The sequence below is a fragment of the Danio rerio genome, chromosome 14, assembly GCF_052040795.2.
Source record: "Danio rerio strain M-AB ecotype USA chromosome 14, GRCz13ab, whole genome shotgun sequence".
Classification (NCBI taxonomy): domain Eukaryota; kingdom Metazoa; phylum Chordata; class Actinopteri; order Cypriniformes; family Danionidae; genus Danio; species Danio rerio.
This window is the reverse complement of record NC_141034.1, coordinates 7019983-7164161: the sequence shown is the minus strand read 5'-3', so window position 1 is coordinate 7164161 and position 144179 is coordinate 7019983. Positions and strand designations below refer to the sequence as shown.

General features: G+C 36.3%; 6 protein-coding genes across 17 annotated transcripts in view; 2 read left to right on the top strand and 4 right to left on the bottom strand.

Annotated features, from left to right (window-relative positions):
- adam19b (ADAM metallopeptidase domain 19b) overlaps positions 1–5945 on the bottom strand; it is a 248445-nt gene extending 242500 nt beyond the window's left edge. For both annotated transcript variants that reach the window (XR_015507042.1, XM_087281061.1), the window contains exons 1-3: positions 5678–5945; positions 5418–5530; positions 1959–2029 (exon numbers count right to left, since the gene is read on the bottom strand). Coding sequence is in view for 1 of the 2 variants with exons in the window: in XM_087281061.1 (XP_087137187.1) it covers positions 1959–2029; positions 5418–5530; positions 5678–5810 (317 nt within the window). In the remaining variant the exon portion in view is untranslated. The remainder of the gene's footprint in view (positions 1–1958; positions 2030–5417; positions 5531–5677) is intronic.
- A 6282-nt stretch (positions 5946–12227) lies between these two features.
- thg1l (tRNA-histidine guanylyltransferase 1-like) lies at positions 12228–17448 on the bottom strand. The gene is made up of 6 exons (NM_001007455.2): positions 16977–17448; positions 16034–16210; positions 14088–14257; positions 13653–13741; positions 12773–12880; positions 12228–12692 (listed from the first exon to the last, which is right to left on the bottom strand). The coding sequence occupies exons 1-6, from the start codon at positions 17162–17164 to the stop codon at positions 12531–12533; spliced, it is 894 nt and encodes a 297-aa protein (NP_001007456.2). The 5' UTR covers positions 17165–17448; the 3' UTR covers positions 12228–12530.
- Positions 17449–18425: 977 nt separating this feature from the next.
- Positions 18426–23245, bottom strand: LOC100334024 (probable pancreatic secretory proteinase inhibitor). Of its 2 annotated transcripts, XR_015506593.1 has the most exons (5): positions 23092–23245; positions 22960–22991; positions 20282–20394; positions 19801–20173; positions 18426–19224 (listed from the first exon to the last, which is right to left on the bottom strand). XR_015506593.1 is itself a non-coding variant. In NM_001386516.1 (4 exons), exons 1-4 carry the CDS (start codon positions 23141–23143, stop codon positions 20128–20130), a joined length of 243 nt encoding a protein of 80 aa, NP_001373445.1. In that variant the 5' UTR covers positions 23144–23244; the 3' UTR covers positions 19540–20127. The 2 variants fall into 2 exon arrangements, 1 of the variants encoding a protein (NP_001373445.1); NM_001386516.1 differs by lacking the exon at positions 18426–19224 and having other exon boundaries at positions 19540–20173; positions 23092–23244.
- A 2670-nt stretch (positions 23246–25915) lies between these two features.
- nipsnap3a (nipsnap homolog 3A (C. elegans)) lies at positions 25916–32551 on the top strand. Of its 2 annotated transcripts, none has more exons than XM_087280277.1 (6): positions 25916–26109; positions 28455–28665; positions 30103–30264; positions 30566–30715; positions 31703–31789; positions 31960–32182. In XM_087280277.1, the coding sequence occupies exons 1-6, from the start codon at positions 25981–25983 to the stop codon at positions 32034–32036; spliced, it is 816 nt and encodes a 271-aa protein (XP_087136403.1). In that variant the 5' UTR covers positions 25916–25980; the 3' UTR covers positions 32037–32182. The 2 variants fall into 2 exon arrangements, with proteins under 2 accessions (XP_087136403.1, NP_956558.2); NM_200264.3 differs by having other exon boundaries at positions 25940–26109; positions 28452–28665; positions 31960–32551.
- A 1233-nt stretch (positions 32552–33784) lies between these two features.
- abca1b (ATP binding cassette subfamily A member 1b) lies at positions 33785–128958 on the bottom strand. Of its 3 annotated transcripts, XM_087279955.1 has the most exons (47): positions 128854–128958; positions 123178–123278; positions 118569–118662; positions 108156–108297; positions 107908–108026; positions 92731–92852; positions 90312–90503; positions 84694–84783; positions 79261–79501; positions 77246–77385; positions 77057–77173; positions 76747–76941; positions 76022–76227; positions 73571–73747; positions 73209–73431; positions 71005–71226; positions 67436–67751; positions 66104–66278; positions 65518–65649; positions 65286–65425; positions 64252–64389; positions 63940–64160; positions 63783–63858; positions 63165–63403; positions 63029–63080; positions 62811–62930; positions 62576–62724; positions 60735–60859; positions 60552–60650; positions 60191–60475; positions 59970–60108; positions 59799–59879; positions 58942–59111; positions 58665–58842; positions 58467–58582; positions 52282–52426; positions 52046–52169; positions 50573–50702; positions 50373–50493; positions 50229–50291; positions 47348–47454; positions 47125–47266; positions 43957–44091; positions 41972–42075; positions 40613–40705; positions 37706–37949; positions 33791–35148 (listed from the first exon to the last, which is right to left on the bottom strand). In XM_087279955.1, the coding sequence occupies exons 2-47, from the start codon at positions 123241–123243 to the stop codon at positions 35005–35007; spliced, it is 6849 nt and encodes a 2282-aa protein (XP_087136081.1). In that variant the 5' UTR covers positions 123244–123278; positions 128854–128958; the 3' UTR covers positions 33791–35004. The 3 variants fall into 3 exon arrangements, with proteins under 3 accessions (NP_001108058.2, XP_087136081.1, XP_087136080.1); NM_001114586.2 differs by lacking the exon at positions 128854–128958 and having other exon boundaries at positions 33785–35148; positions 63165–63370; positions 123178–123597; XM_087279954.1 differs by having other exon boundaries at positions 47125–47454.
- A 13190-nt stretch (positions 128959–142148) lies between these two features.
- The window catches only part of slc44a1b (solute carrier family 44 member 1b), a 68773-nt gene continuing 66742 nt past the window's right edge, over positions 142149–144179 (top strand). For all 7 annotated transcript variants that reach the window (XM_087281100.1, XM_087281098.1, XM_087281093.1 and 4 more), the window contains exon 1: positions 142149–142296. Coding sequence is in view for 5 of the 7 variants with exons in the window: in XM_087281093.1 (XP_087137219.1) it covers positions 142237–142296 (60 nt within the window). In the remaining 2 variants the exon portion in view is untranslated. The remainder of the gene's footprint in view (positions 142297–144179) is intronic.

The following is a 144179-nucleotide window of genomic DNA, read 5'->3' as shown; positions in this document are numbered from 1 at the left end:
AAATCATCTGCCGAAGGCATGCAGAATATGTGTGCTACCCGAATAATGATTAAAAGTAAGTCATATTTTTGAGTGAGAATTATACGGCTGGACAAAACGTGCAATTGTAATGAACTGTGTTTGAACACAGAGCTTATTATTTGTAATCTTCGAAAAGCCTCTGGAAAAATCCCATAGGGATTTTATCGAGGGAACCAGTTTTATGCTAGCAGCCGATTAGCCTACAAGTGATGTCATAGTTCCTCCACTCTATTGTATTCATATTGCAAAAGTTGAAACCAGAAGTTTACATACACTCTAAAAAAAGGACCAAACCATTTTTTTAAATGTCTGATGGTAAATCATACTAAACGTTTACTATTTTAGGTCTGTTAGGATTACCTAGATGATTTACATTTGCTAAATGCCAAATTAATGAGAGAATTTTTTTGAGAAATTTTTAATAATTTCTAGGCAGTCAAAAGTTTACACACATTTCCTTGGTGTTTTATTTTTGCCTTTCCTTTTAAACTGTATAACTTTTGTTTAAATGTTTTGGGTGTCTTTCCACAAACTTCTCACAACAGTTTGAAGGAATTTTGGCCCATTCCTCCGGACAGAATTGGTATAACTGAGTCAGATTTGTGGTCTTTCTCACACAAGCTTTTTCAACTTTGCCCACAAATTTTCTATAGGATTGAGCTCAGGGCTTTGTGATGGCCATTGCAAAACATTCACTCTGTTGTCCTTAAAGCACATTTTAACTAATTTGGCAGTGTGCCTAGGGTCATGGTCTGTTTGGAGGACCCGTTTGTGGCCAAGTTTTAATTTCCTGGCTGATGTCTTGAGATGTTGCTTCAGTATTTCTACATAATGTTCTTTCTTCATGATGTCATCTATGCTGTGAAGTGGACCAGTCCCTCCTGCAGCAAAACAGCCCCACAACATGATGCTGCCGCCCCCATACTTCACAGTTGGGGTGGTGTTCCTAGGCTTGTAAGCTTTTCCCTTTGTCGTCCAAATGTAACACTGGTCATTATGGCCAAACAGTTTAATCTTAGCTCCATCAGACCACAGCACATGTCTCTAAAAATAATCTTTTTCCCAGTGTAATTTAGCAAATTGTAATCTGGCTTTTTTGATGATTCTGGCTTGTTGATTTTCCCATGTTGTCACACAGGGAAGCAGTGTGTTTGAGGTTTTCCTTAAATACTATTCTACAGCTGTGCTTCCAATTACCTCAAATGTTGTTAATTAGCCAATCAGAAACTTCCAAAACCTTGACACCATCATCTGAGCTTTTTCAGAGGCAGAATAACCTTATTGTAAGTAAACTTGACTTTCAAGAAAAGTTCTAACAATTTCTCAAAACATATCTCTCTCATTATTCTGCTATTAGGCTTAACAGAAACATGTGATAATCCTAACTTACCTAAAAGAGAAAAAGTTTAGTCACATTAACATCTGTCTTTTTTAAATGGTTATGTGCCTTTTTATACAGTGTATGTAAACTTCTGGTTTCAACTGTATATCAGAGTAAAATATTGAAAAAAAAAATATTTCAATATGGTGCAGTCCTAACCCCTTCACTGAACAGTAATGCAGGAGGTCCTGCCACTAACATTTTTCAAAGCCAGAACTAATCAGTCGATTCCAACCTCCTATCATGCTCACTAATGAAGTTAGCGAACACCCCAGGGGAGACACGTGGCCCGCTCAACTTCCTGTGTACCGGAGCAGATGTACCAAATGTCACTCCCATATGGTTTAATGCCGATGTGGCGCTGACGCTCTCTATCAACACATCTCCATCTGCTTGCGCCAGAACGAAAAGGGAAACCACCAGGGCGTCTATTTTTGGTGCAAAGCTATGAGCAGCGTTTCATTGCAAATATATCACCTCCTGTTGGTTGGTAAAGCGATACGTGGCTACAGTAGAGTAAAACTGAATGGACACGGTTATATGCTGTAAGACTCACTCGTTTCTCTGGAGCTGTAGAATCAGATCTTCTCCTCCTACAGTAATCTTGACCTCTGCCTCCGATGGATGCTGGGAAGAGAAATCAATCAAGGTTATCTAGAGTTACCCGATTAAGGAAAAATCAGCATGTAGAAGAACAGTACAGCGTTAAAAACAATTAAGAATAAGCCGAGCACTACAAAACATTCTGGGTTCCACTCAATTCCTTCATGTTCTCCTAACACAAATTAAGTTAACTAATTATTATTATTTTTTTTTTTACCAATTTAAGTTGATTGAAAATAAAACAATTAGGTTGTCTGTCGAAAAAACGAAGAATTGTGTTGATTCAGATTCTATCTATCCTTTTATCTGTCTGTCTATCTTTCTCAGTCCTATCTATCTATCTATCTATCTATCTATCTATCTATCTATCTATCTATCTATCTATCTATCTATCTATCTATCTATCTATCTATCTATCTATCTATCTATCTATCCATCCATCCATCCACAGTTGAAGTCAGAATTATTAGCCCCCCTTTGATTTCTTTTTCTTTTTTTAATATTTCCTAAATGATGTTTAACAGAGCAAGGAAATTTTCACAGTATGTCTGATAATATTTTTTCTTCTGGAGAAAGTCTGATTTGTTTTATTTTGGCTAGGGTAAAAGCAGGTTTACATTTTTTAAAACCATTTTAAGGACAAAATTATTAGCCCTTTTAAGCTATTTTTCCCCGATAATCTACAGAACCATCGTTATACAATGACTTGCCTAATGACCCTAACCTGCCTAGTTACCCTAATTAACCTAGATAAGCCTTTAAATGTCACTTTAAGCTGTATAGAAGCGTCTTCAAAAATATTTAATTAAATATTATTTACTGTCATCATGACAAAGATAAAATAAATCAGTTATTAGAAATGAGTTATTAAAACTATTAGGTTTAGAAATGTGTTGAAAAAAAATCTTCTCTCAGTTAAACAGAGATTGGGGAAAAAACTGAACAGGTCTGTCTGTCTGAGTGTTTGTCTGTCTGTCACAGATATAAAACATCATAAAACAATTAAGTTGTCTGTCAAAAAACTGAAGAATTGTGTTGATTCAGCTCATTTTAATAAGTAGTTTGAACAAGCAGCAATTTTTTTTTTGAGTGAGTGATTAAGCTATTGCTGATAAAATGTCAAGATTTTTTTATTATTACACCTTGAAAACCAAGTACTTTACTTAAAAAGTGAGTAAACCCATTTTAACTTACAACTGTTAAGTTGACCTAACTTTTTACAGTGTATTGTAATAGAATGGGTTAAAGACGAGACTCCATGTTGGCATCCACAAATAATCATATTTTTAAAAGCGATTTTATACACAGTACATATAAAATGTTCAAAGCAAATAAAGGGTATACTTTGACTATCTGGTATACTTTTCAAATAGCTTTACTAAAATAAAAAAACTGTCAGATTATGGGTAAAATAATGTTCCATTATCATTCAACCACACTCTAAAAAATGAATTCTGGGTTTCATAGGGACTTATTTTTTTATTGAATTAATAGGAATAAATTTAATGCAATATTTAAGTTACTCCATATTTTAGCCAATTTGGGTTTAAATAACCCAGCATTTGTTATTTGGGCAGGAGATATTTTTTATAAAAAAATATAGTCAAAGAGAAACTATATAAATGACAAATACAGTTTTTCTCAGTGGCTTTGTTGCATTTCTCACAACACTATTTACATTTGCACAACAGTTAATGCATCTCTCAAAACAAATAGTATACAAATTGCAAAACCTAGTTGATAATCTGCAAAAGTGTGTCACTTACGCTCAAAACGTATAGCTCATTCCTCCAAAGCAAAAAAATAATGTGTCAGTGTCATCAAGATGAAAAGTCCTCACACCATTGTTTATGAACAAGATGGCTTTGTCATGTTTACTCTGTCATAATGCAAAAAACATTTTGCAATGCAGAAAAAGTCCGATTTTGGTGACACTTCCTGAAAATGCTCCAAACAGCACTATATACTATTTTCATAGTCATTTGAAAACTATAGTAAAGCTAGACATCACTGCATTTAGTAAGGTATCTGAGTACAAGACACTGAGTATGTATGTTTCACATGTTTACTGCAAATGCTCTTTACAATTTTAATTTATTCATAGCATTGTGCAAAAGAATAAACACACCCTTATTTACAACAAACAAACTGCCTTTGGGTAGAGCTGTGCACAACTGTAAACAGTATTGCGGAACTGAAGCTATGACAAACATAGGTCTGTAAATCATTCATGAAATTGTTCAATTTAGAAGGCATTTTTTAAAAAAGGGATTAAATTTTTTGAAAACTAGACCAAATTTTTTTGATGTAATGACTCAAGTAAAGAAATGAGGACTATCAGTTTTATATGTAGCGACAATTCAGCATTCACAAGTTTTGTTAATTTTGACTGACATGACATAAGCAAATGATAATGTTATAAAACTGCAGAGAGTTGCATGAAAGCAATTGATGCATGTCTAAAAGCATTTGAATTTGTTGGAAGGAATGAGAAAGTGCTACTGTGATGTGCACAAATGACTAATTGTTTGGAGAAATGCATTAACTGTTGTGCAAATGCAAATAGTGTTGTGAGAAATACGCCAAAGCGACTGTGAAAAACTGTAATTAGCTTTGTAGAGATGAAGTGTGATCATCTTTTTATACATTATCAAATGATCCTTGTTCTAAATAGATTTTTTCGAAGGCTATACGAATAATTGTTACACTGATTTACATTTTAGGTATGCCCCCTTGTATAAAATGCATAATAGTAATTTTTCTTAAACAAAATAATAATTATAAATATAAATCTGACACTTTTTAATGTACAGGAATGTTTTAATATGCTCGAAAGCCACTTTTCTTATTTGACTGGACGGTTTCATAATTAGAATAACTGCAAATAAATTTAAACTAAAATCAAATTGAATATAAGACTATTCTAATAATTATTAAAAAAAACTAAATCATATATTTCATGAAAAACTACAGGACAAGTGTTCTGCACTGTAAAAAAAAAGTGGAGTCCAACACAATTTCTTCATGTTGCCACAACATAAATCGATTAACTAGATTAACTAGTACAATTTTAAGTGGATTGAACATAAAACAGTTAAGTTGTCCTCAAAGATGCTCAAGAATTGTGTGGATTCAGCTCATTTAAAATAAGCAGTTTGAACAAGCAGCAAAAAAACGTAAATGCTATTTTGACCACTTTCAAATAATTCTGGAAAACATGACTATAAAGTTCATACCGTTCTTCACTAAAATTGCGTTAAAACGTCACAATTTAGACTAGAAAAAAATTAATGAATAAAAAGCGCTCAACTTTTAGGATAACCTAAGTACACAATTGTGGCGTATGACAATAAAAGCACAATAAAACTACAGTGGTGCTATGCAATCGGCACATTTTCATACAACACTTTACCTTCACGACCATCTCAGATCTTTTGTGTCTGGCTGGGCTGATCCACTGTGGAAATGTGATATAATGTTCCGAGTCGTCATGGATGTGAGATGAGTCTCCATGCCAACGCTCATCTAATAGTACAGTAAGTCAATCAGATCAATAAATCATCCATTTCAGCGAACGAGCTCAGCATTAAATACACTGCTTCCACACAACACAACAGCATGCATTCGCTGGTATTAACGGACAGTGAACTGTAATAATATAATAACACTCACCCCTAAAAATTTCCTCGAAATGTGCAGTGCATTTTATAAAGAGCTGTAAACAACAACAACATAATAACAACAACTGAGGAAAGTGCACTGCGCCCGCGCCCGTGCAGCGATTTAAATGCACGCTCCGAAGCATCGTATATTACGCTGTAAACATTAGAAGAAATGCACGAAATGAAGGAGCCGTGCACGACGAGTTACATTATCGATTATGAACAGCATTCATGATGATCAGCACCGGTGATAGACTATAGAGACCTAGAGAGGCAGTGAGGAAAGCGCATCCTTGCAGCACTCTATCAAGCAATCAAGCACCTCCCTCCCTCCAGCCTTCCTCATTCATAAAACGTCTTCATCATTCCCTTAATCTGTGTGTGTCTGTCTATCCTTTACCTCTACATATATATAATTATATACATATATATATATATATATATATATATATATATATATATATATATATATATATATATATATATATATATATGTAATTTTATGTATATCTATCTATCTATCTATCTATCTATCTATCTATCTATCTATCTATCTATCTATCTATCTATCTATCTATCTATCTATCTATCTATCTATCTATCTATCCATCCATCCATCCATCCATCCATCCATCCATCTATCTATCTATCTATCTATCTATCTATCTATCTATCTATCTATCTATCTATCTATCTATCTATCTATCTATCTATCTATCTATCTATCTATCTATCTATCTATGTCTGTCTGTCTGTCTTTTTTATCTATCTATCTATCTATCTATCTATCTATCTATCTATCTATCTATCTATCTATCTATCTATCTATCTATCTATCTATCTATCTATCTATCTATCTATCTATCTATCTCTGTCTCTCTGTCTGTCTGTCTGTCCCTTATCTATCTATCTATCTATCTATCTATCTATCTATCTATCTATCTATCTATCTATCTATCTATCTATCTATCTATCTATCTATCTATCTATCTATCTATCTATCTATCTATCTATCTATCTATCTATCTATCTATGTCTGTCTGTCTGTCTTTTTTATCTATCTATCTATCTATCTATCTATCTATCTATCTATCTATCTATCTATCTATCTATCTATCTATCTATCTATCTATCTATCTATCTATCTATCTATCTATCTATCTATCTATCTATCTATCTATGTCTGTCTGTCTGTCTTTTTTATCTATCTATCTATCTATCTATCTATCTATCTATCTATCTATCTATCTATCTATCTATCTATCTATCTATCTATCTATCTATCTATCTATCTATCTATCTATCTCTGTCTCTCTGTCTGTCTGTCTGTCCCTTATCTATCTATCTATCTATCTATCTATCTATCTATCTATCTATCTATCTATCTATCTATCTATCTATCTATCTATCTATCTATCTATCTATCTATCTATCTATCTATCTATCTATCTATCTATCTATCTATCTATCTATCTATCTATCTATCTATCTATCTATCTATCTATGTCTGTCTGTCTGTCTTTTTTATCTATCTATCTATCTATCTATCTATCTATCTATCTATCTATCTATCTATCTATCTATCTATCTATCTATCTATCTATCTATCTATCTATCTATCTATCTATCTATCTATCTATCTATCTATCTATCTATCTATCATCCATTACTGTGATTTCACATCTTAACTATATTTTACTGTGAAGCAGGCTTTTCTCAGCTTGTCATTCTGATATTTAACCTGATTTTAAAATCATTCTTTAATTTGTTCCAGTTTATTACATTTGGCTAAGCAAAAAGTTGTTCATTAAAATGATTTCAGACTTCCATGTTAAGTTTTTAAAAGGAAATAAGGTGAAAAAAATAATTTACTATGACAATTATGTCATTTGAAAACAGGATGATTTTTCTTTCAAATTATTTTTGAAGATGTAACCAATTTGTTTTTGGGGCTGCAATAACATTCTGTTATTTCTAAATATCAAAAAAGGGTCCAATACTATAAATGTTAATTTGTATTAATACCTATGTTGAGTGAAATAAAAAGAGCTTAAATTAAAATGCAAACATAGCTCTTTTTACAGTTATTTGATGTATTCAAGCTACCTGCATTAATTTAACAATAAAACTATGAATACAACATATTACTGTGAATTTTTACAGTTAGACACTAATGTTATTTACTGTGAAAAATTACAGTAACATTGTGAAAATCTGGAAAGCTTTCACAGTGTAACCTTTATCTGTTTTATTTTTCTTAGTCATTCTATCTATCTATCTGTATATCTATCTGTATATCTATCTGTATATCTATCTATCTATCTATCTATCTATCTATCTATCTATCTATCTATCTATCTATCTATCTATCTATCTATCTATCTATCTATCTATCTATCTATCTATCTGTCTGTCTGTCTGCCTGCCTGCCTGCCTGCCTGCCTGCCTGCCTGCCTGCCTGCCTGTCACAGATATAAACAGAACCAGTAGATGTCTTCACTCGTCTTCAATGGCATGTACAGTTGTTACAGTCATATAATTTAAACACAAAATGACGTCAGGGATACCCAATATAACTTTAAGTGAAATAAAATACACCACGGCACATATCTAACCAGCGCCAGCTGTAGAAACACAAAGGTTTCACTAGCAGTCTGAAGTCTTCAGAGAGCAATAATTCTTATCTTTCCAAAAAAAAAAAATATTAGCCGAAGAAGAAAAAAAAATATCAGGTTCACATTGAGGCATGTACAGTTGTTACAGTGATGGCGCATTTCTAGTGTTATAATTTAAGCATGAAACTAGGTCAGGAATACTTCACACAGCACTGTAATAACATACATATTGGCTCTAAAACAGCAAACACAGGGAGCAGGAGAGGTGTGTCCCTGTGGGGATTCATTAAAACCAGAAGCACAGCAATAAAAGAGAGTAAGAGGGAGAGAGATTAGCCTACAAGCTGCGCAAGCAATAATTCTTTGACTTCACCTAATTGACAACATCAAAGGACAGGAAACACCAACACACAATACATCCTTTTTTTAGGTTTAAATTTGTCTAAACAATAATGTTCATACTTGTTTCTCAGATTCTACACATCTCAATCCACAGCATTTCCAGCATATTACTCTAAACGTTAATGGTAATTATTTTGGTTTCATTTTGATGGATATTTTTGGTAATTCTGCAATTTTTGCGAAACTTTAAGCAATTTTCTTAATGACTACATGTCAACTAACACTCCTTAAATTAAGCTTAGGGTTACATTTTGTAAAAAAAAAAAAAAAAAACGTGACTTGTTTGCAAAGTTAATGATAATTAGTGGACTATCCACAGTCAAAAAATAAATTTTGCTGCTTAATTTGGTAATAAAAATTAATTTGTGTTGGGGAAACATGGAGTAATTGTGCCAAGTGGAGGAATCCAGCATTTTTTACAGTGTGTTGACCTTTATTAAAATAAAGTGTTAGCTGATATTAAGCAGACAGTCTAATTATACTCCAATGTCTGCTAGTTGACTAGTTGAAAAAGTTACTTATTGCTAACATTATATCAAAGGGCATCAAAACTATAAAAATAAAAGGCCCTATAATACACCCAGAGCAATAAGGCGCAAGATGTGTTTGGCGTGATTTGTTGCTGTTTTTAGACCAGCGCAACTATAATTTTCATATTTTGCACAACGTTGTTTAGCAAATAGCAAATCCATTTGCGCCATTTAGTGGACTCATGGGTGTGCTTGTCTAAAAAATACGTGTTAATGCCTATTGTTGGCACGTTGCTATTTTGAGAAACTAAAATAGACAGCGCCATTGACCAATTAAAAGCTTAAAAGAATTAAAATGTTACAAAAATGATCCATTTTCTACATAAATAAAAAAAACACTACCTTCATGCCTTCTTCCCCTTAAGGGCTTTTATAAGTTTATTCATGACAATTTGCATTAGTATAATATTATTATTGGTAAATATATATGCATACCAGAAATAATGTTAAACCAGCTAGCAAAAACTTTACTTACAGTAAATAGGCTGAAAGTTTCACCTACCAATAAATGCTAATTATTAATTATGATTAATTAGATTTCTCTAATTGTTAGCAGTTTTGTGATTTACAAACATGGCATAGAACAATTAGCTAGTACTGCTGTTGTAAAACTTAGATTTAGTAATTGTCCTTTCGTTTGCATGAACAATTTGAGTTTTTTATCTATAACTTTATCTATAGCTGGTTAGCACTGTAGCTGCTAAAACATCTATTGGTTTATATTTTTTTGTTAAAATGAAAACCGTAAAGTTTTCCCAGTGCTGGAAGGGCATCATCTGCATAAAAACATATGCTGGATAAGTTGGCAGTTCATTCTGCTGTGGCGACTCCTGATTAATAAAGGGACTAAGCCCAAAAGAAAATTAATATAATATTTATATTTGTTTTAATAAAAACAAGTTTAGATTTGTCCTTCTGTCTGGTTTTAGAGATGTATGCATAACCATATGGGGCATATCCATAAGTTTTTTGACCACACTTCATTATTATTGCTCATTTATTCATTTGCTGGAAATTAGAAATGAATTTAGAAACAGTTTTGAAACGTAGGGCCCTATCATACACCCGGCGCAGTGTGGCGCAAGACGCGGCGCAATAGTCTTTTGGTAGTTTCCTCTTGGCGCAAGAGTTGTTTTGAGGTGTTGCGCTACGCTGTTTAAATAACAAATGCATTAGCGCTCATTTGTGCGCCCATAGGCGTTCTGGTCTAAAAAGGGAGGCGTTCTGAGGCGGACCGCTGGTGCGTTGCTATTTTGAGAATCTATAATAGATTTTTCATTAGACCAAAACTAACCCGGTCTAAACTCCGGCGCAGAGTTACACCTCGCTTACACACTGCTTAATACACACAAGAGAACAATAGAAAAATATCTTTACATATGAAAAAATTTAAATATTAAGGATATATATAGTATATAATAAGAATAGATATAGAATATAAATATAAAGGATTAAAATATTACAAAACATATTATTTTCTAGCCAACATAAATATGAAAAATCACTGCTTTTATGTCTTCATCTCGGGAGGCTTTTTCAGTTCATTCATAACAATTTGCTTTTGTATAATGTTATTATTATTAGCAGTATTATTTATTATATCCATATTTATATTTGTTTTATTAAAAAAACAAGCTTAGATTTGCCCACCTGTCTGGTTTTAGACCATATGGGGCACAGCATGTGTTTTAGGATATAACTCAGGTTTTTGAAGACATTTTGTTATTATTATTCATTTATTCGTTTGCTGGATAGTACTGAATTTAGAAATAGTTTTGAAACAAATATTTGCGCTTAACAAACAAAATGATTTATAGGCTAATTGATGTCTGTGCGTAAAGGTTTCGCTATCCAAGAGCGAATGTGAAAGTGATCCATTATCTCTCATTCTCACGCAGTAGATGCTCTGTTTAACAGTTTTCTGTTAAAAAACTGTCAAGTGTTAATTGTTTGCTTGTGAAATGCTCATTTTTTCCACTTAGACTTACTTTGCGTCCTGTAAATAGCGAATGCGCTCTTGGCGCGACGCAGCTGCCTCTTAAAGGGAATGGGAGATGAGGCTCTAATTGGTTTATTCTCAAAACACACCTATAACTCATTAAGTAAATAAACTCAACCCTTTTAGTCCATGCGCCTTGGCGCAAAGCGCATTTTCCCGTCCGTAAATTAGCAAAAATGCGTTCTGACACGCCCTGAAAGCGTTTGCACCCTGCGTTTTGCGCTCTGCACATGGACCGTCAAAATAGAGCCCAAATATTTGCGCTTAACAATCGAGATGAAATATGTAGACTAATGGATGTCTTCAGTGGAGTGCGTACAACACCGTTTCCTTATCCAAAAAAGTAAAAAAGTAAAGTGTAAAAGTAAAGAGAAAGTTAAGAGGGTGAATGGAGGAGGCTCGTTTTTTATCCTTGCTCTGCAGATGGTCTGTTTAACTGTTTTTTCTCTAGTGAAGCATTCAGTTTTTCCACTTATAAAGTCCGCCATGTAAATAGCAAATGCGTCAGACTGGTTGGTTTAATGCAAAAACCACACCCATAACTCATTAAGAGAATAAGCACAACCCTGTTAGACCATGCGCCAGGGCACAAACTGTATTTTTCCATCCCTAAAATATAGCAAAAGTGGATTCGGACACGCCCTTAATGCTTTTGCACCATGTGCTTTAGACTTTACGCCTGGATCGTTAAAATAGAGCCCAAAGTGTTACCAAAATGTTAGTAAATGGGGGAATTTGCAAATTCAACAAACTTATAAGTGTATGAAGATAAAACAATTAAGTTATCACTTAAAATACCTTAAGAATTGTGCTGTTTCAACTCAATTTAAATAAATAGTTTGAACAAGCGGCGAAAGGCATTTTTAGAGTGTAATATTTGTAATAATGCAGGGACTTTTTGACATTTGTGTGAAATTTTTGAATAAATCTTTACTTTTTAGTTTTCTAATGCTCCTAAACATTTAAATCATCTTTACCCTAGCGAGTATTTCATCACAAAAATATCAGGATGACTTAAATCTCACATTTTATTTTTTTTTTATGTGTGCAAAACTCAAAAAAATCGATCAGAGAACAAAGAAAAACTTAAAGTCCTCCTCAAACAGAGAGGAAACAGTGGGGGTGAGGTAAAAACAGATGCTCATCCCTGCAGGAAAGAACAAGATCCCTGTGTCATTCCTTATCTCCACCAGGAATCAACGTGGCCACATCCCCCATCACTTCCTCCAACAAAGACAATACTTATAAAACTTACATTTGTTTCTATTTTATTATGGCTATTATTTAATACCAAATAAAAAATGTAATGGTGTGTGATCAACATTGTTCACTTTCTAAAATGTCTGGATGTTCGTCCCAGAACTGATCTCCGATCACATCGCAGGAATGACTTGTAACCTTCTTTCTGGTCCGCGTTACAGTAACTTCTGTCTCTTCCTCATTCGGCCGCTTGATCTGTTTTGTTGTGGTTTCATTCACCTGAAGGAAAGAGTTTGAATGATTAATGATCAATGGTATTAAAGAGATAACATAATTTGTTTTTGCCAGCTGCGACTTACCTTTTCCCATATTAAAGTTGTGCCTTTTTTATACACAGAGGACTCGTTATTGTAATTGATATTGAACTCGGAAAATAAGATCTCATTCTTATCCGTTGCTAGTGTTCCCTGGGTTTGGGAGAAAATATACAACATTTTTAATAATTGTGTCATTTTTTCTTTACAGGCATACACTCACCGGCCACATTATTAGGTACACCTTACTAGTGCCGGGTTGGACCCCCTTTTGCCTTCAGAACTGCCTTAATCCTTCGTGGCATAGAATACTGGAAGGGTATAGGGTACTGGAAATGTTCCTCCGAGATTTTGGTCCATAATGACATCATAGCACATCCATGATGTGAATCTCCCATTCTCTCTTTTCTGACCATTCTCTGTAAACCCTACAGATGGTTGTACTAAATATCCCAGTAGATCAGCAGTTTCTGAATTACTCAGAAAAGCCTGTCTGGCACCAACAACCATGCCTAGTTCAAAGTCACTTAAATCACCTTTCTTCCCCATTCTGATGCTCGGTTTGAACTTCAGCAGATCGTCTTGATCATGTCTACCTAACCAAATGCATTGAGTTGCTGCCATGTGATTGGCTGATTAGATTGCTGCGTTAACGAGCAGTTGGTCAGGTGTACCTAATAAAGTGGCCGGTAAGTGTGTAATCTGAATGAACCAATTAATACATAAGCTTGTATGAAAACAATAAGGCACGATTAAACACTTATACATTGTAATGACACAAAAAACAAGATTTTGTATCGGGGAAAAATCTTTTTTTTGGCATTCTAAAAATATGACATGAATTTTACTACACTGAAAGGATAAATTAACTTAAATCTCCACCAATTACAGCAAGGTAAAAGGTAAATATATTGAGGGATCATACATTGAGTCTCTCCTCAGCCTGTGTTGTGGTCAGTCCACCTTTTTGCACCAGCGTCCAAAACGCAGTGTTATACAGATTGTTAATGTGACCTGAAAAAGAATATCAAAATGAATGATTTTGGCATTTTAAAATGAGGATAAATCATAAGATGTAATATGTCAAGCTCAATATTTATATCCAAGACAGATAGAATAGAAAAAATAAGATGATATTAATACTTAATCAAACATCACAGCAAACTGCAGTAGTTGAAAAGTAAATAACCCAAATTGCCTTAATTCATCTTACCGTATTGTTTTATACATGGAAAACGTCACAATTAAATATATTTTAGCACTAAAGGTGCAGATTCTATTAGCAGAGTTTGGCAAAATTTGATTAATGCACCTTTAAATACATGCACTCCTTAATCTTCACCAAAATATATTCACTTACAATCTGCTTGCCTCCAGCTCAGATAGTCTCTTACGTTACGGTTGCTGGGATACAGCACAACCCTGCCATCAAAGCTGGGTGGGTAGAGCAGCGGCTGCTCCCCGAAGTACTCCTTCCAGTAGAAAACAAAGCTGGACGAGAACTGGGAAGTCACGTGGGTCATCAGTTTACTGCAGAGAGAGGGAGAAAGATTTTGTGGGCTCTAAACAAGGAATAATTTATATTGAGCAAAATTATATTGAACAAAGTCAAAGCAAAGCAGCATGGGTAACACTTTGTTTTGATGGTCCATTTGAGTATTAGTAGACTGTCTGCTTAATATCTGCTGATACTGCTGCTTCAACAGACACTTAACTGACTATAAGATACTTTGCAAGTACTAACAACTTACAATAACCCTAACCCCAACCTAACAGTCTACTTAGAATCCAATGAGAATTACTTTTGCATGTAGATGCAATGTCACTTAAATTCAACGAACGGACCATCAGAAAAAAGAAAAATGTGCACTCGCGAATAATGAAGCAAAGTGTCTTCTCTTAGGATAAAGACATGTAGCCTCATGAATAATTATGACAAACTGACAGACAATCAATTCTTGTTCTTTTCTTTGCCACTGTACAAATCCACTTTATATTTCAAACAAGGCATATCAAAAGAAAATCTCAACAACAAAACAAAACAAAAATAAAAAATGTACTGTTTTTCACTTACAATTAAAACACCATAGATTCTCAGCTCTTTCTGTAGCTGGGTTTCAAATATGAATCAATCTGTTGCATTGTTCCTTCAAAATGTTCAATCTGGCGTATAATATCGTACTCATTTTATAATCTTAACTATTACTTTTGTTTCTACACTACCTGACAAAAGTCGTGTCGCATATCCAAATTTTAGGAACAACAAGTAATAACTTGACTTCTAGTTGATCATTTGGTATCAGAAGTGGCTTATATAAAAGGCAAAGGCCTCTAGATTATGCTTATTTTACTAAACAAAATATGATCATGTCTTGATTTTTTTATTATTTAATTAGGACAGTAAGGTCTGACTTTGCTTAGACAAAAGTCTTGTCACTGAACAGAAATAATGTACAGAATAGAATATAAACTCATGCTGCAGTGGAAAAAGAATGAATATTGTGTCTGACTTCAATGAGCTTAGAGGACTGCATCCATACATCTCTGCAATGACTCTAATAACATATTAATAAAGTCATCTGGAATGGCAAAGAAAGCGTTCCTGCAGGACTCCCAGAGTTCATCAAGATTATTTGAATTCATCTTCAATGCCTCCTCCATTTTACCCCAGACATGCTCAATAATGTTCATCTCTGGTGACTGGGCTGGCCAATCCTGGAGCACCTCTTCTTTGCTTTCAGGAACTATGATGTGGAGGCTGAAGTATGAGAAGGAGCGCTATCCTGCTGAAGAATTTCCCCCCTCCTTTGGTTTGGGCAGCACAAATGTCTTCATACCTCAGGCTGTTGATGTTGCATCCACTCTGCAATTACTGAATGTGACTCCAAACCATGATTTTTCCTTCACCAGACTTGACTGATTTCTCTGAGAATCTTGGGTTCAAGCGGGTTCCAGTATGTCTTCTGCAGTATTTGTGATGATTAGGATGCAGCTCAACAGATGATTCATCTAAAAATAATCTACCTTCTGCAACTTTTCCAAATCATCAACCAGAGGACAAGTTATTATTTGTTGCTTTTACAACTGAGATCGACGACTTTTTCAGCTAGTGTAAATATATATTCTGTTATTCCTCTTGGTTTTTACTTCTATGTTTTTTAATTATTATTTTATTATGTACAGTAGTTTGTTTTTATGTACAGCTCTTTGCATCTGTTTTTAAATGTGCTTTATAAATAAATCAACTTGAACTCATATAATATATATGTTCATATAATATGTGCCAGTACAGTACAGTAACAATACCTTGCCCTTCTTTTAAACCAATTGGTTGATCTTTTGAAGACAAAGCTGAACTCGTCACTTTGTCCATAGGCTATAGTGATGTCGTCCAGCTCCTCCATGACCGAACAAGCACTGCGGCTCATCAGACCCAGAGCTCTGTCATCATTGGGTTTAGTGAAGTTGTGCTGATCTGAAAACCTGCAATGTTGGAAATGACTTCAGCTTTCACATATCATGTTCTACCCTATATGTAACAAAACTTTACACACATACATCTTTATTAAATTATTTATTTTATCTTTGTCATGATGACAGTATATAATATTTGACTAGATATTTTTTAAGACACTTCTATACAGCTTAAAGTGACATTTAAAGGCTTAACTAGGTTAATTAGGTTAACTAGGATGGTTATGGTAATTAGGCAAATTATTGTATAATGATGGCTTGTTCTGGAGACTATCGGAAAAAAATAGCTTAAAGGGGCTAATAATTTTGTCCTTAAAATGGTTTAAAAAAATTTTAAACTTCTTTTATTCTAGCCGAAATAAAACAAATAAGACTTTCTCCAGAAGAAAAAATATTATCAGACATACTGTGAAAATGTCCTTGCTCTGTTAAACATCATTTGGGAAATATTTAAAAAAAGTTAAAAAATCAAAGGGGGGCTAATAATTTCAACTGTATATTATGTCAAAACAAGCTTTTATTTTAGATGTGTCACAATTAATCTTTACCCAATACTAATTCTATTTCTGTTATGGCACAACAACAACAACAAAAAAATAAAACATTTTACAAAAAATGTAAAACCATAAGTCTTACTGTTTTCCCAATTTTAAAGGAAGAAGTCAGAGCTGTAAGATTAATAATAGGACTCTGTGGCAGAGATGGACTTCCAGTATCGCACCCTGTGATGTAATATAACATTGTAACAACTGCCACTATTACAAATGTGACTTACTTGTGGAAGTTGCGTCCATCCAGCCGAACCACAATGTAGCAGTTTCTCAAACATGTGTCGTCAAGCTCAAAGTTTCTCACGTACTCAAACTTGCTCTTGGCCATGACAGATGATGTGCTGAATTTCAGACATAAGACTGTCTTGTTTCTTCTAAGTCTCTCAAAGTTTTCCAGTAACGGCCTCAGCATAAGTATATCGGACAAAAACGAATTCTTTAATTGGTTTAACTTAATTCATGATGTTGATTCTGAATATTTGTGAGGGATAACTGGTTAACTGACAACAAGCCAGCTTTCATCTTTCGAAATAGCGTTTGATAATTCTCCGAAAGAGCGTGAAATTGTAGTTATCTGTAAATCTTAAAACGCGTAATGTTACTGAAAATTCAAGGTTATAATGTTTACAAAATATTTACATCTCAACAGGAAGCATGCTGTGTCAAAACTCACATGCGAGCGAACAGTGTTGTATTGGTCCGTCAGCTTAAGCAGTCCCTCAAAAACAGTTCTGACAATTCTGTTCCGCTGTAAAGTCTAGAAGGGATACAGCTGTGGATACGCACCTCATTCCTTCAATAATTTTCCTTCGGCTTAAGTCTCTCTGTGTCAGGGGTCGCCACAGCGGAATGAACCGCTATCTTTTCTAACATATGTTTTACACAGCGGCTGCCCTTCCAGCCCAGTACTGGGAAACACCCATACACTCTCATATTTAAACACACTATGGTCAATTTAGTTTATTCAACCTATAATTCATATCTTTGGACTGTGGTAGAAACCCACGCTAACACGAGGAGAACATGCAAACTCCATAAAGAAATGCCAACTGGAATGGGATTCGAACCTACAGCGACCTTCTTGCTGTGAGTCGACAGTGCTAACCACCAACTGACACTGTACAACAATAATTACTGTTTTTACGTACTGAGGGTTTGGTTTAGGGATGAGGTGGGGTCGACATTAATACAATACAATTAATGGGTAATTTAATAAATAATATAGATATTTTCGCTATCGTCTAGCTGCTCTGGCATTCAGTCCACAAAACATCAGCTGCAGTTATAGTCTTGCCTTTTCCTTTAGCGTAGTCCCTTTATTCATCTTGGGGTCGCCACAGCGGAATGAACCGCCAACTTATCCAGCATGTTTTACACAGTGGATGTCCCTCCAGGTGCAACTGGTGCTGGGAAACACCCATACACACACATTCACTACTGGACTGTGAGGGAAAACTGCAGCATTCGTAGGAAGTCCACGCCAACATGGGAATAAAATGCAAACTCAGCCGGGGCTTGAACCAGCGACCTTCTTGCTGTGAGGCAACAGCGCTACCCACTGAGCCACCGTATAACTGTAAGTTACAATTTATTATTTATAATTTTGTTATATATTTTTAGGCTAATTCATGTAAGTATGCTGCATACCCAGTGCAAGAAAAACAAGACATAAATTGAGCTAGTGAATATTTGTGTGTTTTATTAGCAAAAATCAAAGTATAAATGATCTTCACACAGCCTTCATCTTTTGAACATATTTAGAAAAATAGCTGTAACTCCAATATTGCACTCTCAAAACATTCAACTCATACAGAAATACATAACAGTAATGTTAAAATCAAACCCACTTCACTCAAAATCACTCAGATGTGATTAAAAAAAGACATTATTATTAATTGTAACACTTGCTTATTAGTAGTTTGGTAACACTTTACTATGAGTTAACATTTATTAACGTTAGCAAATTGCATTGATTAACAATAGCAATGAACAATACATTTGTTTTAGTATTTATCTGTTCGTTTTATATCGCTAGTTCATGTTAGCTTATGTTCATTAATGTTATTAGATAAAACGTATTAGTAAATGTTAATATTAACATCAGCGAAAATTAATAAATGCTTTCATTAAAGGTACAGATCACCCAAATATGACAATTCTGTCATCATTTACTCACCCTTTACTTGTTTCAAACCTGTTTGAGATTCTTTCTGCTGAAGATGCTTTGGTAAATGTTGGAAACCTGTAACCATTTACTTCCATAGAATTTATCAATGTTAATCAACTTCTAACATTCTTCAAAATATCTTCTTTTGTGTTTTGTAAAAAAAAAAAATTCTCATAAAGGTTTGGAATTACGTAATGGTGAGTAAATTTCATTTTTGGCTGAACTTTAGCTTTAAATTGCAAAATTGCTTCACAATGTGAGGAAGTTGCTCAATATGCCTACAATGGAAGTCAATGGTTACAGCCCTAGTAGCAAAGAATTCTGGCCCAGATTTGGCAAAAAGCTGGCACAGCAGGCATTCATCCGGCACTGGCATACAGCATGTGGGCCAAACATGGCCCGGGTTTGGCAGAGGTGGCACCGTTTTTAAGGCGGCACACAAGATTTGGGCCAGATGAAAAACGTAGTATTTGGCCCAGATTTAAAAATTTGATAAGTGGGCCATGTGACTTTGGCCAGTCTTGACCCACATTTAAAATACACTAAAATCATTTTTGAGTAAAGAAAAAAATTCTACCAATCAGGTCACTTTGATAAAAAGCGTGCCCATAGTGTGCCTAAAGCGCATCACTCCATGGGTTTATCAATTTCATTGCAATCGTGACACACCAACCTATCTGTCCCAGTTCAGGCCCAGTTATGAGTTATTAACTTGGCTGAGACTTGGCCCAGATATGGTCTGTGTTTGGCCCTTGTCTGGAAGCCAGATTTGGTCCAGTCATGTACCGTAATTCACTGCGGCATGTGGGCCAAGCCAAACCTGATTGTGTGGGCCAGAGCTGGGCCAGATAAATTTTGCTATGTGGGAGGTTTTCTATAACCATTTTCTTAAAATTGAATTTTTGTAAGATTCCTTCAAAATAAATATTCTTTTTTGTGTTCAACAGCAGAAACAAACTCATAAATGTTTGAAACCGTTTGACAGCGAGAAAATAGTTAACTTTCATTTTTGGGTGAACTATCCCTTTAATTAATGTAAACAAATGGAGCTATGCAAAGTGTTTCCCTATTTTTTATTTCTCATCTTAACTTGCAGTAGGTTTTCTCTACTGTATATTAGTGTACTGAAAACATTGGGATGAGTATTGCAAAAACACTCGTAAACAAACATAGATATGAAAAGCGAAGAGATGATAAGGTCGTCCACCTCAGCAGCGGCCATCTTTCACAATCAAAATGTCCGCATTAGAGTGCCTAAAAAACAAACACTTTTTTTTAGTGATACCTCAGTGTTACTGACTTATATAACCCTATACTGTAATGCTCGTATCCCAAACAAACAGAACAAGGGAATGAGCTCACATTCTCTGCACACACAGGGTGCATTCATTGACGTATGTGTTGCCATCATTACCGCAGACAGGAGAGTAGTTGAGAGGACATGCCTGACTCACACTCAAACCTCCACATGCAGGCTGTCAGGAGAAAAACACACATGCAATGCGCAATTATGCATCATAACTCGACTTGCTCTGGCCCATATAGAAAAATTATACATGTAAATATATACAAACAACATATATGTGATACCATGTCATATTTAAATTTTATATATAAAATATGTCATACTTGCAACATATACTTAAATATTTGTAAAATCAATTCGGATAACATATATTCATATATTTTGCTAAAATGGCAACTTACATTTGTATTTTTTTCAACCATTCAAATACAGTATGGTAATTTATACAACAGTTCTGTCTGATTCTCGGATCTGATTGGCTGATAGCCGTGTGATATTCTGCAGTAACAGCACTAGTACAGCCTCTTCACACTTGTGTATTACTCCGCCAACGTAGAGTGGCAGCAGAGGAATAATCTCACTACAGTTTGACAAATATTGCAGCGGTTGGACAACAGAATGTACTTTTGAGGCTTTTTTACATGAAAATGTAGTTGTTTAGAGTGCAACTATGCAACTATAAAGATAGTGCCTATTTTATATATTTATAATTTCTGAGATTAAGCGCATTCGGTGGCCATTAGCCTGTCTTTGAGCAGAGCAACGACAATTGACGTTCCGCCAAAGGTGGCGACAGGGTGAAGTCTAGATCGGATACGCGGGTGGCTGGAAATGCGATATGCACAATATTATAGCAGTATTTTTCATGACACTGTATAATGATAATTAATATTTTTACAGTACTGTGATGGTTGAGTTAAGGGTTGGGGTGTGGGTATGCATTAAAAAATACAATTTATTGAATTGAATAATTAAATACTAGAATTGTAGAATTAAATACTATTTAATAGATAACATAAATAATACTTGGTATAACATTCCTTTGACGGTTGGGTTAAGGGTTAGGGTGTGGGACGTTAATAAAATACAATAAATGGGAAATTTAATAAATAATATAAATGATTCTTGTTAACTTCCTGCTGCTTTCCCAGAGATGGGTTGCGGCTGGAAGGGCATCCGCTGCGTAAAAACTTGCTGGATAAGTTGGCGGTTCATTCCGCTGTGGCGACCCCGGATTATTAAAGGGACTAAGCCGACAAGAAAATGAATGAATGAATGAATGAATAAACTTCCGGCCGCAACCATATCCGATCTAGCAACAACCTGGCAACAGAGACCGCATAATAAGTCCTTAGGAAAGAAAAACAGCCTTTTTTACAGCTGGACAAATCATTTAAAAACAGGTAAGTGATAGTCTAAGTCGATATCTCTCTTCTGTATGTTGTGCTGTATTTAGTATTTGGTAGGATTTGCTTTGATTCGGCTTTTTCAGGGTTAATATTTGTGATATCCTGATTTCAACAGAGAATTACTGAAATCTTTCTAGACTGATGGCATTTCATGCCGTTCAGCCTTATAATCTTAAAATGTGAGCAAAATAACCAGTTTTGTCATAACTTTAGATATTATGCTACAGTAGAGATGTCCAAACTAGGTCCAAAGTTGGACCATGGTAATCTTTGATTTGGCCCGCCATCCCAAATAAGAAGGTGTGGAGGATTTGGGAGAATGCCTTTAACAGAGATCGCAATTTCTAATTTAACGTAATTTTTTGTTTGTTGATTTATTGCTAAGCTAAAAAAAAAATCTAACTGAAAATAAACATTTCAATTAAATGTTGTAAATGAATCAGATTTTTTTTTAAAATATAAATACTTGCTTAACAGATAGAGAACATTGCAAAAGACAATTATGGCAAAAAAAAAACTGATGCAGCTTGACAAGTGCATCTCCTTTCTGTTATAAATGAGATTTTTTTTTTGTACGATAATAAGTTCCCTATAAAGTTTTCAAATATATACTGCATTAGTTAATCTAAAGCAATGTTTTCTGGTTATTTTTAAATATTAAATAAATCAGAAAATCACCAATGGCAACTTTAATGCAATAGCTTTTGGTGTATTTACCTTCGACCAATCGCCCTTAATCAAGATTGGTTCATGGCCCTTTATAAGAAAAGGTTTGGGCAGCCCTCCGCTAGAGAATCATTTAAACACTAGCTTTAAAGTGATGTTTGTGGATTAGCAATGGTTTCTGCTGTTCTGATGTCGGCTGCAGATGTGAATGAATGGCAGATGAAAGGGTTTTTAGACTCTCTATGTTTGATTGTCTTTTTTATATGCACGATTATGCCATCGAACTGTTGTATAAGTGCAATATCACATTCATACCAGTGCGAAATGAGCACGCCTCTCACCAGTGCTGATATACAGCCATATCACACTGCTACGAATGTGAAATTGCTTATATATGGCCATATACTGTATGATTGCATAAAATTATAACTAATGTATTTGAACACATATTTGCAAATCTGTAACTCTAATGTAATTCCAGTCCAATTTTTACAGCCAAATACTGTGTGAACACATATATAAAAATGATAGGAATAACATATTTATGCATATTTGTAATTCTTTTTTATATTAGTTGTATCTATGGTATATACTGTATATAAGTAAAATCCAAATATGAACTATAGGAGAAGGTGGTTAATGCAAAAATTTAGACTTACCCTGCGGTAGAGTCTAGACTTATCCTCTGCACCTGAAAATATGCAAAAATTGCTGAATGCACAGTGGTCAAAACGGAAAGCAGAAGCCATTAAACCCAACAATACAGTGTATTACAGTAAAGGGAGACTTACCAACGGAAAGGATGAAGACCAAACTCACCAGAACCACTGCTGTTCTGCTCATGATACTCAACTGAAGATTTCAAAAGCTTTTTAAAAGTTTGTAGATTCAGCCTTCAAGCTTCGACTTGGCAACTGATGACTTCCAGCTGGTTTCTGAGTGCTGTATTATTGATGGACAGCAACATATATTTGTAAAGTGAGGAGGAGGAGGAGAGGTGTGGATATTTTGACGGCAGTCCGCTCCACCTACCCAGCGTCCCGCGTCAACAACAGTGAGAGCCTCTCTATTGTCTCTCTTTATTAAGGGATAAACATTCCAGTCTGTCTAAAAAATTGCTGAGCACAATCCAAAATGCATTGGTCTGTATAATATCCTTCAAAACAGGTCTGGCTGGGAGGTGTGTCCCTGTTTATCGGCCCCAAAGTGAAGTGAATGGGATTCCATTAAACATGGAATGCAGTTGACAATACTTGCGTAATAATACTAATAATAATAATTAACTAGATGATTGAGCAGGGAAATGGGAGAGAAGAACAGAAATGCGAATCAAAACTGCACTGCAAAAGATTATAGGATCAATTAGTGCTGACAGCATATGTTTTAGATCATTGTAACTTAGTAATCTAAGTTAATCATGTTCTAACTTAATTTTATAATTAACGCTAGCCATTTTTAATCAGTTTAACATAATATCAGTTCAATATACTCATTAGGTTAAGTTCATTCATTTATTCATTTTCTTTTTTGGCTTAATCCCTTTATTAATCTGGGGTCGCCACAGTGGAATGAACCGCCAACTTATCCAGCATATGTTTTACGCAGCGGATGCTTTTCCAGCTGCAACCCATCATTGGAAAACATCCATACACTCTCATTCACACATACACTACTGACAATTTAGCCTACCCAATTCACCTGTACCGCATGTCTTTCTCCAAACGCGGGAAGAACATGCAAACTCCACACAGAAATGTCAGCTGACCCAGCCGAAGCTCGAACCAGCGACCTTATTGCTGTCAGGCGATCGTGCTATCCACTGCATCAACGTGCAGCCCATAAAGTTAAGTTGATTCAGCTTGAAAATTTAAGGCAGCCAGGATGTTTTTACAGTGTAGGTATATTTTTTCTAGTGTTTGAATATCTATATTTTCTTTAAGTATAAAATAGAACTTTCCTGATTTTAACACTTTTCATATATTAAAACAATTTAAATATGGGATAAACACAAAGTAGGAATTATGTCTGTAACTGTACACGATATACCATGTAACTGTAACCTCCAGTAGGCCTAATACATTACACACTTTAAAAAAAAGTTGACTCAACTTAAAATTTAAGGAAATCAGCTTCAATAGATATTTGAGTTTACTCAACTTAAATCTAGTCAAGTGCGGTTTTGAGTTGAAAGTCATTTCAAAATTTTATTTTTTTTTCAAAGCTCTTGCCTTACAATTTTGAGTTGAGCCAACTTTTTTACAGTGTGGAAATATTAAGATTTATTAAAAATGAAATCTATGCTCATCAATGCTCATTTATGCTCAATGCTCATTTATTTAAAGTAAAAAAATAACAAATTAACTAATAAAATAAATGTAAAAATGTACTGAATAAAAACAAATAATAAAAAAATAAAAAAATTACATTATATATATATATATATATATATATATATATATATATATATATATATATATATATATATATATATTTATATATGCACCTGTTTTTTGTCTTCATTGTCTTCTGCATTGTCCTCTATCTGTTGAGTGAAACGTTCATTTTCAGTTTGATTTTTATTAGTTCAGCTATAAAACAACAAACAAAAAAATAGTTAAATTAGAAATTACGATCTCTGTTAAAGGCATTCTCCCCAATCCTCCACATCATTTTCACTTCTTATTTGGGATGGTGGAACATGGTGGATTAAAATGTGCTTGTTAAAAATAAAATAAAAATGTAATAAAGTGTCATTTCAAATGTAATAAAAATAATTAAAAAATAAATTTATATATATATATATATATATATATATATATATATATATATATATATATATATATATATATATATATATATTTATTTATTTATTTTAAAATGTGCTTGATATCAGTTTCAGTATCATTACTCAAGTCTTGATTCATCACATGATTCTTCAGAATTTTTTCTAAATGAAAGATTTTGCTATTCTTCTTTGACCAGTGATCATTGGTGCTCAGTTATTAATAATTTGTCTTTTTTGGAAACTGTTATATATTTTTATTTTCAGAATTCTTTGATGAATAGAAAAAAAAATATTCATTTTTTACTCATTCACTTACCTTTTTTATATTTATTTTTTAATCCAAATGAACTCCTTTGTATGAGCACAAATCTGTTTGCTCTCATTGTTAATTTAATGTGTTCTAGATTAATAAAATATTTCTTAAAGAATACATGAATGCTTCCTACAAATGATTTAATAGAGCCTGTCACAGTTTCCATAAAATATAATATATAATATAATATATAATGAAATAAAGCTGTTTTCAAATCTGACAATTACTGAATGATCATCTGGACTAGTAATACAAAATAAATCAGCTTTTACCACAAATAATGTTAATAGCCTAGTTATTTTAAATTGAAATTATATTTCAAAATGTTGCAGTTTACAAGTATGTGTGATCAAATAAATTAAAACTTATAGTAGAAAAAACTTCCTCACATGAGAAAATCGTAATGTTTTCAAATAGTTGACCAATAGTGTATCGAATAACTCTATAATTCAGCAGTGAATCATTTAAAATCATTGATTGCTGTTACAAAGGAGCTCAAGTTTCATGCAGTGAACTTGAACGACACCTTTCGGCTTCCGTACTCACTGTGAAGTGAACTTTGCACACAGCTGCACGTTTGATATGGCATGTCAGTCACTCTGCAGATACACTTCTAGACTTACATTGAGTGAAATGATAAAATTACGCAGTATTGTCCGGAGCGCGTCACGGCACGCAGAACGATGTCTGACCGTGAAAAACCGACTTACGGTGAGTTTAATCAGCACTCGCACGTTTAATTTAGGATGAAGTGCAGTATTACACACATCCATCAATTTAGCTTTCATTAATTGAATTCATGTGATGATATTTAATGTTTTCACCGCATGAAAAGACAAACGCCAGTGTGTTTGGAAGTGTGTCAGAGGACGAGCTCCATTGTCATTCACATCATGAACATGTAACTCAACTGTGTTTGTTCAACACCTGGCAGCGTGAAGAGTTACAAAAACATTATATCACTGCAGTTTAATAATCCAAATAGAAACAATATGTCATCCATTAATGTGGGAATGCCATTCTCGTGTATGCATCTAGCTTACTTTGATTCATTACGCAATATCCAAAGTTTGGGTTTCCTGTCAAAATGTTTATATTTTGCAATCTACTTAGAAAATTATCTGTACCTTATTTAATAAGCATAACATTTGCTGTAATAAAATTGAGGTAACATTTGTTTTGTATTCACACATTCGAAGTTTCTTCTTAATAATATAATTTCAAAAAAGTATTATTTGTTAGTTTTAAATATTGAAATCAGCCAATGACTATCAAAGTACAACATTGTTATGTCTAATAGTGCTAAAATTGTTTTGAGGTCATACTTGCATTTAATAACACCTACTATTCAAAGTACCATAGTTAAAAATATAGGGAGCATGTCACAAGTTGTCACTGAACAAATGTAAAAAAAATAAATAGAAATAAATAGAATAAAAAATAATATCTCCATCTAATCATGTATATTGATTATAAAGTCTCCAAAGTTTAGGCTTTCTGTGAAAATGTTTATATTTTTCATTCTACTAAGAAAAATAACTGTACATTATAAAAAAAAGCATAATATTTTCAGTGAAAAGTCTTAGTTGGTGTCTCTATTTGCTGTAAAAACATTTTCACCAGCATCTGAAATATTAAGCAATTTTGCCTGTTTGATTTTGTGAACTAAAATGGTTTCATTTAATGCATTTTTTAATTAAATGTCAACTTATAAACACATTCTTAACTATTAACGATTAAGTAAACATTTAGGGATTTATCTATACTATTAACTATATAATTTGGGGTGTATAGTGTAGGGTTTGACCTTTGTACCGAAATGGGAACAAATAGAATGTAAACATTTAGTTTATCTTTAACATCATACACGGAAAAGCAGTGCTGGTATGTTAATTAAAAAATGAAATAATTACAAATCACATCAATAAAGTTGAATTTAAATTTATTTTCTAATTTAATTATTCAATAGTTAATTTAATTGCTTGTCTCAATAATAATTAAAATCCTTACAAATATCTAAAAGTAGAATAAAAGTCAAATTGCACCTTTTAGATTTATGGAAAAAATAATAAATAGAAAAGTTAAACAATAATATAATTATCAAAAATGTTTCAATGCAGTGACACCATGTTTCATGCCTACCATATATTTTCATTATTTATTACTCGATTAATTTTTAAGGTAGTGCGATTGTCTTAATAAATGTAACCTCCTGTAGTTTAAATGTAGAATTGTTCTGCGCAATGCATATTTATGTAACAACAATGAATACAATTACTTTTCTGAATTTCTGACAAAAACTTTTCTGAATTGATACAAAATCATTGACACTATACCACCATATTGAAGTGCTCAAAAATGGCTAATTTAAAGAGCCTTTAGACTGAAAAGGTTTCAATTCATGGACACTTTTTCTCCTATTGTTCTTTGCACATATGCATAGTCCGTCTCACAGAAGAAGCAAGATTGTGCGTAAGTGAGTTTTAGGACAGTGGTTCCCAAAGTGGAAGTTGCGGGACATTGAGGGGGGTGGGGGGTCGCTTGGTGATTTCCAAAAATCTAATTGATTTTATTAAACTATTAGAATTACTATGTTTAATCCATAACCACATTAAAATACATTAAAAACATGCATGTATTAACAAAGCAACATGCAAATAAAAAAGCCACCAGCCTTTTTTGTTTTGTTTTTGTGCCCCCTGGGAAGATTGCGTCATGTTAAAGACACCACATATTGATTTTATGGCACCAGGTTAAATTTCTGACACCTTTACGGCCCTCACGTACTTCAAAAGTAAAAACAGGTTACAACTGAACATAGACTATGCTCTCCGAGTGGCATTTTTCAATATTAAATGAGGAATAGGCTTGGGCCTATTGGTATTTGTGCGCTGTTGTGTGCAAAGTTTATATATTTATAAACCCCTCAGAGGATATTGGGGGTCGTGAGTCACTGGCATTGTTATTTTGGGGCTAAAAAGTTCGGGACAGTTCTGAACAGTTCTATTAAATACCACATGGTGTCACTGTCAGTTCTTATTTGTGTTTTTTAGCAGCCCAGCGCTGCATGGATCACCACCGGACCCCAGCAGCAGCACGGGACCTTCTATGAGTTTCGCACATATTACATTCAACCACATCTGAATGCTGCCTTCCTCAAACTGACCAATGAGAAGATCCAGCTGCGCACGGCCCACTCGGAGCTCATCGGATACTGGACTGTGGAATACGGAGGTCTCAATCAGGTCTTCCACATCTGGAAGTATGGTGAGAATGAGCTCTTAAATGTGTCTTGTACGCTTTTAAACTTTTTTATTGAAGTAAAAAATTCAACAAAATATTGAAATTACTCTTTAATCTGTTTCTTTACTTGTTTAGGGAAACAGCAAGCAAATAAAGTAATTAGAAAAATAGAGTAAAAATAAAGTTCACATAAAATGTTTATTAAAATATGTCAAATAAAATACAATATTTATTTATAAAGCACATTTATAATAAAGCTGTACATAAGATCACCAAAAGATAGTGTAGAAAAAGATAAGAAATTACAAGAAGTATATTAACATGCATTAGTATAAAAACAACAACTAATAAATAAAATGTTATTTAAATAATCCAATAATTAAAATAATACAAAATCATGAAATACATTTTATTAAAATAAATCTCTAAATTATAAATATGTTATAAAAAAGTAACAAGAAATTCCAAAAAGTATATTAGCATGCATTAGTAAAAAAAATTAAACAAAATGTTATTTAAATAATGCATCAATTAAAATAAAAATAAATTATGCAATACATTTTCTTAAAATAAATTTTAAAATATAAAAATATTATATAAAAGCTAACAAGAAAGTGCAAGAAGTATATTAACCTACATTAGCATAAAATAAAAAAGCTAATAAATGAAATGTTATTTAAATAATACATTAATTAAAATAATACAAAATCATTAAATAAATTTTATAAAAATAAATCATAAAATGTAAATATGTTATATAAAACGTAACAAGAAATTCCAAGAAGTACATTAACATGCACTAGTATAAAAACAATAAATAAATGTTATTTAAAACAAAACTAAATCATGCAATACATTTTATTAAAATACATTTTAAAATATAAATATGTTATATAAAAGGTAATAAGAAAGTCCAATAAGTATATTAACATGCGTTAGCATAAAAAATAATAAATAAAATAATATTTAATTAATCCAACATTTAAAATTACATAAATCATGAAATAAATTTTATTAAAATAAATTTAAAAATCTAAATATGTTACATAAAAGGTATCAAGAAATTACAAATATGTTAACATGCATTAGTATAAAAGAAAAACAAAATAATAATAAATAAAATGCAATTTAAATAATCTGATAATTAAAATAAAACAAACTCATGAAATAAATTTTATTAAAATACATTTTAATATATAAATATGTTATAAAAATGATTACAAGAAATAACAAATATTTTACCATGCATCAGTACAAAATAAAAGCAAACTAATAAATAAAATGTTATTTAAATAATCCAATAATTAAAATAACGCAAAAACATGAAATACATTTGAATCAATATTGGTCAAATTGCCTCACAAACATCACAACCTTTATATATAAAAATAAAAAATTATGTTATGCGTATGTGAATTATCAAAAGAAATGTTTTTCTGTCTTTTCCATAATGTTGTTTAGACAGCTATGCCCAGCGGGCGTCTGTGCGGGCTGCCCTAGCTCAGGACCCCAGCTGGAATGAGCAGTACATCTCGAAAGCCATGCCCATGCTGAGCTCTCAAGATAATGAGGTGACGTACCTCGTACCCTGGAGCAAAATTCAGAAGCCACCTAAAGAAGGCGGTAAGAATGTGTGCTTTAAAGGGAAACTCAACCTTTCTCAACCTCAAGTGCTTCCAAAGCTTTTTGAAGAAAACAAGAGGATATTATGAAGAATGTTTTAAACCATTGACATGGTTCCAAAAACATAACCGAATAAAAATAGTTAACGGTTTGTTGAGTTCAATAAAAATAAAATCATAATGACTGTTTTCGAACACGTTTCCCAAATATTCCTCATTCTCCCATTACAAATCAGAGTAAATTCTTCACAGAACAAAACTTCAGCAAACTGACCTGAACTACTTTTGTTAATGACATGAAGGGGTTTTCGAGCTGGCCACTTTCCAGATGAAATCGGGTGGTCCGGCTGTGTGGGGCAAGGCATTTCAGGCAGCAGTGGGCACACATACGGGATCAGGATATGCTCATTCGGTTGGGGTTTTCCACTCTGAGTTTGGACAGCTCAATCAAGGTGAGTGGACACCAGAGATGCAGATATGTTTTAAAGCAATTAAAAACTAATATCATGATGATATATGACCCTTTAAATAACCCGACAAAATACACTACCTGGCAAAAGTCTAGTACTCGATCCCAGTTGTAAGAGCAAAAAATAATAAGTTGACTTCTTGTTGATCACTTGAAAGTGGCAGAAGGTCGATGAATCATCTGTTGAGCTTCATCCCAATCATCACAAATACTGCTAAAGACCTACTGGAACCAGCATGGACCCAAGATTCTCACAGAAATCAGTCAAGTTTGGTGAAGGAAAAATCATGGTTCGGAGTCACATTCAGTATCTGCAAAGTGGATGGCAACATCAAGAGCCTGAGGTATCAAGACATTTGTGCTGCCCATTACATTACACACCACCGGAGAGGGCAAATTCTTCAGCAGGATAACGCTCCTCATACTTCAGCCTCCACATCAAAGTTCCTATAAGCAGGTTCCTCTGGGCAGCCCAGTCACAAGACATGAACGTTATTGAGCATGTCTGGGGTAAGATGGAGGAGGCATCGAAGATAAATCTAAAGAATTTTGATGAGCTCTGGGAGTCCTGCAAGAACGCTTTCTTTGCCATTCCAGATGACTTTATTAATAAGTGATTTATATCATTGCAGAGATGTATGGATGCAGTCCTCCAAGCTCATGGGAGTCATACATAATATTCATTCTGTTTCCACTGCAGCATGAGTTTATATTCTATACTGTACATTATTTCTGTTTAGTGACAAGACTTTTGTCTAAGCAAAGTCAGACCTTACTGTCTTAAATAAATAAATAAATATATATATATATATATATATATATATATATATATATATATATATATATATATATATATATATAGATAGATAGATAGATAGATAGATAGATATCATTTAAGATTTCATTAATATTAACTCATGGGGAAAAATCTACTGTTTTACATATTTCTGATATTTTTTTGTATGTTCAGTGCATGTGTTATGGTGGTATGAGAGTGCTGACCAGCGGGCAGCAGTACGCCATACATCACATGAAGATGCCAGAGTGGTGGCGGCAGGTAAATCTGAATAATATCTTATTATTATTATTATTATTATTATAATTATTATTACACAACACACTACTGTACCATGATTATTAGAGCATTCTGATTTTTAGTTTGTCATAGAAGGGCTCTTATATGCACTATATTTCACCTATTCTTTATATTGTTGTGTGTTTCTCCAGTGAGGGAAAGCGCTTTATACCTGGTGGCACAGAAGAACAAACTCATGTTCCCCTGTTCGTTCTCACCAATCAAATAAAACTGTCTCATGCTTTCACTCCAAAATCAGGGGAACGGAGTGAACGGTCAAGAGTTCTGCAGTAATTCAGATAACCATGTGTAATTCTTGGCAGTACGTTGATATGTTTTGCTGATGGACAAATAAAAAGTGTGAATCAAATGAAAGAGATTTGCATTGCATCACAAGATTTCGCCAGCATTAGCATACGCTTAAAAATGACTTTTTGCTGCTTATTCAAACTATTTCTTTGAAATGAGCTGAACCAACACAATTCCTGAGGTGTTTTTTGGGACAACGTAATTGTTTTATGTTCAATCCACTTCAATTTGTACAGATGATTAAGTAAACTCAATCAATTTGTGTTGTGGCAACATGAAGGAATTGTGTGGAACCCTGCATTTTTTACAGTTTAACGTCAATTCTTTTCTACAATGCCAATAATATCAAAATTAGAATGGACAGTTTCAGTCCTTGACTCTGATTGGTCAGAAAGCTGTGTTTATTTCTTATTAAACTCTTACTGCTTCACCGAACATATCTGTGTATAACTGAACCAACATAAGCAATCAATATGCTGTCAAAACTGTCCACTCACCGGCCACTTTATTAGGTACACCTGTCCAACTGCTCGTTAACGAAGATTTCTAATCAGCCAATCACATGACAGCAACTCAGTGCATTTAGGCATGTAGATATGATCACGACGCAGTTCAAACCGAGCATCGGAATGGGGAAGAAAGGTGATTAAAGTGACTTTGAACGTGGCATGGTTGTTGGTGCCAGACGGGCTGGTTTGAATATTCAAGAAACTGCTGATCTGCTGGGACACAAAACCATCTCTAGGGTTTACAGAGAATGGTTAAAAAAAGAGAAAATATCCAGAGAGCGGCAGTTCTGTGGGCGCAAATGTCTTGTTGATGCCAGAGGTTAGAGGAGAATGGCCAGACTGGGTCCAGCTGATAAAAAGCCTCGTTACAACTGAGGTACACAGAAGAGCATCTCTGAATGCACAACACGTCCAACCTTAAAGCAGATGGGCTACAGCAGCAGAAGACCACCCCGGGTGCCACTCCTGTCAGCTAAGAACAGGAAACTGGATTGAACAATAGAAGATTGGAAAAACACTTCCATGAGTCTCACTTTCTACTGTGACATTCGGATGATTGGGTCAGAAATTGGTGGCAACAACATAAAAGCATGAATCCATCCTGCCTTGTATCAGTGGATCAGGCTGCTGGTGGTAGTGGTGTGATGGTGTGGGGGATATTTTCTGAGCATTAGTACCAATAGAACATCATGTCAATGCCACAGCCTACCTTTGTTGTTGACCATGTCCAACCCTTTATGACCACAGCGCGAATCATCTCAGACTGGTTTCTTGAACATGTAAATAAGTTCACTGTGCTCAAATGGCCTCCACAGTCACCAGAGCTCAATCCAATAGAGCACATTTGGGATGTGGTGGAATGGGAGATTCGCATCAAGACAAATCTGCAGCAACTGCGTGATGTTATCATGTCAATATGGACCAAAACCTCTGAGGAATATTTCCAGTTCCTTGTTGAATCTCCGCCACTAAGGATTAAGGCAGTACTGAAGACTTAAGGGGTCCAACCTGGTACCAGTAAGGTGTACCTAATAAAGTGGCCGGTGAGTATTTGTGCAGTATAAAAATTGCGTTGGATATACCGATAGCAGTTATGGTGCTAAATAATTCATTATTAGGTAGATAATTCAATAACTGATGCACTAAGATGAAACAGACGTTAGGGTTGTAGAACTGTTGTGTTTTATTGTGTAAATACAGTAAGTGTACAAGACGAGTAACAGACATTCCACAGCCATAAGTTTGAAATGTAAACAGATATTAATGAGCAACATAACGGTGGTGCTAAAACGTTTGTCCTTTTAGGTTTGCAATCACTTTGTTCGAACCCAAACCGAAACTAAACGGTCACTGAGGAAAAAAAAAAAAAAAAGCGGCAAAAACATTGTCTGTGGAAAATCCAGTGCAAAGAGATTAACACGTTTTGACATTAAATCAAAATTTTCAATTAACGCAGCAAGTAAAGTGCTCGGATGAAAGGTTGACATTGCTGTCGCCTCTCCCAAAGAGATCCAAAATACTGATTCAATGATGAAAACGGACCGATCACCCTTACTGTACTCAATTTAATACAGCTGGAAGCTCTGTATTCTTATTGGTCCATCAATAATAGACTCACAGGACACGCCTCTTTTTTTTCCCAAAGAAGGCACACGATTGGTTTGTTTGAACTGATTTTCTTCTCAGTTGTTTGAGTGATTTGCTGTCATTCGAGGTATTTGTTACACGGTGTAACTTTAAAGCTTACTTTATTTAAAAATAATAATAATAATAATAAATCAATCGTTTTTGTTTTCGCCCGCACACAAATATTTTGTGTTTACTATAAAGTTATCGCAAGGCACTTTAGGAGTAAAATAAAACAATGCCCTTTTGTAAAACATCTAAAACAATGGCTTGTTTATAAATAAAGACACATCACGAACATAATCATTTCCAAAATAGGTACGATTTGGAGGTTTTCCGTGCAAAAAAATTGATTCTTCAGCACGTGATTTCCAGTTTTCTTACGAAAAAATAAAATGCAAACACACGGACCCCTGAATGATTGATCATTGGCATTTTCCCCCCATCAGGCCGATTATCTCAAATAATCGACGACTGTCGCTAAACACACCAGAATTGATGGCTTCAAGTTTTAACGTCGCGACTAGCATGCTTTGAATTCCGCCATGCTAGAAACGCAAGAAGTCTTTCTGATTTCTTTTTTTTTTTTTTTTGCATTGACTTGCATTTGGCGTCTGCCTCTCACGGGTTTATCTCCAGCCTGAGGATCAGGAGGGCAGACTGCAGCTCGAAGGCCACAAAAAATAAAAAAGATGTGAAATGTGTGGACTCCACTGGCTCCCGTTGGCATGTAGTGTAAAGAGAGAGTCCGGCTCATACGAAGCTCTCCATGGGCTTCTCCAGGCTGTCTTTAGTGGACAGCGGAGTCAGCAGGGCCATGTTCACCGCCGTCCCTTTACGGCTGATTGAGCTGTCCGAGTGGTCGTCACTTTGGTCCTTCGCAAAGTTTACAAACACCTGGAGATTGAGGAGAAGAGCGTTTAGTGATCATGTTAGGAGAAAGCATCGTTTTTACCGCACACTTTTCACAAGCCTGGAAATTTTTTAAAGCTATTTTTTTAAAATATTTATTTTGTTGCGTAGAGTGCTAAAGTTTGACCTGCAAGCTTGCGATTTTTAAAGAAACTTCTTTGGTGTGTTAATCTTGTCAATGCTATTCAAAAACATAATGATACGCCCTCATCAAGTAATTGCTTTGTACTGTTTTCTTCTTCTTTTTTTCTTTCTTTTTACACTTGGGGTGATTTAAAGACACAAACGTTTCGACACTATGCCTTCCTCAGTTTTTTTTCTCTTCATATTATGTACTGGGTTGCGGCTGGAAGGGCATCCACTGCGTATAACATATGCCAAAATATTTGGTGGTTCATTCTGCTGCGGCAACCCCTGATAAATAATGGCCCGTTTCCACTGAGTGGTACAGTTTGGTTCAGTACGTTTTTATGTAATTTAGTCACCCTTTGCAAAGGGTACCTAGCACAACAAAAGGGTACCAAAAGACGGAGCTAGAAGTGCAGCTGAATCCTATTGGTTTACTTTTTTCGCTTGCGCTCGCATGCACGTCTATATTTGAAATAAACTTATTGAGCTGATGATAGTAACATGCGCGTGATTATTAAAGTGATAATGACATCCGATCCTTTCAGAAATGAACAAACGAGAGACTGACGCACAAAAAAAACCAAAGGTAGAAGCCGGAAAAACCAAAGGAGAAAATGATTGTTTCAGCAACCTAAAACGTGAACAAACTGCCATGTTTTACTATTATCATCGTCTCTTTGACTATTATGAACTAAGAATGACTAAATTACTTTCTAACGGAGGCTACATGTGCTGCTGAAGATTAGACACAGAAGAGAGGTTTGCTCTGACTGTGGACTTTATTTTGTGTTGTTTTTGAACCCAAATAAGGACTAAATGTCTGCTGTGTGTAGTTTTTCTGTAGTTGGTAACATATCGAAGACTGTATGGGGCTGTATGTGTTCATATATATTCATTTATTCATACTGTATTCACTGGCCATAAGGGACTAAGCTAAAGGAAAATAAATGAAATTTAGGGATTTTCAATACGAAATGATTATGAAACAATATCATATCTTTTTTTAAATAAATAAGAATAATTTTATTTTATCATATTTTTAAAACCCTATTTTATCCTATTCTTTTTCTCAATTAAAAAACAAATTTAAAATGTTTCCGACAAATGTTGAATATTTTAGATTAATTAAACATAGCATGACAAAAAGAAAGTCTCATCAAAATGCTAATATTAACTTTCACTCTTCATTTACAGTGGTGTTCAAGATGGTAAATATGAAGCATAAAAAAACATTTTAAAATGTACATAATTTACTTATATTTTGCACAATGCATCTTTGCAAAAAAAGGGATAGTTTCCTTGTTTTCATTCAAGATTTCTTAATGTCTGAAATATCAGAAATTCTGATATAAATAGGTAAATGTACTATGTATATATACAAATGCGTCATTTGGGGGTGGGTTTTGGGGCCCACAGAATTACTATTAGGGGCCACGCCCCAGCTGTTTACTTTTGTCCACGACAAACTAATATTTTTGTAAATATAATTAACCAATATAATTAGTTAATTAATATTAAATATTAAAGTAATATAATTGTATATTTAGAAGTATTAAACTAATATAAACAAATATTAATATAAACAAATAGTAAACTAAAATAATTGTAAGAGGCTAAGTTATCATATGCATTTGTTTATATGACACACCATGTCTTTTTGACTTAAGGTCCATACTGACTCCAAAGGCAGATACTGATAAGATCAGGGCTTGATATGTGGACTTTGGGGGATTTATGATGTTGTCACATGTTGATTGGTCAGTTTGAATGTCTCAGCATTTGGGCTTTAGTCACATGGTCAAGAAAGATACAAAATAGGTGTAAAAGTCTGCTCTAGCTCTTTTTCTGGGCTGTCTTTTCCTGGTCTACTCCTCTCCTCTGGAGTCTATCTTCTCTGCCTCTTTGAGGGCTACTTGCTCTCTTTGTCTCTCCCTCCCTGTGTCTCTCCTTCTACGTCTGGTAACTTTAATTTTACATTTAAGCTGGGTACAATATATATAATATGTTTTTATCATTTTAATTGATCATTTTATACAGTTATTTTGTAATTAATTCAGTTGTGACCATACAGAATTATTGTCATTAAAACATCTAATTTTCAAGTATTTGTGAATTACTTTTGATTTAACATGAACACTTAATTGTTCCATATTGCAATACAATACAATCGCATAATATCATCCGCTGCGTAAAAATGTGCTGGATAAGTTGGCGGTTCATTCCACTGCGACTAAGCCGACAAGAAAATGAATGAATTTACTATATGTTTTATTATTACATTTAATTTCATTCTACATATTAATATAAAATAATACGATATATAAACTATTCACACTCCAACAAAATCCTTCATTATATACTGCTGTTTTGTAAGATACAGATGTTTGAGTGCAGTGACTGACGGCGCTCTCACCTGGTCTAGTGTGGTCTGGGAGACGGAGTAATCCTCTATCCGCAGGAACTCTTTGTTTTTGGCGAGGATGCTGAAGATGTGAGCGAGGGATGTGAGTGATGAAGGCAGCTGATATTGCAGCATGTTTCTGTGCTTCTCTTTCAGCGTGCTCCCTGGAAGTTCGCTTTCGATGAACTTCATCACCGGCTGCAGGTCGGGATCAGGGCCTGCCACCCTTAGAATGATGGTGTACCCGTCGCCAAATCTGCAGCAACACAAACACAGCCATAAACATTTTTATTATAATCAAATCTCAGCACCACAAACTCTTCTAAACTGAACTAAAGCCTTGAACAGAAATGACACAAGTACACATCAAATCAAAACTAACCATATTGATTTTGTTAGCTCACATTGTTAGTTTTGAGGTGAACGATTCATCTGTGCATGTCATTTAAAAAAGGGTTTGGCTGCATCCGAAGCCGCCTACTACTCAGTTGGTACAGCATTCGAATTTAAACGTACCACTCGACTGATAGTGAAATGCAGGGGCGCCTGCAGGATTTCTTTCCAAGGTACGCACAAATCCAGCACCGCCCCGCCCCCTTCCGATGGCTGTTATTTCAGTATTCAAACATTAAATAACGAATGCATCAAGTAAAATAAAATTAACATTTTTTTATAATTTAGCAAAATTCTGCTAAATTCTTTGAATTTTTATTATTTTATTTTTGTTAGTTTTAATATTTTATTGTCTTCATAATTAAAGCTATAGACAAAATCCTGCTTGACATTTTAGAAAATATTTTGCATAGCTACCCCTTATGTATTAAAGATCACTGAGAACAAAAAAAAAAAACAGAAACATGTTACATGCCCCCATAAATGTCCAAATTATATTTAACCGAATCGTAAAAAATTGCGAAAATTGCTTTTTATTTTTATAAAACATTTTATTATTATTTTTTTTAGTAAAAACTATACCGGCATTAAAGCCTGGTTTATACTTCTGCGTCAAGTGACCGGCGTAACCCACGGCGCATGCAACGCGCGTAGCTGTGCATTTATACTTCTGCGCTCTGTCTCTGTCGGTCTGCATTAACACTTCCGAAACGCTAGTTGGCAGTGAGGTGTAAATGTTCCTCTGTGTCGAGTTTCTTCGCTGCTGTTTTGCCTTTCCTGAACACTTCCTGAATGTACAAGTGGCTCAAACTCGCTCATTTTGAGGCAGGAACCAGCAGACGTGCAACAACTTTAACTTTGAGGTAAACACAAACCAAAACTTTCCATTAGGAGCTTCTTCACGTGACTCCACACTTGTAAATAATCGCTCTATCAGGCTCGCACCATTCACGTGACTCTCGGTCCCGCCCAGACTCGTCAGAGCTACCAAGCCGACCAATCACAGAGCTTGCGCTACGCGTCGTTGCGACGTGTAGTTACATTTTTTGAGAGGTGCACGTCAGCGACACCGACGGCCACGGCGAAGGGCTATGCGTCAGCGCCGTAGCATACGCGTGCGTTTGACGCAAAAGTATAAATCAGCCTTAAGGAATCCATATTTATTTTATTTATTCATTAATTTGATCTGTTTATTGGTGCATATATAGGCTATAATTTAACTCATAAAGCAGTATCTTGGCAGCTACAGTGCCAATAAAGCTTTCAAACACAACCCCAATAAAGTAATGAAAGATTAGACTTTCTCCGGTGACGGCCGACATCTCAACACGCCGTAACCGTTCTTCGGGTGGTATAGCCGGCATTAAATCACAAAACAAGACGTCTGGCTTGACTGAAGTGCAGTCATTTCGTGTTTCTTGGATATAGTATTTAGCTATACGATTGTGAACTTAAATAATGTTAAGCGTGTCTTTATTCGATGCACAGCAGAAACAAAAAGTCTTTCAGCAGTGCATGTAGCTGTTGAGTTCTCTTCCGGAGTCCTCAGTGGAGAAACAAACGTAACCATACCCAAGTGTTCTCAGAACGATTTGGCTCGATAGTGGAAAAGCAGGCAGCTGTAGTGTATACTGTTTAATAATCAATAAAAAATTATGTCACAAATAAATAAATAAATAAAAAGCGGCATTAATTCCCGCCCTCTCGTGGTAGGTACGCACAGTGCGTACAGCCGTACGGCTGCAGGCGCCACTGGTGAAGTACGTTCTATACAGTATGAATGTAAACAGTGTGAATGGAAATCGGATGTACTAGATCCGCCATTTTGTCATGGTCACGTGACTTACACTTGCATCGCTTTACTACCATTCATGAATTCTCTCGTGGGGCATCATGGGATAGTGCTGCGTGCATGGAATGTGCACTTCAGAATCTCACAGGAAGCAGTAAGTCATCAGGGTACCTCTCGCATACTGATTTTCGAATTCTATGAGTTCGGACATACTACTCGGCTCGCATACTTTTTTAGCAAACTATATAGTATGGAAGTATGCCCTTTTGGACGCTTCCTGTTTGTTTTCAGGTAAATTCTCAGATTTAGTCTGAGGTATTAGGCGGGGCTAACATATGTAACCACGCCCCTTCCAACTGTCAGTGCTATGACAACAAACAGAAATGGTGAGGAGGATGAGTCTGTTATGTTGTAATAACCCTCCCTAAACCCTTTTCCCAATCTCTTTGAATGAAATGCCCACTTTAATACATCCAATCAGCTCGCAGTAGAAAAAACAAGCCACACCCACTGTCTGCTCATATAACATTCTATTTTTTCTAAGAATGCGTCACAATACGGAGAAAAAATCTTCCAGTTCATGCGGATTTTAAATCGCTTAATTAGATTGCAATAATCTGTGATAAAGTGTAAGGTTTGAACTAACTTCTTATTAAAATGATTGACCGTTTTACCCCCTCCCACTAACCCCCACCCCCCCACTCTAGGATACTCCACACTAGCAGTGGTCTTACCTGTTCTTGAGGTGCTGGACGCTGCCCAGACAGCGAAACCTGCCGTTCACCATGATGGCCATTCTGGTGCACAGAGCTTCACACTCCTCCATGCTGAGAGAGAACAGAACACGGGTCAGTTTGAGGAAAACTGCCACTGACACATAGTGACAGCTGGACGTCTAAGCTAAGCTAAAATAATTAGTCAATCCCTGTGTGTGTTTGTGTTTGACATTGTGTTGTGTGTTTGTGTTTTTAGTGCTGCTGTTTTGCTCAGTGCACCTGTTTAAAACTGGATCATTCTGGTTTTGTCACACTGTAAATAATGCTGATTTCCACATAATTCCTTCATGTTGACTCAACACAAATCGATAAAGTTAACTGAATCGTTTTTACAAATTTAAGTGGATTGAGCATTAAACAAAACTTAAGAATTGTGTTGGTTTAGCTCATTATAAATAAGTAGCTTGAACAAGCAACATAAATCTGTAAATGGGGCCAAACATTTTGTCCCACCTGCTCAAGAACGGAAGTATAAAATGATTGGCTGGAAATATTTTGTTCTTGTACGAAACTATTGTCATTGTTGTAATAATATAGTACTCTCTGTAAATAGTTTATTTAAATATTCATTCATTCATTCGTTTTCTTGTCGGCTTAGTCTCTTGATTAATACGGGGTTGCCACAGCGGAATAAACCGCCAACTTATCCAGCACGTTTTTACGCCCATCTCTGGGATACATACACACACACGCACTCATACACTATGGACAATTTAGCCTTACCAATTCACGTCTTTGGATTGTGGGGGAAACCGGAGCACCTGCAGGATACCCAGGGCCGAGGTTTGAACCAGTGACTCAGCAACCTTCTTGCTGTACAGCACTACCTACTGCGCCACTGCTTCGACCTTTTATTTAAATAACTATTATTATTATTAGTATTATTTATTTATTTTTTTAATTTTTTTTATATTTCCCAGTGATGGGTTGTGGCTGAAAGGGCATCCGCTGCGTAAAAACATGCTGGATAAGTTGGCGGTTCATTCCACTGTATCAACTCCGGATTAATAAAGGGACTAAGCCGAAAAGAAAATTATTAGTTAATATATATATAATATAATTAGTAAATTAGTAAATAATTTTTCTTTTTTTTAAAATTTAATTATATATTATTTGCACAATGTGCACATATATACATGATAAATAAACAATGTATGTTCATAGTAATTCTTCTTAGTGATTTTCATAATAGTACTTATTTTTTAACTAGATTTTTTCATTTTATGCTTAACATTAACTTAGTAATATTGAAATTGTTAGAATTAATTTTGTAAAACACATTACTGGTCACCAGTAATGAAAGCCTGCTGAACATACCTGTGTGAGGTGAGAACAACAGATCGGCCCTCTTTGATGACGCTGTGTATGCAGTTCCACAGGGCTCTGCGTGCTTTGGGGTCCATCCCAGTGGTGGGCTCGTCCTGCAAGCAAACAACACACAACAGGACTCCGATTCAGCCACAGGTTAGCAAGAAACACAATGAACATCAACTTTAGCAGGAAGATCTCTGGGTATTCTGTATAATATCGATTTTACTAATATTAATTTGATCAAAATAAAACACAATTTTTTTGCCTTCATATGTTATAAATTATTGGGTCTAACTGCATTCTAATAGGCATCAAGCTGCAGTGAATAGACCCAAGATGTGTGTCACAATCGCACATTGGTAAAACAATTATTAGAATATTACTGTAGATATTATTACAGCTTATGCTATATAGGCTGTTCAATCAAAATTATAACTCATCCAAAAGCACAGATGGAGTAGTTCAAGGCAGGTCTTGACCGCATTACAGTTCCATATTACTATCATGAATGATTTCATTCCTACAAATGCTTTGGTTGAGATGCTTAAAAACAAAACAAAGCTGGACTCGAAGTTAGATTGAATTGCTTTATTTATTCAAGGGACTTGTTAATGTTCTCGATTAGATCATAACATTAAAACAATATTGACTGATACATTAAAATAATGATTCTTTACAAAGACATGAAATACAAGACTAAATACTGCACATATTGCAGATGCTTTAAGAAATTGTCAAAATCTGACAGTAATTAGCTTATGCCATCTAATATAGGCTAGACTTAAAAAATAATAATAATAATAATATGAGAAGAAATGTAACAGAAAAACAACTTTTTTACTACCGCCATTGACTATCATTACTGCTACTGACTATCACTACCACCAATGACCATTACTACCGCTAATTACTATCACTACCACCATTGACCAACTTTACTGCCAGTAGCCATCACTACTGCAATTAACCATCATTATGGCTATTGACCAAAACTACCATTATTGACCATCACTACCACCATTAACTGTCTTTACCACTATTGACCAAAACGACCCTGATTGATTATTAATACCACCACTGAACATCACTACCGCCACTGACTATCACTACCGCCACTGAACATCATTACCGCCATTGACTATTACTACCCCATTGACCGTCACTATCACCATTGAAAACCACTACCGCCATTGACTATTACTACCCCCATTGGGCGTCACTACCACCATTGAACATCACTACCGCCATTAACCTTCACTATCGCCACTGATTATCACTACCGCCACTGAACATCACAACCGCCATTGACTATTACTACCCCCATTGACCGTCACTACCACCATTGAACATCACTACCACCATTGAACATCACTACCGCCAATGACCATCACTATCGCCACTGACTATCACTGCCGCCACTGAACATCACTACCGCCATTGACTATTACTACCCCCATTGACCGTCACTATCACCATTGAACATCACTATTGCCATTGATCATCACTATCGCCACTGACTATCACTAACGCTATTGACTATTACTACCCCCATTGACCATCACTATCACCATTGACCATCACTATCACCATTGAACATCACTATTGCTACTGACTATCACTAACGCCACTGAACATCTTAACCATGTTCCTGGAGGATGTCTCCTTAACAAAACACACTTGATTCAGATCCTCAGCTCATTAGCAAGGTCTGAAAGACCTATAATGGGGGTGACAGACAAAAGAGACATCCAAAACATGCAGTGCTGGTGGTCATCCAGGAACATGGTTGAGAAACACTGGTGTACAGGGTCACACCTTGTGCCCCTGTAATTTAAAATGCTTAAAAACGGGGGCTTTTTAACCCTTAACAGGGGCTTTTATTGTTTGAAATTTGCCAGTTTGGTTGGGTTTAGCGGTATGCTTATACATGGAGTGTCCCTGTAAGCCCCGCAATACATATAAATAAAGTGTGTGTGAGTATACCCACTTACCAGGAAGACCACTGGTGGAGCTCCAATCAGTGATATGGCGGTGGACAGTTTGCGCATGTTTCCTCCACTGTAGCTTCCAGCGTTTTTGTCCACATACTTCACCAGGCCCAGTTTACGGATTCCCCACTCCGCCACCTGCAGGTACAAACATGTCAATTAAACCATCTAAACTCAAATTGATTTGTTCCTTAGCTGCCTGTTTTATCCACTTGAAACATTGAAATCACAATTAATACACAATTTAAAGGGGACCTATTATGCAAAAATCACTTTTTAAGGGGTTTAAACAGAGTTGTGTGGCTACAGTGTGTGAATATAACCAGCTGCTAATGGTATAAATGCCTACATTTTATTTTTTATAATCATACTTTCATAAAAACAGTCTGCAGAAATACTTTGATTGACATTCTTTCTTTGTACATGACATCAGAGGGAGAAAACCCCGCCCATTAGTGACAATCTCTTCCTCATTAGCATAGGACTTTTATCTTGTTTTTGAATCTGTCACTATGCAGACACGTAGGCATTTGTAGCTCCCCCCTCTTTTGAAAATAGGGGCTGGGAGCACAATATCATTTGAATTTCAGGAGAAAGTCACCGTAGACAAACACATGTACAATCTGGAGACTATCACGTAAAAAAAAAAAAATCTCCAATCATAAAGCAAGCTGACAGAAGTGAACAGCGTATCAAATGCAGTCAGGACAGAGAACAGAGCATCAGCAAATCCTTCCTGCCTATCGTCTGCCATGTCTATTCTCGAGTCTCGCAAGATTTCTGTGTTTACATTTCAAACTTTGATTGAAAATCTTTTGGTTTGGTCTTTGTCACATTGCAGTATGCCACACTATAAGAGTAAAATTGTTGTCAGCTGCCTTATTAGAATTTCAATTTATAGTAAGAATTCCTAAAAGGTTGCCATTCAGGCCCGGATTGGCTAATCGGGAGGACCGGGAGAATTCCCGGTGAGCCGGTCCGTTTTTTGGCCGCGAGGGCCGGTGTCCCTAGCTCCACAATCTGTTGCTCTCAGCAGTCACACTGTTTAAATTAATTTATTTATTTACTTGACCACAGTCTTCTTATTCGTTATTTTACCGCAGCTCTACTCTTTTTATATATGGCCAGCCTGATGATATATGGCTGATATAACTCAATGATGATATAACTCAGATGAGTCACTTCTCAATATATAACTGTTGTGGTCCAGTGATTAGCACGTTAGATTACGATGCTGCCGACCCGGGTTTGATCCTCGTCTGAGTATGTTATTATTATTATTTATTTATTTATTTTTATTTTTTTTATTGTTAAGACATGTAATACTGTTAGGATTGTTGAACATTTAAAGTTCTAAAGCAGCTGTTTTCTCAAAAAAAAAAGTTGTGATAGTGTAATTAGAAACTGAATTGGAAATGACCTTATTTTAATATAGTCAGTCGTGAACTGAGGTGGGCCGGTCTGAGGCTTGAAACTCCAGGGCTGAAAAAGAGTCCCACTCCGGCCCTGTTGCCATTTGTAACTAAGTTCTCGCACCATCAGTCTCAGGCATTTTCACACAAGTAAAAATACTTCACCTGTCACAATCACCAGCGATCTAGTCCTGGCAGATCGCTAGTAAACACGCAGCTCACTAAAGAACTACAAATCCGTCTTTATATGGACTACAAGTTCCAGTCATGCACCACTTGCTTAAGTCTATTTAACTGATTGGATTTTATTCCATTACTACATCCATGCTGTAAAAGCAATCTTACGGAATTGAAAATAGTCACATAAACCTTTCACCAGAAGTTTATTGTTGGCTGAAAAACACTAGCTGTGCATATGGCCCATTGGGACAATAGTATCTGGATGCAGCCTTTATGATGCAAGCTGAGATTGCATTACTCAGGAATGCAGTGTCAGAAACAATGCACTCAAATGGAGCTAGTGACATCACTGTGACGGGTAGGGTTAGAGGTGAGCCCATTAAAGAGCTATTTCAGAAGAGACCTACATAGGTAATCATTGTGAAAACATTTTCATTGAAAATATTGATGTATTAAAACAACAATGTAACAATAAGGTTATAAAGAATGCTCTCCGTTCGTTGGCTCTACCTACAGCAAAACATTTTTGACTTTCATTATTTGCTAATATTTCTTGGAGTAAAGCTTGGAAGTTGACAAATAAGTTTTGCCTAAGTAACAAGATCAAAGAAGTGTCGTACAAAACACTCCATAGAATTTATCCAACTAAACATGTTTTGGAAAGATTTAAACTCAATATTTCATAAATATGTGAATTTTGTGGTCAAGAAAAAGAAACAATTTTGCATCTTTTTTTTTCATTGTATTTACTCAAGAATATTTTGGAAAGATTTAGAATAGTTTATTAACAAAAAAATGGAGTTTAAGATAGAAATGTGTTTATTTGATGTTCTGTTTTATTCTGATAATGAGAACTTGAACTGTAAAGGACAATATATTTTTAATTTGTTTATGTTGTTAGGAAAACACCATATACATAAGAAAAAGTGGGCTCAATGTAAACCAAATTTTGCCCATTTTGTAAATGACTTTAAAGTATATGTAAATCTTTTAGAACAATCACAAAACAAAAAAGCACTGAAAACATGTAATGCTCTAAAAACATTTAATTTAATGTAAATATAATTTTATATATATATATATATATATATATATATATATATATATATATATATATATATATATATATATATATATAATATATATTTACTTATATACTTATATTAAATATATATATATTTTTCTCTCTTTTTCAGAAATATGTGAAATGTAATACCTCTCGTTCTTGTGGCATTGAGTTAAATTAAAAAAATAATAAAAAAAGAGCATATTAAAGAGCATTGGATGCAGCACAGACTGCACTGCACCAGGTCTGCATCCAGACCACTCTCCATTGGGAAACACTTATTAGTAGCGACACTGGTGGCCGCTAAGTGAACTGCAGACAGCATCTTACTGCATGTATAAACGTGACCATACGAGCAATAAGTTGCTGTCTGCAGTTCACTTTTTTCTACTTTTTAAAAAATGATGTATTACTCCGATACAATTAAACTTCAGGATCTGACCAGGACAAATGAAAATCACCCTAAAAGGCTAAATGAATAAATATGCATGTTAGTATATATTCTCTACTCACCGCACAAACTTCGTTCTCAGGTACACCACGCAGGATAGCATAAAATTCCAGGTGTTCCCGTCCAGTTAGCAGATCATTGATGGCATCAAACTGAGGACAGTAGCCCATATTCTGATGTACTTCATCGATTTCCCTAAGTATACTGCAAATAAGAAGGCATTTTAACATTAACCTATGACCTATACATCTGCTGTAAGAACTGCTTATATCTGATCTTCTGTACCTTTTCCCAGCTATGAACGCTTCTCCTTTGGTGACCACAGAATCTCCGGTCAGCATTTTAAAAGTGCTGGTTTTTCCTGCTCCATTGACACCAAGCAGACCGAAACACTGAAAGAAGGAAACGGATGTCAGTTTGTGCTTTACAGATTATGTGGAGAAGAATCATTGGGAATCATTGAGGCTGATCATTTATCGGATAACACTTTATTCGAAGGTGTATTTATAAGACGGTCATAAAACCTTTATAATGTCTTGAACATGAATGAAACTTTATGCATGGCTATGACAACTGTTGTTAAGTGTCATTCGCTTAGTTCAATTTTAAATGGAAAGATGCCATTGTTCGAGATGTCATTCTTATGACAACTTGACATTACCAAGACAACATAACTTAGTCATAAACATGATTTTCGTGAAATCATTATAATTGTGTCATGACTACTATCTAAATTTTTCATTAAAATGTCTCAATAAAAAAAAAAAACGTTTATAATAGCGTCATTAAAATTTAAAGACTAATTCAATCTGTCCCTCTAGCTGAGGACAAGAAAAATATTAAGGTGTTATGACTGTTTTAAAATTCATGAAACAATCATAATGGCCCAATGACAATCATGTTTATGACAGATTTATGACAATTTGAGTTTTCTTGATAATGTCAAATTGTCATGACAAAGACATTTAAAATTACAGAACTGAGCGAATGACACTTATCGACAGTGGTCATGAAAATGAATGAGATTTTATGCATGGCTATGACAACACTTATTAAGTGTCATTCACTCAGTTCACTCATTTAATTTTAAATGCAAAGATGACATTGTTTGATGTCTTTGTTATGACAACTTGACATTACCAAGACAACATAACTTGGTCATGAACATAATTGTCTTGAAGTATAATAGAATATTTTTCTGATCTCTGTTTGAGAGTAGAACCAACTAAATTTGTCATTGAAATGTCTCAGTAAAAATACTTTTAAAACAGCGCCATTTATATTTAATGACATTTTAATGACAAATTCAATTTGTCCCACTAGCTGAGGACAAGAAAAATATTAAAGGTGTTTTAACGCTGTTTTAAAATTCATGAAACAATTATAATGGCTCAACGGCAATCATGTTTATGACAGATTTATGACAAGTTGCTTTGTCTTGATAATGTCAAGTTGTCATGACAAAGACAGTTTATTTTAACATTTGGAATTACATAACTGAGCCAATGATACATAGCGACAGTCATAAGCATGCATAAAATTTCAGTCGTATGATTATGAAGGTTTCATGACAGTCTTAAGGGACAGTCAAGGCACACTTTCAAAGGGTTTGAGCATGTAAAAATCTGTCTGTGCTGTGAAAAGTAGTGCATAAAGCAACACAATGTGACACTGATTTAAAGGAGTGATTGCTTCATAGTTTACATTTATGTACTGAGGGTAGGGATGTCCAGATCCGATCACTTGATGGAAAATCGGGCCCGATCACGCGGTTTCAGGCTCGATCAGAATCGGACGTTACCTCTTGATCAGGACTCGAATATATATATATATATTTCTCATAAATTTTTAACCCATCTGTATTTATGCAATGGCACAGAGTTAAACCCCTTTTTTGACGCTACACAAGAACAGCAACGTGTACGGCATGACATCACTTTGTTGCAGAGACGCTATCGGTTAAATGCCGGCAAAGTGGAACATGAAAGCAGCTTGTAGCGGAAAGCGTAGCTGCGTCCCAAATGGCACACTATACACTATGCACTCATGCACTATGTACTTATGCACTTACACACTCAACAGGATAGTATATGTATGTAGTGTTGTCCCAAATGGCACACTAATGTTTTTTTACTAAGCGGAAATTCAAACCGTTTCCCTGATGACGTTTGACGGTTGCCAAATCAGTGAAATAAACAACCGAATTATCAAATAATACCTGCCGTGAGTATTGCCGCATTAACCATCGGGAGGCGCTATAATCACTCTCATGGTAGAACTTTGCTTTTACCATCCAAAATAAATAAAGTTATCCAACATGTGCGTCCGATAGCTCCGCCCCTTCCGCTACGTAAGCAAACCTGCGGTCGTTGAGTGCGTGAAGTGTCCATCATTACACACTTCATTTAACCGGCTGAATGAGTGCATCATCCGGGTAATTAAAGTGCACTTAATGTTTTTAGAGTTTTCAGTGTGAACACACTACTTACACTATTTATACTACAAAATGGCGAAGAATAGTGCATAAGTATGCGATTTGGGACGCAGCTCGTGTCTGCTGTCTGGAGGTATATTAATGTTGATGTCAACAGCATTGCCAAAGCAAACTGTGAGATATGTAAACTAGGGATTGCCTGCCGGGTATTTTAGTTGAGGTGCTATTTGTTTTTATGCTAGGTTTTTTAATATTTACTCTTGGACTAAAGTCCGAAAGTGTAGAATTTTTGTTCTTTGTTACTTGATTGTTTACGCTACCTCACAGAAGTGCTCTGTTTGTTAACAGAGTTGTTGAACATTAGAATAAGGTGAATTAAATAAAAAATAAGGAACATCCCGGATGTGTTTCTATGCTCTTCTTTATTCTTTTTTATGTATTATAGGAGTATCGAATCGGGTTTTGGAAGATACTCAAAATCAAATGACTCCGACTTGAGGGCAAAAAAACCTGATTAGGACATCCCTAACTGAGGGGTCATGTTTTGATTTTTTATTGGTCTCACGCAATCACTCGACGCAAAATCGCAGGGTCCAGACTTGAACTTTCGAATGCAGTAACATGCGAAACTTGTCATTTGAGCTTGAGTTTGCAGACTGAACATGAATGAAAGTCAATAGGGCAAAAATACCCCCTTCAAGTAAAGTTATACCAGTAGGTGTCATGAATTACCTCTCCTGGAGGAATGCCAACACACAGACGATCCACTGCAGGCTTTTGTTTCCGCTTGTACACCTGTAAATATAGTAGACAACATTATTGAAGGTCTCATCACTGAATTGTAGTTATGGTTGTTGTGTGTGATCATCAGCTGACCTTAGTGAGCTGTCGGAGTTCGAGAATGTCTCCCTGTCCGGCCCCACTCATGATCCTCTGCCTCTCTCTGGCTACATCTTCATCTTCCTCTCCAATCGGACTCAATTTAGGACATAAAGACCTAAGGAAAAGGACCAAAGCATGGCTTTAGATCTTTGAAACTACTTCCATCCATAATTTCATTGGTTAATGATGCTTACTTGGGTTCAAAGAAGAATCTGTACTGGATGAGGACGGTGATAATGAAGAAAACCACACCCTCCACAGCCATAGCGAAAAGATTCTTACCCACCATGTCCCACTCCAGTGGAGAACGGAAACGGTTCTCACCTTATGTAAGGTAAGAAAGAATTCAGCATCTAATACATATGCCTCAGTAGTAATTAATTACTTCAAAATACAGCGGACAATGCACTTTTAAAGGATTAAACGATAATATTTAGTCTTCACATATCGGAATTATTTAAATTGAAGAATGATGCCTGCATTCCTATAAATAACTGGAACTGGAAACCTAACAAGGTAATAAGTTAAGTTAAATGAAATACTTATTCATGATAATTATAAGAAATTTATGGAAGCCTGTTTAAGCCAAAGTAAAAAAAGAAAACTTTGTCACATTTCTGGCGTTTTTTTCCTCACAAATGCAGCTTTCCATCTAGCAACTTCTGAAAGAATTCTCAGAAAATGAATTCTAGAATTGTGTAAAAAGCTTCAATTTGAGGGCAGCATGGTGGCACAGTGGGTAGGACATTCGCCTCACAGCAAGAAGGTCGCCGGTTCGACCCTTGGCTGGATCAGTTGGCGTTTCTATGTGGAGTTACCTCTGGGTGCTCCGGTTTCCCCCACAGTCCACAGACATGGGGAACAGGTGAATAGGGTAAACTAAAATTGTCCATAGTGTATGTGTGTGAATGAGTATGGATGTTTCCCAGTAATGGAGAAACTAAGCCAAAAAGAATGAATGAATGAAGCTTCAATTTGGAGTTAAAGATAATGAACCCACAATTCTATGCTTATGTCTCACAATTTCGATAAGAAAATATAAGGAAAGAGTCCATTTTGAGTTTATTTCCTTAGCTTTTTCAGAAGTTGTCAAATACACAGTCATTTGCAAAAAAAAATTATAATTATAAATCAGAGAATTAATTTTGATGTTCTTTATTTTCGGTTATTGTCAGTAGAAATTGCTATTTTTATAATAACCTTCTAATACATCCATCTTTTTTTGTATAGTGAGGTTATATGATTTTTACACATCCTTCACTTGACCCAAAACTGTTTGACTTTCTTTTATCTGTTGAACACCAAAGAAGATATTTTGAAGAATGCTGAAAACCTGTAACTATTTACTTTCATAGTATTTGTTTTGTCCTGCTATAGTTTCAGCTTTCTTCAAAATATCTTCTTTTGTATCCAACAGAATAAAAAAAAAATCTCATAAAGGTTTAGACCATCTTGAGGGTAAGCAAATGGCATGTGAATTTTAAGTTTTGACCAAACTATTTTAACTTGCAAAAGCTATGTTAATAGCAAAGGCAGTAAGTCCTTAGTAAATGAACTGTGTTGGTTTTAATATAAAATTCATAAAGAAAAACATTTTTATTGTGCTTAATCATTTTAATTCCAACATCCTGAAAACTTGCATATAAGTCAGAGCAAGCTATTCTTACCAAATCTCTCCAGAGCGTCAGCCATGGCCTGATTCTTCACCATGTCGATGAGACCTCGACCCAGGCAGAAATGTGGGAAGATGAGCAAAACGTTCTTCAGGATGTCATTAATTCCTCCAATTTCCTGTATCAGAGGATGAAAGGCTTCAAAAATCATGATGTGCACCAGTGCAATAAAATACTAATGTGATCCTGCCTGAGGATGAGAAAACAAACAAACAAAAAAGACGTCTTACATGATTTCCGAATAACTCCATGACAAATGTTGAAATGCTGCCATTGATCCCAATGAGGATGTTGACGCTTGTGAGAACCACATAAGCAGTGCTGGGGATTTTAAAGAGGAAGGATGCTGGGTACATAAGAGGAGTGATGGACCATCTGAGGAGAGACGAGATGAATGATACACAGTTTTAGCGTATTGAGAATCCCCCGACCATATACAGGTCCCACAGAAGGAATATGAAGGTGAGCTCTTTGCATTATAGGTGATTGTGTTGGCACTTTTGTCTTTGTAAAATATAATGTGTCAAATGGGAATGAAGTGTCTGTCTATATCTACTAGCTGGGCTTCCAGCTAACTCTATCAAGCCTCTTCAACTGCTCCAGAATGCAGCAGCACGAGTGGTCTTCAATGAACCTAAAAGAGCACATGTCACTCCGCTGCTACTCCGTTTGCACTGGCTGCCAGTTGCTGCTCGCATCAAATTCAAAGCTCTGATGTTTGCCTACAAAGTGACTTCTGGCCTTGCTCCTTATCTGTTCTCGCTTCTGCAGATCTATGTGCCCTCCAGAAACTTGCGTTCTGTGAATGAACGTCGCCTCGTGGTTCCATCCCAAAGGGGGAAGAAATCACTTTCGCTCACGCTCACGCTCAATCTGCCCAGTTGGTGGAATGAACTCCCTAACTGCATCAGAACAGCAGAGTCACTCTCTACTTTCAAGAAACGACTAAAAACTCAACTATTTAGTCTCCACTACACTTCCTAATCTGTAATTGCCTCTCTGAATATCACACTAACTGTACACAAAAAAAAAAAATAAATAAAAAAAAAATAAAACTACTAATACTTCCCTTCTTAGACTTTACAGACCTGAAACTTGCTTATAGCACTTATTCATTGTTGCTCTTGGTTGTGTAAATTGCTTCCTTGTCCTCATTTGTAAGTCGCTTTGGATAAAAGCGTCTGCTAAATGACTAAATGTAAATGTAAATGTAAATCTAAATAAATAAAGGTGTGCCCTTTTGATACAGGAAGCATGCAAAGACCCCCGTATAGGGGACCATATCAACTATATCTAGGGATCAGACTATCTTAGACCCACTTTACATTGCCAGTTAAATGTGACCCAATTATGATTTTTTGCTCATATGTGACACAGATCGAATCTGTTCTATAGCCGTGTAAACACACACAAAAAAAATAAACGCATGCATTAGGATATTTGGAAATCGGTTTCAGACCACCTTTATATGTGGAAATAAATGTAATGTAATGTAATGTGTATTTATGACCATACACCCAAAGTGCTTTACAATCATGAGGGGGGGTCTCTCCACACCACCACCAGTGTGCAGCATCCACTTGGATGATGCGACGGCAGCCACAGGTCAACGGCGCCAGTGCGCTCACTACACACCAGCTATTGGTGGAGTGGAGAGACAGTGATCGAGCCAATTCGGTGGAAGGGGATGATTGGGAGGCCATGATCATAAGGGCCGATAGAGGGACTTTGGCCAAGACACCGGGGTTACACCCCTGCTCTTTCACGAGAAGTGCCATGGGATTTTTAAGGACCACAGAGAGTCAGGACCTCGGTTAAACGTCTCATCCGATAGACGGCGCCCACTGACAGTGTAGTGTCCCCTTCACTTTTACTGGGGCATTAGGACTCACACAGACCACAGGTTGAGCGCCCCCTGCTGGCCTCACTAACACCACTTCCAACAGCAACCTAGTGTTCCCATGTGGTCTCCCATCCAGGTACTGACCAGGCTCAGCCCTGCTTAGCTTCAGTGAGTAAACGATCTTGGGCTGCAGGGTGACATAAATCAGATATAAATCGGATATGTGACGATGTGAATATCATTTAAACAGGTAGATCGGATTTATTGAGGCATTCCGTTTTGAATGTCAATAACTTGCGACAATGTGGTGCTTCTCTGCAGTTTAATGGCGTAAAAGAAAGAGCGTGTGTGGAGACACCAACACGGTAAACAACAACAACAACAGAAGAAACATGGAGGAGAAAAGTGGTCAGTCTCCACAATTTGCTCCCACCAAACCTGAGATCTCTCTCGTACCCGCATATTCCTCTGAATAGTGGAGGACACCCTATATACAATAGGCGCAATCAGAATTAGGCATCAAGACCTGACAGTGTAAATGGGGACTTAAGCAACCCAGGTTCATTTTGAATATGTACCCTAGTATACATTCCTGGAGAGCATGAAATACATACCAGGAGGTACCTTTTCTTTATAGGACACCATATACTAACCATAGGCACAAGCTATGATGATGGCCATTTCCTTCCTCCTCCACCTTAAAATTATTTTAAAGTTGGGCAACCTTCGCATATTTCACAGAGCTAAAAGCAAGACAATTTCTTACATCGTGGCTAGTGTAGCACAGATGCTATAACTTGCCTTTATGCATGCACGACATCGTAAATTGTATAGCAAGTGTAAACACATTAATCGGAAATGGGTCACAATTAATGTGTAAACGGACAGGCAAAACAATCAGATATAGGCAACAAATCATCAAGACCTGATATTTTAAACGGAGCCTTAGGCAATCCAGGCTCATTATGAATATGTACCCCAGTATACATTTCTGGAGAGCGTGAAATACGTCCCAGGAGGTACCTTTTCTTTACAGTTAATCTTTTCACGAATCCACCAGAGGCTGCTTTTTGAGATCTCAAATATCTAGAGCTATTCATGCCTGCTATTCTCTTGTAGATCCACCAGAGGCTGCTGTCGTCTAACAGACAGACTGAGCGATCTATTAACATTTGGCCACAAATGTAGCCTTCAATTTTTTTTGTTGAATCAAATGAACTTTTCTAGTCATCTCAACATCAATCAAACGGGCTACAAATATTATGTAAAACTTTGTACAACTTGTACAACTAACCTGATTATTAAAATAAGTTAAAGAAACTTAAAAACACTTCATCTTGACTTTTTGTCATTACATTTTTTTACAGGGCATAAATGTGTCTCCACTAAACAGATATGAATTGATATTTCATTCACAAACTGAGGTATTGAAAGCGAGAACGAAGTAAGGACTGGTGGAAGAGTGTTGTTTTAATGGAATTTAATACCGCATATGGAAAATGGAGGAAAAAAAAACTCAGCATTGCGTGGTGTGTGTATTTTTGGTCCTTTACTAACTCGGTAGGTGCAGAAAATAGTGCCAAACAGCTGTGTGTGTATAGACCAGGGGTCACCAACCCTGTTCCTGGAGAGCTACCTTCCTGCAGAATTCAACCCTGATCAAACACACCCGAACCGATTAATAGTACCTAAAGCAGCACTTGATAATTACAAACAGGTGTGTTTGGTCAGGGTTGCAACTAAAATGTGCAGGAAGGTAGCTCTCCAGGAACAGGGTTGGTGACCCCTGGTATAGACTATCCTGTCGTAAAACGCGGTGAAAAGTCCTTCATGATGGTAACAGTTTGATTGCGGTGTTTACATGCTGTACTACACTTCAATAATGCGACTAAAATCGGCATACTCCACAGGTCTTGATTCGATTTCTGTTTAGTTCAATTATGACCTTAATCGGATTAAATGAACCAAAAATTGCTGTTTACATGGTAGACTCTTAATCAGAGTATCCCCTTAATCGTATTAAAATCTGAATATTGGTGTCCATGTAAACGTACTCAATGAGAGATTTAAAGCGATAAATCACATTTATATGCATTCGAGTAATCTCTATTAGTCATTTATGCAACAAAGGATACACCTGCTCTGTAGGAAAGAAACCTTAAATGACTTATTTTGTGATACTGTGCTATATACAAACGTATATATAAAACTGAATATGTATTATATGCATATAATAAGGTACAGTATATGTCAAAAGCATCAGTGCAATGTTAGACAGCACCTGTGACAAACAGCACAGTTTTCGTTAACAGATTCATTCATGTCAAGCAGTGCATGCAGGGGCGGTGAGCGGTCCGTGTACCATTTGGTCACTCAGTTATGTTATAAAAATGTATTTTTTTGTGATAACGGGATTTCGTTGAGACGTATTTTCCTCAGGCTTGCATATATATTTTTTTGCTTGTAAGTTTGATTAGTGTTGATTTCAAATGCAATAAATATGTTTGTATAAAACGTGTAGTAACGGTGCTTATAATTGGTGGGTGCCACTAAATTTTGACTGATGCGCCTGCATTTTTAAAGTCAGGAGCACCGGTGCTACCAATCAAAAGGGTTCATTTCGAGCCCTGTGTATATATGTAGAATATGTATCTGAAACACTAAACTCATTCATTCATTCATTTTCTTGTCGGCTTAGTCCCTTTATTTATCCGGGGTCGCCACAGCGGAATGAACCGCCAACTTATCCAGCAAGTTTTTTACGCAGCGGATGCCCTTCCAGCCGCAACCCATCTCTAGGAAACATCCACACACACATTCACACAAACACTCATACACTACGGACAATTTAGCCTACCCAATTCACCTGTACCGCATGTCTTTGGACTGTGGGGGAAACCGGAGCACCCAAAGGAAACCCACGCGAAGCCAGGGAGAACATGCAAACTCCACACAGAAACACCAACTGAGCCGAGGTTTGAACCAGCGACCCAGCGACCTTCTTGCTGTGAGGCGACAGCACTACCTACTGCCTTGCCGAAAGACTAAACTATAATCTTTTATGTTGCGTGTTGCAATTTTGCTTATATATCTGATGTCATATTGCCCTTAACACAGGCCCCGTTTACACTAATGCGTTTTAGTTTGAAAACGCATAAGTTTTGCTACGGTTACGCCATCCGTCCACACTACGCCGGAGTTCTCGAGCGCCGAAAACGGAGCGTTTCGAAAACGCTGGAGAGGCCGTTTTCATTCTGAAACGCAGCTGCTCCGTCTCAGTGTGGATGATGGAAAACGGAGACATTTGAAAACGGAGGCGGGGCTGCAGACATTCGCCTCTCTGATTGGGGCTTTTCCTGAATATTAAGTAGCCTAACACGCACAGTTCAGTCCTGCATCTTCTAAGTAAGTTAAAACTTCGCAAGTTTGATCATGGCTGCAATCTCTTCTTCTCAGTTTGATATGGAAAACAGACTATACCGAGGACACGGGTAAATCTTCAAAGGGAACAGTGTACTTTATAACTTCATTCACATCACCCTGGCTACGTTGTTTTACTTTCTCAACAATAAAATGTAAACATGATATAAGGAACTGCCTATTTTCATTTTAATATTAACAACTAAACAGACAGCAAAAATGTTGAGGCGCCGTGCTGCAAATATGAGCGTCATCTTCACTGTGTGGATATTTATAACAAAACGGAGCCGATAACAACTGCCTCCTTTCAATTTCAGTGAAAATACGAAACACACCCTCTCTTTGCTGAATATCAGTTTTAATCGATAATGGCCATTATAAAAGTATAACATACAATAAGTTTATACATTATAGGAAATAAAGGCAAGCGATCAGTCAAAATACAGAATGTACGTGCTTACATTAATCATTAACTTATCTTTGCGCTCAGCCAAAACACATTACCTGAGAACAAGTAATAGATTCCAATGTCCAATGAATATGTCGTTAAATAAAGACAACAAGATGAAAGAAATATTCCGTTTAATAAATATAGTGAGGTTAGATCCAGCGGGAGATGCTTGATGAGAAGTCCGACTAGCACAGCTCTCATCTGGGTAGATTGGCTACAGCGCTTGCCTGAGAGTGTGTGTGTGGTCACGTGATGTGCGTTTTCAGCGTTTTGGTGTGGACGGAGAGCAGTTCAGAAACGCTGGGTGAAACGCGAGTGTGGACGCGGATCGTTTTCATTCTAAAACGCCGTTTTAAAACTAAAACGCACTAGTGTAAACGGGGCCACAGTCTCACTTGTTTATTTACATTTTGGAAGGAGTAAGATCCAACATTTAGACTTGTCCAGGTTCGTCTGGAATGCATCAAAGACCACCTCCTAAAGTTATTTGAGAGATTGGATTCATATCCATCTCAAATGCATTTCAGAAAGCATTTACACCTTCCCTTTTTACAAACAGAAAGCTATCCGATCAGAAAAATGCATGTAGTGATCTGCTGCTTAAAGACCTGTTGTGCAAAAGCCAGCACAACTCCCATATCTACAGAAAATGTTCCTAATTTGCGAGTGATCGTCATACTAGCTCCATAAGAATGTCTTACCCATATAGAAGCAGAAGCAGGGCAAGAACAGGCAGGTTGGTGGCGGAAACGTAGGCTTTTTGTTGAAAGCACACAAAGATCAGGATCACCAGAGTGGCAGGAACAACATAATTGCACTGTAGCAGAAAACAGACAGACATGTGCATTTAGATACTTGGCATATTTGGGAGGATTATAGCATATAAAGCAGACACTCACCATATCCCAGAGAAAGTTTGCCAGCCAGTAGAGATATGGCTGAACTCCACTGATAAACTGCATGTGCTTGGCTTTGTTCACTCGCTCTTGGATGAGGAAGACAACAAAGCTAGCAGGGACGAAAGACATGGCGAAGATCACGCAGATGGAAACCAGCACGTCTACCGAGGTAGTCATCCTGAAAGGCCATCAATCAGAGATCGTAAAACTGTGTTAATCCATTAAATATGTTATTTTTGTTATTAATATTTAATTGAATCATTATTTCAGGACTTACAGCGCCACTTGAGAAAGCTGTTCCTTGGTCAGATTGAGTGGATGGTTGTACGCAGTGATGCCAAACTCACTGGGGTCTTTACCGGGTGGTAAGTTTGCACGCAAGATACCGTTGTTCATTACATTGAGGAAGGCCCCAATACTGTGCCAGCCCTTGTTATTAAACCAAATCTGAAAGTACAAACAAAACACCAATATAAATCAGGAATAGTTCTATGGTTTAAAGGTAGTTTAAAGGTGCCATAGAATAAAAATATGGATACAGATGACTAATAAAAGATGGAAATGACCAAGAAAGAAAGTCCAATTGGAATAAAACACACAATGTTATGTCACTAACATGATTAAATTATGCACACTTCATTGAATGGCCACATTTGCTAGTGAGATTACAACAATTATATGTGTTTTCTTTAATTTTAAGTATATATAAGGTTGTATTAAACATTCGACATATGCAGGACTCTTATTTTGAAAACAAATGATACAGGCAGAGAGTTATAAATATATTCAGCGAGATATAAGGTCTGATCTTTTGTTATTTTAACATTTATACTGTGGAACCTTGACAACAAACACATGTAATAACATGTTTAAATCCTGTTTATGCATCATGTCATATCACATAGCTCTTATTATGGTTATAAATGAGCAGGGGCGTAGTAAGTGAAGGGAAAAGGGTGACAGAGTGCATAGGAGCCTGGCTATTTAGGGGCCCAGTTACAGGGTAACCCCCCTTTTTTTTATCTAGGTCATTGCTAACGCCCCCCCCCCTTCCACCTGCAATCCTCCCAACCAACTCCGCGTCTTCACTTCTGAGATTGCTAATGTCACTGCCATCCCCGCCAGATCACTGACCTTGACATTATTCTTAGTGTCCAACCCATTGATAAATGCAGACAGGCTTTTTAAGAAACGGTCGGCTGCTGATCCTGAGTCCTAAAAGTGTTGGATGAAAAGAAATAATTTGCACACTATTCCTGACAGCTGTCTGAATCTTATTATAATAGTGGTCGTTTTTTTATTTACCTTCCCCAGTTGGAAGATCTCCCTGACTCTAGAGATGGCGTCGTCAATCTCCTCAGCTGGAGGAAGTACCTGAGTGCTTCTGGCTCCCAATGAAAATCCTCCATATCTAAATTCGTTCACCCAGATCTTGTTTTTTAAGCTGTCAAGGGATCCATTTGTTAATGCACTTGATGATAATGTGGAATTAATTTCAGTTAAGCAATCATACAATCAGGTCATACCTTTTTCCAATGATCTGTGCGTAGGTCTTCACTAGATAGTCTGAGATGTTTCGTCCTGTCAGGTTCTGGAGAGTCTCAGTTTCACTGATCTTAATCTGAGGAGGTGGGAGACCGCCTGCACCCGCAGGGCATTCTGGGAGCATCTTCTTTTTGCCATTACAGCTGCACTCACAAGCAGGCGATGGGTCATTCATAGTCCAGTTCCTTGTTGTTAAAATCTCTATTATGCTTTCTGGCACTTCTGGTGTAGACCATTCCTCATCGCCCATTGTACAGGGAGCATCCCTAACACCATAGAAAAACATAACTTAGCTATTTGTTTTACTAAAAAAAGTTACAAAATTTACCGTAGGTTACTTACGGAATTGATTCTCCTTTCATGCATCGTGTTCCAAAGCCAGGATCATCAAACAGAGCTCTGAGCAACTTATGTGTGCTTACGTCATAAGGAGCATCTTCACTGTTAACACAAAATTGCAGTATTTAGAGTGGTTCCTTACAAATATTTTAAATTAATGCTGAATGGCATGATGTCTTTATGCACCTGAAGAACATGAACTGCTCTTCATACATCCAGGGATTAAGAGCCAGGCTGGGATATTTCCCAAATGGCGGCACAATGAGACTGAATACCAGAGCGATGCACACAAACACAGCAGGAAGAACGATCTGTGAAGACAATCACAGTGAGTGTTTTTGAAAAGTACTGTAGTTAAAGGGATCGTTCACCCAAAAATGTCAATTCTGTCACCGTTTACTTGTTTCACACCTTTATCAGATTCTTTCTTCTGCTTAATCCAAAATAACACTTTTTGCAGTTGTATTTTTTGACACTTTCGCCTTGGCAAGATAGAAGAATGACAGAAAGTGAAGTTGGAGAGGGAGGGGTGACGGGATTAGGAAAGGTCCATAAGCCAGGACTCGAACTCGGGATGCCTGGAATCACTGTTGCGCTATATGTCAGCACACTAATCACTGGGTTATAGGTGCCAATTCAAAAGAACATATTTCGAAGAAAGCTGGAAACCTCTAATCATTGACTTCTACAATATTTGTTTTTCCTATTATGGAGGTCGTGATTACAGGTGTCTGCTTTCTTCTAAATATATTTGGGTTCAGCAGAAGAAAGAAACACAAAGCTTTGGAATCACCTGAGGTTGACTAAATAATGAGTACATTTTCTTTTATTGCAGAACTACTGTATACCTTTAAGATCAAAGACTGTTAAAACCAACACAATCACAAACCAAAGACACCAACAATCTCTATGAGCTGCAAGTCTTGCGATGTATTTGAGAATCATAGAAATAAATAGGCACTAATAGTGTATACCAGGGATACACAAACTTGGTCCTGAGGGGCAAAGTTTAGTTCCAACCCCAATCAGACACACCTGGGCTAGTTAATCAAGCTCTTGCTAGGCTTTCTAGAAGCATCCATGCAGAAGTGTTGAGGCAAGTTCAAGCTAAAATCTGCAGGACGCCAGCCCTCCAAGACCGAGTTTGAGCACCCCTGGTCCATACAATCGCTTCCACATACAGTGTTTTGGGGGATCATGTAAATCATTGGTATCAATAATCTCTATTAGCTACTTGTGGCTACAATGCTTTGGGGAAACTGAAACCATTGGAAAAGTTTCTTTGTTTTTCTAAATCCAAACAATCTGAAAACCTCTAACCATTGACTTCCATGGTATTTGTTCTTTATAATATGGAGGTCGGTGGTTACATATTTCAGCTTTCTTCTAAATATCTTTGGGTTTAACCGAAGAAAGAAACTCATAAAGCTTTGGAACCACTTGTAGTCAAGGAAATAATGAGTACATTTTCATTTTTTGCAGAACTATCCCTTTAAGATCGAAGACTATTGGCACCAACACAATCACAAACCAAAGCCACCAACAATCTCTATGAGCTGCATGACTTCCAATGTATTTGATAATAATAGAAACAAATAGGCACCAATAGTCTATACCAGGGGTGCACAAATTTGGTCCTGGAGGGATGGTTTTCTGCAAAGTTTAGTTCCAACCCTAATCAGACTCACCCGGGCTAGCCAATCAAGCTCTTGCTAGGTATTTTAAAAATCTCCAATAGTCTACACCAGGGGTGCACAAACTCGGCCCTGGAGAGCCGGTGTCCTGGAGAGTTTAGCTCCAACCCCTAATTAAATACAGAAACCAGCATATTACTAGGACACCAGCGCTTCAGAACCAAGTTTAGTCACCCCTGGTCTATATAAGACTTACAGTGTACAGTGGAAGATCATGTAAATCATTGGTACCAAGAGTCTCTCTATTATCTACTTGTGGTTATAATGCTTTGCGGAAACAATGAAACCATTGGTCATTTTTTTTAATGACTAAAGTATATTTCTCATTTGTACCTGTGCAAAGAATCCTTTCCTAGAGCGGCGAGCGTAAAGCAGTCTCTTCCATAATAAAGCCACAAACTGCTGCCTCTTCAGACTCCAGCCTTTCACCTGATATGATCCTTTGCCATCTGACCCACTCAAATAGTCAGTTTCTTTGGATTCTGGTGATCAAATAGACAGCACAAACAAGAATATTAAGAAAATTGTCTGACCCTAATGCAACAGTAGACATGTTTTAAGATTCTACCTGGATCACCCTCAGATTCATTGCAGTCAAAGCTATCGTCTTCGGTCAGGGGTTTCAGGCAGCTCTGGTGATCAGCACCAAATGCATGTCGTCTCTGTCTGCGCACCGGCAGAGTTCCGTCTAACACAATAATAAAAATACAAGATCAGATCTTTCCTCTGCACTGTATGCTTACCTTATTCAGTTTACCTGAGAGGTATAGTGAGCTTCAAATTTACCTGAGAGCATTTCAGTGTCGACTCCGCTGTCCTCCGCCACTTTTAGGAAAATCTATAAATAGAGATTATTAACTGATTAAAAACCCCAAATCAGTTTTCTGTTAAGAAAAAAAAGCCATTAGAAGCTCTACCGTACCTCCTCAAGTGTAGTATCTGAGACACCATAGCTGGAAATGCCAAGGTCTGCAAGCCGATCATCTAGGTCATGGAAGAGCTCAACAAAAGCACCGTTTTTAGCAGACTCATATGGCAACACATATGTGATCTCGTGGCCTTGGTCTTCCACCATGCGGGCAGCAGGAACATGCTTTAGGATTAGCCTGGAAATGATGGTTACATCAACTGGCACAACAGGAGATTCGGGCCAAGAAGTTCCTACAGAACACAGTAAACACTTAAGTAATAGTTTGCATAGCATAGGATAAGCAAAAAATAGGAAAAAGGCTTATTTTTAACTACTACTTACAAACTATTACTTAACTCCTCTGTAGTTACATAGTGTACTAAACAGAAAAAAATTAAACTATATTTTCTATGGCTAATTAAAACTGATTATTTTGGATTTTGGTCTAATCTGATTTAATAATTAATGCTATGCTAAGCTAAGCTAAAAGTGCTCCTGCTTAGAGATCGGCTGAATGGATTCAATAAAAGTCAAACTTAACCGTTTAACTCTAGGAGACTTGGAAAAATGACCATATTTCCAAAAAAAGTGGAGTGTTTCTTTAAGGTTTTAGGTCAGGTGTTGTCTTACCGATTGCTGTGGCTGCTTCGCTCTCTTGGTCGCTACCTAGACCAGCATCCGAACTGCTCTCAGATGCATTATCATCCTAGAAAACCAATCAAACAACAGCACTTAGCGGCTTACCAAATGACTCAGTGTTTGTTTTTGCAACCTGAAGTGTACCTACTTTCTTAACAAATGACACAGTGCTACTTGAGTTCCTGCAAGAACTGAGAGAAGGCTCAGTGTTCTTCTTCACTAATGTAAGATAGTATCCGGTGCCCAGTTGAGTCTTAAGAAACAGCGAGGAGCCCACACAGCAAAGCTTTCCATGGGAGATGATAGCAATTCGATCACCCAGAATGTCTGCTTCATCCATATGATGGGTAGAAAGAAGTATTGTACGACCTGAAGAAAGAAAAAAAGCAGAAATCTGCTTGTAAGTTTCTTCAATTATAAATACAAAATGAACAACAAATGTGTAAATGCATTGGGTTACCTGCACGGTACTTCAATAAAAGGTCCCAAATGCCTCTACGAGCATATGGATCCACACCAGCAGTAGGCTCGTCCAGAATGACAACCTTTGACCCTCCAACGAAAGCAAGAGCTACTGAGAGCTTCCTCTGCATACCACCTGAGGAACAACAAAAGTAAGGTTTGCAACCAATAAAACCTACCAACAAACAAAAGTTCAGTGCCTGGTTGAATGAAAGTCCTTAAGGATAAAAAGAATGAAAGTAACTTAAGGGTGTCTCTGAGGGGGGAAATCCCTGAGGGAAGGGATTTCATTTAGAGCATCGTAACAAACTTCTTAACTGTCACCCTTACCTAAGTGACTTTTGTAAGTGATTCACTTTAGTTTCTGGTAACATAGGACATAAGGGTGTCGTGGTTGCTATAGTTAAAAGATTGTATACTCTGCAATACACATCATCTGTGCCGTTTAATTTTTTCATCAAGCAAGTCGAGACATTCCCTTATTTAATTGATCTCGACATTATGTATGAAGGACCTATTAAACTTAGCTGGGATCACGTAGATCCTTTTGGACAGACGTGTTTTCGACACGCTGTGTATATTTAGCTATGTTTTCCTGTGATGGGTCATTTGCCCATTTAAGGTAGCTGTTTTAGTTCCTTTAAAATTTTAAGGGGTTACTAAGAACTTTGCAATGGTTAAGGGAACACTTAGATCACTGGTGTCAAAGTCAGTTCCTGGAAGCCTGCAGCCTCGAACAGTTTAGTTACAACTCTGCTTCAACACACTTACCTGTATGTTTCAAACAAGCCTGAAGGACTGTTTAATTAGGGTCGGATCTAAACTGTGCAGTGCTTCGGCCCTCCAGGAATTGGCTTTGACACCTTTGACTTAGATCATTAAGAGGAAATACTTAATGGCAGCCTTAAAGTCCTTAAGTTGACCTTTAGGTTTTTGTTCTTGGGACCCAAGTTTTGCTAAGGGTACCCCTAACCTTCAAACTAAGAAATTTCCTAGCTTAAGGATTTTCATGCAACAGGTAAAGTCACCAACCTGACAACTGGCTGGTTCTGGATTTGCGTTTGTGCGGAAGGCCAGTGTCACTCAGGATCTGCTCCATCTCAGCTTTCACTTCTTCCTCAGACAGACCCTTCAGGCGAGCATAGAACCAGATGTGCTCTTCTACTGTCAACCTGAAATACCAAGCAAAAGGCGGTTTTGATTTGTGAAATGTGTTGAATTATTGTTAATGATTGGATTTTGTAGGTCTGATGATGGCACTTACATGCTGAAGAGGACATTGTGTTGTGGACACACTCCGAGGCTCTGCCTGATTGAACTCAGCTCTGAACGAATGTCTTTGCCCATGATGTATGCAGTGCCAGAGGTGGGAGGGAAAAGGCCTGTGAGGATAGACCTAAAAACATTGAAGATCAATTGAAAGGTTAGATTTTGTAACCAAATGAATAGAAAAAAACTGAGTCAAACTTTATTTTAAGGTACAATTCTTGCTATTTATGAACCCTTAACTATGACTGTCACCTTAGTAATCTCCTAATTTGCTGCTTTTTAATAGTTTTAATAACTTTTAATAAGGTAGTAGCTGGGTTTTGGTGTAGGGTAGAATTAGTACTAATAAACCACTAGTATTTTCATAATAGTCAGGTGATAAGACACTAATTAATAGCCAGAATTGGTCAGTTTTATCAAGATATTGTGAAATATTTTTACAATTTAAGATGACTACATTTTAAGATCGTCACTATTGTTACCTCTCTCCTCGCTGAACAAAAGTATTCAATATTAAAAAAACAAGTTTTACAGCTAATCTAAAAAACAGTATTTGATTTTAATTAGAAATGTGAACTTACATGGTGGTGGTTTTGCCAGCTCCGTTGTGACCCAGGAAGGATGTTATCTGACCTTCATGAAAACCAAGTGTCAACCCATCCACGGCTAGCTTTTTACCATGGCGATAGACCTTCACCAGATTCTCAATGTAAACTCCCAGTTTAAGGTGAGTAGGTTCCTCTTCAATGCAAACAGCTTTAAAAACAACAACAACAACACAAGACAGATTTAATTTTTGCCCTTTTCAATTAAACTTATGTCTTTCACATTTGGCATTTAATCCCAGGTAGCAAAGAATTCTGGCCCAGATTTGGCATAAAGCTGGCAGAGCAGGCATACAGGATGTGGGCCAAACATGGCCCGGGTAGGGCAGTGGTGGCACTATCTTTATGGCAACACACAAGACTTGGGCCAGATGTGAAATGTAGTATTTGTCCCAGATGTTAAAAATTGATATGTGGGCCGCATGAGTTTGGCCTATCTTGACTCATTAAAATACATTAAAATTATTTTTGAATAAAGTGAAAAATTCTACCAATCAGGTCGCTTCAAGAAAAAACACACCCATGCCTGCCTAAAGCACAAGACTTCACGGTTCTAGCAATTTCATTGCAGTCGCTACACACCAACATATCTAGCCCAGTTCAGGCTCAGTTATTAACTTGGCTGAGACTTGGCTGAGCCCGGATATGGTCCAGGTTTGCCCTTTGTCTGGAAGCCAGACTTTGTCTAGTCAACTAACATAATCCCAACCATAGAGGACTTCTAGGGGTCTCCATAATCCTGGACCTAGCCATATCCTGGGCAAATGCTATGGTTGTCGTGGAGGAGTGGAGAGCATGATACTGATTTCTGAAAGATCCTAGCAACAGATGAGTCTCCGCATTGATCCCCTGTACACCCGCCGGTGACCTACACAAACCTGCAGCTTCTCCATAATGGCCATCCAGCGTTCTTTAGCCTCTGGTGCCTAGACTGCAGCTCTGCACAAGAAGTTTGGCCAGAGAAGAAATGGTCATGCGCCACTGAGCCTGGTTTCTCTCAAAGTTTCTTTCCTTCACTTTCGTCACTGGCTTGTGAAAATTGTAGGTGAAAATTAGACTACACTGAACTGAACTAAACCAAACTCTGAAAACTGGACTGACACAGTTTCAATTTACTAAAACTACCATGTTAAGCTGTTTTGACACAATCTACATTGTAAAAGCGCTACAGTAATAAAGATTAATTGTATTGAATTGAATAATTTGCTGCAGCATGTGGGCCAAGCAAAAGCTGACTGTGGGCCAGAGAAATTTTGCTATGTGGGATGATATATATAAATAAAAGGTGGAATCACAATGATGTCTTACCCCCTGCATTGCTCTTCTTTCCGTGTATTGCAGTATTGTTTGTGCTGTTCTCTCCAAACCAGTAGGATTTAGTGAAAGGGAAGTACCATGGCCTGGGAATGCCATACTGTCCTGGGAACACCGTTTCTATGTACCAGGTCATGACCCCATACAGGAAGGCATCAAAGTACATGAGGATGAGGCAGGTGGTGAGGTTGTAATCGTCCTCTTCCACGGGACTGGAGAAGAGGTTATTCCACTGAATACCCACACCCTGCTCCTCAAACAAGGCAAAATACTCACAGCCAAAGCCAAACGCCACCGGAGACAGTAAGCTCTGTGGACACAACATCGATGCAAGTTGTTATAATGTCAGTTTTTAATATTTCATTTTATTTCACCGTCTATAAAACAATTGCATTATCTAGGTATGTAAGTTAAGGCTGTTGCTGTTGCATTTTTATAGAGGCAGCTCAGATTCTGAACCAATGCTAATCTCAAGTAGCAACCCAGCTAACCTGCTGTATTATCCACTGGAAGGAGACCAGAGGCCGTTTTTTAAATGGATGTCAATGGAAAAATGGCGTCACTCTACTGAATAAACAGCTTTTGTGAGGAAATAGATTATCGGTTAATGAATGGGCAGCCTGTTCACTAATCTTCAACATGTTTAACATTAAACAACACATTCACGGTGAGCCATATGTTTTCTTTACCCTGATAATATAGTAGGGAATGCCATGACAGCTTGGAGCTATTTATGGCATTACTAAACAACATTACATGTAGTGTACTATGTGTAACATTATTAATAAAAAGCTGTTCGTTTTAGGACTGTTTTGTATATTATTTTAAGCTGTAAGAAAAAATAAATAAATTTACATTCATGTTTCATATTTCAGCTATTTTACAGAGCATTCCTTCTTCATTATTAATACGTTAATCACCTATTTGTTAAGAGATTTTCATGATATCAGCATTAATTCAAATTAAAATCACTTATCACGATATTTAAGACGAGAGAACAAGACCACAAAATCTGTCGTAAAACTAAATGTTAGCCACAGGTGATAATGCCATTACATGATTGGCTGAGGTGCCTCGTGGAATCCACATTAGCCATAATACTTTCTCTAATAGTAAGTAATAGACAGTTTTTCATCTCCATATAGCAAGAAAATCTCTGGTTGCGGTCAGTTTTTAGCTGTTATCATAATAACCAAGTGACAGTTGTCAAAGCCCCAATTCCTCTGTGTGTTCTCGATAATGTGTGGAATCAAGATTGATCCATGAAGTCACAAATCAGCTCAAAAAAGTGTCTTCTTGTGAAGAGGTAGCTAGCACATGTTACTATGAGCTATTAGATATGCCCGGAACATATACACACACACACACACTATCTCTCTCGCGCACACTTTCTTTCTGTCTAATGCTGTGTTCACACCAGACGCAGAACGCGCGGATTAATCGTGCTATTCGCGTGTAAATAGCCGCGTGAACATTTCAGGTTACTCGCTTCATTCGCGCGTCAAACCCCGCTTCATTCGCGTGTCAAATTCGCGGATTCGCGTGATGGGCAGGGCTTCTATCTGCCCGGTGACTGTAGCTTCGTTGCTAAAAGGCTAACATGGATTTTATGAAGAAAATAACAGTGTTAATGTGCTTTATGAAAACTGAAAAACAGCGTCGATACGTTTAGGGCCGTGTCTGAGACCACTATATGCTTTCAGAGGTGCATCCAGCTGTGTGAGCTCTTAAACTCCTCCAGTAACTGAACCTGGATGACGGAGGCTTTCAACGGTGCTTCTGACTGAGCCAAGCCCAGTTTGATGACTTGTTGTCGGTGTTGCCTGGAGGATTTCCCCCGAGACACCATCAACAGGTTATAAATCACAATCACGGCCCCACAAGAGCAAGCTTCTGATTGGTTAACGCGGCGCGAATGTCCACTGAAGTTCGGATTTTCGAACTCGAGAAATTCGCACAAAACACGCGTTAAGCACGTCAAACGCGTAAAACACTCAATTTTCCGGATGTCTATTCGCGTGTTTGCATTGACTTAAAATGTAAATCACTCACGCTTGACGCGCATCCCGCATCTGGTGTGAACGCAGCATGACATGTCATAACTGACAAACATTTGGACAAATATTGTGCTAATTTATTAGACTAGTTTTAATTTGTCTATAACTTCATAAATGACCATAGAATAATCAGGATAATCAATGGCTTGGATTTTAAATGCACTTCGTCCCTCTTCTCCCACTGATTGAATGTGTAAAATATATGATAGTGTTAAAATAACAAACTAAAACAAAGTATTTATACGTTGCGGTGTCATGCTAAAACACACATTACAATTAAAATCACGTTTGGTCACACTTTATTTCGATGGTGTTCTTGAAGTGAAGTATTCATAAACTAATTTCGAGAGGATCACGTGTTTATGATTTATCCCGTCCGGTCTTGTATTAGCTAATCACTATCTTCCAATCATATGAGCCTTAAGCTACTATAAACAACCACAGTTTTCAGTCCATTTTATCTTCGTTTGGAAGAAACCCCCCTTTCTCCCCTATTCTCCTCCTCTACCACTGATCGGGCGGCCCGGCGGCCCAGTGGTTAGCCATGTGAGCCCCACAGCAAGAACACTGCCGGCCCTGGTCCTGGCGTTTCTGTGAGGAGTTTCTATATTCTCCCAGTGACTGTGTGGGTTTTCCCCAGGTTCTCTGGTTTCCTCACACCTCCTACCGCTTGCCAGAGTGTGTGTGTGGTCACGTGATGTGCGTTTTCAGCCTTGTGGTGTGGACGGAGAGCAGTTCAGAAACGCTGGATAAAACGCAAGTGTGAACGCAGATCGTTTTCATTCTAAAACGTCGTTTTAAAACTAAAACGCACTAGTGTAAACGGGGCCTAAGCCCTTTCCTCATGTGTTCCTTTATCTACCGCAGCCGGGGAGTTCTCGAGGATGCCTTGAGCTCGGGGCTCTCTCCCGGGACAGCATGCCAAACAAGCTTTTGATAGATCATTAACTAAGTGTGAACTCTTGAATTCAAGTTACATTGCATCTACATGCCAACTGATTCTAGTAGACTCTCAGGTTGGGGTTAGGATTAGTGTAAGTAAACATATACTTGCAAAGTCTCTTAAAGTCAAGTAAATGTCTGTTGAAGGAGCAGTATCAGCTGATATTAAGAAGAAAGTCTACTAATACTCAAACGGACCATCAAAATCAAGTGTTACCTCATGTTTTTAGTGATCAAAAGGCACATAATCAGCAGATAGAAACTCTGGTTTGCATTAAACTGAACTCTTGTATTATTGTACCAGATCTTTCATCAATCACTACCGTTTAACTATTTTAAATGGGAACACCCTATAGTGAAGATTCCTTGTAATCTAGGGTTAGCCAGATCAGGAACCAAAGCAAAGTGCAATTGTATAGTTAAGATATTCACATGGCACCTATAAGTCATTATAGATAAGGAAAGCAGTATAAACGAGATCCCTTTAGCAGTGTACTGTATGATAACCAGCACATGCACTTTTGCACTTTGTAATTGTGAAGCACATCTTCTATAGGTACTCACAGCGATGACTTTGGCGGCGAAGCCCACATAGTCCTGCCAGGCCACGCACAGCACATAAGGCAGGTAGAGAGTGAAGTAGATGATGCCCCCGCAGGCCGCTGCCAGGTTGGCACGTGCAAACGCCGTGCTGATCAGGAAACACTGCATGATGGTCACTACAGCAAATGACCCGAGGAAGAGGAAGACGACCCCAGGGTCACTATAGGGCAGGAGATTTCCCATCTGGAGAGGGAAAAGAATTTTGTTATCACTGTAACAGGCATATTCTTAGAGAATGCCACATATTATATACACATACCTAATGAATACATATATCTAGTAAAATATTATGTACTGTCGTCATTGCAAAGATTTCTTTTATCTTTGCCATGATGACAGTACATAACATTTTACTAGATATTTTTCAAGATACTAGTATTCAGCTTAAAGTGCCATTTAACTAGGTTACTTATGGTAATTAGGCAAGTCATTATATAATGCCTAGTTCAGACTGTGTGATTTTAGCCCCGATTTTGGCTCGCCGTCAGGTTTTGAGAAATCGCCGACAAATGCCTGAAATCACAGGCAAATCGCTGCTCGTGCACGTGAGTGACAATCACACAGTATGAACGATCAAAGATGCGATCTGAGAGAATCGCCGATGAGTCGCCGATGCCTGCGAGATATTTGGCATGCTAAATATCTGGAGCTGTCGGCGATTCAAATCACGCCGTGTGAATTGAGTTTTGACTGAAAATAACATCAGCGATCGCCTACAGCCAATGAGAGAGTAGATTTCACTTGTGTGTGTGTGTGTGTGTGTGTGTATACATGCTGCTGGCCAGTGGGAGGCTGGGGGAGAAGTTAAAAGCGCTCATTTTCGATTTATTTGGACCCACGAAATGGAGGAAAAACTAGTGGAGGTTTGACAGGACTCAGGAGCAACCGTGTCTGTTTGACGTTTCATACAGAAAGAAATTAGTTTATTATCAACGTTGAGGAGAAATTACTAATTCCCTTTAAACCCAGGTGAGCTAACATGTACATGTTCTACCCCATTAAAGGCTTCTTTCTCATTATGTAGTTAAAAACAAAAGATATACATCATACTACATGTTTTTGGCTGTGAAACGTAGTTTGGACGAAGTTGTCGGCGATTCTTCCTATAGTAAAGTCATGCAATGTGAAAGTCCCTGTCGCCGATCTATCTCGAGTGTAAACAAAGCAGCGACGAAACGCTAGCCCAGATAGTCATGCAGTGTGAAAACATCTGTGACACGACTAGTTTGAAAATCATGCAGTCTTTTCACTTCATCTGTACTTAATGATAATTTATTATAATAATTGTTATGAGAAAATAATTTTTAAATATTGCATTTATTATTGCAAAGTACTAGAAACATTACATTTAAATAAGAAATATTAAAATAATGAATAAAAATAACTACTACTACTAATAACTGTGTCACTTAAGTATTTTTTAGATACTATTATAGTATTGTTAGTTTTGGTTTTCATTTTGTTATTTATTTAAAGTTCAGCATAGGTTATTAATTATGTAGTATTCATTTATTTCATTATCTTTTTATTTTCGGATAACGTTTTAGTTGAGTTTCTGTCATTTTTATCTGCTTTTGTTTTATCTCTATATATTCATTCATTTGTTCATTTTACTTCAGCTAAGTCTCTTTATTCATCAGGGGTCGCCACAGCGGAATGAACTGCCAACTTATCCAGCATATGTTTTACACAGTGGATGCCCTTCCAGCTGAAATCCAGATTGGGGAAGCATCCATACACAATCATTAACACATTCACTACGGACAATTTAGTTTACTCAAGTCACCTGTACAGCATTTCTTTGGATAGTGGGGGAAACAGGTGCACCCAGAGGAAACCCATGCCAACACGGTGAGAACATGCAAACTCCACACAGAAATGCCAACTGGCTCAGCCGGGACTCAAACCAGCAACCTTCTTGCTATTAGGTGACAGTGCTAACCACTAAGCCACCGTGCCATCCCATATTATTTATGTACTAGTATACATTATGTAATATAATTTTTGTAGACATTTTACATTGTAGTTTCATTTTAATGAAAAAAACGTTTTAAGGTAAACAAAATGAAACTGGGAAATATTCTCCTAATAACTCGCTAAAGGATTATTTATTTAAAGCAAAAGTGTGTGTCTCAGAAAATAAACTGCTTATGTTTTCTTAGTACCTTGAGCAGAAGAACCAGCAAGCCTGCGCTAATGAGAAGAGGGATGAGGCTACTAATAAACCAGCTGAACCACAGGATCCCGTTGTCCAATCCCATAATCCTCATGGTCTCCTTAAGCCGGGCCTCTTTCTCATAGACGACGCCTTTGATGATGATGGCCACCGAGTACATCCAGGCCAGAGTCATGAACAGTGGCATTGAGCGGCTCATAATGCGCAGAAAACTGCAGGAGAAGAGGAACATTTGATATTAATACTTCCTTCTGCTATTGATTGGCTGGCGTAAAGCATCTAATTACCATCTCTATCATTTAGTATAATTTAATTAATCTATATTTATGTGAATTGCAGTGGAATGCTTACATATCATCTACATAACATGGATAAGGCATCTGTTGGATGTAAACACCAGTTTTTTCTTTGGATCCAGTAACTGCTCTGATGATGCTGTGCTCCACCACATCCTGAAGATAGGAAAATCCTCCCCAAATATACCGCAAATCCTCAAAAGGATCAGCCCTGGGACCTGGATCCCAATACCTGGAAAGGTAAGAATACAGTAGAATATATCTCCAACACTGCAATTTTTGAGGGAAATAGCCTTTATTTTACAAGTGACCTAAAGGTTAAACAGTTGAGTTTTACTATATTTGAAACCATTTAAGTGATCTTTGGGTCTAACAGGAGCACTTCAAGCTTAGCTTAGCATAAATCATTGAATCAGATTAGACCATTAGCATGTTGCTCCAATTTTTTTGTCAAAGATTACATAATGTTCCTGTTTAAAGCTTGACTCTTCTGTAGTTGCATTGTGTATGAAGACCAACAGAGTTTTTTCCCCCTTTTTTTTTAAGCCAAATAAAGCAGGAACTTTGCTGCTGTAACATGGCTGCAGCAGGCGCAATGATATTATTAGCGGTATTACCTAATTATCTATCTGGGGACAAATTTAGCTCCTGCATAATGTTGTCAAAGTATTGCAGCATAGTTCCTTGTTTATCATTCTGGAATCTGAGCATAGTTCCTAGTCATATTAACCTGAAAGTCATTAACATTTCATTTTCCGTCAGTCTGTATATGAAGTACCTACAGAAGAGTCAAGCTTTTAATAGAATTTTTTTAATAGGAAAGAAGTTTGAGTGAGATGCTAATCCGATTCAATGATCTATACTAAGCTAAGCTAAAAGTGCTCCTGCTGCACCCAGAGATTGGCTGAATGGACTAGTTCCTAGTCATATCGACCTAAAAGACAGCAAATTTTCATTTTCATTTGGTCATAGTAAACGATGCACCTACAGACGAGTCAAACTTTTAATTGATTTTTTTTAATAGGAAAAAAAAAGGAGTGAGATGCTAATGGTCTAATCCGATTCAATGATCTATGCTAAGGTAAGCTAAAAATGCTCCTGCCAAGCCCAGAGATTGGCTGAATGGACTAGTTCCTAGTCATATCGACTCAAAAGACAGCAACTTTTCATTTTCCATCGGTCTTTGTATACGATGTAACTACAGAAGAGTCAAAGTTTTATAGGAAAAGTGAGATGCTAATGGTCTAATTTGATTCAATGATCTATGCCAGGGGTCAGGAACCTTTTTTCAGCTAAGAGTCATTTCGGATTTTTTTGGCAAATGCATTTTTTTAAAGAGCCATTGAGCATTTTGCCATCACTACTCAAACATTGCTTGAATTTAGGTGTGCAAGGTTACCATTGAACCATAGTCGCACACACGCATAGTTCAAAACATCCTTGTATTGTAAACTGAGTTCTTATTAATTTTGCTTTAAAAAATACAATAAAAAGGGAATTGTAATTGTATTTTCAATAGGAATCTATTGCTAGTGACGATTTCTAGTGTAGGTTATAATTTTTTAAACTGTAAAATATTATTGAAGGGAGACAGCTTGAGAGCCACATATTTTTGGTCAAAGAGCCACATGTGGCCAGTGAGCCGTAGGTTCCCTACCACTGATCTATGCTAAGCTAAGCTAAAAATGCTCCTGCTGGACCCAGAGATTGGCTGAATGTACTAGTTCCTAGTCATATCATCCTAAACAACAGCAACTTTTCATACTCCATTAGTCTTTGTATACGATGTAACAGAGAAGTCAAACTTTTAATAGATTTTTTTGATAGGAATGTTTTTTTTTTTTTTTTTAAGAATTGCTAACAGTCTAATCCGATTCAATGATCTATGCTAAGGTAAGCCAAAAAATGCTCCTGCCAGACCCAGAGACTGGCTGAATGGACTAGTCCTTAGTCATATCGACCTAAAAGACAGCAACTTTTCATTTTCCTTTGGTCTTAGTATATGATGTAACAGAGAAGTCAAACTTTTAATAGAATGTTTTTAAATAAAAAATTGTTTTGAGTGAGATGCTAATGGTCTAATCCTATTCAATGATCTTTGCTCAGCTAAGCTAAAAATGCTCCTGCCAGAACCAGAGAATGACTGAATTGACTAGTTCCTAGTCATATCAACCTAAAAGACACCAACCTTTCATTTTCAATCTGTCTTTGTATACGATGTAACTACAGACAAGTCAAACTTTCAATAGAATGTTTTTATAAAAGGAAATTATTTTTGAATGAAATGCTAATGGTCTAATCCGATTCAATGATCTATGCTAAGCTAAGCTAAAAATGCTCCGGCCAGGCCCAGAGATCAGCTGAATGGATTAAAAAATAATAAAACTCAACTTTAACTCTAGAGGACTTGTAAAATGAGCCTATTTCCAAAGTGTTCCATGAGAGAGTTCCTTTAAAATGGAACTTTTTATTATTGTGCAACTGAGTGAAGAAAGCACTGACTTACCCATCTTTAATCTTGTTTGTGCGTTCCACATTATCAATGTCCATGCGGATCTTGTAGTTGACGTTGGGTGGAAGTTCAGAGCTGTTAGATGGTATATCTAAGAATACAATCCCAGCCCAGAACTTTCTGTTATCCAGGAGGCTCATGGACTCGTTCACCAGTTTCTCCTCTGTGCTCACGGGTTCAAGCTTATCCAGGTTTACACACTAAAAAACAAAAGTCAGCATTTGTGACTTAATCTGTGACCAAATTAGACCTTAAATGTACTATAATGTGCGATTTAATCAATAACCGGCTTAAAATAATCTATTTGACCTGTTATAATCTTTGGTTTGGTCTTGCACTATTGAAAAAGGGAACTTTTGACCAATTTAAAAGTGATTGCGTGTTGTTTGTCTTCTCCGATCATGTTATATATATGGAGATGGATTCAAAATGATCTCTATTGATTATATAAATTTCTGTTTTTCACTTCCTTTTTATCTTTCACATCTCCTTTTCTCATACAGACACATTATATTGGTCAATTAGACCCTCCAAAAACTTCAGAAAAATGTGAAATCCAGCTGGTTGTAACATGCATGGGCTATGTGATGTATGATGGCTTGTTGCTGTGTTTAATCCGAAAGTATGTATGTGGGAGACAGATGGATTATGAGATATAAAGAAAGCACGTGGGAGGAGAAGAGAACAGAAATGATGGTATGAAAGAGAGCTGTTCAGACCTCCATGAAACGGGATATGCTCATAATGGCCTGGTCGGTCTCATTGAAGACATCCCGCCATGTGAACGCTGTTCCTTGGGGACGCGTGTCTTCAGAGTGCTTGGACAAGAAGCTTATCACATCCTCTACGCTCCACTGAGTCCCAGCCAACTGGGCACTAAAAAAATTAGCCGTGAGGTTGTTGAGTAGAAGTGTCTGCGTTTGGAGAGAGAGAAATAAAAATGAATTATCAGTAATACTGAGCAGTTCCCATCCTGCAATGCAGCCACCAACCACATGGGGGAGATAATAAAAGGAAGACAAGACAAACCCGCATTAGATCCATTTCATTGCTGTTCTCCATGAAGTTCCAAACCTTCGGTCTGGCTTCTTCCCACATTCCTCCTAAATCTCGCAGAATTCCGAGCTCTTGAAATGTCTTGTTGACCTGAGAATCAATGAGAAAGTTAATCAAACTGCTTTGTCAAATCGCAGCATTTGTGTTTTTCAGTGTGGTTACCTCATGAATGATCTTCTGTGTTGCAGGGCTATGTGGAGTGTAGAGAATCTTCCCCATAAGAAGAGGTTTCAGTGCTCTCCAGATCATTCGAGAGATGGGACTGGCTTCCATGTTCCTCATCATGCTGTTACAGTATGGAGCTAGAAACAAGGATATAAAACTACAGGTAAATGTGTGAAAATTCTGTCATCATTCAGGCCCTGATCACACCAAAATCATTTTTTTTTGTTGAGAGGTGGCTTTTTCAAAAGGTTTCTAGTGGCAGCATGCTTTTTTGCGCTGTTTATGTGCCCTGAGTGCATTTTATGGAGTACTTGCAGTTGAAAACAACACCTGCAGGTGAAAAAAGTAATCACTCTGTGCGGAATAAGTGCCCAATGTCATACGCTCCAGCACAAAGTCCATAAATACAGTAGTTGCCTAGCGACATAAAAAGCACAGCAAGCTGCTCTTATCCAAAGCCAACAAATTGGCGCAAAAGTGTGGCGCACCTAACGTTTTCAGACGTTATTGGGTTTTTCCTCTTCTGTTGAACACAGAAGAAGATATTTAAAAAATAAATGCTAGTACCTGGCACTTGTTGAGTTCCAAATCTTTTTCCTACTATGGAAGTTGATAGGTGCCTTCAACTAGCATTCTTCAAAATATCTTCTTTTATGTTAAACGGAATAAAGAATCTCATGAATGTTTAAAACCACATGAGGGAGAATAAGTGACTACGTTTACGTGGACATCAGGAATCAAATTATTTGCCTAAATCTAATTAAGACAATAATAAGATGAAGGCGTTTACATGAGTTGCTTTATGAATGTTGCTTTCATGATCCCATTTTACATGTTATTAGCACATAATTAACGTCATCGCGTCACCACGTTATCCACATTTCCTCTGGAGTTTCATTAATTTCAGGTGTTTCATTTTTAATTTCTCGAATTTAACTGCAGTTTGCACTTTCACTTTCATTCGGGAACATTTCATGCATGCCCCTATGACAAACGAGATATTGGATGCAACTATGAACTGCAGGAAGAGTGTTGTTTTAATGGAAGTTCATGCTGCATGCTGAAAGGAAGAAAAAACCTCCGCATTTCACGATGCAGGTGTCTGTGGTCTCGGTAGGTGGTCTCAGTATGTGTGTGTGTGTGGGTGTGTGGACTATCCTGTCGCAAAAACGCGGCGAAAAAGTCCTACATAACCGTGATAGTTCGGTTAAGGTGTTTACATGTCTGTAATGCACTTCAATAATGCGACTAAAATCGGCATACTCTTAATTCGATTTCTCTTTATTTTGATTATGACCTTAATCTAATTAAATTAATCAGAAATCGCTGTTTACATGGTAGAATATTAATCAGAGTATTGTCTAAATCACAATAAAATCAAATTATTGGTGTCCATGTAAACGTACTGAATGATAAAGTAATCTTAATTCTGGGTGAACTGTCCTTTTAAATGTTTACTCTTTTTAACACCAATTAAGATATTTTAATAATAATAACATAATAACTCATAATAACAAGTCCAAGATTTAAATCACTTGACTAAACATGTAAGCCTTTATTCACAAATAATACTCATCAGTAACATATTAAGGCATGTAGGTAGACTTTGAAAAAACAAAACATTTTGTGCTAATTTAGTTCCCACATAAGGTGTTCCTATAACCAAAATAATTTGTAATTCCTGTGTTATGAAGATGCTGAAATGCTGGTACTTCCACCAATAGTTCTATGAGCCTAAAAGCTTCTGTTTATACTCACCAATCAACATTTTGTCAATACTTTTAAACGAGTTGTTTTTCAGTAGAGAGACAGTAATCTCTCTTTTGTTTAGGAGATGAGAAAAGGATTAGAATGATATTATAAAAATATTAAATAAAATGCTTAAACTTAAAAACAAAACTTTTAAATATTAATAGATAATAATAATAATAATAATAATAATAATAATAATAATAATAATAATAATAATAATAATTTAAATAATAATAAACACTTTTATATGCTTGACATACTGGTTGTGTTGTCGTAGACTGGAACCGGTTGGTCATCGCTGTCGTTGTGGTTGCCAAACAGCGCCTGGAAGTTGCTGTCTTCGTACCAGTTGAGGGATTTGATCTTGAGGCCACCGCCTTCAGGGTGTCCACACACGATACGGGACACAGCCTGGTACATCAGACTTGGGGAGCCAGTGGCATTTTCGGTCAGAAACAGGATCTCGTTTCGCAGGTCACTCCAACTCCTCATACTGGCCAGCTGAAAGAATGGAAGTGGGTACCATTTTAATCAGAGCTAAGAATACTGATATATAGACACACAAGAAGTTAAAAGAGATTTTGATTGGTTAGCTAAACAGAATCTATAGGCTTCAATGGAATACTGTAGTGCACAAGTGATTTAGACCACTATCAGGTAGCTTTTGTGTTCTTTTTGAAGCATGAAGGCTCCAGTTACTATTTGTTATAATTGAAAAGAAGTGAAAGCATGACTTCTTTTGTGTTTCACAGATGAAAGAGCAATATTGGTTTTGAATAACATGCCGAACACATAATTTCAGGAGAACTGCACTGGACTGCGGTGTCCTGGCCAAAGTCCCTCAATCGGCCCTTACGATCATGGCCTCCCAATCATCCCCATCCGCCGAATTGGCTCTAAAACTGTCTCTTATAGCTGGTGTGTGGTGAGCGCACTGGCGCCGTTGTCCTGTGGCAGCCGTCGCATCATCCAAGTGGATGCTGCACACTAGTGGTGGTGTGGAGAGACCCCCCCTCATGATTGTGAAGCGCTTTGGGTGTACGGCCATACACAATAAATGCGCTATATAAATACACAATACATTACATTACATTACATTACAGTTTAATAGTGCATCAAAGAGAAATCTGACAACCGTTACATGGGATAACGTTAGTGTTTCATTATTGGCTCCAGTGCAGGTTGTATTTTCCTAATCCTTGACAGCTACTGTCATTGTCTAAGTCATGTTTGGGCTTTTTAACCAACAATCCAGGGAGCAGGTGCCCTTAGGGCCTGTCAAACATGAGCACAACTCGCTTTAGACAAACAAACCCTCCCATGAAAAGCTACTTCTCCGTTTTCAGTGCACAAAGGATTTTGTCAAACATAACATAGGAGTTTTTCTCTGAATACATTTCTTAGCTGGAACATTTGAGGTTCACTGATGGCAGAAGAACTGTTATCCTGTGCTGGTCATAACATTTCAGATTTAAACAAATCTAAATGTCCGAAGAAAACAATGTATTAAGACCTAAGGAACAAAACGTTAATAGGTTTACATATAATATAACTTTTAAGATCTAAACCTCACACTCTACATAGGAGGCTAATTAACAATTTCCTATACAATATGGTTCTTGGGTTCTTTGTTTATTTATGCTTTTGAGATGAATTTTGGGATCTTGATCTCTGCTCTGCTGATATATCCAGTAATTAACCAAGTGAAGCCTATGAGTGATTAACTAAATAATTAATTCAAGAGATTTGTCCAAAAACGCTGATTCATCCAGTAATAAGTCAAGTGAAGTCTTTATGAGTCAATCATTGGATCATTTGTTCAAGAGACAGATTCATCCAGTACTAAAGCAAGCCTTTATGATTGAGTCACTGAATCAAGCATTGGAGAGTTTTGTCAGAAAAAGCAGATTCATCCTGTAATCGAGTAAGCCTATTAAAGTGTGTCGCTTATTTCTAATTCAAGAAGTTTGTCTGAAATTACTGATTCATTCATTAATAAGCCAAGCAAAGCCTTTAAAAATAGATTTATACAGTGATCAAGCAAATAAAGTATATATAAGTAAGTCACCAAATCAATCTTTTGAGAGATTCAAAAACAATCAGTTATTCAGCAATGAAGCAAGTCAAGGTTATATGACTGAGTCATTGAATCATTCCTTCAAGAGATTGAGTCAAAAATGCTGATTCATCTAGTAAACTCTCAGAAATAAAGATACAAGAGCTGTCACTGGAGTGCTACCTTTTCAAAATGTACATATTTGTACCTGACGGGTCCATAATAGTACCTCAAAGGTACTTTTTAGGTACATGTGGTCACTAATATGCACCATTGAGATACCACTGTGGACTCTTTGAGTACAAATATGTATCTTTTGAAAAGGTACTATCGCAGTGACAGCTCCTGTACCTTTATTTCTGACATTGTATGAAAAACGTTAATCCTTACGAGTGAGTCATTAAATAGTTCATTAAAAATATTCACTAAAAATGCTGGTTCATCCAGTAGGAAACAACTCAATCTTTACAAGTGAGTCATTAAATCCTTTCTTTAAATATTCACTGGAAAATGTTGATTTATCCAGTTCGAAACAAGTTCATCTTTACAAGTGAGTCATTAAATCGTTCATTCAAAATATTCACTCCAAAATGCTGGTTCATCCAGTAGAAAACAAGTTCATCTTTACAAGTGAGTCATTGAATCCTTTCTTCAATATATTAACTCAAAAATGTTGATTCATCCAGTACCAAACAAGCTCATCTTTAAAAGTGAGTCATTAAATCATTCACTCAAAATATTCACTCAAAAATGCTGATTCATCCAGAACGAAACAAGAGACACTTTACGAACGAGTCATTAAATCATTCATTCAAAATATTCACTCAAAACTGCTGATTCATGCAGTACAAAACAAATTAATCTTCAAATGAGTTGTAATCGTTCATTCAAAATATCCACTCATAAATGTTGGTTCATCCAGTACGAAACAATTTAATCTTCATGAGTCATTGAATCATTCACTCAAAATATTCACTCAAAAATGCTGATTCATCCAGTACGAAACAAAAGAATCTTTACGAGTGAGTCAATAAATCATTCATTTAAAATATTCACTCAAAAATTTTGCTTCATCCAGTACGAAACAATTTATTTTTCACAAATGAGTCATTACATAATTTATTCAAAATATTCACTCAAAAATGTTGATTCATCCAGTACAAAACTGGTTCATCTTTTTAAATGAGTCATTAAAGTGTTCCTTCAAAATATTTACTCAAAAATGCTGATTCATCCAGCACGAAACAAGTGAATCTTTACAAGTGAGTCATTAAATTGTTTATTTAAAATATTCACTCAAGAATGCTGATTCATTAGTAAAGCAAGTTCATATTTAGTCATTAAATCATTAGTTTAAAATATTTGCTAAAAAATTCTCATTCATCCAGTTTTGAAGCAAGTGAAGTCTTTATGTCACTGAATCATTTATGTAAGAGATTCAGTCTAAAAACACTGACTCATCCAGTAATGAAGCAAGCAGTTAGTCATTTATGTGAACCGGTAAGTAATTTAAGAATCTCAAGTAAAGTGAAGTAGAATCGTGTAGCTCTAGCATAAGTCATATATATATGAAAGTTAAAAGTATGTAAAATGCCCTTTATATGCTAGTTTTAAAGTTATCTTCTAAGCAGAGGATTGTTTGTCCCAGTCCTTCATTCTGATGCAGGTGTGGTGAACGGCATTCAGCTCTGCAGGATGAAGCCGCGTGAGTCTTACGGATCTGACTCAGCAAGCAGAAAAAGTCACGTGCTGCTCATTTTGTGTAAAAGTCCAAAGAGAATGGAGGGCGGAGAAAGCAACAGATGTCCTACGGCAAAACCAAAATAATCTCACAAAGGGGGAGAGATCAAGAAATCAAGACATAAAGCCCCCTCATGTCCCATCTAAAACAAAGCCGCACAGGAAAAAACGTCTGCCAGCAAGTTTAGCAAAGTCAGACTGCATGAAAAATAAATGAAAAAATTTATTTATTTTTAATTATGTAAAAATTTTGTTGTATTGTTTGTTGGCAAATCTGTCTCGTTTTAGAAATAAATAGAAGAGCCAAAAAAAAGTTTTGAAAACTTTGATAACTCCAATTTAATGTTCAATAATTTATAATAATAGTAATTATTATTATTATTATTATTATTATTATAAACCTTATATTTTAGTTTATTACTATTATTATTATTATTATTAAATTTATATTTCTGTTTTTATTATTGTTATTATTATTATTATCATGTTTACATTTATATTTCTGTTTATCCTATTATTATTATTATTATTATTATTGTTATTAAAATGAATGTTTAAATTTATATATTTGGGTTTATTATTATTATTATTATTATTATTATTATTATGCTTACATTTATATATCTGTTTTTTATTATTAATAATTTGGAAACTGATTCACTACCAAGATTTGGGGTAAGGTATTAAAAATGAATAAAATAAAAATTAAAAGATTATTGTTCATTTTATTAAAATGTAATTATAAAATTAATAAATGATTATTAATTAATATTATACATTTTATAAAAAATAATTAAATAATGATAAGATTATTATTATCAATTTGCTATAATTAAATAAATATTTTTTTATTAATTTCATTAAATTATTATGCATTTTATTACAAATTAAATACATAAAATAGCATAAGATTATTATTATCAATTTATTACAATTTAATTGATAAATCAATAAATTATTATTAATTTCATTAAATCATTTTACAGTTAATTAAAAAAATTATTAAATAAAAATGGTAAAATTAGTATTATTATTTTTATTAATATTATGAAATAATTCAACTGATTGTTGTTACATTTAAATCAAGTAAAAGCTCCAGAAATTTAGTAATATAATAAAAGGACCATTAATTTATATTTAGGACCAATAAAGCTTAAAACTGGGGTAAAGATGCTCAAAATATTACATTTTAATTTAATTATTATTATTAAGTTTAGTTTTGCAGGTGAAAATTTTATTGTTTTATTTCAAAGCTAAATATAATAAGGCACTAAATACAAATAATCTTATTTTGCTTTCATTTTTTACAGATGCCGAATCAGCATTCATCCAGTCTCACACCAACACAGTAAAAAGAGACAGGAATCCACCATACGTTTCGAACACGAAGGTGAGCCAGAAATCTAGTTCAATGCTCCATTCAACGAGACTCGTAGCCAAAGGTATTCCCTCTCAGTTGAGCAGAAAACAGAGAGGCTTTTGTGTGGGCAAACAGGTCACGAACACCCATCTCCCTGTGTAAAGCAAACGTCTTTATTGCGCTCTTTACTTGCTCATTGTGTGACTCTCAGTCTGGATGCTTGTTCAGCTGTGCTTGGTTGTATATCTGTCCAGCTGGGAGCTGAAACAACTTTCCCTTCCTCCCGCCGAGCAACTCTACAGCTGGCAAATCAGACACTACCGAACCCATCGACACATGCAGGCCCAATATGACGCCTTCACTGTCCACACCAATCACTCTCTCTCCTCAGATGATTTAGAGCTTTACAGAGTATCATTTACAATTGAAAACTCTTGCATGAAGTTGTTTGATGGTTCACACAGGTGGAAAGGTTTGTTTTATCTTATCTTATAAGCTATGCTATGCTAATGCTAATGTGAATAACATGAGGTTTACCTCCACAGCAAGTGATCCCAGGCTCTCCAGAAGGTTGTCTGTGGCTTTGGTAACTTTACGGACATCAGTGGCATTAGTCCTTATTTCTGACTGTAAAAGAGCAAATAGGAGGAAAAAAAATCATTGATTGAAAAACATTTCATATATTTATTATTTTACATTTGTACATTTACAAGGTATCAACAAACCGAGAAATAAAGTAAAACACACAAAAAACATCATTTATTTTATTAATATTTTTATTAATAGTGCATATATATATATATATATATATATATATATATATATATATATATATATATATATATATATATATATATATATATATATATATATATATATATATGAGCAATCCGCTTGTTGAGTGTGACGTCACGCGAAGCGGCTTCCGGGTCCAATCGCTCTATTGAACTGAATGGGGAGACTCATGAAATGGTAATAATAAACGTTTACAAAGCGATTTAAGGCTTTCGAAAATCACGATCGCAGTATATATATCCATGCCTAATATCCGATGGCCAGAAAGTGATACCTTTTTTATGAACTGTTAAAACTTTGGTATTTGTTATGCAGCAAGCCCAGAGATTGTTGTGTACACCATGATTTTATATAAAATTAACTTTAATGTGTGATAGGAATAAAACGTGATCATAAACGAATGATTTCTCCACTCAAATGAATGGCGGCTTGGACCCGGAAACAGTATACATACGTCACAAACACGTCACCACTTAACAAGCGGATATCACACTCGTAGCAGTGCGATATGGCTGTATATCAGCACTGGTGGGAGGCGTGCATTGGCACGAGGCCGCAGACAGCCATATCGCACTACTACGAGAGTGTGATATTGCGTTTATACAACAGTTTGACGGCATAATTGTGTGTAGAAAAACAAAATCAAACATGGAGAGTCTCAAAAACCCATTTGTATGAGGAACTACTTTCTTCCGCTTTGGATTCAAATCTTAAGCTGACAGTTAAACAGCTGAGCAAGCATCTTTTAAACTTTAGATCTGTAGTGTCTGCTTTTTGCTGGCTGTATGTGGGCAGAGTAATACACAAAGGGTAAAGAGGCTGTATGGGTGCTGATATTACTTAAACATATCACGGCTATCAGCCAATCAGATTCAAGAACCAGACAGAACTGTTATTATTATTAATATTATTATTATTGTTATTATAATTTTTAGCCCCCATGAATTATTAGCGCCCCTGTTTATTTTTTTCCCCAATTTCTGTTCTGTTCTGGAAAGATTGTTTCAGCACATTTCTAAGCATAATAGTTTTAAAAACTTATTTCTAATAACTGATTTATTTTATCTTTGCCATGATGACAGTAAATAATATTTTACTAGATATTTTTCAAGACACTTCTATACAGCTTAAAGTGACATTTAAAGTCTTAACTAGGTTAATTAGGTTAACTAGGCAGGTTAGGGTAATTAGGCAAGTTATTGTATAATGATGGTTTGTTCTGTAGATTATCAAAAAAAAAAAAAATTAGCTTAAAGGGGCTAATAATTGTGTCCCAAAAATGGTTTTCAAAAAATTTATAACTGCTTTTATTTTAGCCGAAATAAAACAAATAAGACTTTCTCCAGAAGAAAAAATATTATCAGACATACTGTGAAAATGTCCTTGCTCTATTAAACATCATTTGGGAAATATTTAAAAAGAGAATATAAAAATCAAAAGGGGGCTAATAATTCTGACTTCAACTGTATAGGCTTAACTAGGTTAATTGGGTTAACTAGGCAGGTTAGGATAATTAGGCAAGTTATTGTTTAATGATAGTTTGTTATGTAGACTATTGAAACAAAAATTAGCTTAAAGGGGCTTATAATTTTGTCCCAAAAATGTTTTTTTTTTTAAAACTGCTTTTATTGTAGCCGAAATAAAACAAGTAAGACTTCTTCAGAAGACAAAATATTATCAGACATACTGTGAAAATGTCCTTGCTCTGTTAAACATCATTTGGAAAATATTTAAAAAAGAAAAAAAAATCAAAGGGGGCTAATAATTCTGACTTCAACTATATATATATATATATATATATATATATATATATATATATATATATATATATATATATATATATATATATATATATATATATATATATATATTGTATAGTACAGTATATTATGTAGAAATGTACAAGTATTTTGCACATTAGTAAGAATAGTTACATTATAAATGTGATGTTACGTGTGTATATAATGTTATCTTAGCATCAACTTTGTGTTTTAAATTATAATAATAGTTTGAATTCATCTTCATGGGTACCTTTTTTCATTTTAAATTTAGTTGGTTTTAGTGATTAAAGTAAAATTACATTTGTAAAATATATGTTTTTAATTAACAACAATTTTTAGTAAAGTAACACAATAATACGTCCATATATAGTTTAAACTGATTTTACATCTGATTTTATGACTCGAACCAGAGACCTTTTTGCTGTAAGGTGACAGTGCTAACCACTGAACCACCGTGCCGCCCCATTTTTATTTACAGCTTATTTAGAAAATCAATAATAAACAACGGTTTTAGTTTTATGGTATCAGTAAACTAAACTAAAGTACCCCTGGGTAAGACTGAACTGAGGTCATTTACAGTATTGTGTATCAGTCAAATCTAGTGGCTCATAAAAGTGCTGACTCGTTGAGCGCGCTTTCGAATTTGCATGTCTGTAAATCATCGAGAAACCATAAACGTTACGCAAGGCCATTCCTTACATTCTACTGTACCTTCGTTCTCTCTATCTATGACCCATGACCCATTTATCCACATCTGTCTGCTATTCTACTTCCAATGCATTTCAACACTGCGCCAAAATCAGCTTTTATTGACCAGCGTGATCGATGAGTCAACCGAATGTTTTGCAGAACAGGAACTGAGGCTGTCGTTTGGTGTTGTAACATCCAGCGGTGTCTTCAGGCTATGTATTAATGTAGGTGTGTAGAGCAACGGGCTAAAACATGCATCCTCCCACACTCCTCATAGCATGACAACTACTCCTTTCTCTTTCTTTCTCTCTCTTTGAGATGCTGTTTGTGTCACGTCAATGTTCAAGTCAGCTGCTTTTGTTTGCCTCGCTGTTGTTATCAGGGGCCGCAGGAGATAAGATGATGCCCTCTGTCACAATCACACACACACTTTTATTTACACCCTGTGCTGACAATAAAGACAGTCCATCTGGAGTCTCCAATGCATTTCTGTAGGTCTTTAGATTGACAGTAAATCACTTGGACAATCTGGACACCCTAAAAAGGCTTGGTGAGATTTTGAAGGGAGATATACTGTTGAAGTCAAAATTGAGGTCACCTTTTTACAAGATGTAATATTAAGTCTCTGATGTCCCTGTGTTTGTGAAGTTTTAGCTCAAAATATCCTTTTATTCTTTGACCCAAATTGTGCCGTTTTAGTGACTGTCGCTTTAAATTCAAATGAGATTGTGCTTATTTTAAATGAGGGCGGAGCTAGAAGTGCCTGTGCATCAGCATAGTGGCATATTAAAAAGATTTAAAAACGCTAATGGCGGACAGCTGCTTCTCATTCAGGGCTGTTTGTGCTAATGAGGGAGAGAGCATAGACTTAGATATTTTTTTTACCATTAGATGTTGTCTGTATTCACACACTGTTGCCACACAACTGTGATTAAACGACTTACAAAAGCCTTTTTTTTTTTTGCAGAATAGCCCCTTTAATATTTTTGCATCTAATAATTTTGATTTCAACTGTACATTTTAAAACATATTTGATATATTCCAGGGTTATTACAATTTGTTAATACTAAAAGTATGATAAGTATATAATTTGTGTCACCTAAAAAAAAATATTGTGAGTAAAAATAAATCTTTTAGACAAGTAATGTTCTGTTTTAAAACTATTTTAGTCAGGCTGTTGTAGATTGTGTTTTGTTATGAATGGGTTATATGCACAGAGGTGTTGTGCAGCCACTGAAATCTGGCGATAGATTGATACGACTATTTTCAGTTTCATAAGGGAACTTTTACAGCATCGAAAATGTAGATTTTTATTTAGTTTAACAACAAAACATCAGTAAATAGCGCTATTTCGCCTAGCCTGCTTTACTGAGGTGAAGCTGGTTTTATATTCACATTGTTTCATTTTTGAACAATGACAGCCTGTATAGCCTCCCTATATTGTTTATCATGTTACTTTGATTGTTTAGTCTGGAATAGCATGTACGTATGGCTTAGTAAGTGTAATTCCTGCACCCTACCGGCTAACCACTAAGCATAGAGTAGTCACTTTAGGACAAAGCGCGTGAGAGGGTGAGACCAGCGATCCTTGCATGCGTGTCATATTGCACATTATGACTAGTTTTGCTTGCTACACAACTGAAAACGTGCTAGATATAATATAGTTTTTCATTCGGAATTGTGGTATTATAGGTGCTTAAAGTTTTCTAACTGGCAAATGACATGATCTTCTAGTGAGTTGTCTGCTGTCATCTTTATGGTGTGCGTTCGTGATTTCAGGAGGTGTGGCTTTGGATGGCAGGGGAGGGAGATATGTTTCAAAGATATCATGCTAACGAATAGCATTTAGGCAGATCACCGACTGCACCTTTAAACAAACATCACTTAAAAAAAGTTTTTGATTTTTATATTTTTATTTATATATGTATTTATTAAATTTTATTTAATTTTTATAAAAAATTTTTAATGGATTTTATTTATTTAGTTTTTATACTTTTTTATACTCTACAAATGCTGGCATGTTGTAACCCAACTGTGGTTTGATATTCTTTTTATTCTACTTTTTAACCCCATATTTCTCAATGCAATGTTGTGTATTATAAGTATAAAAGCGCAATAAATGTTAATAATTAAATTGATGCTAATACAATATGCAGTGTGAAAAGTATTGTAATTATTTAATGTCATACTAAAATAATAATCTTCTTCAACTTAATTAGGCCTGAATCTATTATTATTGTTACATAATAATATAATATTTACTTTTCATTTTACTTATGTGAAATATATGACATTGGTACATTTATTCAGCTTTATGATACTTTCGATATACTATATATAGGTAACATCAATTTCATTATTTAATTTTTTTCCGCTTAGTCCCTTTATAAATCTGGGGTCGTCACAGCGGAATGAACCGCCAACTTATCCAGCATACGTTTTAAGCAGTGGATGCCCTTTCAGCTACAACCAACCACTGGGAAACATCCATACACTCTCATTCACACACTAAAGGTAATTTAGCTCACCCAATTCACCTGTACCACATGTTTTTGAACTTGTAGGGGAAACCGGAGCACCCGGAGGAAACCCACGTGAACGCGAGGAGAACATGCAAACTCCACACAGAAATGCCAACTGGCCCAGCTAGGGCTCGAACCAGTGATCTTCTTGCTGTGAGGTGATTGTGCTACCCACTGCACCACTGTGCTGCCCCGTAACATCAATTTGTTTATTAATATCAATGTACTGATACAGCTTATTTAATGAATAATATGATAATGATTGGTCCATCTATATATTTTTAACAATAACACTATGAAATAGTTTTGTTATTTAAACACACATATCAAATCTATCTGTTGTGATTCGCTGTGCCATCTCTCTTACCCTGACAGGTTTGAGGAAATCCAGATTGGACTTGAAGTGACTCTCGGCCTGGTCCAGCCAGTTTTTGGGAGACCTGCAGATCATGTCCTGAGTGAATCTGGCCACACTTGTGTCCGGGATGGTCACAAAATCCTCAAGTTTGATTGAGCTGCACATGTCTCTGAGATGGACGCCAAAACCTTTGATCAGCACCTGCGGGAGCACCGGTGATAAGCATGGTTAAGCAGTAAGAGCAGATAACTAGGTGTTCACAAAGGCTTTTTGGAGACTGAAGGACTGAGCTATTCACATGACCCATGAGTTCATTATCTGGAGAGCCACTTAGGCTGGATGCCCTGAATACACATTGTGAGGTACATTAAGGTAAAACTAGGCTGCCTATGGGCTGTAGATTGTGTAACGGCCTAAGGGCACATCACACAGCTAACAGCTGTTGATGCACAAACAAAAGTTGAGATGCATGCTGCTTTCTTCTCTTTAACTTTAATTCCTAGGGGTAATTTAGCAGCATGTGTGGGGGCGAACTATCAAAGCCAACCGACAAATGGTGTATGTACTGTAATTACTGTAAGGGCCTACTCACACTATGCCATCCGTACCGTGCCCAGGCCCGTTTCCCGGATCGTTTGAGAAGTGTGAGTGCGCTGAATCGGGCTCAAGCATGGTTCACTTGGCCGGCCCTGGCCCGGTTGGAAGAGGTGTGCCTGATCGCGGATCACTTGGGCTTTGGCACGGTACACTTGTGTGTGAGTGCAAAACGCGCCAAAGCCCGAAACTGAAAGCAATACGTGACTTTTGAGGGGTTGTTTCATATGGATTTATTAATCATTCTTACTGTTCAGTGATCGCAAACTGCCGTAGTTTATTAAAGACGCAAACTCCTCACAGCACGCCAGCTGCGCGCCTTCAGCAGACCTCCTCATTCCTGCAGCACCAGAGCTTTATGATTGTTTATGAGCGCCAAAAGTGGCGGATCTGTCCGGCGAAATATTTGACTGCATGTCACTGCATAACAAACGACTGAAACGATATAACTAGAGAAATCTCCACTGTGCTACTGGGTGACAGCGTATGGCAAGCCGTTTTAGCATTTAAACCTTGTTCTGACTATCCATAAATATATTTAGAGAGATCTCTAATTATATTTTGACTAGCCATAATTATAATTCGACTAGTCAGATTGGAGATATCTGCAAATATATTATGACTGACTAGTCATATTCCTCCATTGACTTCCATTGAAAAATATTTGCAGATATCTGTAAATGAGTTTTGATTAGTCACAATTGTAATTAGAGATATCTCCAAATGAATTTTGACTAGTCAAAAATCCAATTTAAGATATCTACAACTGTAATTCGACTATTAGTAAATTAATTAGAGATATCTTCAAATATATTTGTAAATATATCTAAATATGACGAATTAAAGATATCTCCAAATGTATTATGACTAGTAAAAACTCAGTTAGAGATATCTCTAATTACAATTGTGACTAATCAAAACTCATTTACAGATATCTGCAAATATTTTTCAATGGAAGTCAATGGAGGAATATGACTAGTCATAATATATTTGCAGATATCTCCAATCTGATTTCGTACTAGTACAATTGTAATTGCAGATATCTCTAATTGTCATTCTGAGTAGTGGAATTATAGTTATGACTAGTCAAAATATAATTAGAGATATCTCTAAATATATTTATGGAGTCAGAACAAAGATTTAAATGCTAAAAAGGCTTGCCATAGAGAGCGCTTCTCACTGAAGAGAGCAGCAGCGATGACGTAAGCGTGCCGAGGCCCGATATGGTGTGAGCGCGGGCCGTCGGGGGAGACGGGAGGGGGTCAAGCGTGCTTTGGCCAGGTTCGAGGCAACTGTACCTAGTGTGAGTACGGCCTAAATGTGAGGTTTGGGTCTTTGTTTGAGAGTTGAATTGGGGCTTAGGGGAACTTTAAAGCTTTGTTTAGGCTGTCAGAACAAATCAGGACAACATTTTTGTGCACATCCGATCAAAAAGGATTAAGGCAGTTCTGAAGTCAAAAGGGGGACCAACCCGGTACTAGTAGTAGGTGTACCTAATAAAGTGGCCGGTGAGTGTATACATGTATACATCTAGAGTTTGCTTGTTTCGACACGTTATTTAAAATGTTCGGCTAAAAAATAACTGAATTTAAATTTGACTGGGTCAAGTAAAAAAAATCATCTGCCCTTTACAAAATTTAATTCATAATAGTCCTAAAAAGGTCTTGAAAAGTCTTAAATGTGACCTGCAGAAACCCTGTCTATGGCTATAAATCCATATTTCCAACATTCTGTCACCTTCCTAAAGTTTGTTAGGGGAAACACAAGCACGTTTATGCAAATCAACTCTCATAGGCACCATTAATGTTTCCATACGGTGCATTTCCTTTCTCACCTTTTCAAGATTCACATCAGCGTCCAGAATATTCGTAACATAATTCTCTGTAAATGAGGCGTTTTGTAGGAGGAAGGTAGAGAGGGTCTCGTCTTCATGCAGGAAGTCCTTCAGCTTGAATCCTGGGGACAAACATATTGCTTTAGTGTAAGTGTGTGTGTGTTAAGGAGTGCTTTACAAATCCACCATACAATGGCTGCAGTTATCAGTTTTCAGCAAATTGACCAAACTTTCAATTTCAGCAGACCCACCCCTGCATTTTAGGATTAATTTTGTTTTTTTGGAAATGCAGCCCGCTCTTCATTAATTTACATTTGGTTTGCATTCTTACAAAACCTCAAACCTTTTGTTCCCCGTGCATGCGCTCACTTGCTGAAATTGAGCGCTGTTCATTCAGGTGTGGAGCCTTTGAGAGTGTTAACTACACGCTGGTGCGCTCTCCTTAAATTTCATTCCTCTTTTCAAAGTTCAAGCGCATGTCTGAGCAGGCCAGCTAGAGCGGTTCTCCTGGGCGTGGAGAGAAACGGCGACTGATTCATTGTGCGGTTCCACAAACAATACGCAGGGAGTCTAGCTGCCTAAATGTTCTGGAGTCTACAAAAGGGATTTGCCGTGGCCCACACAAATCCCAGAATCAAATATGACTGACTTGCGCAAGATTCCCCTTCCTTCCGTAGATTTATGAATTACACTGTCTTTTTTGTCAACCAAATATTTTTTAGCATTATTTCCATTTATTTTCATTCAGCATAGACCCTTTTTTTATCATTGGAGAATGAACCGTCAATCAGGGGTGCAACTGCAAATTTACTGTGCGGGATCAAGTTTTGCCCCCAAAGTATTTCCATCAACAAATTGAGGATATTTTTTAATGTGCTTCAAACAAATACCTTTCACAGTTCTAAACACAACCGAAATAATATTAAGTAGTAAATGTATAATTACACTAAGCATGTTAAGTGACAAAGACGTACATCTTGTCCCACCCCAAATTTCTTCTCAATTTCATTTTCCCCACTAAATGATTATAGCACCTTGACATGCCTTGTTTTTGTACTTTTTGGACAACATTTGTTAACACAAAATGATAGATATGGGAGTCCTAAAGAGAAAAAGAACTTGAAAATTCAATCACTTCTCACATGCTTACTGTGAGAGGTGTAAGGTCTGTTTTTGCATGAACAATTGACCGAAACTGCTATTATACCTCTCAAATAGTGAAATAAAAAAATGTAAAATGATTAGTGTAAAAAATAAGCAGAAACCAACTGCCTGAAATGTAAAATTTTATTAAAAAAATTTTATGGCCAAACTTTTTTGGAACTAAAATTAAAAAAAAATTACCAAAAAAATAAAAAATAAATAAAAATAAATAAATAAATACCAAAAGGCCTGATGTTTCAATATAATACATAATACATTTATAAAAACATGTATATGGTATAAAATGGATCTTGATAGAAGGATTAATTAACATTTCAGTTTTTTAAAAAATTCGAACATTCTGACTATTTATTTATGTGTGAGTTCTAAGAAATGTTCATCAAATGGTCAATCAAATGATTGACGGAGGGGAAGGGGTGGTATGATTTTTTTTAATTTAATAAAGTACAATATTATACTCCTATAAAATGCAAAATAAACATTAATATTTATTTAATGTTTGTGTGGCCCTCCATGTGTGACGCCTCTATGCGCTGCATGTAGTGCATAGCCCCTTTTTGCTCCTCTGCCGCCAATAATTCTAGTGTACGTTTTATGCAGCCGATGCCCTTCCAGCTGCAAACCAGGACTGGGAAACACACATACACTCTCGCATTCATACACAATGGGCAATTTTTTGTTCACCCAATTCACCTAAACAGTAGTGTTTGTGTGTGAATGGGAGTGTATGGGTGTTTTCCAGTGATGGGTAGCAACTGGAAGTGCATCCACTTTGTAAAACATATGCTGGATAAGTTGGCGGTTTATTTTGCTGTAGCGACCCCTGATAAATAAGAGGACTAAGCCGGGGAAAAAATAATTGAATGAAAGAATTCACCTATAGCGCATGTGTTTGGACTGTGGGGGAAACCGGAGCACCTGGAGGAAACCCAAGTGATCACAGAGAGAACATGCAAACTCCACACAGATCTATGAATTAAGCATCTATGCCTTTTTTGTTTTGAGCATTATAAACTTTAAATGATGGATCGCAAGCCCTTCCTTTCAAAGATAAATTAACTGTGAATGTAGAACAAATTATTTAGCAACTGTTACTGTTTTAGTTTAGGAAGGTCATTTTTGAGAAGTGACACCGGTACAGTGAAAGAGGGAGAGAAGGACATATAGTCGCAAGAAACTTTTTGCAGAAATCTTAAATCGGACGGTGGCTCAGTGGTAAGTACTGGCCCCTTGCTACTAGCATGTTCTCCCCGTGTTGGTGTGGGTTTCCTCCAGGTGCTCCAGTTATTTGTTTACAGAAGATTCAATAAATATAATAATATAATTTAAGTTATATCTTAAAAAAATATTTAATAAAAATTAAATATATAAAAAAAAATTGTTCACTAATCCTAATTGAGTTAAAATGGGCGAGGCAGTGGCGCAGTAGGTAGTGCTGTCGCCTCACAGCAAGAAGGTCGCTGGGTCACTGGTTCGAACCTCGGCTCAGTTGGTGTTTCTGTGTGGAGTTTGCATGTTCTCCCTGCCTTCGCGTGGGTTTCCTCCAGGTGCTCCGGTTTCCTCCACAGTCCAAAGACATGCAGTACAGGTGAATTGGGTAGGCTAAATTGTCCGTAGTGTATGAGTGTGTGTGTGAATGTGTGTGTGGATGTTTCCCAGAGATGGGTTGCGGCTGGAAGGGCATCCACTGCGTAAAAACTTGCTGGATAAGTTGGTGGTTCATTCCGCTGTGGCGACCCCGGATTAATAAAGGGACTAAGCTGACAAGAAAATGAATGAATGAATGATTTAAAATGTTCAATTAATCGAGATTTAGATTTTACGCCAAATCGTCCAGTCCTAGTAGGTGTCCATAAGTTGGGTGCTGGCTAACAGGTTAGAAGAACTGAATACTTTAATTTAGCAAGGATTCAATAACCTGATCAAAGTGATAACAATAACTCTTACAATAACTGTAAGTGATGTCCATTGCATATTTCACTACTGACCCTCAATACATTGTATTGCCCATAAAAATGTGCACCCTGACCTGATGCAGAAGACAGTGGTTCTCAATCTCCGCCTCTTTGCCCTTTTTTGGTAACCCACGGTCGGTGCGATGATGTTCGAACAAATTGGCAATGATTGACCACGCCCACTTGTAGCTTCATTTGCACTTTTCAGAAACCTATGGGTGACGTCATGGATACTATGTCTATATTTTTATAGTCTATAGCTGCTTCCCAAATGGCACACTATACACTATGCACTCATGCACTATGTACTTATGCACTTACACACTCAACAGGATAGTGTATTCAATTCAATTCAATTCAGCTTTATTTGTATAGCGCTTTTACAATGTAGATTGTGTCAAAGCAGCTTCACATAAATGGTTATAGTAACTGGATCAGGGTAGTTCAGTGTTTAGTGTTTAAGTTCAGTTCAGTTTAGCTCAGTTCAGTGTGGTTTGAAGTCATTACTGAGAGTTCAAACACTGAAGAGCAAATTCATCGATGAGTAGCTTTTCAGATCCCGAACCATGCAAGCCAGTGGCGATAGAGGAGAGGGAAAAAAACTTCACCAATAGGAGAGTGAAGAAAAAAAACCTTGAAAGAACCAGACTCAGTTCGGCACGACCATTTTAATTTCTCCGCTGGCCAAAAGTCTTGTGCAGAGCTGCAGTCTCAGCGGTGGAGGCTGGAGGCTGGCCTCAGCGAAGATTCGTGAGCGAAGACACTACATATATGTATATAGTGTCGTCCAAAATGGCACACTAATGTTTTTTTTACTAAGCGGAAATTCAAACCGTTTCCCTAATCATGTTTGACGGTTGCCAAATCAGTAAAATAAACGACCGAATTATCAAATAATACCTGCCGTGAGTATAACCGCATTCATCATCGGGAGGCGCTATAATCACTCTCATAGGAGAATTTTGCTTTCACCATCTAAAATAAATAAAGTTATCCAACGTGTGTGCCCGATAGCTCTGCCCCTTCCTCTACGTGAGCAAACCTGCAGTCGTTGAGTGCGTGAAGTGTCCAACATTACACACTTCATTTTAGCGGCTGAATGAGTGCATCATCCGGGTAATTAAAGTGCACTTAATATTTTTAGAGTTTTCAGTGTAAACACACTACTTACACTATATATACTACAAAATGGCGTAGAATAGTGCATAAGTATGCGATACGGGACGCAGCTAATGCTTTATTCGTGTGTAACATGGGGTTGTTCATTCATAAGTGACTCTGTGTCGCACTGAGCGTTCCTGCAAATGTGATGCACAATTTCTGCTTTTGATGTCGTCTTTCTTTTTTGCTAGTCAGTAGCTCCCCCACCTCCAACACAAATGCCTACAGTCATACCTGGTGTGTTTAGTCACAAGTGTAGCCACACAAGTGTAGCAACACCTGGCTAGCTATAACAACTACCTGTGATAACCCTCACTCAAGCAGGCCAGCTGGCTCCATATTTTCCTTCTGGGCTGTTTTGGGGACACAAAGGCTGGAAGTGTGTCCATTTCTAGGGACGGACAAAACCCCCAGGAGGTGGCAGATTCCTGGACTTTTCAACCACTTCCCTACTAATCATTCTTTTGAAAAGAGCTTAAGCGGGGGGAGAAATAAGGGGTCTAACAAACATTGTGTGTGTGTGTGTGTGTGTGTGTGTAGTCATGGCCGATTACATCTGTTAGGTCTTTTTCAGACAGGACATGTATATGCAAGCTCAACATGACAAGTTCAAGTTAAGAACACACATGCAAATAGAACAACACTAACAAACCAGCCTGATTTCGAAAACGCAACTATTTTGTCAGTTTAGTGGCTAATTCATACAAATTTGTACAAGTTCAGTTGTAAGAAAATGTTTCATGTTCTTCCTGTGTTCGCTTGGGTTTCCTCCGGGTGCTCCGGTTTCCCCCATAGTCATGCGCTAGGTGAATTGGGTAGGCTAAACAGTCCATAGTGAATGAGTGTGTATGGATGTTTCCCAGAGATGGGTTGCAGCAGAAAGGGCATCCGCTGCGTAAAAAAATATGCTGGATAAGTTGGTGGTTCATTCCGCTGTGGCGACCCCTGATGAATAAACTGGTTTCTAATCAGGAAGCAGCCGGTTTGTAATGTTTTTATGACCCCCGACACATTTCTTGAGGTGCGTTCCTGTATGTTCATGTGCTGTCAAACTGACCAAGATGTTTTCTTAATTCTTAAGTGTTTTTTTTGTATGCGTTTTAAAACTCTCAGTGCATTTGAACTCTCTTGGCCACCTAAGGACATTGAATGAACAACAAGTATCACAGCTTATGAATACGCGAGAAAGCAAGCCAATGAAAAAGAAGTGGATGACAACTATGATTTCAGTTGTAATCCATATGTTTTGGTACAACATAAGTAAATAAGAGTGCAAGCACATTATTTCTGTGAGCTTTTTCAGAAAACATTCTATAGTGAGCATGTTCAGTCAGTAGACTTTGAGGTATTTTGTGGTTGTTTGAATGCATTCCTGGGCTCACAGAGGCTACATTCAAATAATAATGAATATACAAAACTGAAAAAACAGTAATATTATGAAACACGTAAAATAAAATAAGAAAAATAAGAAAAAATAAGAAAAAAAATTCTCTGATATAGATTAGACTTGAAAATTTAAGAAAATGTCATTTATTCCTGTGAAGCTAAATTCAGCATCTTTACACCAGCCTTTAGAGTCAGGTGACATTTAAAGGGTCAGTTCACCCAAAAATGAAAATTCTTCCATTGTTTACTCATGTTCAACTTGTTTCAAACCTGTTTGAATTTCTTTCTTCTGTTTAACACAGGAGTGAAGTATGCTGGAAAAAAGTAGCCATTGGCTTCCATAGTATTTTTGGTTCCTTCAATGGATGTCAATGGCTGCTTTTTCCAGCAATCTTCAGAAATTCTAAAAGTTTAAAACCTCTTTAGTGGGAATAAATAGTAAGAAAATTTACATTTTGGGGTGAACTATCCTTTATTGCTCATGAAACCTTGCTTATTTTTAAGTCTAGATAACTTGTTAGGGCTTGTGCTCTTGTTCTTTTGGCTACTAGTACAAGAATTGGCCTCATGTTTTGGGGCGTGACTGCTTTTAATGCACTTTTTCACCCATTATGATGCTAATGCTAATTTTCTGTTTGAAGCTCTGTGTATATATATAATAGATTGATTTATACACTAACCGGCCACTTTATTAGGTACACCTGTCCAGCTGTTCGTTAACGCAAATTTCTAATCAGCCAATCACATGGCAGCAGCTTAATGCATTTGGGCATGTAGACATGGTCAAGACGGTCTGATGCAGTTCAAACTGAGCATCAGAATGGGGATGGAGAGTGATTTAAGTGACTTTGAACGTGGCATGGTTGTTGGTGCCAGATGGGCTGGTCTGAGTATTTCAGAAACTGCTGATCTACTGGCATTTTTATGCACAACCATCTCTAGGGTTTGCTGAGAATGGTCAGAAAATGACAAAATATCCAGTGAGCGGCAGCTCTGTGGGCAATCATCTCAGACTGGTTTCTTGAACATGGCAATGAGTTCACTGTACTCCAATGGCCTCCACAGTCACCAGAACTCAATCCAATAGAGCACATTTGGTATGTGGTGGAACGGGAGATTCGCATCATGGATGTGTAGCCGACAAATCTGCAGCAACTGCAAGATGCTATCATGTCAATGTGGAGCAAATCTCTGAGGAACTTTCCAGTACCTCGTTTAATCTATTTCACGAAGGATTAAGGCAGTTCTGAAGTACGAGTCCAACCCAGTACTAGTAATGTGTACCTAATAAAGTGGCCGGTGGGTGTATATATGATCTAGGTGTGAATGGGTTTAAGCAACAACTAAACTAAACCCAGTGAACTCCACTCTTTCATGTCTGTTTTCATTAGTTGTAATCAAAAGAGTAGAATACGAATGAGATCGCAGCATGCGGATGCCGATAAGCCCCACAATGACTGGTTGGTGAGTTCAAAGCATTCCTATTGTCACGCACGACGCCGCAAGACACAATAATGAAGCTTTAATTTGAGCAGGTGGGCTGACATAACCCTTTCCCTCAAGACTTTTTCTCAATTTAGGTATTTATGACAAGTTGTTTCCGCCATGGAATATATAATTGCAGTTTTTTTATGAATATTTTTTTATTTCTCTTTCACAATTTTAGAGTTTGCAAATTTTGCTTCTTACATCTGACTTTTTTTCTTTTTTCAGAAATGCATCAGTCGCACTTTTCAATAAGGTTTCATTAGTTAATGAATTCACACACATAAACTAATTATGAACAATACTTGTACAGCATTTATTAAGCATTATTAAGCTACTTGTTAAGCATTATTAAAATCCAACAACTCCTGGTTGTTAATATTAGTTAATGCACCGTGTCTTAACGTGAACCAACAATTAACAACTGTATTTTCAATAACTAATGTTAATTAACATGAGCAAATACTGTAATCATTGTATTGTTCATTGTTTGTTCATGTTAGTAAGTACATAAAATAACATGACCTAATACAACCTTATTGTAAAGAGTTACCAGCATATCTCATTCTGTAGAAAATGTTGATTTATATTTTGAGCGATATAAAATCTAATTTGTAAAAATACAATTAAGTCAGAATTGTAAAAAATAAATAAATAAATAAATAAATAAATAAATAAATAAATAAAAATTAAAGATATATTTTTATTTTATTTTTTTTCCCCCAATTTATGTTTAACAGTATGTCTGAAAATATTTTTTTTCTTCTGGAGAAAGTCTTATTTCTTTTATTTCAGCTAGAATAAAAGCAGTTTTAAATCTTTTAAAACCTATTTTAAGGTAAAAATTATTAGCCCCTTTAAGCTATTTTTTTTCTATAGTCCACAGAACAAACCATCATTACACAATGGCTTTCCTTATCACCCTAACCTCCCTAATTAACCTAATTAACTTAGTTAAGCCTTTAAATTTCACTATAAGCTGTATAGAAGTGTCTTGAAAAATATCAAATATTATTTACTGTCATCATGACAAAGATAAAATAAATCAGTTATTAGAAATGAGTTATTAAAACTATTATGTTTAGAAATGTGTTGAAAAAAATCTTCTCTGTTAGGCAGAAACGCATACCGCAGCTAAATGTTTACACACTTGACTACATTACAAATGATGTGGATGATAAGTATTGTGAACAACTTTTATTACAACATATGGAGGAACACTTTCACATGTCGAAATGTACATTATATGTGTGTGTGCTGGCGCTATTCGCCTGCCTCACGTGCACACGTGTCAAGCAACTGAAGCAGAGCTTGAAGGTAAACAAACAGCGGTTTATCATGAGCATTTTATCGTAATTATTTACACAGCTGACATTAAAAAGGATCATAGAAATGTTATCTGACTAGTATCTAGCAACTAAATGTGTCTGGAAAAATATTCAAAGGCTTTTATTTTCAGAAACCGCACAGGTGTACATGCGTCTGAGTGTTCTGCTTGGCTAAAGTAGACGTCTCATGTCAGCGCTTTCTAGATGTGAACCCGCTCTTTACGGCAATCTTCCTTCTGTGTTCACACAGTGCAGCATTCTAGCAAATTATCAGTAATGTTACAAATTAGCCGGCAGCTAGTTCTTTGCAATTTTCACATGGTCGCCCGCTGACGCTAAGCAGGGCTGTGCCTGGTCAGTACCTGGATGGGAGACCACATGGGAAAGCTAGGTTGCTGCCGGAAGTGGTGTTAGTGAGGCTAGCAGGGGGCGCCCAACCCGTGGTCTGTGTGGGTCCTAATGCCCCAGTATAGTGACAGAGACTCTATACTGCTCAGTGAGCGCCGTCTTTTGGATGAGATGTTAAAAAGAGGTCCTGATTCTCTGTGGTCATTAAAAATCCCATAATGTCCTTTAAAAAAAAGTAGGGGTTTAACCCCGGCATCCTGGCCAAATTTGCCCACTGGCCCCTTTCCATCATGGCCTCCTAATCATCCCCATATCACAATTGGCTTCATCACTCTGTCTCTTCTCCACCTTGTGGTGTGCGGTCTGGCTCAAAATTGCTGCCGTCGCGTCCAGGTGGATATTGCACACTGGTGGTGGATAAGGAGATTCTCCCCTATGTGTAAATGGCACTGAGTACCCAGAAAAGCACTATATAAATGTAAGGAATTATCATTATTATTATTATTATTATTATTATTTATTCATTTTCTTGTCGGCTTAGTCCCTTGATTAATCCGGGGTCGCCACAGCGGAATGAACCGCCAAATTATCCAGCCAGTTTTTACGCAGCGGATGCCCTTCCAGCTGCAACCCATCTCTGGGAAACATCCACACACACACACTCATACACTATGGACAATTTAGCCTACCCAATTCACCTGTACCGCATGTCTTTGGATTGTGGGGGAAACTGGAGCACCCGGAGGAAACCCATGCGAAGGCAGGGAGAACATGCAAACTCCACACAGAAAAACCAACTGAGCCGAGGTTCGAACCAGCGACCTTCTTGCTGTGAGGTGACAGCACTACCTACTACGCCACTGCCTCGCCCCTATTATTATTATTATTATTATTATTATTATTATTATTATTATTATTATTATTATTATTATTATTATTATTATTATTATTATTATTATTATTATTAACTTCTCTTACTGAAAAATAGCCCAAATGAATTTACCAGTATTTCCATAAAGGACCTGTTCACACATACAGACCTTCTTTTGTGACAAACAGAGGTTTCAAAAGGTTTGAAATCACTTGAGGCTAAATAAATAGTGAGTAAATTTCATTTTTCGATGTGCTATCCCTTTAAAAAACTGAATGCATTTTGCTTTTAGTTTTCCTGTACAACTATAATAATCATCTACTTACTAAACTCATCGTCACACACTGTTGTATTACAGTTTAATGCGTTCTCTAAACGGTTACTCCAGACAATCTGTAGTGGTGTCTGTGGACCGTCTCCTCCATTAGGGAGTGAAATGCGATTAAAGCTCCCTTAGCGTGAGAAGAGAAGTGTCTGTGAACAGGAATAGACAATTCACGCCGCTTACCAAGCGAATAGGGCAGGTAATGCTAGAGGACTGGATTCTGGGATGCATGTGCGTATTTACACCCACGCAAGCCTTAAAAACCAAACTTGTTGTGGCTTGTATGAAAGACTTGATCCTTCATTCATCCACCCATTCCTTCTCTTGACTCCCAGTGGAAAAATGTCCCTATTTAAACAGTTCCTCAAAGGCTGACGGGCATCGATCATTCATTTATATGTTTACAAGGATTACCTATCATTCAAATGACTCACTTTATAGTACGAAAAGGGTGAGAGTTTACTGAGGACATTTCAGGCTAGGAATATTAACATATTTCAGACCACAGATAAAAACATGCCATTGCAAACCAGTGTTGGGCACGTTCCTTTAAAAGAGTAATTAGTTATAGTCAGTGGTGTGTACAGTGTACAGTAGTGTACAGTAACTAATTACAAATACTCAAATTATTGTAATTGAGTTTTTTTTTCTCAGGAATTGTAATTTAGTAAGTAGTTTTAAAAATGTGTTCTTTTACTTTCCTTTGAGTGCATGTTTAGTGCAGTGATCAGTACTTTTACTCAACTACTTTTCTTCAACCTGCAATCACTACTTTATTTTTTCTTGTTTATGGTGAGCAGAAAAATCAGTCCTGTGATTCCTGTCCAATCAAATCTCACATAGAAGGTAAATCGCCTCATAATGAACTACCTCAAAATAGGGTTGATCAAAAGAAATATATAAATGCACTTCAAATATATAGTATATGAATTGATGTTTACTTTAAACTTATTATAAATATTTAATTATATTGTTTAATTATAATGATTAATATATATATATATATATATATATATATATATATATATATATATATATATATATATATATATATATTTATATATATATATATATATATATATATATATATATATATATATATATATATATATATAATACTAGGGATGTAACGGTATTGTAAATACCGTCATACCGCAATATTAATTTTTTTCGATATTACCGAAGTCGCATGACTCGGTAAAACTATAGGTCTTCTGAGAAAATTTGCTCAGGCGAATGAAGCGAACCGGAGGTAGCGAAAACTACAATCCCCATCATCCCTTGCGGTCTGTTGTCGCTACAGATCCAGTAATGCGGAAATGGAGTGTGCTGCTAGAAGCGGGGATCAAAAAGAGCTGTAAAACTCTAAAGCCCCTTTTACAAGAGTGCGTTTTAGTTTTAAAACGGCGTTGTAGAATGAAAACGATCCGCGTCCACACTCGCGTTTTACCCAATGTTTCTGAACAGCTCTCCGTCCACACCAAAACGCTGAAAACGCACATCACGTGACCACAGACACTCTCGGGCAAGCGCTCCAGCATTTCTACCCAGATGAGAGCTCTGCTTGTCGGACTGCTCATCAAGCATCTTCCGCTGGATCTAATCTCACTATATTTGCTAAACGTGATATTTCATTCATGTTGTTGTCTTTATCTAACGACATAGGCCAATTCCCTGACTTTGGTCATTGGAATCTATTAAGTTACTTCACGAGTAACATGTTTTGGTTAAGCGCAAAGATAAGTTAATGATTAATCCAGGTACATTGACTGATCGCTTGCCTTTAATTCCTACAATGTATAAACTTATTGTATGTGATACTTTTATAATTGTCGATTATTAAAACTGATATTCAACAAAAGTGAGGGTGCGTTTCGTATTTTCACTGAAATTGAAAGGAGGCAGTTGTTATAGGCTCCGTTTTGTTATAAATATCCTCACAGTGAAGATGACGCTCATATATGCAGCACGACGCCTCAACATTTCTGCTGTCTGTTTTCTAATATTAAAAAGGAAATAGGCAGTTCCTTAAATCATGTTTACATTTTATTGTTGAGAAAGTGAAACAACGTAGCCAAGGTGATGTGAATGAAGTTATAAAGTACACTGTTCCCTTTGAAGATTTACGCGTGTCCTCGGTATGTTTTCCATATCAAACTGAGAAGGGGGAGACTGCAGCCTTGATCAAACTTGCGAAGTCTTAACTTACAAGAAGAGGATGCGAGACTGAACTGTGTGTGGGCTACTTAATATTGAGGAAAAGCCCCAATCAGATAGGCGAACGTTTGCAGCCCCGCCTCCGTTTTCAGATGTCTCCGTCTTTCCCCATCCACACTGAGACGGAGAAGCAGGTTTCAGAATGAAAACGGCCTCTCCAGCGTTTTCAAAAAGCTCCGTTTTCGGCGCTCGAGAAATAAGTCATATAAGTCATATCTCTCTTGTCCCAGAAACCTCAGTACCAAATGAGAGGTTTTTTTTCTGTTGCAGGGGACATTGTAAATGCCCAGAGATACCAGCTTTTACCAGATTATATTTATATGATAATTTTCCTTTAAACCCATCTCTATCTAAGTGAGTGAGTGATTAAATGTTGAATGTGATGAGTTTTCAACAATACTAAATTAAAAACTTAAATTTTTTTTTACATGGTTTAATATTTTTTTTGTTATTAAAATTGAAGTTCCTGTTTCAAAGCTTACAGATAGATGGCTAATTTGTATGTCATTGACACTTTTGGCTCTTTTTTGGAGTATTTTCATAAGTTTTGTTTTTTCCTGTAAATGATTCAATAAATACCGTACCGTGACATTGATACCGAGGTATTACCGTACCGTGAAATTCTGATACCGTTACATCCCTAATAAATACATATATATATATATATATATATATATATATATATATATATATATATATATATATATATATAGCGCTGTCAAAATTAGTGCGTTAACGCATGCGATTAATTTTAAATAATTAACGCGTTAAAAAAATTAACGCAATTAACGCAGTTGCAGGTTTTTTTTACTTCCTGTTGTTGTGGACGTGTGTTTAGCATGCAAGAAATGTGGATAAGACCAAGGAAGCACTTTTTGAAGGCAAGTTTCAGTATAAAACAATTAGTCGCATCACCAGGCTCTCCATAGTTTCATGCAATTTCGGGTGTTTTATTTTTAACTTTCTGTTGTAAGTTGATACCGCATGGCGAACAGAAAGAAAATCCTCCGCATTTCGTGACTCGGTGTTCCTTTAAGGCAGTGGTTCTCAAACTGTGGTACGTGTACCACTAGTGGTACGCGGGCTTCCTTCTAGTGGTACACGGAGGAATGAAATATGTCATATACATGCTACATATAATTCAAAATTTATTAAAAATGATGTATATAATATGCTATATATTATATATAGGCTATATTTCTGAGGTAATCTGCCAGGTTTTTTAACTGTGCAGAGTTTTAGCTGCTTTACTGGTCCAACTACGCTACAGTATTTCAATGCTGCTCATTTTGGTGGTACTTGGAAAGACAATGTTTTTCTAAGGTGGTACTTGATAGAAAAAAGTTTGAGAACCACTGCTTTAAGGTAATAAAATCGCTGCTTAGGCTACACGGTAGAATTTTAATAAGAGTATTATCTTAATCGTATTAAAATCGGAGTATTGGTGTCTTATGTAAATGTACTCAGAAAGTCTCTGGTGAAGTCGCGAGCTGTCAAAGACAGCATTACTCTGCCTTTCAGCATGAGCCCTCCAAGTTTAGCGTGTTTCCTCATTAAACGCAACGAAAGTGTATGCTTCACATTGTTGAGTCAGAATCCTTGTGAAATACAGTAATACTTTAGAACGCTTAGTTTAAGCAAATTTGATGAACGCGATCATGCATGTTGAATCTGAAGGGAGTCGCTCCAGCGCGTTGTGTGTGTGTCTGTGTCAGGCCCGTTGAGGGGTGTCAGGGGTAGAGTGAGCGACGTATCTGAATAGGGGCGTGTGCGCGCGAAACGTACCTGAAGGACGGTGGGGGTGAGTTGCGCGCGACATACCTGAAGTCTAGGAGGGATGCGGTGTTTTTTCTTGGGTTTTTGTCTTGCGTTTACATTAATTTTACATTTGAATAGCCAAAATTACAAGTTTCAGTATTTTAAATGTGATTAATCACGATTATTTTTTTTTAAAGGTGCAATTAATTAGTTAATTTTTTTAATCGATTGACAGCACTACTTTAAACTTATTATATATATATATATATATATATATATATATATATATATATATATATATATATATATATATATATATATATATATATATATATATATATTTTTTATTTTTTTTGGTCAAATAATTTTGTGGCTAAAAAGTATCGGTTCAGGCACCGTTTTAGCACCGGTACTGTTTTAAAAGTATCAATTTAGCACAGGTATTGAAACAACCCCAAACAATACCCAACCCTACCTCAAAACTTGTGCGCTTTATAATTGCGGCAAACTGTTGGGAAGCATTAAAAGTGTACAAGATGTCCAAAATCTTTCCATGCATTGACCCAGAGACTGTTAAAATGCACTTCACTGATGAGAAGATGACAGATGTTTACTGTATGATAATCGAAATGGCCTTAAACATCCAACAGGCACAAGATGTCAACATGATGTCAGAATGAAGTTGTACCCCAGTGTCACAGGGATGTTGCATTTTGTTTTTCCATGAAAATCATGGAAGTGTCAGCATGTGATGCCAAAATGACGTTTGGATGTTTGCTCGACAATACAAATTAAAGACCACATTTGATAGACAAGACCCACAGAACCATCAAGATTTTAACACTCTGCTAATGTCTGTGAAAAACTCACAGCTGAGTAATGCATGTTACTTCATTCTCCATAGGAGAGGCGTCTTTAAGTTGCCATCACAAAAAAAAATTTATTTCAATGTCATTTCATTGTTGATCCACACAAAATCTGGTTCAATTCCAGGTCAACAGCTCCTTAAGAAATAATTTTCCCAGGAAAAAACATGACAAGTTCAATACTTATTTTCCCTGCTGTATGGTATCATCATTGACGTTGATTACAATATAAATTTTTTCAAGTCATAAAAAACTCCCAATAAAACCAAATGGTCTTTCCAATGAGGGTTAAATTGTAGACTAATCTACTCACCGGCCGTGTTATTTTGCATGACTTTTACAGCGTCGATGAGCTCCTTGAACCCATCCAAGCTCTTGTCATTTTGACTATACAACAAGATCTTCTTGGCATCAGAAAAAAGGCGTGAGATTCTGAAATAAAAAAGAACTCATGATTACTACTAGACTGTGCAATACTCAATGTCTTATATTACGTGTAACAGGCTACATCAGAGCTGACAGCTGTTATTTGGAAATCTTCAGCCGCAGGCGACCGCTTACATGGAATCGTTGAAGTTCCCAACGACTCCGGGAGATTCCCCTGGGGTTGGGTGGCGGAAGCACGGATTGTTGGCATTGCAGACGATGCCCTGGATCCAGGGCAGGGTGCCTGCTGAGGGCATGGCTTTGTTGGGAAAGTGACCTGTAATGAATAGAGAGAGACTAAATTAACTACCTCATTGAAGACGGGTGAAAAGAGTTTCCACATTAAGGCCTTGTCAGGGTGGCAGAAGAGAAGAAAGTGTACACTGGCGAACAAAGACAAAATCAGAAAACATTTAATCCTAAAAACATTTCTTTCAATAAATCAAATTTCATCGGTGTAAAGTAATGGATTACAAATCCTCAAATGAGTGTAATTCACTGTGGGTTCCACATAATTGATTTGTGTTGGGGCAACATGAAGGAATTAAAGGTGCAGTAGGTGATCTTTCACAATGCTAACAGCTTAGCATAAATCTCTGAATAACACTCTCTCTCCTGCCGTCTAGAGCCACACCTCCTTAAACACGAGAACAGCAAAAAAAAACTCTCTTGTGTTAAAAGCGACTAGTGCTTGTCCGGTGGCGAGCAAGTCAAACTGCCATGCTATTTCAGAGTGAATATTTAGGCCGTACTCACACTAGGTACAGTTGCCTCGAACCGGGCCAAAGCACGCTTGCCCCCCCCTCCCGTCTCCCCGACGGCCCGCGCTGACACCACAAATGGGCCTCGGCACGCTTACGTCATCGCTGCTGCACTGTTCAGTGAGAAGCACTCTCTCACTCAGCAGCACAGTGGAGATTTCTCTTGTTATATCGTTTCAGTCATTTGTTATGCAGTGACATGCAGTCAAATATTTCGCCAAACAGTCCTTAGGGATGCGGTGACACGCAGTCAGATATTTCGCCGAACAGTCACGTATCGCTTTCAGTTTCGGGCTTTGGCGCGTTTTGCACTCACACACAAGCGTACCGCGCCAAAGCCCAAATGAACCGCACTCAGGCACACCTCTTCCAACCGGGCCAGAGCCGGCCAAGTGAACCGTGCTTGAGCCCGATTCAGCGCACTCACACTTCTCAAACGATCCGGGAAACGGGCCTGGGCATGGTACGGATGGCATAGTGTGAGTAGGCCTTTAGAGTTGCATGGTAAACAATATAGGGTGAGACTAGGCGGAATAGCGCTATTTAATTGTGTTTTGTTGTTAAACAAATTAAAATCTACATTACAAATGCTGTAAAAGGTCCCTTATGAAACTGAAAATAGTCTTATCAATCTATCATCGGAAGATTTTAGTAGCTGAACAACACTTCTGTGAAGATATAACACATTTGTAACAACATTTAGCATTACATCCACTTTAAGTGAAGCTCAAATGGTTTTAAAACAGAACATTACCTTCTACGAGAAATCCTTCAGCCATTTTTTTATCCTTACTCCAGCGTGCAATGGTAACTCCAATATTGATTCAGGTTTTTAACAAGTTTTGATTAAGCAGGTTTTTACCAATCGCGCACACGCGCCCTCTTTTGTGAACGCGCAGCAACAACATCGGTCGGCGGAGATGCGTACAAACAGCTGCGCAGTTGTTCAAATCTGCATTTGCTGACAGACAGTTTCGCCTACTTATCGGAATTATGAGAGATGTCGGTCCGACTCTATTTAATTGGATGAACATTTTTTAGTTTTATGCCTTATACCCAAAATATAAAAATAAATATAAATACATTTAGATCATTTACTTGAATCATTACTATTAGACTGTGAAGAAACTTTCAACCAGCACAACAAAAAATGCTTCTGAAGACAATCACCTACTGCACCTTTAAGTTCACTTATTAGTTTTTAACACATTAAAGTAGATTAAACAAAAAGCAATAAAGTTTTCCTCCAAAAACTTCAATAATTGTGTTGTTTCAGGTGATTTAAATGAACAAACAGCAAACATCATTTTTTAAATGTTAAGTAGTTTTGCCTTAAGCGTTGTACAGTGGTCCCTCTCTATAACTGGGTTCACCCTCACAGTTTCGCAGATTTTTATAGTGCAATTTGACATGCTTTTTTTCTTTTTACACCTCATTGTGCTGATTGGCTGTAGACCATTGTCAATCAATCTCCTATGTGTCTTCTGTACAGTTTCAGCTTGCTAAATTAACATAAATCTTCGATCGCTAGCAGTGTGAGTTTCAACAAGGATGCAAAAAGGGTTATAACTGTCTGCAGCAAGACCGTCATAAAGGGGGTCCAACACTGGATGCTCCGCACCACGCAGCGCTATGAATTTTAGAATTGTAAACATAGGTTTATATCAGGGTATGCACACCAGCATCCAGCTATGACTCTGGACACAGTTCATATTTTTGCCGCACCACAGAGTACCATCTGAATAATTTCATTTTAAATAACATGCAAATGTGCACGTTCAGTGTGTGTTACTTAAAAATGTCATGCGGGTGGCGCATCCAATGTGTGACCCACTTAAGGATGGAGTCAGTGACTGCAGGAAAAAGAAAATTCCGCTGGATGCCAACATTATCGCACAAAAGTTAAAAAGCTTCATGAAGCTTTTGCTGACAGCGATGAATGTTTGCACCTGAAAACAGGTATTGATCTTTGGTTTCCTTTAAATGTTTCCAGCAAGCTAAAGCAACTGCCCCTTTACAGCAACTTACCTGTAAGTGTGTTTTACAGTTGCAGAGCCCTACTGCAATTTCATTTCTTTACAGTAAAATAACCTTACCGCAACTTATATTTATGGTAAAATGCCATTTACCACATTTTAATTCTACAGTGTGACCAATTCTACATAAGTTTTAGTTATTTGATGACTTTGATTATGGTAGAATACCTCAAATTCTTAATATGCAGTAAGTTACTGTAAAAGTATTTAAATGACCCACAATGCAGAGCATATTACAGTAGTGAGCTGTAAAGAATGTATGTGGTATTTTACTGGGCGTTTTGGCAGTAAATAACTGTAAAACTGCAGCAAAGTCTAACAGAGTACTCAAGTACTTTGATTACAGTAGATTGCTGCAAATTCCTAATATGCAGTAAGTTACTGTAAAAGTTTAAAATGACCCACAATACAAAGAACATTACAGTAGTGAACTTTAAAGAATGTATGTGGTATTTTACCATGCATTTTTGCAGTAAATAACTTTAAAATTGCGGCAAAGTTTAACAGCATACTCAAGCGTTTTGATTGCAGTATAATACCGCAAATTTCTTATATGCAATAAGTTACTGTTAAAGTTGTAAAATGGCCCACCATGCATTGCATATTGCAGTATTGAACTGTAAAGAGTGTATTTGACACTTAACTAGACATTTTTACAGTAAATAACCGTAAAATTGCAGCAAGTCTAAAGGCCCGTGCACACTGAGACGTTTTTTTGCCTCGTGACTATATAAAGGGCATCAATGTGAATCGCTTGTGAATGAAAAATCGCTTGTGTTTAAATGCGGAAAAACGTCTTGTAAAACGATGACGATAAACGTACACGAAAAACGTCCCAGTCTGTAGGAGCCTCAACAGCGCTAGAGGGCTACTTTTCACTTATTTGTTTATAAATAAATAATATTTACACTACATCTTTTTGTCAAGTATTGATAATTAAGTATGATTTTTTCACTATTTCCACCACTGACTTCAATCCCTTTCTTTTTTCCCTCTAGATAATGTATTCTTTGCCTCTAAAAAGTGCTTCTAGCCTGTATGCAACTCATCAGAACAATGGGGGCTTCTCAATAGTGCAGATATGCTATCAGATTAACATCCAGTGCCATGGACATGATGTCCCCGATGAGTTTTTCGAAAGTTCTAGTCCTCCTAGTGCTGCAGCCTATTCTCGTGTACAGGAGAGATAAGGAACGTGTACGCTTAGACAGCCTTATCTTCCCACAAACCAAGAAAACATCAGCAGATTGTCCATCCTTGGTGGACACAAACCCCTCAAAGAGCCCTTATTGAGTGATTACCTAAGCGCTTTTAAGTGACCTATGTCCCCACACATACACCAGACTCTGTTATTTCTATAATGAGTCAAATATGTAGGTCTGCTATCAGTCAACCTTAAGACTGCCAGCTGCTCCCCTGCTGAGCACAGCATAGATAAGATAGTACTTAAACATGAAGTAATCAATTCAGGAGCTATTTGTCGAATTCTGCATATGCTTATGTAATTTATAATGGGGTGAAAAAATGGATAACAGTAGAGGTTCCCACTATTAACTACTGGCTTATTACATGCTTAATATTTAAGATTACTTAATACTTAAGATTTTGGCTGTTTATTAGAACTTATACAGTATGCTATTCTACATCTGAATCATAAACCCAATTATACCTTATTTACTATTTATAAGCAGCAAATCAGGACTTTATTAAGCTAAAAGTCTTAGTTAATGGTTTGTTAATAGCGAAGATGACCAAAAATGATCACGACAACAAATGTTTTTATGTTACTTTAGTTTTAGTATTTGTTGAATTCTGCATTGACCTATGTCATTTTAAATCATTTATAAAGGGGTGAAAAAAATGGATAACAATTTAGTTCAAGCAACAATTTCCATTGTTAACTACTGTCTAATTACATGTTAATTATTACGATATACATAAACCCATTTAGTTTATGTATATCGTAGTTAATTGTTTGTTAATTGTTAGAATTGACCCTTCGCTAAGCCACACCCAAAAACCGCCACCCACCAATCGTGGCTTAGCTACGCGCAGGGGCTCTGTCAAGTTTTCGAGCGAGGGAAACAAGCCAAAGCGTTGAGCATATGAAATGTGCAAATCTGACAGCCGGTATCCTTAAAATTTGGACAGGGTGGTGGAATTTTTTCCCTTTTCAATGCATGTGTTTAGCATGTTTAGCATTTTTCCTTATCACAAACTCAACAGTAATCTGCTAGTGTTTGCTATGCTTTGGCTTTTTTGGGGGTTAATTATTGCGATATCCAGATTGCAACAGAGAAATACTGGGAAATGTCTCTAGACTGATGGCATTTCATGCCGTTCAGCTTTATAATCGTAAAATGTGAGCAAAATCACCTGTTTTGTCATCACTTTAGACATTATGGATGTGAATGAATGGTGGAGAGATGTGAATGACTGGTGGAAGAAAGTAGTTCCTCATACAAAAGCGTTTTTACACTCTCTGTGTTTGATTTTCTTTTTTATATACACAATTATGCCGCCGAACTGTTATATAAACACAATATCACACTCATAGCAGTGCAATATGTCTGTATATTGTCACTGGTGGGACACTAACGCACGCCTCCAACCAGTGCCGATATATAGCCATATCGCACTGCTACGAGTGTTATATTGCTCATTTATAAAGCATGTTATTATTCATCCTAATCATAAACCCAACTATACCTTATTGACTAATAATAAGAGGCAAATTAGGGCTTTATTTAGCAAAAAGTCTTAGTTAATGGTTTGTTAATAGCGAAAATTTAACCTTAAATTTGGCATGACCAAAAATGATCAGGACAAGAACTGTTTTTAAGTTACTTTAACTCATTTTAACGTATTAATCAGGTTTTAACCATTTTTTTAACCCAGGCTCATTCTGAAAACGTAGTCCAGCGGATGTTTCTGGAGACCGCGAAATACGTCCCGGGAGGTACGTATGGCTGCATTTAATTTTTTTAAGCGAACGCTACGAGTCGGTGTGACGCCGTTCCCTTTCGCGCTTGCCGGCTGACCGCTTACCTCCGTGCGGAGGGCTTTCCCGCTGAAGTCAGTTTGTCTGGTCAGCTCATTGTGTGCGTCGGCGGACTTCAGACGCAGAGAGGAGAAGTTGACAAAGGCGTGTGGGTTCGAGTCCGGGGAAGAGCGGTTCCAGAAACCAGGTAAGACAAAAACAGGATCCAAAAAATAAAGCGAACGAGTTCATAACAGGGCGAGAACGCGTTGAAATCTGAAAAACAGACAAAGGTTTTTCTTTTTCTAGACGGCTTTTCTAAATTGTTGCTCGGGTTAAGGGAAGTGAGCGGGCAGGCGGGTCAATCGGTAAAACTGGTTGGGTTCAGGGAAGAAGGAGAGTGGGTCAGCCGATTGGCCGGTCACTCAGTCAATCATTCGGTCAGTCAGACAGCGGCCTCTGGTGGGTTGACGCGAGAACAGCGGGGGTGCGAACGGCACTCGCAAGAGACGTTCGAGATACGAAAAAGCGCGCACAGCGGCCTCTCGAAGATTCGCAAAAACAAAAACTGCACAAATACGTACCTCCCGGGACGTATTTCGCAGTCTCCAGAAACGTCCGCTGGACTACGTTTTTTAATAATGAGCCTTGTATTTTGAGTTAGTTTGATCGGTGATAGAATGAAAAGTTCATTTAATTAAACTTAAATTGTATGTAATGCCTTGTGATTTTTTTCATTACATTATGGGGAAAAAACTGATATGAATTTAATGGAAAAATTATTAATATTATTTAAATTATCATCATAAAGTTGATTTATAGATCATGGTACTCTTTCACCTTATATCTGATATTGCGATCATTGCAGTATTTACAAAACATGTTTTTGTATAAACTATTTCTTATAAAATGCATTTATAGAGAAAAGCTTTATTTATCCACATATTGATTAACTACATGAAGGACATTGTGCTTTTCTGTCCATTTAATCACTTCAAGAAAAAAGGATGTGGTCATGCCTGTACTTGCAAATCTGTTTATCCATCTGCACGTAAATCCAGATGTAAGGAGAAGTGAAATCATGCACAGCACCTCCTATTTCCTGTCTAAACCAAGCAGTAGCACATGGACGCATATTTGGACGTCACCGGAATCTCATGACTAATCACCACAGTTCCTCAAACAACAACAAAAACTCACAGAACTATATGCATTATGGCAGTGGTTCTCAAACTGTGGTACATGTACGCGAAGGAATCAAATATGTCATATGTACATGCTGCATATATTTCAAAATGTATCAAAAATGATTTATATATGAATATGACATATAATAATTTATTCAGGCTTAGTCCCTTTATTAATCCGGGTTCACCACAGCGGAATGAACCGCTAACTTATCCAGCAAGTTTTTACACAGTGGATGCCCTTCCAGCTGCAACCCATCTCTGGGAAACATCCACACACACACACACACAATTATACACTATGGACAATTTAGCCTACCCAATTCACCTGTACTGCATGTCTTTGGACTGTGGGGGAAACCGGAGCACCCGGAGGAAACCCACGCGAAGGCAGGGAGAACATGCAAACTCCACACAGAAACACCAACTGAGCCAAGGTTCGAACCAGCGACCCAGCGACCTTCTTGCTGTGAGGCAACAGCACTACCTTCTGCGCCACTGCCTCGACCGACATATAATAATATTTCTTATAATAATAATATATTTGACTACTATATGTTAAAACTTTACATTTAAGAACAGCACTTGTTTACTTTTTAAAAACAGTAACCTACCATTTTTAACTTTTAAAAGCACATTTTAATTTAAATGTTGATGTTTTTCGTTTTTTTTGTTTGTTGTTTTACATATAAGCACAGTACAGTGTATTGCTCAAACTATTTATTATGTTCAAAGTGGCTGACAGTAATAAATATTCTTAATAATAGGAATTAATCTGACACATTTTGAACTGTTCTGAGCTGTAGCTGCTTTACTAGGCTTACTATGCTACTGTATTTCAATACTGCTCATTATGATGGTCCTTGGAGAGACCATTTTTTTCTGAGGTGGTACTTGATGAAAAAAGTTTGAGAACCACTGCATTATGGCATACATTTAATGTACTGCATTGTTTTGAATCCCTGACTACACTGTAAAAAATGCAGCATTCCACACAATTCATTCATGTTGTCCCAAAGCAAATAGATTAAGTTAACGTAACAAGTTGAAGTGGACTGAACATAAAACAATTACGTTTTCCAATAAAATCTCCAGAGTTGTGTTATTTAAGCTCATTTTAAATGAGGAGTTTGAACAAGCAGCAAAAATGTGTATTTTTGAGAGCAGTTTATGCCTTAGATTTACGGTGACATTGGGTACTGTGACATCATTTTATAAACGTGTTAATGAGGTTATTAACACAATCAGGCACAAGAAAATCCTTTAAATAAAACAAAATGATACGCTGAGAAAAAAAAAACAGTCCATGATTTTCTTATGTACTGGTGGCCTACAGTTTTTCTCAAAACCCATGGCATTATCTGCTTAAATGTTTGTGAATTTGCAGTGAAAATACACATTATTCTTGTAAAAACAATTATTATATTGCTCTCAATCACTATTGGTGCTGGAAAATCCTGGATGTACTAAAAAAACAGCTAATAAATGCAATCATCACAGTAATAACAGCTGATATTTAAGGGATAGTTCACACAAAAATGTTAATTCTGTCTATCTATGCACCCTTGATGGACTGGGGTGGACTGGGACAGTATTTTCAGCCAGTAAAGTTATTGTACCTCAGGCCACCTAAGCGTTTAGGAAGTGAAAAGTGGGCGGTAAAGAGCTGGATGCGGCGATTGGTAAGAGCTGGATGCGGCGATTGCTCCCTATGGCCTCTCCGCACCTACTTGTTTCAAACTCAGAGCTCCCTATGGCCAGTCCACCCTGCTTGTTCCAAACTCGGAGCTCCCTATGGCCAGTCCCCCCTGCTTGTTCCAAACTCGGTGCTCCCTATGGCCTCTCCGCACCTACTTGTTTCAAACTCAGAGCTCCCTATGGCCAGTCCCCCCTGCTTGTTCCAAACTCGGAGCTCCCTATGGCCAGTCCCTTCTGCTTGTTCCAAACTCGGAGCTCCTCATGGCCAGTCCCTCCTGCTTATTCCAAACTCAGAGCTGCCTATGGCCAGTCCACCCCTGCTTGTTCTACACCCGGTGCTCTCTATGGCCAGTCCGCCCCTGCTTGTTACAAACCCCGTGCTCCTTATGGCCAGCCCCCCCTGCTCCTTTCAAAACCGGTGCTCCCTATGGCCAGTCTGCCCCTGCTTGTTTTAAACCTGGTGCTCCCTATGGTCAATTCCCCCTTGCTTGTTCCAAACCTGGTGCTCCCTATGGCCAATCCGCCACTACTTGTTCCAAACCAAGCTTTGTTGTTTTGTAGAATACAAAAGAAGATCTTTTGAAGAAGCATTGCCTTTCGCAGTATTTGTTTTTGTCAATGGTTACCAATTTCCAACATTCTTCGAAATATCTTCTTTTCAGAGTTCGCTCAGAAATTGTTGTTTGTTCAAACTACTTATTTAAACTTAAACTTTTTTAAACACAACTTTTGAGGGGGGGGGGGGGGTGCACTTAATTGTTTTGTGTTCAATTAGCTTAAATTTCTGAAAAACTAATAAGATAATGTACCCCCGCCAGTCCTACGTCACCCAACCCGCTCCGAGCTGGTATTGAACCGGCGACCTTCCGCATGGGAGTCGGTTGCTCTAACAAGGAGGCTAAAGACCATGGCCTCTTGTGTCTGTCGCTAGAGCACCTTTAGAGGTCAGAGGAGTGAGGTATACCTGCACAGCACACACTAGCTGGCCTCCATTACAATCACCCCCTAAACCTCACTCCCATCCGGGTCACGGCACCAATGTAACCCCGCCAGTCCTACATCACCCAACCCGCTCCGAGCTGGTATCGAACTGGTGACCTTCTGCATGGGAGTCGGTTGCTCTAACAAGGAGGCTAAAGACCATGGCCTCTAGCATCTGTCGCACCTTTAGAGGTCAGAGGAGTGAGGTTTACCTGCACAGCACACACTAGCTGGCCTCCGTTACATTAACATAATTTCTTTATGTTTTTCCAACACAAACTAAATGTTTTGGCCCTAGAAATCAGTGTGTGAACTATCCCTTTAAAGCTGGGGCATCTCAAATGCACTCTAAAATGTGGCCACTTCGTATATTTGATACAATCAAAATCCCATCAGGGTGGCACGGTAGCTCAGTGGTTAGAAGGTCACTGGTTCGAGCCCCAAAAACATATGCTGGATAAGTAAGCGGTTCATTCCGCTGTGGTGACCCCTGATAAAATGAGTGAATAAGCCAAAGGAAAATGAATGAATGAATGAATAAAATTTTATCATGCTTTTGATAACATCCTTCTAAATTTCTATCAACCACCTGCAAATGACAGATCACTGATTACTCTAGTTATCAGTGACAACTCATAAACACCCTGCGCGCTTGACACATCTGATAATAATACACCATAAAGCATCATGCAATGAAGCAAACGTGCGTTTTCGCCCCGTGTGCACCATCTGATTAGATTATGTAATTAAAATGCACAGCTTGCGTTGCAATAGTCGCTTCGCATGCAACACGTTGATTGGTTTTCTGATCACATGTCAGGAATTTAAAGATACAAAACAGTGTAAGCGCTGAGTTGTGTTGTCTCCTTCACTTTCGAAACTTTTTAAAATACACAAGTACTTACATTCATGTTGTTCATAAGGCGGGTAGTACAACCTCACGGCGATCAGGATGAAGAAAATAAAGAGAGGCCACACAATCTCAGTCAGCAGTTGGAGCTGCACATGTCGAAAACAAAGAGAAAAAAACAGTCAGCGTTTTCTGTAAAGTGCATTAGCTCTCTGTCTCTAATGTCTGAGGGCTTCTAGTAGGTAGTGTCATCAAGGGCAGGTTTATGTACTGCATTTATTATTAATGCAAGACAGATGATCGATTAGACCGTCCAGATATAGTACAACAGCAGACGGGACAGATCCGCTGGGAACACAGACATACAGTAAACCCAACAGGGAATGAAAGTTATCTGACCACACTTTGCTCCGTTTAGCTGCTCTGTGGATAGTGCTTACTTTTACACTCAATGTAAATGCATCCGAATTGTAATCAGTGGACCATATTTGCTCATGATCTTCTGCATTTTTTGGGTATTATTCCAGGAAATGTAACTGTAGGTTCTAAACATGTCCCCTTAACATTGCCGTTAAGTTATATAACATCATTTTCTGAATGTTCTTAGAATTAATTAAAACATTACACAAAACATTTCAATCTGGTGTTATATTTATGTTCTCGGAACATTATTTCAATCATTTGTTATGATCATTTGTCGTTTGTATTCTGGAAGGTTGATAGAATATTCAAAACATTCAGTTTTTTTATGAATAGACTATATAATAATGTTATTTTTGGGTTATAATAACTTTATTTAAAACGTTTTTATAATGTTTCAGTCTCATAATATTCTCAAAATGTTATTTCTGTCATTATTAGAGCATTCCATTCACGTTATATTAATGTTTTCAGAACATTTCCCTAACATTCTGAGTAAGTTAAAAAAATGTTATTGTGGAAGGTTAAAATGTTCAAAATGTCCAGTTTTTATTAAAGTGTATTTTTTGGGGTTAAAATAACCTTATTTAAATGTTTTATAATGTTTCAGCCTCATAATGTTCTCAGATTGTTATATAAAGCATTGTTAGACCATTCTATTTGCATTATATTAATGTTCTTAGAGCGTTTCCATAACATTCTAAGTAAGTTATAAAAATCTTTTTGTGGAAGGTTCCTAAAATTTTCAAAATGTCCAGTTTTTATATTAATGGTCTATATATTAATGTTATTTTTGTGTTATAATAAAGTTATTCAAATGTTTTATAATGTTTCAGTCTCATATTGCTCACAGAATGTTATTTCAGGAATTATTAGAACATTCCATTCACATTATATTAATGTTTTCAGAGCGTTTTCATAACATTCTGAGTAAGTTATAAAAATCTTATTGTGGAAGGCTCTTAAAATGTTCAAAATGTTAAAAATTGTTAAAAAAAATTTATAGGCTATATATTATTGCTATTTTTTGGTTATAATAACATTGTTCAAAATGTTTTCATAATGTTTCAGTCTCATGTTATATTAATGTTCTCAGATTGTGATTTAAAGCATTATTATAACAATTCTTTCACTTTATATTAATGTTCTTAGAGCCTTTCTCTATCATTCTGAGTAAGTTATAAAAATGTCATACTGGAAGGTTCTTAGAATGTTCAAAACATCCAGTTTTTATAGTAATAGACTACATATTAATGCTATTTTTGGGGTTATAATAACATTATTAATATGTTTTTATAATGTTATATTAATGTAAAATCCAGTCACATTATATTAATGTTCTACAAAGGTTTTCTGTCAGTGTTACGAGAATGTTCCATAAACATTATTTGAATATAACATGCTAACATTGAAGCTAACATTTACACAACTTTTAAGGAACTTTACGGAATGTTCTGAGAATGTTCCCTGTTAACTGAAACACAATATTTTATTTGAAATTTCACACAATGTGTGTATAATTAAAATATTGTTGGAAGTACCCTGTAGACACAAATTTCAATGCCATGTTAACATCAAAACAAGCTTTAGAAATATCTGTTGATTAACAGCTTGTGGCTCACAACTGTATTCACTTTCATTATGCTTTAAACTACGTTATAGAAACTTGACCTCTGCTTTGACAACTTTTGATATTTAAAATGTAACAGTGATTTAACAAAGTGGTTTTCTGTTGTGGTTATATATGAATGTAGCATAATTTGCATGATCAGACCACACAAAATTATATCAAATTACAGTTTTAAAAAAAATAAAAGTAACTTTTTTAAACTTTTAAACATCAAAAGTTGTCAGAGTGGAAATAAAAGCCTGATAGTAATCCTAAAGTGTGAATAATCTGAAAACACATGAATCCTGAGCTATATGGGACTTTGAATTAACAGATGCTGTATTTACAGTGTACTAGGTAATACAGTGATTTTTTTTTGTGATTGTTTAAGAAGCAAACTACTCTAGAAGAAAACATTCTTTGAGATGACAGACATTTATCTTGTATCTGGGAATGCTTCTGACTCACTTTAGCCTTTAAATTAACAGTTCAACCTAAAATAAAAATGCTGTCATCATTTACTCACCCTTCACTTCTGTTGAAATCAAAACAAAAACATTTGAAAAATGCTGGAAACCTGTAACCATTAACATCTATAGTATTTGTTCTTCAAAACCTCAGCATTCTTCAAAATATCTAACTTATTTTGGGGTGAAATATTTAGATGAATCAAAATAGAGCAGCATTCTACGCTCAACATTTTTTGTTGCTACTTATCTACTTATCTACTTATTTAAAATGAGCTGATACAACACAATTCTTGAGATTTTGTTGGGACAACTACATTTTTTGTTCAATCCACTTAAATTTGTTAACTTAATTGATTTGTGTTGGATTATACACTGTAAAAAGTAATTAGTTACTTAAAGTGAATAAACCAATTGCCTTAAAAGCAACAAGTTGACTTTACATAAATAATGTTAGTAAACCCATTGTAACTTGGAACTGTTGAGCTGACTTAATTTTTATAATTAGGCTTTTTGTACTCACTTTTTAAAGTCAACAAATCTTTTTTTACAATGACAAACTATTTTAGCAAGTCTCTTTTCAAATAATTACTGCAGTTATTACAATATTACATAATTGGTGCTTCATTAAGTTTATAAAATGTACAATTATAGCCTGTATTGAATTTAGAAGACATACTGGAGTCTGGAAGAGCAGATTTATTTTAGTTACTGTCATTTTGCTAGACAAAGAAAAGCTGAAAAAAACAAAACAAATGTAATAATTGTGTATTGGAAAAAGTGATTAGTTTACTTTTATTTTTAAAAAGTGAATTCAACTTGCATAATAATAAAAATTAAGTCAACTTAGCAGTTCCCAGCTACAATAGGTTTACTTACATTATTTTTGTAAAGTCAACTTGTTTCTTTCAAGGCAATTTGCTTACTCGCTTCAAGTAACTAATCACTTTTTACAGTGTATGAAAGAATTGTGTGCACCCTACAATTTTATGTATGTATGTATGTCTTTACATAAAGGAGGTTAAGGAATATAAACAACTCAAGATTATAGGACTGTATTATCAGGATCTTGAATGACTAAAACTGCAACAATGATCTCAGGAAGCAACGTTTAAAACTATATTAAACACATTGACAACAACATTTGGCATGAAATGACTGCCACAATTGAATGAAATCAATGTAATCCTGATAGCTAACAAATACTATGTAGGATACACAAAAAAAAAATATGCAGAGTTCCACACAATAATTTGAGTTGGGACAACATGAAAAAATTAAGTCATTACTTTTGACAAATTTAAATTGATTGAAATTTAAATGAGAATTGAGTTGATTCAACTCATTGTATATAATGTAGTTACTTTAAACAAACAATAGTGTATACACTTTTTTTAAAACGCTGGGTTCCACATGATTGCTCATGTTGTCCAACACAAATTGAATAAGTTTATTGTTTAAACAAATCTAAGCGGATTTAAAAATTAATATAACATAAAACAATTAAGTTGTCCCCAAAAAAACTCAAGATCTGTGTTGATTCAGTTCATTTTTAATAAGTAGTTTGAACAAGTAGCAAAATAAATTGAGTCTATATATATATATATATATTAGCCCCCTGAATTATTAGCACCCTTGTTTATTTCCCCCCCCCCAATATCTGTTTAACAGAGAGAAGATTTTTTTCAACACATTTTTAAAGATTATAGTTTTAATAACTCATTTCTAATAACTGATTTATTTTATCTTTGCCATGATGACAGTAAATAATATTTGACTAGATATTTTTCAAAACACTTCTATACAGCTTAAAGTGACATTTAAAGGCTTAACTTGGTTAATTAGGCTAACTATGCAGGTTAGGTTAATTAGGCAAGTTATTGTAAACCGATGGTTTGTTCTGTAAACTATCAGGAAAAAAATATAACTTAAAGGGGCTAATAATTTTGTCCTTAAAATGGCTTTAAAAAAATTAAAAACTGCTTTTATTCTAGCCGAAATAAAACAAATATGTTTTTTTCCAGAAGAAAAAATATTATCAGACATACTGTGAAAATTTCATTGCTCTGTTAAACATCATTTGGGAAATATTTAAAAAAGAAAATAAAAATCAAAGGGGGCTAATATTTCTGACTTCAACTGAATAAAAATCAGATGTGCTGTCTTACCGTTTGTCTCCGTCTGTAGGTGAAGTTCTTCCACAGCAGCAGACCCAGTTGAGTGGAGATGGACATCTTCACTCGGGTCCCTCTTCGCGCTCAGCTCTCAACTGCAATGACACAACGGAGACGGGGCTGACTGACAAAAAAGCATCCAGCAGCGACCAACAGAGCAGCTCAAAAGTCCAGGACAAAGTGCAGCAGCTCCTATCTTACTCTCCAGCGTTCGCTTGCTCTCTCACACGTCTTCCCTTTTCATCTCCTGTCTTTTTTTTTTCCAGAATTCCTGGAAGTGGTGGACCTTGTAGTGTCAGAGATTCATCAAGAAAGGAATTTCGCAGGCCGTTAGAGTCTCTTAATGGTTTGATCATTTCGAATGAACAGGTTTGCTGGAAGTCGAGATCTTGCTCTATGCTAATGGTGCTATTCAACTGCAACAATGAATGATCTTCATCTAACGCTCGCATTGTTCTCGCTGTTTGTATGCTTTTGGTGATTTAATCAGTGACGCCGAAACAGAAATAATCAGGCTTGCGTGAGGCAAGCAAGGATGGAAACCAAACTTAACATGGGATAGTTCACCTAACAATGAAAGTGTGCTTATTATTTACTCTCCCTCAAGTTGTTCCAAAGCGTTAGAAGTTACTTTATTCTGTTGAACACAAAAGGAGATATTTTGACGAATGCTGGAAACCGGTAACCATTGACTTCCATAGTAGGAAAAAATAAATACAATGGAAGTCAATGGTTACCGGTTTCCAGCTTTTAACAAAACATCTTCTTGTGTGTTCAACAAAAGAAAAAAACTCAAAAAGATGTTTTCTTCTGTTGTACACAAAAGTAAACAGGTAACCACTGACTTCTATAGTATTTGTTTTTTCTACAACGCAAGTCAATGGTTACCGGTTTCCAGCATTCTTCAAAATGTCTTCCTGTATGTTCAACAGAAGAAAAATTAAAAGAAGATGTTTTCTTTTTCTGTTGACCACAAAAGTAAACTGGTAACCATTGACTTCCATAGTATTTGTTTTTCCTACTATGGAAGTCAATGGTTACCGGTCTCCAGCTTTTAACAAAACATCTTGTGTGTTCAACAAAAGAAAAAAAAACTCATAAAGAACATGTTTTCTTCTGTTGTACACAAAAGTAAACCAGTAACCAATGACTTCTATAGTTTTTGTTTTTCTTGCTATGGAAGTCAATGGTTACCGGTTTCCAGCATTCTTCAAAATGTCTTCTAAGTTCAACAGAAAAAAAAAATCAAAGAAGATGTTTTCTTTTTCTGTTGAACACAAAAGTAAACTGGTAACCATTGACTTCTATAGTATTTGTATTTCCTACTATGGAAGTCAATGGTTACCGGTTTCCAGCCTTTAACAAAACATCTTCTTGTGTGTTCAACAAAAGAAAAAAAATCAAAAAGAAGATGTTTTCTTCTGTTGTACACAAAAGTAAACCGGTAACCATTGACTTCTATAGTATTTCTTTTTCCTACTATAGAAGTCAATGGTTACCAGTTTACAACATTCTTTAAAATATAATTTTTGAGTGTTTAACAGAAAAAAGAGAAATAACAAAAGTAACCATTCGACAATAAGTGGTGAGTAAATTGTTATTTGTAGGTGAACTATCCCTTTAACCCTGTAAAGCCAGACAAATTAAGACAATAAAGGTAACACTTTACAATAAGGTTCATTAGTTAATGCATTTACTAACATGAACTAATCATGAGCAACATATGTTCAGCATTTATGAATCATAATTGAACATTTACTAATGCATTATTAACCAAGTCCATGCTTGTTAACATTAGTTAATGCACCATGAGTTAACATGAACTAACAATGAACTACTGTATTTTCATTAACTAACGTTAACTAACATGAACAAATACAGTAGTAAATGCATTGTTTATTGTTTGTTCATGTTAGTAAATGCATTAACTAACATTAACTAATGAATCTTATTGTAAAGTGTGACCACAATGAATATATAAATCTGAAATGGAGGGGTTTGTTGCCATACATAGCCTTAACTTATTTAAATGTGTTTCAGTATCTATTTAATACATCATTGTATTGTTCATATAGTATGACAAAAGAGAATTTGAAGAGTTCAGATGCAAAAACCTTTGGAATTTCCTTCTACATCGAGCATTTTTCTCATCCCCTTATTTCACCTGAGACGGTTCATTCCTCTGTGGCGACCCCGGATTAATAAAGGGTCTAAGCCGAAAAGAAAATGAATGAATTTCACCATAAAAGTGATGAAAATAACCAATCCTTTTCTATAAAAGTGAATTTACTAAACCTTGACATAGGAGTTGAGACATAGGACTCTAATTTAACAGGACAACTTCAGAGGTTTTTGCATCTAAACTCTTGATTTGGAGTTTAAAAATCTCAATTTTATTCATAGAATCTATTTAAGAGAATACATTATTTTGTATAGTTGCTTACATTTATACGGCCAAAACGTCAGATTAAATTATGATACTTTGTACTGTAAACACTGTAAACCAGTAGATAGAATCATATTAGATACACTCTTAACTTCATGCTTTATTTTACTAAATGGTGTACGCTTAATCAAGTAAATCTGGGTTGCTTCAATCCACAATGTGTTCATCGTGAAACATTAATATCAGTATAAAAGTTATTCTTATGATTACTTATAGCATAAAGACACTTGGAGGTGGATCTTTTTTAAATTTCACTTAAAAGCGCTTTACTTGCCAAAAAGCGTTTTAAGAAAAATGGCAAAAGAGATCATCTAAATGTCTCAATTCTTTGTCCTACACTTTTTAGAATATAAGACATCTCTGATCAAACATGCAGATTAATCTGACATGCTATCCCCATTGTTGTAGCTCTGTATGTCAACAATTGACAGTTTAATATCTATATTCTTTTCTCATAACAAGTTTTAAAAGCAACAAAGACAAAAATCTATTGCCTTAAGCTCAATTAATACCAAACCGATGCAAAATGCAAGGTTGCTGCCCACATTTTCAAAGTCTAAAACAAAATGTATCTCAGTATCATTCATCAGAGTCGCAGAACAGTGCCTTTCCCAAAGCCCAGAGCATGTCACTTCATTTAATATCTTATCTCGCGCACAGATCTGAAGAGAAGGTGACTAACCGATAAATACAAACTGAATGTTTTTGATTCCAAATGATTCCTCTTGTCATTTGGTATAATTGAAGGTGTGTTTCCCATTAAGTTAAGCTCAGATCACAATGACACGCTTGAGGCTGCATGTTATTCAGACCTCTTTCTCAGGCACGCAGCACAATTCAGTCTTCCACCATTACAGAAGCAGGCGGTCTCAAAGACTTCTTGTACACTTGAAATATGTTTTTGTTTTTAAAATGACAAGAATTCAGCTTATCCCAGTAAGTTTTGTCACTTGATTACAGTCTACACTGTTAAAAATGCAAGGTTCCACACAATTTATTCAGGTTGTCTCAACTAAAGAGTATTAAGTTAACAAATATGAGTCGATAAAACATAAAATAATTAAGCTGTTTCAAAAAAAATCTCAAGACATGTGTTGTTTCAGCTAATTTAAAATAAGTAGTTTGAACCAGCACACTGTACAACCTAAGAGTGAAAATCACTAAATAAAATTAGTTACACTGTACACAATGCAGGGTTCCACACAAATTCATTCATGTTGTCCCAACACAAATTGATTAAGTTAACCTAACAATGTTAACAAAATTTTTGTAAACTGAACATTAAAAAATGAAGTTGTCCCAATGAAATCTTAAGAATTTTATTGTTTCAGCTTATTTTAAATAAGTAGTTTGAACGAGCAAAAAATAATAATTAATAATTTTTTGAGTGTAGTTTAACCTATAATTTATCTTAAAATTACTTTGACTTAATTGGAAAGAGTTATGTTATCAAACCGGACAAGTTATGAATGAATTAATTAAAATATTTGTGTTAACTTAACTCTAAAATCAATACCAAACCATTTGAGTAGCTAAAGTATATGATACATTAAAATATTGGTTTGATAACTGAACTTAACAATCTAAATATTAGACGATATAAACAAACAACAAAATAATATATGTGTATATAACTCGATATATATATATATTGTAAGCAAGTATTTTACAGTACTTTAGAAATACTCAAATATGTCTCTGTCAGTGTTCTCAAACTATTATATTTGATTTACCAAAGTCAAATAAGTGGCAATTTCACATCGGTCACATCCATAACGGAGAAGTGTCACATTAATAACAGCACGTTTTCCTCATAAATGCAAAAATATTAAATAAAATAAAATCAATCATTTTGTTCTATCGAGAACCAACTTTTTATCCTAATGATAATATTTTTTTTCTTTTGGGTTGTGCAGTTTAATTCACAGAAATTTCTACAATATATGTTGTAGACTGCAAACTCTAAGACTTTTTTGTCACATCCGTAACTCATGTTTTTTTTCCCTCATTTAAAATATAAAATATGCTTACAGATTGATATTTTTCTGATCACATAACTCTGTTGTCAGTTGTTCTGTAAAATATAAACAGATGTTTCAATATAATGCTAGCCTATATTTTCCCTGTGATATTATGTTTTGAGTTTTTACTGCAAAATTTCACATCCTTAACGCTGGAATTGCTCATATATTGTTTTTGGTAATTTAACCAGTGACGACGAAACAGAAATGATCAGGTTTGTGGCTGATGAGCAAGGATGAAAACCAAACTTAACATGGGATGGTTCACCTAACAATGAAAATGTAATTATTATTTACTCTCCCTCAAGTTGTTCCAAAGCGTTAGGAGGCACTTTATTCTGTTGAACACAAAAGGAGATATTTTGATGAATGCTAGGAACCGGTAACCATTGACTTCCACAGTAGGTAAAACAAATACGATGAAAATCAATGGTTACCGGTTTCCAACATTCTTCAAATTATCTTCTCGTGTGTTCAACAGAAGAAAAGTTTACAGTAGTCAAAACTATTTGGTTTTAAAACATTCACAATCGTTTTCCCCAAACTGTTTGAGTTATCTTAGCTTATCAGGTTTTACAGTGCAGCACAAATCTTCTTGAGTGTATTTTCAGATTTTTTTTGTTTCATTTTCTTCATCTGGAGTTCATTTTAAAAATTTCAAATTAATAATATTTATCTTTTTTAACTGTTGTGACTATAACATTTTAGTTTTCTTTTCCTCAATACTCAATAACATGAAAGGTTTCATGTTTCTTTCTTCTTCTTTTTTTCCTCACAAACCTTTGTCTGTTGTGTTATTGTTCCAAATTCTTGTTCTCATACTACACTTTATATATTTCTGTGTATATTAAGCTCACATTCTCGTGTCATTGCTATTTGCTGTTATTTTTTGTTTTTGTTTTAGAAAACGTCTGGTTTCGCTTAAGAAACCCTGCAGCTGTTTTCCACATAAACAACAACTGTCCCAAAGTATTATCCGAAGCCTTTCTGAAGGAAAAATCTGTGCTATTCTAAACTTTCATTCATTAATTCGTCTACTTTTACTGTTTCTTCGGAAAAACAAAAATGACGATACTGTAGTGCGCTGTGTCTGTTTGTATTGTTCTCAATAATATCCGTCATCTAAAACGCTGCGCTCATTCACCTCAAAACATCAAAAAGCGCAACCTCTGTTAAAGAAAGCCAAGCAGAAATGATTCTTACCCAGACACAGCTGATGACTTGTGTAGGACATTCGTTGTAATCCAAGTGAATCAGATGTTTATTCGTCCTTGTGGAGTCTGACGCCGGTGGTTCTCGTGTGAAGGGGCATCTGAAGGGTTTAAAGTGGTTTTATAGCGCATCCGCTCGGAGCGCCTGGGTTACTGTCGGTCATCCAGACTGCTGCATATTTAACTGGATCAACACGTGGATCCCAAAACAGCTCTATAACATTAAACATCTGTTGACAAATCAATGCCATAGAAACAACACATACTCACATACTCTTCTACCTCTGTTTTTCCCAAAAAGAAGACAGTTTGTTTTTGCTTTCACATAGTAAAAATTTCTGTTTAACACTTTCCGTATTTTGTGGTTCCGTTTGTTTACGGTCGTGAATTGCATTATTGGAGCTTAATCTCTGCTTTGTCGACTTTTGTTGTTGAAATTTCATCTCTACAATTTAACTAAGTGACTTTTATCAAGATTTTTTAGTCGTTTGAAATAATATAATGAATAAGAAATAATATCGAGAGAAACAAGTCTACACAAAACCAACCCTTCTAAAATGTTCATAAAAGTCACTTTTTCAAACTTTTCAAATGTTAAAGGTTGTTTATAGACAGATCAAGGCCATTTAAAAGCATAAATAAAGGGTGAAAGAATAAAAACATGAATTACAAACTACGGAAAACTGTTCATTTAAGGATATTTTTGCTGTAAAACAGGAGATTATACTACATTAAAGAGAGTAAACTCAACTTTTTCAAGTAAAGTCAAGTAAACGATTTTATTTTGTGGTGTCACGATGGTGCAGTGTGTAGCACGATGGCCTCATATGGTTTCTGGTCCGAGGCCTGGCTGGGTCAGTTGGCTGTGTGGAGTTTGCATGTTCTCCCCATGTTGAATATTTAAGTTTATTTAACTTGCCGGTTTTGTAGACTATACTTAAGCTGTTCAGTTCATCAAGCTTAGTACTAAGTTTGGTGAACTGAAAAATTTAAGTACAGTCTACAAAACCGGCAAGTTAAGTAAACTTAAATATGCACGTTTTGGGAGGCTCCATTACTCAATTAAATTCAGGCAACGAGCTTACTCAATTAATTTTGCTCAGTCAACTTATTAGGGTTTTCAGTGTAGGTTGGTCCAAAAAAATTTTTTTTTCAAGCAAGACACTGAGCCCCATCACACACAGCAAATCAGGTAAAGCTGTTTCTCAAAGCTGAAAACATTAAAATAACGAAATAGCAACCCAGAGTCCTGACCTCAATATTATTGAGAATTGGTATGTAGTCAGGCTTATTATAGTAAACTAAAAAAATAACAAAAATCAACCCCAAATCTATTTCCAAGAGTTCACACTTAGCTATTGCTAGATATAATTTGCTGATTTGGCATGCTGTCCCAGGAGAAAACCCTGAGCTCGGAGATACTTGAGCCCAGGGCTCCCAGCTGGTCATGTACAGTAGCATGACAGCGGTTCGGAGATCAGGTAGGTCTCGAAAGCTCCCTGTGGTAAAGGAGGGAAAGGGGAGCTGCGGTGGATGGGGGGTTACTTCAAAATGAAGATATGAGAGTAGGATGAATGGGCTCATTTATTGTAGGCTAGAATTCATCTAGCTGTGAAATTTGATTCGACTAGCAATGATTATTGATGCGTGACCTGCCACGATCAATCATATCACGTGCTCCGCTCGAAATTAGTTTAATAAACTTAATTTATTTCTGGAAGTTGCAAAAGAAACATTTCTCATTTTCATCCAGTTTATAGTTTAAAACAAATAACTAAAATAAAATGGATAAAAACATTGCTATACTTACAATACTAAAACCCTTAATTTAGAAAGAAAATAATTCAAACTATTAACTTTAATAATTACACTGTGGTACTAAAATAGCACATTAGACAGGTCTTATTAGTAAATTGGGTTAATATAAATTAGTTGTTTGGAAGGGATTTGTCCATCAAATCAAACATGCAAATTCGTACTTCCGGTTTGAAACGAATTTGAGATCTTAGCTTGTAATCCAGTGTGTAGACTGGACGTCTGTACCTGGGAGTACCTTATGACGACTCTGATTGTGCTGCATTCATTCATGAGTAAGACTTGGTTCAAACCAATCAGCGCGCTCTATTGTGTATGCACTGCAACTTCATTAATATGCATGATATGTTCGAAGACTGTTTTTACCTGTTACAGTGTTCATAAGGCACAGAAACGCCACATTGTGTTGCCAAGCGGGAGAACAAGAATTATTTGGAGATACGGGTCGTCAGTGTTGCTTTTCTATTTTGCGGCAACAAAGGTTTTGTTTTCATTTTCCCTCTATGAGAGTGCAGCTGAACTCATATGTGGATTACAGTGCACGCGACGCTCGACAGAAATGCACGTCTAAGGAACAAAACCTAGAGATTTTCTTATCTTGAAATGGTGAAATCTAGACAGTTACCTCATTGTGTTGCATTGTATTTCCCCCTCATAATTTTTAAGCATACATTCCTAATATTTTAATCCTTATCAAGGCAACAGTTTCTTTTATAAATCATTTTATTAGCAGCTTTTCAGGTACAAACTGAGTGCCATTGCGTATACTGAGATGTACTTTGTTCAGCATATCTCTGCAGTGATGTAATGTCATGGCAACTGACTTTGTGAAAGTTTGCAAAATTCTGAAAAATCCCTGTCATTAATCCGGTAATCGGGCATTAAGAGAAACACAAACACTGAGTCATCTTCATTTCCAGTAATACTGAAGACCTCAGTGTTCAACTTTCTACATATATACGTTCCAATGACATCTTCATCTACAAGACCAGAATTAATATCAATATAAGTGTTGGGATTACTTAAACAGTGATAGATTACAGTCTTAAATTGCTTTATATATAAAAGGTTAAAACACAGCTGTGTGGCAATAGTGTACACTATCTGACTAAAGTCTTGTCGTCGATCTCATTTGTAAGAGTGACTAAAAATAATTTGACTTCTAGTTGATCATTTGGAAAAATGGCAGAAGGTCGATTTTTCTGATGAATCATATGTTGAATTTCTTCCCATTTATCACAAATACTGCAGAAGACATACTGGAACCAGCATGGACCCAAGATTCCCATAGAAATCAGTCAAGTTTGGTGAAGGAAAAATCATGGTTTATAGTTACATTCAGTATGGGGGCAGAGTGGATGGCAACATCAACAGCCTGAGGTACCAAGACATTTGTGCTGTTCATTACATTACAAACCACAGGAGCGGGCAAATTCTTCAGCAGGATAGCGCTTCTACTTATACTTCGACCTCCATATCAAAGTACCTGAAAGCAAAGTAGATCAAGGTCCTCCAGGATTGGCCAGCCCCGTCACCAGACATGAACATTATTGAGCATATACTCTGGGGTAGGATGAAGGAGGAGGCATTAAAGCTGAATCGAAAGAATTTTGATGAACTCTGGGAGTCCTGCAAGAACACTTTATTAATACTTTATTTTGACTTTATCAATAAGTGATTTGAGCATTGCAAAGATGTATGGATGCAGTCCTCCAAGCTCATGTAAGTCAGACACAATATTCATTCTTTTTCCACTGCAGCATGAGTTTATATTCTATACTGTACATTATTTCTGTTTAGTGACAAGACTTTTGTCTAAGCAAAGTCAGACCTTACTGTCCTAACTAAATTATTAAAAATCAAGGCCTGATCATATTTTATTTTGGTAAAATAAGCGCAATCTAGAGGCCTTTGCCTTTTATATAAGCCAATTTTAATATCAAATGACCAACTAAAAGGCAAGTTATTATTTGTTGTTCCTGAATCTTGGATCATAACAGGCCCCCTTGATATTAAGTAATAAGAAAGTAAGTAAAGTAAGTAAAGTTTATTGATGAAGTACATTAAACAAAGCTATTCAAAGTGCTTAATAGAGAAAATATATGGACAAGACAAACTAACAAAATAAATAAAATACCAAAGAGAATACAATTAAAATGCTAAAGAGAAAATATATGTCTTCTACCTTGTTTTAAAAATATTACAGAAAGGTACTTTTAAAAAATAAAAGTACCTAAATGTGTTATTAGTTACTTTTTAAAGAAAGTAATGTGAAAGTATGTGTTATGATTTGTGTGTGTGTGTGTGTGTGTTTCTTTTTAAGATGAGATTGTAATACGTTACTTTTTTAACCCAACACTGATCAATATCCAATAAGATTTTGATGTTACTTAGTTGTTTGCATAACTTAATTACTTTTTAAAGAAGTAATGGGAAAGTATGTGTTATGTTTGCTTTTTAAGATTGAGATTGTAATATATAACCTTTTTCCCCAACACTGATAAATGTGTACTAAGATTCGATAATGCTGTTTTTGATAACTACAGTTAAGCCAAAATTATTAGCCCCCTGTGTGTTTTCCCCAATTTCTGTTTAACGGAGGGAAGATTTTTTTTTTCTAAACATAATAGTTTGAAAAACTCATTTTTAATAACTCATTCATTCATTAATTTTCTTGTCGGCTTAGTCCCTTTATTAATCTGGGGTCGCCACAGCGGAATGAACCGCCAACTTATCCAGCAAGTTTTTACGCAGCAAATGCCCTTCCAGCCGCAACCCATCTCTGGGAAACATCCTCACACACATTCATTCACTATGGACAATTTAGCCTACCCAATTCACCTGTAGCGCATGTCTTTGGACTGTGGGGGAAACCGGAACACCCGGAGGAAACCCACGCGAAGGCAGGGAGAATATACAAATTTGTAATAAATGATTTCTTTTATCCCTGTCATAATGACGGTACATCATATTTTACTAGATTTTTTTCAAGATATTAGTACTCAGCTTAAAGTAACATTGAAAGGCTTAACCAGGCTAAATAGGCAAGTTAGGGTAATAAGGCAAGTCATTAAATGTCATCAAATAAAAGTTGCTGAAGGGGGTTAATAATTTTGCCTTTAAAATAGTTTTTAAAAAATAAAAACGGCTTTTAATCTAGCCTAAATAAAACAAAAAAAGACTTTCTTCAGAAGAAAAAAACATTATCAAACATCCTGTGAAAATTCCCTTGCTCTGTTAAACATCATTAGGGAAATATTTAAAAAAGCAAAACAAATCACAGGAGGGCGAATCATTTTGACTTCTACTATATTCAATTTATACATGGCAATTGATATTTTTAGCACACAGTCTAATGAAGACAACGGGAAGATGTAAAAACAGTCTGTGACCTGAAATAACCTGTCAGTGATCTCACTATCCAGAAGAAGGGTCAGCTGATATTACTGCTTTGGCACGTACAGCAAACCGCTGTCAGATTATCTGTTGCAGGAAGACTCAGAAACCTTCTGCCAATTCTAGTGGATGAGGGTGATGAAATAATGGGAAAAAAATCATCCTTCTGATTTACACTCTGGGAAGTGGAACATGTGTTACAACATACACTTGTCAATCTCAAAACAAGAGGGAAAGAAAAGAAAGTGTTGCTATTGTCATTTACATATACAGAGGAAGAAAAAGACTATTAAATATTATCAATTTATTATGAAGTTTTTATTATATATATTTTTTAAATTCCAAAGTAATGTTTAACAGAGTTAGCATGGGGTCATAAGGATAAAATGTGTTTACACTACATCACAAAAGTCTTTTCTTCAATCTCAGTTGTAAGAGCAACAAATAAAAACTTGGCTTCTAGTTGATGATTTGGAAAAGTGTCAAAAGGTCGATTTTTCTAATGAATCATCTGTTGAGCTGCATCCCAATCATCACAAATACAGAAGACCTACTGGAACCCGCATAGACCTAAGATTCTCATAGAAATCAGTCAAGTTTGGTAAAGGAAAAATCATGGTTTGGGGTGACATACAGTATGGGGGCGTGCGAGAGATCTGCAGAGTGGATGGCACCATCAAGAGCCTGAGTTATCAAAACATTTGTGCTGCCCATTACATTATAAACCAAAGGAGAGGGCAAATTCTTCAGCAGGATAGTGCTCCTTCTCATACTTCAGCCTCCACATCAAAAATTCCTGAAAGCAAAGAAGGTCATGGTGCTCCAGGATTGGCCAGCCCAGCCATCAGACATAAACATTATTGAGCATGTCTGGTTTAAGATGAACATGATTGAGCATGTCTGGTTTTAGATGAAGGAGGGGGCATTGAAGATGAACCCAAAGAGTCTTGATGAACTCTGAGAGTCCTGCAAGAACGCTTTCTTTGCCATTACAGATCACTTTATTAATAAGTGATTTGAGCATTGCAGAGATGTATGGATGCAGTCCTCCAAGCTCATGATAGTCACAAAATATTAATTCTGTTCCCACTGCAGCATGACTTTATATTCTATACTGTACAATATTTCTGTTAAGTAACAGGACTTTTCAAAGTCAGACCTTACTGTCCTAATTACATAATTAAAAGTCAAGGCATGATCATATTTTATTTTGGTAAAATAAGCGTAATCTACAGGCCTTTCATAAACCACTTCTGATACTAAAAGATCTACTAGAAGTCAAGTTATTATTTGCTGTTCCTAAAACTTGGATATATATAATTTGCTTACATTATAAACGAGTGTCGATTGTATCTGCATTGTAAGATGTGCAAGCATCTGAAATAGACAATTGAGTTTAGAGTTACACTGTGTCTCTTGCATCTGCTCATATCAAAGCAAGCATGTTTTCTGAATGGGCAGTGTGCTGAAAGAGTGTTGACAGTTGGAGTTTGCTTGCGGAGCTCCATAAAATCAGCACTGACATGCTTTGACAGTTGCAGATGTGAAAAATGCAGGGAGTATTGAACCCAAAACTCGTACCATTTCTTTATAAATTAGTTTATCAGTATATTTTTCTTAAACTTTTTACAAGTGTAAAGAAGTGTAACACATTTATACATTTTTTTATTATTTATTTTCAATTTTAATGTACTTAATATGGTAATAACAGGTAATAACAACAAATTCGGCCTAAATCTGAAGGCACTTTGTGAAACTAATTCCTCTCTCTCTCTCTCTTTCTCTTTCTCTCTCTCTCTCTCTCTCTCTCTCTCTCTCTTTCTCTCTCTCTCTCTCTGTCTGTCAGTGACGTGGGTGATTCCTCAGTTGTGAGGTTAGTGTGTCCTGCAGGGAAATACCTGCCACCTTCCGTGCGCTCTCTCTGTTTCACACCCATAAATTAAGAGCAGGACTGATGCTTTCTACACAATGAAACACGGAAGACTAGATGCAGAGAGCAAGAGCATTAATGCAAAACAGAAATATCACATTACTCTCTGTCAAAAACAGAGTAAAGCCCAAAGTATACTGTTAAATACATAGCCCTAATCTGATAACTTGACATATGCGCACTAGAAGGACCAAGCAAGCCTAGCGGGGGTATGTTATGAGTATAATTGCCTCTACGGATTGTTTATGTTTGCATGGTTTTAGAAAATGTGTTACTGAGCATGTTTCGACCAATGGCTTTTTTATATTGTCGACCCTTGCATGTCTGTTTTTTTTGTCCTTCCTTTCTGTGCTGACTGATTATTCCACATAGGCTCCCTGATAGTCAAGTGTCTTAACATTTAATCCTACCCATCAGATTAAGCTTCTAATAATGTATTTGAATGGTTCTGAGGTTGGGGTTAGGGATTGGGGTATAGGTTAGAGCGATATTACAGCTTCATTTTTTTTTTTTTTGTGTGAGGACACCTAACTATTTTACATTTAAAAAGCAAACAAGAAAAGAAAAGCCATGATGGCCACAATTTCAAACTGAAGTTTAACACTTCTTTTGGATTTGTTTTACCTGGTTTCTGGAATTATCCTTTGCCGTACTTGAATCCCAGTCCACTTTGTGTCCCAAGTCCAACATTGTGTGAGGCGAGCAACCTACTAATGCCGGACAACCCTCCAAATCGGATGTAAGTGGTCAGAGGTGGTTAGGGAAAAAGAACAGGTGTTGGCGGTGTCATACTGCTCTGTAGTCTTCATTTTACAAGCAAAATGAAGCCAGACGTAGCCCTTGACACACATTTCATGGTTCCCAACAATGTAGCCCTGGACACAAATTTCCTAATAAGCCTGTGTTGACTTTTATACATAGAATAAACCTATTTGATACACATCAAATGAGTATGATCGTCTGGTTGTCGACTGAAGGGGATGTTTACACATAAAGGTGCAGTATGTAAGTTTGACACCCAGTGGTTGATCTAGGTATTGCATTCTTGGATCAAAACACACTGCAGGTTTAGAAATTGAGGACCAACAGCAAGACTATCAAGCCTAAAGGCTGATTTAAATTGTGTTCTAAATAAAAGCAACGGCTCACTATTTAAGGAATATTTTCCATATTAAAAGGAGTTTTTGTTCTAACCAACACCTTGAATTGACATATTAGAAATGGCTTTTATTTCTCACAGGTGAACAACAGGATATACTGATCACCTCAGGTACACCTCATGCACTTTATTCAGTGTTTAATGCTAATAGTGTGAGTTTGAATGCCATTTTACACAACATTTATGTCCATACTACTGAAAGCAGCAGCAGATAGTTCACCTCAGATCTTGAAAATAAAATGAACTGTTTGAAATTGAACTGTGGTTCACTGTCAGTGATTAAGCATGTACATTTAATAATGTTAAAGAGGTTTAATATGTAATAATTAGATTATAAACCTTACCATATCGTGAGTGAGAGCATATTCTGTGTTTCTGAATGGCTGTGTTTAAATTTTTGTCCTGCTTATCATGATCTCATTCATTCATTCATTTTCTTGTCGGCTTAGTCCCTTTATTAATTCAGGGTCGCCACAGCGGAATGAACCATCAACCAACTTATCCAGCACATTTTTACTCAGCGGATCCCCCTTCCAGCTGCAACCCATCTCTGGGAAACATCCACACACACACACACACACATTCATACACTACGGACAATTTAGCCTACCCAATTCACCTGCACCACCATTGGACTGTGGGGGAAACCAGAGCACCCAGAGGAAACCCACGCGAACGCAGGGAGAACATGCAAACTCCACACAGAAACGCCAACTGTGCCAAGGTTTGAACCAGCGACCCAGCGACCTTCAGGCTGTGAGGCGACAGCACTACGAACTGTGCCATTGCATCCCCTTTACCATGCCCTTTAAATATAACTTTCCGCTAGACTCAGGGCGTAATACAACAAGGGTTCATTCTGAAAATGTAGCCCTATATACATTTCTGGAAAATTATGTAGCCAGAGGTACGAATGGCTGCATTTCATCTTTAAAATGAAAATTAAGAGGTGGTATAACGTTGTTCTTTTTTTCGCTTATCAGCTGGCCGCTTCCGTTACCTCTGTATTTTGCTATTACCAGTTTGTCCAATAGCTCGCAATGTTCTGTACGTCAGCGGACTTGAGATGCAGAGAGGACTTGACCATGACGATGAGGTTCAAGTCTGCCGATGAATGGTTCCAGAAAGCAGCTAAAAATAAAACAGAAGGCAAAAAATAAAATAAACAAGTATTTAACAGGGTGAGAATGTGGTAAAATCTGAAAACGTGGTAAAAAAATCAGTTGAGGGCTTTTCTTTTTCTACATTGCTTTTTAAAACTGTCGGTTGGGTTTAGGGAAGAGGAAGAGGGTCCATCTGTGCTTTTGAAAACACTATTGGTTGGGTTGAGGGAAGAAAGAGGGTGGATCAGTTGATCGTCAGTCAGTCAGTCAGTCATTCAGGCAGGCATGAATGGCATTCTCAAGAGAAATTTTAGATCTCAAAAAGCCTACACACCAGTGTATTCGCGAAAACAAAAACTGGAAAAAATGTAACTCCTGGGATGTATTTGTCACTCTTCAGAAATGTATATAGGGGTACATTTTGATGATGTCAAACTTCAGATGGGGTAGGCTGGGTTTATTGAGTCTAGGCTGGGTTTAGCACATTTTGATTGTCATACAGACGGACATTTTGACAACTGAGACCTTAAAGTGCAACATATAAATCATGTTTACAGTCTGACAAGCTGTCAGTCATAAAAGATGATTAAAAAATTGCAGCGTTAGTTGAGTTTAAGGGGGTTCAAAATATCTGCAAGTGTATTTTAAAATGAGTACAGCGTTATTCTTTTCAATCATAACTTCTGAAGAGAAAAAGTGCAAACATTGGATAAGGATGAATCTTTAAAATCAGCATAAGCTGGAAGTTGCTAAAGGTTTTATTTATGTATGTTGATGTATTTCCAACTGAATTGAATATTGAGTAGGGGCGGGGGCGGGGCTTTCTCTTTCATGGATCATTCCCACATAGCAAACTAATAGTAAAAGATGGGTGGTTAAGTATATTGTCCTGATGTCATCAAACTGACATCAACAGAGAAGGTTCTTCACTCCAAACGCAGAAGCAAATGGTTAGATTTTGATTGAAGATTACCAAAACACTTTGTTTTCAGTGCATTAACTAGAACTGATTAATCATTCACCTTAAGAATAACAATGTGTGCTAGCAAAAAAAACAAAAAAAAAAACACATTGTATATTTTCAATCCACACAGACTTAAAGTATTAGTAGCATGCAGTAAACAGAGTATAATTTAAAAGACTATAATTATGAGAAGCACACACTACAAAAGAAAAAAGAAATTACACTTGAGCTTAAACAATCTTATTCAAGAATAAAAACATCCAGGCTTTAAACAGACTAAAAACAAGTGAAACAGAGCAAACATGCTGACTAAGGAAGTGTGTGACCGACACGTCAAGCTGTTTCATCACATTCAAGGGGAAAGTTCAGGCTGCACGAGTTTAAGGAGTAATCCTGCTTTGTTTATGAGGCCAAAGCTAAAAACAGCCTCCCGCAGATGTGAAAGAGACTTCAAGATCTCTTCTAAAAATCTTTAATTACTGCATAATAAGATGAGATGTTTGCTGAAACTGCTGAATATTGCACATACACACAATGTAGGGGAGTAAATTAAATGTTCCACCCAGCTGTGGAGATAATGGTGGTCATGACCCTTGCTTTTACAGTACATACACGTGGAAAGAGATAGATAATAATGAATTCTCATAATAACATGAAACAATTAATTAAAAATACAATTGATTAAGTGAATAGCTACATATCGTCGTCACCATATACTATATAACAACATTTCTATATAATAACTTTAACTGATCAGTAAACAGTCATTAGTTAATTAAAGTAATTGGTAAGTAATAAAACTATGGTACCTATTAATCATACGGTTTTGAATTTGATTGTAATGCAATAATGTGCACCTTTTGTAAAGATGTTTTAAAACAATAATTTTTGAGAAAAAATTAAAAATTAAACTTGAAATTAGTTGAATATTTTAATTGAAATCTATATTGTAATAAATGTTGCTATGTGATCAGCAGATGGACAGCTATTTGGGTTAAATGCAGATTTCAATACATTGCCTGATCTCTCTTTTGTCACATACTCATGTTTCTTTTTTTTTTTGGATTTTAAAGCAGTACAACCCGGCTGTGATTTCAACAGTCAAAACAAACAAACAAACTAATAAAAAAAAACTGTAATGTTTGTCTGTAAATGTTTCCCAGAGATGGGTTGCGGCTGGAAGGTGATCCGCTGCGTAAAAATGTGCTGGATAAGTTGGCGGTTCATTCCGCTGTGGCGACCCCACGACAAGAAAATGAATGAATGAATGAATGAATATCGTCAAACGATTACATTTTTTTGTAGATTTAATAATAAATTAAACCAGTATATTTAACATTTAAATTAAAAAAATTGTAACAAAAATATCTATAAATAAAATTATTCATTCATTCATATTCTTTTCGGCTTAGTCTCTCTATTAATCTAGGGTCACCACAGCGGAATGAACCGCCAACTCATCCAGCATATGTTTTATGCAGCGGAAGCCCTTTACGCTGCAACACATCACTGGGAAACATCCATACACATTCATTCATACACACGAATATTTAGCTTAACCAATTCACCTGTACCGCATGTCTTTGGACTGTGGGGGAAACCAGAGCACCCGGAGGAAACCCACGTGATCACAGGGACAACATGCAAACTCCACAAAGAAATGCCAACTGTCCCAGCCGGGGCTCGAACCAGTGACCTTGCTGTGAGGCGATTATGCTACCCACTGCGCCACCATGATTCCCTAAATAAATGGATTCAAATATAATTAAAAATGTGCCTTAAGTTGCAGGTATATTGTTTAGCAATAGCCTAAAATACATTAATTGAAACGATCATTTATACCAAACATCATTAGAATATTAAGTAAAGATCATATTCCATGAAGACATTTAGTAAATTTCCTACTGTAATATGAAGACTCAATTTTTGATAGACAATATGCATTGCTACGAACTACAGTTTTTGGGGCAACAACTTAATTGTTTTATGTTTAATCCACTTAAATTTGTAAAAACTAATAAGTTAACTTAATTCCTTTATGTTGTCTCAACACAAATCGATTGTGTGGCCCTACTGAAAAAAACAGCTTAAACCAGCCTGGGCTGGTTGGCTGGTTTTAGCTGGTCGACCAGGCAGGTTTTATAGGGGTTTTGGCCATTTCCAGGCTGGTTTCCAGCCATTTCCAGCCTGTCACTTCCAGGCTGGTCAAGCTGGTTTTAGCTGGATTTAGCTGGTCCTTTTTCAGCCTGACCAGCTAAGACTAGGCTGGAAATGGCTGGAAACCAGCCTGGAAATGGCAAAAACCCCTCTAAAACCAGCCTGGTCAACCAGCTAAAACCAGCCAACCAGCCTAGGCTGGTTTAAGCTGGATTTTTTCAGCAGGGTTAACCTGACTTTTTTTTACAGTTAACTGCAGCTATGTTTATATATAATAACTTAAACTTTTAAAAGCTGGTTAACAGTTACTTAGTCAACTAGTTAATAGTTAATTAGTTAAAGTTATTAGTAACTAATAAAGTTATGGTAAATAATAACCATAACTTTTTTTTATTTTGATTGCAATGCTGTATGATGTGCAACTTTTGTAAAGCTGCTTTCAAGCAATAATTATTGTGAATTATTATCCAAGTTTGTTATCCAAATAAACTTCAATAGAATTGAATTGGTCTACGTCAGTGGTGAAAACGAAAGCCGAATTCTCGTAAAAGTGTTTGTTTTGAGTCTTGTGTATTCGTTGTGTCCGATCACCCTCTAGTGGACAGACACGTTAAAGCACAGTCAGCTTTCACAATAAAATCACAATATAATGTTGTTTACAGTAAACTGAGAGGATTTTCTTTCTCTTTTCTCTCCCCCCTCTCCCTCTCTCTGTGACACACACACGCACACAATAAGTCACTATGTTCTCTCTCTCCCTGGTACTACAGAGAACAATGGAAACAATGCAGCTGTTCTGTGGAGACTTCACTGCTCACTCACTGACGCTGTGATGCTGCACACCGCCGAAAATGAGTGAGGTGAGACGGTCAGGATCAGGCTCCTATCGCCCGAGGTCCAGCTGGATAAAGGTGAGACACTCTTATTAAACGTTATAGATCAATTTTAATACAGACAGACTCAAGAAAAAGTTTTTCGATAGTTTCTGTTTGGCTTGTTTGTCTCGTATGGGCCTACCCAGAAACAAATGTATTGACGTTACAGTATGATACTTTCTGCTCGATTTTATCTGACATTTCTGATCAGCTATTTAGTTCGAAATGGTGAAAAAGGTGTTATTTCTACACATGCACGAGTTAAATGGGTACTTCACTTAAAAATATACTCTTATTTTAGTCTCCCTCAAGTGGTTCATAGTTTCTTTATTCTGTTAAACTCAAATGAAGATACTTTGAAGAATGCTGAAAGCTGTAACCATTGACTGCTGCCAAACAAATACTGTGGAAGTCAGTGGTTACAGGTTTCCAGCTTTCTTCAGAATATCTTATTTTGCGTTTGGCAGAAGAAAGAAACTCAAACTGGTTTGGAACAAGGAAAAGGAGTAAATGGTGACAAAAATTTACAGTTTTAGTTCAGTTTCTTATTTATTTTATCACTTGATTTTTAAATCAACAATAAATGATCAATAAGTTATGACAACACTTGTTTTTATGTTAATCCTAATGTATTAAACCAAGTTAATCATGTAATGTTTAATTTCATTTCAGTTAAAATGACTCATTTAAGGCAACCAGGTATTTCCTACACTGCAATAAATGTGTTGCTCCCTTTAACTTTTAAGTTGAATCTAATTAGTTGTATTAGTTGTTTCAACTTACATCAATAACAATGACGTAAACATCAAGTTAAGTGTTTTTTAGCGCTCTGTAGATTTAGACTAAGAATTTATGTTAGATTGGACAGTAAGTATGTTTGCATCGATTTTAATATGATTAAGACAACAGTCAACCATGTAAACAGCTATTTTTGATTACCTCAATCTGACTTAAATCATAGTTTATCTGAAATCAGATTAAGAAATGTGTTGTATATTTATTTTAGTCACATTATTAAAGTGCAGTACAGACATGTAAACACCTTAATCAAACTATTACTGTGGTGTAGGATTTTCGCCTCATTTTGTGACAGGATAGTCTATACACACGGCTATTTGACACTATTTTCTTATCGATTCCACAGACACACACAGACTGCGAAATGCAGAGGGTTTTTTTCTCCCATTCGGCGTGCGGTATCAAATTCCATTAAAACAACACTCTTCTAGCAGTTCATACTGACATCCAAAATCTTGTTTGTCATGGGGGGCATACATGAAATGTTCCTGGATGAAAGCGAAAGTGCCAAACTGCAGTTAAAGTCAACAAATAAAAAATGAAACGCCTGAAATGACATGAAATTCTGGAGGAAATGTGGATATCGTGGTGACGCAATGACGTTAATCAAATTATGTGCTATAACATGTAAAACGGGTTTATGAAAGGAACATTTAGAAAGCAACTCATGTAAACACCTTGATCATATTATTGTCTTATTCAGATCAAGGCAAAAAAATTCGATTACTGATGTCCATGCAAACGTAGTCACAAGTCCCAACCCTAGAAAAAAGGTGTTCCTTCATTTTGATGACAACCTTTCAACAGGTTTGTAGTAAGCCAATGTAAGGTTAATTGCATAATGCAAATCTTAAATTCATGCTAACAAACAACTGATCAAAAGAAATAGATTAATGCAGTTAAAATTAAAATGTGTATATTTTGTGGAATAAAATATTTTCTAGTCATCCACTATATCTCTGTGGTTTAAAAGGATGGGTTCGGGCACCATTTTTTTCACCAGTATTGTTTTAAAAGTATCAATTTAGCACCGTTATCGTTATACTCATTTAAGGCAGCCAGGTATTTTCTACACTGCAATAAATCGGTGGCTGCCTTAAATGTTTTAGTTGGATCTAAGT

Excerpts from the sequence above, each read along its gene's own strand:
- nipsnap3a (NM_200264.3), top strand. The coding sequence starts at position 25,981 with ATGGCATGTCAGTCACTCTGCAGATACACTTCTAGACTTACATTGAGT. Across the intron at positions 28,666-30,102 it reads CTTCCACATCTGGAAGTATG|ACAGCTATGCCCAGCGGGCG; the intron begins GTGAGAATGAGC and ends AATGTTGTTTAG. Across the intron at positions 31,790-31,959 it reads TGCCAGAGTGGTGGCGGCAG|TGAGGGAAAGCGCTTTATAC; the intron begins GTAAATCTGAAT and ends GTGTTTCTCCAG.
- thg1l (NM_001007455.2), bottom strand. The coding sequence starts at position 17,164 with ATGCTGAGGCCGTTACTGGAAAACTTTGAGAGACTTAGAAGAAACAAG. Across the intron at positions 14,258-16,033 it reads TGGTTTAAAAGAAGGGCAAG|TAAACTGATGACCCACGTGA; the intron begins GTATTGTTACTG and ends CTCTCTCTGCAG. Across the intron at positions 13,742-14,087 it reads GAGCTGGAGGCAAGCAGATT|GTCACATTAACAATCTGTAT; the intron begins GTAAGTGAATAT and ends ATTCTTTTTCAG.
- LOC100334024 (NM_001386516.1), bottom strand. The coding sequence starts at position 23,143 with ATGAGCAGAACAGCAGTGGTTCTGGTGAGTTTGGTCTTCATCCTTTCC. Across the intron at positions 22,992-23,091 it reads GGTCTTCATCCTTTCCGTTG|GTGCAGAGGATAAGTCTAGA; the intron begins GTAAGTCTCCCT and ends GCATATTTTCAG. Across the intron at positions 20,174-20,281 it reads ACCCTGTGTGTGCAGAGAAT|GCACTCTAATGCGGACATTT; the intron begins GTGAGCTCATTC and ends TTTGTTTTTTAG.
- abca1b (XM_087279954.1), bottom strand. The coding sequence starts at position 123,243 with ATGTCCATCTCCACTCAACTGGGTCTGCTGCTGTGGAAGAACTTCACC. Across the intron at positions 52,170-52,281 it reads TGGAGTTATTCGGAAATCAT|GAAATTGGAGGAATTAATGA; the intron begins GTAAGACGTCTT and ends CCTCTGATACAG. Across the intron at positions 42,076-43,956 it reads CTCCACCAGTGGTCTTCCTG|GACGAGCCCACCACTGGGAT; the intron begins GTAAGTGGGTAT and ends GTTTGCTTGCAG.